This window comes from Trifolium pratense, linkage group LG3 (genome assembly GCF_020283565.1).
Source record: "Trifolium pratense cultivar HEN17-A07 linkage group LG3, ARS_RC_1.1, whole genome shotgun sequence".
Classification (NCBI taxonomy): Eukaryota; Viridiplantae; Streptophyta; class Magnoliopsida; order Fabales; family Fabaceae; genus Trifolium; species Trifolium pratense.
In genome coordinates this window covers 27,808,990-27,944,330 of record NC_060061.1, presented here as the reverse complement: position 1 = coordinate 27,944,330, position 135,341 = coordinate 27,808,990, and the positions used below count along the sequence as shown (strand labels likewise).

General features: G+C 34.6%; 8 protein-coding genes, 1 long non-coding RNA gene and 1 pseudogene across 15 annotated transcripts; 4 read left to right on the top strand and 6 right to left on the bottom strand.

The window, feature by feature from the left end:
• Window positions 1-14,582: 14,582 nt before the first annotated feature.
• Window positions 14,583-18,928, bottom strand: LOC123916337 (NAC domain-containing protein 73-like). Its single transcript, XM_045967774.1, has 3 exons — window positions 18,272-18,928; window positions 17,611-17,803; window positions 14,583-15,411 (listed from the first exon to the last, which is right to left on the bottom strand). The coding sequence occupies exons 1-3, from the start codon at window positions 18,419-18,421 to the stop codon at window positions 14,867-14,869; spliced, it is 888 nt and encodes a 295-aa protein (XP_045823730.1). The 5' UTR covers window positions 18,422-18,928; the 3' UTR covers window positions 14,583-14,866.
• A 3,451-nt stretch (window positions 18,929-22,379) lies between these two features.
• On the top strand, window positions 22,380-26,388 carry LOC123914888 (annotated as a pseudogene).
• A 2,409-nt stretch (window positions 26,389-28,797) lies between these two features.
• On the top strand, window positions 28,798-29,403 carry LOC123914887 (protein DMP7-like). The gene has a single exon (XM_045966050.1). The coding sequence runs from the start codon at window positions 28,798-28,800 to the stop codon at window positions 29,401-29,403; it is 606 nt and encodes a 201-aa protein (XP_045822006.1).
• Window positions 29,404-41,938: 12,535 nt separating this feature from the next.
• Window positions 41,939-59,434, top strand: LOC123916236 (homeobox-DDT domain protein RLT2-like). Its single transcript, XM_045967648.1, has 18 exons — window positions 41,939-42,637; window positions 42,753-43,205; window positions 44,042-44,115; window positions 44,398-44,808; window positions 44,882-44,971; window positions 45,058-45,222; window positions 45,307-45,529; window positions 47,708-47,808; window positions 51,790-51,876; window positions 52,130-52,282; window positions 52,373-52,525; window positions 53,467-53,676; window positions 53,802-54,479; window positions 54,577-55,137; window positions 55,842-56,456; window positions 57,058-57,162; window positions 57,956-58,219; window positions 58,503-59,434. Exons 1-18 carry the CDS (start codon window positions 42,520-42,522, stop codon window positions 59,286-59,288), a joined length of 5,247 nt encoding a protein of 1,748 aa, XP_045823604.1. The 5' UTR covers window positions 41,939-42,519; the 3' UTR covers window positions 59,289-59,434.
• A 4,270-nt stretch (window positions 59,435-63,704) lies between these two features.
• Window positions 63,705-65,742, bottom strand: LOC123916235. 2 transcript variants are annotated; one of them, XR_006812094.1, is made up of 3 exons: window positions 65,212-65,742; window positions 64,960-65,106; window positions 63,705-63,929 (listed from the first exon to the last, which is right to left on the bottom strand). It is a non-coding gene; the product is annotated as an uncharacterized LOC123916235 (long non-coding RNA). The 2 variants fall into 2 exon arrangements; XR_006812093.1 differs by having other exon boundaries at window positions 64,960-65,742.
• A 20,532-nt stretch (window positions 65,743-86,274) lies between these two features.
• On the top strand, window positions 86,275-87,972 carry LOC123916234 (ISWI chromatin-remodeling complex ATPase CHR17-like). Its single transcript, XM_045967647.1, has 5 exons — window positions 86,275-86,400; window positions 86,794-86,972; window positions 87,101-87,319; window positions 87,410-87,505; window positions 87,597-87,972. Exons 1-5 carry the CDS (start codon window positions 86,328-86,330, stop codon window positions 87,612-87,614), a joined length of 585 nt encoding a protein of 194 aa, XP_045823603.1. The 5' UTR covers window positions 86,275-86,327; the 3' UTR covers window positions 87,615-87,972.
• A 6,177-nt stretch (window positions 87,973-94,149) lies between these two features.
• LOC123916233 (ankyrin repeat-containing protein ITN1-like) lies at window positions 94,150-100,355 on the bottom strand. 6 transcript variants are annotated; one of them, XM_045967641.1, is made up of 5 exons: window positions 96,958-100,355; window positions 96,579-96,779; window positions 96,361-96,427; window positions 95,499-95,914; window positions 94,150-95,379 (listed from the first exon to the last, which is right to left on the bottom strand). In XM_045967641.1, the coding sequence occupies exons 4-5, from the start codon at window positions 95,868-95,870 to the stop codon at window positions 94,330-94,332; spliced, it is 1,422 nt and encodes a 473-aa protein (XP_045823597.1). In that variant the 5' UTR covers window positions 95,871-95,914; window positions 96,361-96,427; window positions 96,579-96,779; window positions 96,958-100,355; the 3' UTR covers window positions 94,150-94,329. The 6 variants fall into 6 exon arrangements, with proteins under 6 accessions (XP_045823597.1, XP_045823598.1, XP_045823596.1 ...); XM_045967642.1 differs by having other exon boundaries at window positions 97,090-100,355; XM_045967640.1 differs by having other exon boundaries at window positions 96,928-100,354.
• On the bottom strand, window positions 97,024-100,264 carry LOC123916232 (receptor-like protein 46). The gene is given in 4 exon segments (XM_045967639.1): window positions 97,024-97,976; window positions 97,979-98,491; window positions 98,494-100,161; window positions 100,163-100,264. Coding segments are annotated over 4 exon segments (3,150 nt in total). The 3' UTR covers window positions 97,024-97,109.
• Window positions 100,356-104,850: 4,495 nt separating the features above from the next.
• LOC123916231 (dnaJ homolog subfamily B member 13-like) lies at window positions 104,851-107,855 on the bottom strand. The gene is made up of 3 exons (XM_045967638.1): window positions 107,505-107,855; window positions 106,735-107,174; window positions 104,851-106,142 (listed from the first exon to the last, which is right to left on the bottom strand). Exons 1-3 carry the CDS (start codon window positions 107,667-107,669, stop codon window positions 105,698-105,700), a joined length of 1,050 nt encoding a protein of 349 aa, XP_045823594.1. The 5' UTR covers window positions 107,670-107,855; the 3' UTR covers window positions 104,851-105,697.
• Window positions 107,856-114,707: 6,852 nt separating this feature from the next.
• LOC123917354 (signaling peptide TAXIMIN 2-like) lies at window positions 114,708-115,398 on the bottom strand. The gene is made up of 2 exons (XM_045969047.1): window positions 115,092-115,398; window positions 114,708-114,993 (listed from the first exon to the last, which is right to left on the bottom strand). Exons 1-2 carry the CDS (start codon window positions 115,205-115,207, stop codon window positions 114,870-114,872), a joined length of 240 nt encoding a protein of 79 aa, XP_045825003.1. The 5' UTR covers window positions 115,208-115,398; the 3' UTR covers window positions 114,708-114,869.
• Window positions 115,399-135,341: the final 19,943 nt, after the last annotated feature.

The window sequence follows — 135,341 nt, the reverse complement described above, 5'->3', positions numbered from 1 at the left end:
ACTAAAATAGGCCAAAAACCATAAAAACGACTACAAACACTAAAATTGGCCAAAAACCATAAAATCGACTATAAACACTAAAATTGGCCAAAAACGAGAAAAACGACCCTAAAATGGCCCAAAAACTATAAAAACGACTACAAACACTAAAATTGACCAAAAACCATAAAAACGACTACAAACACTAAAATTGCCCAAAAACCCAAATATCGACTCTAAAATAGGTCAAAAGTCATAAAAACGACTACAAACACTAAAATAGGCCAAAAACCATAAAAACGACTACAAACACTAAAATTGGCCAACAACCATAAAAACGACTATAAACACTAATATTGGCCAAAAACCATAAAAACGACCCTAAAATAGGCCAAAAACCATAAAAACGACTACAAACACTAAAATTAGCCAAAAACCATAAAAACGACTACAAACACTAAAATTGACCAAAAACCCAAATATCGACCCTAAAATAGGCCAAAAACCATAAAAACGACCCTAAAATTGGTCAAAAACCATAAAAACAACTACAAACACTAAAATTGGCCAAAAACAATAAAAACGACTACAAACACTAAAATTGGCCAAAAATCATAAAAATGACTGCAAACACTAAAATTGGCCAAAAACCATAAAAATCGACCCTTAAATTGGCCAAAAACCATAAAAACGACTACAAACACTAAAATTAGCCAAAAACCATAAAAACGAACCCAAAATTGGCCAAAAACCATAAAACGACTACAAACACTAAAATTAGCCAAAAACCATAAAAACGACTACAAACACTAAAATTGCCCAAAAACCCAAATATCGACCCTAAAATAGGCCAAAAACCATAAAAACGAACCTTAAATTGGCCAAAAACCATAAAAACGACTACAAACACTAAAATTGGCCAACAACCATAAAAACGACTATAAACACTAATATTGGCCAAAAACCATAAAAACGACCCTAAAATAGGCCAAAAACCATAAAAACGACTATAAACACTAAAATTAGCCAAAACCCATAAAAACGATTACATCACTAAAATTGCCCAAAAACCCAAATATCGACCCTAAAATAGGCCAAAAACCATAAAAACGACCCTAAAATTGGTCAATAACCATAAAAACAACTACAAACACTAAAATTGGCCAAAAACAATAAAAACGACTACATACACTAAAATAGCTAAAAACCATAAAAACGACTGCAAACACCAAAATTGGCCAAAAACCCAAATATCGACCCTTAAATAGGCCAAAAACCATAAAAACGACTACAAACACTAAAATTAGCCAAAAACCATAAAAACAACCTTAAATTGGCCAAAAACCATAAAACGACTACAAACACTAAAATTAGCCAAAACCCATAAAAACGATTACATCACTAAAATTGCCCAAAAACCCAAATATCGACCCTAAAATAGGCCAAAAACCATAAAAACAACCTTAAATTGGCCAAAAACCATAAAACGACTACAAACACTAAAATTGGCCAAAACCATAAAAACGACCCTAAAATTGGTCAATAACCATAAAAACGACTACAAACACTAAAATAGGCCAAAAACCATAAAAACGACTACAAACACTAAAATAGCCCAAAAACCCTAAAAAACGACTACAAAATTGGCCAACAACCATAAAAACGACTATAAACACTAAAATTGGCCAAAACCATAAAAACGACCCTAAAATTGGCCAAAAACCATAAAAACGACCCTAAAATAGGCCAAAAACCATAAAAACAACTACAAACTCTAAAATAGGCCAAAAACCATAAAAACGACTACAAACACTAAAATTGGCCAAAAAGAATAAAAACGACTAAAAAATTGGCCAACAACCATAAAAACGACTATAAACACTAATATTGGCCAAAAACCATAAAAACGACCCTAAAATAGGCCAAAAATCATAAAATCAACTACAAACTCTAAAATTGGCCAAAAACCATAAAACGACTACAAACACTAAAATTGGCTAAAAACCATAAAAAACGACCTTAAATTGGCCAAAAACCATAAGACGACTACAAACACTAAAATTGGCCAAAACCATAAAAACGACCCTAAAATTGGTCAATAACCATAAAAACGACTACAAACAGTAAAATTGGCCAAAAACAATAAAAACGACTACATATACTAACCCTAAAATAGGCCAAAAACCATAAAAACGACTACAAACACTAAAATTGGCTAAAACCATAAAAACGACCCTAAAATTGGCCAAAAACCATAAAAACGACCCTAAAATAGGCCAAAAACCATTAAACGACTACAAACACTAAAATAGGCCAAAAACCATAAAAACGACTACAAACACTAAAATTGGCCAACAACCATAAAAACGACTACAAACACTAAAATTGGCTAAAACCATAAAAACGACCTTAAAATTGGCCAAAAACCATAAAGACGACCTTAAAATAGGCCAAAAACCATTAAACGACTACAAACACTAAAATAGGCCAAAAACCATAAAAACGACTACAAACACTAAAATTGGCCAAAAACCATAAAATCGACTATAAACACTAAAATTAGCCAAAAACGAGAAAAACGACCCTAAAATGGCCCAAAAACTATAAAAACGACTACAAACACTAAAATTGACCAAAACCCATAAAAACGATTACAAACACTAAAATTGCCCAAAAACCCAAATATCGACTCTAAAATAGGTCAAAAGTCATAAAAACGACTACAAACACTAAAATAGGCCAAAAACCATAAAAACGACTACAAACACTAAAATTGGCCAACAACCATAAAAACGACTATAAACACTAATATTGGCAAAAAACCATAAAAACGACCCTAAAATAGGCCAAAAACCATAAAAACGACTATAAACACTAAAATTAGCCAAAACCCATAAAAACGATTACATCACTAAAATTGCCCAAAAACCCAAATATCGACCCTAAAATAGGCCAAAAACCATAAAAACGACCCTAAAATTGGTCAATAACCATAAAAACAATTACAAACACTAAAATTGGCCAAAAACAATAAAAACGACTACATACACTAAAATAGCTAAAAATCATAAAAATGACTGCAAACACCAAAATTGGCCAAAAACCCAAATATCGACCCTTAAATAGGCCAAAAACCATAAAAACGACTACAAACACTAAAATTAGCCAAAAACCATAAAAACAACCTTAAATTGGCCAAAAACCATAAAACGACTACAAACACTAAAATTAGCCAAAACCCATAAAAACGATTACATCACTAAAATTGCCCAAAAACCCAAATATCGACCCTAAAATAGGCCAAAAACCATAAAAACAACCTTAAATTGGCCAAAAACCATAAAACGACTACAAACACTAAAATTGGCCAAAACCATAAAAACGACCCTAAAATTGGTCAATAACCATAAAAACGACTACAAACACTAAAATAGGCCAAAAACCATAAAAACGACTACAAACACTAAAATAGCCCAAAAACCCTAAAAACGACTACAAAATTGGCCAACAACCATAAAAACGACTATAAACACTAAAATTGGCCAAAACCATAAAAACGACCCTAAAATTGGCCAAAAACCATAAAAACGACCCTAAAATAGGCCAAAAACCATAAAAACAACTACAAACTCTAAAATAGGCCAAAAACCATAAAAACGACTACAAACACTAAAATTGGCCAAAAAGAATAAAAACGACTAAAAAATTGGCCAACAACCATAAAAACGACTATAAACACTAATATTGGCCAAAAACCATAAAAACGACCCTAAAATAGGCCAAAAATCATAAAATCAACTACAAACTCTAAAATTGGCCAAAAACCATAAAACGACTACAAACACTAAAATTGGCTAAAAACCATAAAAAACGACCTTAAATTGGCCAAAAACCATAAGACGACTACAAACACTAAAATTGGCCAAAACCATAAAAACGACCCTAAAATTGGTCAATAACCATAAAAACGACTACAAACACTAAAATTGGCCAAAAACAATAAAAACGACTACATATACTAACCCTAAAATAGGCCAAAAACCATAAAAACGACTACAAACACTAAAATTGGCTAAAACCATAAAAACGACCCTAAAATTGGCCAAAAACCATAAAAACGACCCTAAAATAGGCCAAAAACCATTAAACGACTACAAACACTAAAATAGGCCAAAAACCATAAAAACGACTACAAACACTAAAATTGGCCAACAACCATAAAAACGACTACAAACACTAAAATTGGCTAAAACCATAAAAACGACCTTAAAATTGGCCAAAAACCATAAAGACGACCTTAAAATAGGCCAAAAACCATTAAACGACTACAAACACTAAAATAGGCCAAAAACCATAAAAACGACTACAAACACTAAAATTGGCCAAAAACCATAAAATCGACTATAAACACTAAAATTAGCCAAAAACGAGAAAAACGACCCTAAAATGGCCCAAAAACTATAAAAACGACTACAAACACTAAAATTGACCAAAACCCATAAAAACGATTACAAACACTAAAATTGCCCAAAAACCCAAATATCGACTCTAAAATAGGTCAAAAGTCATAAAAACGACTACAAACACTAAAATAGGCCAAAAACCATAAAAACGACTACAAACACTAAAATTGGCCAACAACCATAAAAACGACTATAAACACTAATATTGGCAAAAAACCATAAAAGCGACCCTAAAATAGGCCAAAAACCATAAAAACGACTATAAACACTAAAATTAGCCAAAACCCATAAAAACGATTACATCACTAAAATTGCCCAAAAACCCAAATATCGACCCTAAAATAGGCCAAAAACCATAAAAACGACCCTAAAATTGGTCAATAACCATAAAAACAACTACAAACACTAAAATTGGCCAAAAACAATAAAAACGACTACATACACTAAAATAGCTAAAAATCATAAAAATGACTGCAAACACCAAAATTGGCCAAAAACCCAAATATCGACCCTTAAATAGGCCAAAAACCATAAAAACGACTACAAACACTAAAATTAGCCAAAAACCATAAAAACAACCTTAAATTGGCCAAAAACCATAAAACGACTACAAACACTAAAATTAGCCAAAACCCATAAAAACGATTACATCACTAAAATTGCCCAAAAACCCAAATATCGACCCTAAAATAGGCCAAAAACCATAAAAACAACCTTAAATTGGCCAAAAACCATAAAACGACTACAAACACTAAAATTGGCCAAAACCATAAAAACGACCCTAAAATTGGTCAATAACCATAAAAACGACTACAAACACTAAAATAGGCCAAAAACCATAAAAACGACTACAAACACTAAAATAGCCCAAAAACCCTAAAAACGACTACAAAATTGGCCAACAACCATAAAAACGACTATAAACACTAAAATTGGCCAAAACCAAAAAAACGACCCTAAAAACGACCCTAAAATTGGCCAAAAACCATAAAAACGACCCTAAAATAGGCCAAAAACCATAAAAACAACTACAAACTCTAAAATAGGCCAAAAACCATAAAAACGACTACAAACACTAAAATTGGACAAAAAGAATAAAAACGACTAAAAAATTGGCCAACAACCATAAAAACGACTATAAACACTAATATTGGCCAAAAACCATAAAAACGACCCTAAAATAGGCCAAAAATCATAAAATCAACTACAAACTCTAAAATTGGCCAAAAACCATAAAACGACTACAAACACTAAAATTGGCTAAAAACCATAAAAAACGACCTTAAATTGGCCAAAAACCATAAGACGACTACAAACACTAAAATTGGCCAAAACCATAAAAACGACCCTAAAATTGGACAATAACCATAAAAACGACTACAAACACTAAAATTGGCCAAAAACAATAAAAACGACTACATATACTAACCCTAAAATAGGCCAAAAACCATAAAAACGACTACAAACACTAAAATTGGCTAAAACCATAAAAACGACCCTAAAATTGGCCAAAAACCATAAAAACGACCCTAAAATAGGCCAAAAACCATTAAACGACTACAAACACTAAAATAGGCCAAAAACCATAAAAACGACTACAAACACTAAAATTGGCCAACAACCATAAAAACGACTACAAACACTAAAATTGGCTAAAACCATAAAAACGACCTTAAAATTGGCCAAAAACCATAAAGACGACCTTAAAATAGGCCAAAAACCATTAAACGACTACAAACACTAAAATAGGCCAAAAACCATAAAAACGACTACAAACACTAAAATTGGCCAAAAATCATAAAATCGACTATAAACACTAAAATTAGCCAAAAACGAGAAAAACGACCCTAAAATGGCCCAAAAACTATAAAAACGACTACAAACACTAAAATTGACCAAAACCCATAAAAACGATTACAAACACTAAAATTGCCCAAAAACCCAAATATCGACCCTAAAATAGGTCAAAAGTCATAAAAACGACTACAAACACTAAAATAGGCCAAAAACCATAAAAACGACTACAAACACTAAAATTGGCCAACAACCATAAAAACGACTATAAACACTAATATTGGCAAAAAACCATAAAAACGCCCCTAAAATAGGCCAAAAACCATAAAAACGACTATAAACACTAAAATTAGCCAAATCCCATAAAAACGATTACATCACTAAAATTGCCCAAAAACCCAAATATCGACCCTAAAATAGGCCAAAAACCATAAAAACGACCCTAAAATTGGTCAATAACCATAAAAACAACTACAAACACTAAAATTGGCCAAAAACAATAAAAACGACTACATACACTAAAATAGCTAAAAACCATAAAAATGACTGCAAACACCAAAATTGGCCAAAAACCCAAATATCGACTCTTAAATAGGCCAAAAACCATAAAAACGACTACAAACAATAAAATTAGCCAAAAACCATAAAAACAACCTTAAATTGGCCAAAAACCATAAAACGACTACAAACACTAAAATTAGCCAAAACCCATAAAAATGATTACATCACTAAAATTGCCCAAAAACCCAAATATCGACCCTAAAATAAGCCAAAAACCATAAAAACGACGACAAACACTAAAATTAGCCAAAAACCATAAAAACAACCTTAAATTGGCCAAAAACCATAAAACGACTACAAACACTAAAATTGGCCAAAACCATAAAAACGACCCTAAAATTGGTCAATAACCATAAAAACGACTACAAACACTAAAATAGGCCAAAAACCATAAAAACGACTACAAACACTAAAATTGGCCAACAACCATAAAAACGACTATAAACACTAAAATTGGCCAAAACCATAAAAACGACCCTAAAATTGGCCAAAAACCATAAAAACGACCCTAAAATAGGCCAAAAACCATAAAAACGACTACAAACACTAAAATTGGCCAAAAACAATAAAAACGACTACATACACTAAAATAGGCCAAAAACCATAAAAACGACTAAAAAATTGGCCAACAACCATAAAAACGACTATAAACACTAATATTGGTCAAAAACCATAAAAACGACCCTAAAATAGGCCAAAAACCATAAAAACGACCTTAAATTGGCCAAAAACCATAAGACGACTACAAACACTAAAATTGGCCAAAACCATAAAAACGACCCTAAAATTGGTCAATAACCATAAAAACGACTACAAACACTAAAATTAGCCAAAAACCATAAAAACGACTACATACACTAAAATAGGCCAAAAACCATAAAAACGACTAAAAAATTGGCCAACAACCATAAAAACGACTATAAACACTAATATTGGTCAAAAACCATAAAAACGACCCTAAAATAGGCCAAAAACCATAAAAACGACCTTAAATTGGCCAAAAACCATAAGACGACTACAAACACTAAAATTGGCCAAAACCATAAAAACGACCCTAAAATTGGTCAATAACCATAAAAACGAGTACAAACACTAAAATTAGCCAAACACCATAAAAACAACCTTAAATTGGCCAAAAACCATAAAACGACTACAAACACTAAAATTAGCCAAAACCCATAAAAACGATTACATCACTAAAATTGCCCAAAAACCCAAATATCGACCCTAAAATAGGCCAAAAACCATAAAAACGACGACAAACACTAAAATTAGCCAAAAACCATAAAAACAACCTTAAATTGGCCAAAAACCATAAAACTACTACAAACACTAAAATTGGCCAAAACCATAAAAATGACCCTAAAATTGGTCAATAACCATAAAAACGACTACAAAATTGGCCAAAAACCATAAAAACGACAACAAACACTAAAATCGGACAAAAACCATAAAAACGACTACAAACACCAAAATTGCCCAAAAACCCAAATTTCGACCCTAAAATAGGCCAAAAACCTTAAAAACGACAAAAAACAAAAAAATTGGCCAAAAACCCAAATATCGACCCTAAAACAGGCCAAAAACCATAAAAACGACTACAAACACTAAAATAGTACAAAACCCATAAAAACGACTACAGACACTAATTTTGGCCAAAAACCATAAAAACGACCCTAAAATAGGCCAAAAACCATAAAAACAACTACAAACTCTAAAATAGGCCAAAAACCAAAAAAACGACTACAAACACTATTTTTGGCCAAAAACCATAAAAACGACCCTAAAATAGGCCAAAAACCATAAAAACAACTACAAACTATAAAATAGGCCAAAAACCATAAAAACGACTACAAACACTAATTTTGGCCAAAAAACATAAAAACGACCCTAAAATTGGCCAAAAACCATAAAAACGACTACAAACACTAAAATTGGCCAAAAAGAATAAAACGACTATAAACACTAAAATTGGTCAAAAACCATAAAAACGACCCTAAAATAGGCCAAAAACCATAAAAACGACTACAAACACTAAAATTGGTTAAAAATCATAAAAACGACTACGAACACTAAAATTGCCCAAAAACCATAAAAACGACTATAAACACTAAAATTAGCCAAAAACGATAAAAACGACCCTAAAATTGCCCAAAAACTATAAAAACGACTACAAACACTAAAATTGTGCCCAAAAACCATAAAAACGACTAAAAACACCAAAATTGGCCAAAATTCCAAATATCGACCCTAAAATAGGCCAAAAACCATAAAAACGACTAAAAAATTGGCCGACAACCATAAAAACGACTATAAACACTAATATTGGCCAAAAACCATAAAAACGACCCTAAAATAGGCCAAAAACCATAAAATCAACTACAAACTCTAAAATTGGCCAAAAACCATAAAAACGACCTTAAATTGGCCAAAAACCATAAGACGACTACAAACACTAAAATTGGCCAAAACCATAAAAACGACCCTAAAATTGGTCAATAACCATAAAAACGACTACAAACACTAAAATTGGCCAAAAACAATAAAAACGACTACATACACTAACCCTAAAATAGGCCAAAAACCATAAAAACGACTACAAACACTAAAATTGGCCAAAACCATAAAAACGACCCTAAAATTGGTCAATAACCATAAAAACGACTACAAACACTAAAATTGGCCAAAAACAATAAAAACGACTACATACACTAACCCTAAAATAGGCCAAAAACCATAAAAACGACTACAAACACTAAAATAGGCCAAAAACCATAAAAACGACTACAAACACTAAAATTGGCCAAAAACCATAAAAACGACGATAAACACTAAAATTAGCCAAAAACGATAAAAACGACCCTAAAATTGCCCAAAAACTATAAAAACGACTACAAACACTAAAATTGACCAAAACCCATAAAAACCATTACAAACACTAAAATTGCCCAAAAACCCAAATATCGACCCTAAAATAGGTCAAAAGTCATAAAAACGACTACAAACACTAAAATAGGCCAAAAACCATAAAAACGACTACAAACACTAAAATTGGCCAACAACCATAAAAACGACTATAAACACTAATATTGGCCAAAAACCATAAAAACGACCCTAAAATAGGCCAAAAACCATAAAAACGACTATAAACACTAAAATTAGCCAAAACCCATAAAAACGATTACATCACTAAAATTGCCCAAAAACCCAAATATCGACCCTAAAATAGGCCAAAAACCATAAAAACGACTACAAACACTAAAATAGGCCAAAAACCATAAAAACGACCCTAAAATTGGTCAATAACCATAAAAACAACTGCAAACACTAAAATTGGCCAAAAACAATAAAAACGACTACATACACTAAAATAGCCAAAAACAATAAAAATGACTACAAACACCAAAATTGGCCAAAAACCCAAATATCGACCCTAAAATAGGCCAAAAACCATAAAAATGACTACAAACACTAAAATTAGCCAAAAACCATAAAAACGACCCTAAAATAGGCCAAAAACCATAAAAACGACTATAAACACTAAAATTAGCCAAAACTCATAAAAACGATTACATCACTAAAATTGCCCAAAAACCCAAATATCGACCCTAAAATAGGCCAAAAACCATAAAAACGACTACAAACACTAAAATAGGCCAAAAACCATAAAAACGTCCCTAAAATTGGTCAATAACCATAAAAACGACTACAAACACTAAAATAGGCCAAAAACCATAAAACGACTACAAACACTAAAATTGGCCAAAAACCATAAATACGACTGTAAACACTAAAATTAGCCAAAAACCATAAAAACAACCTTAAATTGGCCAAAAACCATAAAACGACTACAAACACTAAAATTGGCCAAAACCATAAAAACGACCCTAAAATTGGTCAATAACCATAAAAACGACTACAAACACTAAAATAGGCCAAAAACCATAAAAACGACTACAAACACTAAAATAGCCCAAAAACCCTAAAAACGACTACAAAATTGGCCAACAACCATAAAAACGACTATAAACACTAAAATTGGCCAAAACCATAAAAACGACTACAAACTCTAAAATAGGCCAAAAACCATAAAAACGACTACAAACACTAAAATTGACCAAAAACAATAAAAACGACTACATACACTAAAATAGGCCAAAAACCATAAAAACGACTACAAACACTAAAATTGGCCAAAAACCATAAAAACGACCCTAAAATTGTGGCCAAAAACCATAAAAACGACTACAAACACTAAAATTGGCCAAAACCATAAAAACGATCCTAAAATTGGTCAATAACCATAAAAACGACTACAAACACTAAAATTGGCCAAAAACAATAAAAACGACTACATACACTATCCCTAAAATAGGCCAAAAACCATAAAAACGACTACAAACACTAAAATTGGCCAAAACCATAAAAACGACCCTAAAATTGGCCAAAAACCATAAAAACGACCCTAAAATAGGCCAAAAACCATTAAACCACTACAAACACTAAAATAGGCCAAAAACCATAAAAACGACTACAAACACTAAAATTGGCCAAAAACCATAAAAACGACTATAAACACTAAAATTAGCCAAAAACGATAAGAACGACCCTAAAATTGCCCAAAAACTATAAAAACGACTACAAACACTAAAATTGACCAAAACCCATAAAAACGATTACAAACACTAAAATTGCCCAAAAACCCAAATATCGACCCTAAAATAGGTCAAAAGTCATAAAAACAACTACAAACACTAAAATAGGCCAAAAACCATAAAAACGACTACAAATACTAAAATTGGCCAACAACCATAAAAACGACTATAAACACTAATATTGGCCAAAAACCATAAAAACGACCCTAAAATAGGCCAAAAACCATAAAAACGACTATAAACACTAAAATTAGCCAAAACCCATAAAAACGATTACATCACTAAAATTGCCCAAAAACCCAAATATCGACCCTAAAATAGGCCAAAAACCATAAAAACGACTACAAACACTAAAATAGGCCAAAAACCATAAAAACGACCCTAAAATTGGTCAATAACCATAAAAACAACTGCAAACACTAAAATTGGTCAAAAACAATAAAAACGACTACATACACTAAAATAGCCAAAAACAATAAAAATGACTACAAACACTAAAATTGGCCAAAAACCCAAATATCGACCCTAAAATAGGCCAAAAACCATAAAAACGACTACAAACACTAAAATTAGCCAAAAACCATAAAAACAACATTAAATTGGCCCAAAACCATAAAACGACTACAAACACTAAAATTAGCCAAAACCCATAAAAACGATTACATCACTAAAATTGGCCAAAAACCATAAAAACGACCCTAAAATAGGCCAAAAACCATAAAAACAACTACAAACTCTAAAATAGGCCAAAAACCATAAAAACGACTACAAACACTAAAATTGACCAAAAACAATAAAAACGACTACATACACTAAAATAGGCCAAAAACCATAAAAACGACTACAAACACTAAAATTGGCCAAAAACCATAAAAACGACCCTAAAATTGTGGCCAAAAACCATAAAAACGACTACAAACACTAAAATTGGCCAAAAAAAATAAAACGACTAAAAACACTAAAATTGGCCAAAACCATAAAAACGACTACAACTACTAAAATTGCCCAAAAACCAAAAAAACGACTATAAACATTAAAATTAGCCAAAAACCATAAAAACGACCCTAAAATTGGCCAAAAACTATAAAAACGACTACAAACACTAAAATTGGCCAAAAACCATAAAAACGACTACAAACACTAAAATTGGCCAAAAACAATAAAAACGACTAAAAACACCAAAATTGGCCAAAAACCCAAATATCGACCCTAAAATATGCTAAAAACCATAAAAACGACTGCAAACACTAAAATAGGCCAAAAATCATAAAAACGACTACAAACACTAAAATTGGCCAACAACCATAAAAACAACTATAAACACTAAAATTGGCCAAAAACCATAAAAACCACCCTAAAATAGGCCAAAAACCATAAAAACGACTACAAACATTAAAATAGGCAAAAAACCATAAAAACGACTACAAACACTAAAATTGGCCAAAACCATAAAAACGTCCCTAAAATTGGTCAATAACCATAAAAACGACTACAAACACTAAAATTAGCCAAAAACCATAAAAACAACCTTAAATTGGCCAAAAACCATAAAACGACTACAAACACTAAAATTAGCCAAAACCTAAAAAAACGATTACATCACTAAAATTGCCCAAAAACCCAAATATCGACCCTAAAAAAGGCAAAAAACCATAAAAACGACGACAAACACTAAAATTAGCCAAAAACCATAAAACCAACTTTAAATTGGCCAAAAACCATAAAAACGACCCTAAAATAGGCCAAAAACCATAAAAACGACTATAAACACTAAAATTAGCCAAAACTCATAAAAACGATTACATCACTAAAATTGCCCAAAAACCCAAATATCGACCCTAAAATAGGCCAAAAACCATAAAAACGACTACAAACACTAAAATAGGCCAAAAACCATAAAAACGTCCCTAAAATTGGTCAATAACCATAAAAACGACTACAAACACTAAAATAGGCCAAAAACCATAAAACGACTACAAACACTAAAATTGGCCAAAAACCATAAATACGACTGTAAACACTAAAATTAGCCAAAAACCATAAAAACAACCTTAAATTGGCCAAAAACCATAAAACGACTACAAACACTAAAATTGGCCAAAACCATAAAAACGACCCTAAAATTGGTCAATAACCATAAAAACGACTACAAACACTAAAATTGGCCAAAAACAATAATAACGACTACATACACTAAAATAGCTAAAAACCATAAAAACGACTGCAAACACCAAAATTGGCCAAAAACCCAAATATCGAGCCTAAAATATGCCAAAAACCATAAAAACGACTACAAACACTAAAATAGCCCAACAACCATAAAAACAAGGCTTAATTAATAAAATGGTCCCTTAAAGAGATTTTTGGTTTCATATTGGTCCCTTAAAGGAAAAAATGTCTAAATAGGTCCCTTAAAGAAAAAAAGGTCCGAATAGGTCCCTTAAAGACATATCCGTTAATCAGTTTGGTCCTATTTAGACCTCTTTTTAGGGACCATACTGATTAACGTAGATGTCTTTAAGGGACCTATTCGGACTTTTTTTTCTTTAAGGGACCTATTTGGACCTTTTTTTCTTTAAGGGACCAATCTAAAACCAAAAATGTCTTTAAGGGACCATTTTATTAATTAAGCCTAAAAACAACTATAAACACTAAAATTGGCCAAAAACCATAAAAACCACCCTAAAATAGGCCAAAAACCATAAAAACAACTACAAACTCTAAAATATGCCAAAAACCATAAAAACGACTACAAACACTAAAATTGGCCAAAAACCATAAAAACGACCCAAAAATTATGCTTATGCCCCTTATTTTTAGTTATACTAATAAGTTAGGTTTTATTATTTATGAGGTGAATCAAGCCAAATTTGTTCTAATTAATCAAGTCACACGTCCTTCTTTATCTTTTTAATTAAAAAATATTCAATACTCTTTTAAAATGAGGGGTTCAGTTTGATCATGTGCAATACTCATGTATTATGTTTTGACTATATTTTTCTACTAATAAATAAAAACAAATATTAACGTATAAGATATTATTAGAGGAGAATGTTAAAGCTTACGAGTTTGAAGTTTAGACGCAGTGTAGTATTCTTTTTACCACTATGTCGATAAAATGACTTATAATGTTACATGTAAAAGTGTCCCACTCCACTTCACCAAACTCTCTCTTACTTGAACCTAATAACAAATGTATATAGTTTTCAAAGGAAGCAATTGCTCTCCTTATTATTCTTGTCCACCATTTTCCCTCCTAACTAGAGTATACTATATATATATAGTTTATTAATTTATTTAAATTTTGATTATTTTATCAATATATATTTTGTTCATCTCCTTTTCAATTCATAGTATCTATAATACCCTTCAATGTAATCTTCTTCTATATATAGCTTGTGTCCACCAATTGAATCATGGAATGAAAGAACCACCTTCAAAATGTGAAATTATTACTTGAGAATTGCTAGATCTATGTTGATTCCCTTGATCAAATGATATCAAATTTGAATGATAGTACTCAACAAATGATCCATTAGTAGTACTACTTTTACCATTCATTACCTCATTTCCATTTTGACCCTTCATAGTTTTTGAGTCTTTCATCAATGAATTACCACCACCACATTGTCTTGGTTGAGTTTGATAGAAAACTTTGGACACAACTAAAACACCTTCTTTCTCTTCTTCATCATTTCCAAGATGATATTGATGCATCACCCAATTTGTTTTCTCTGGCTTTCTTTGTTTTCCATAGTTTGTGTAAAGTACAAGGATTTTTTTGTAACCTTTTAACTTGGAATTGTTGTAGACTGGTCTTGTTTTACCTGTTTTGTGCCAACGGGTTTCACTACCATCCTCGTGATCTGAATGTACTTTTCTTCTTTTTCTTGTTCCTGTTGTGTATGCTTTGGATGGTCGGTGAAAGAAATGGCGGATCAGGCCATCTTTGCTTACTCCTGAAGAAATATAATTTCGATGTTAATTATCAAATTTTAAATTGTGATTGTGGTTGTTATAGCTTTTAGATTACTAGAAAATACAATTAAAGCGGGACAAAATTGCAGTTGCAAAGATTTTAAAATCTACAATATTGTTGTGCAATATGCAAAGATTTTAAAATCTACAATATTGTTGTGCAATATGCAAAGATTTTGAAATCTACAATATTGTTGTGGCAATTGCGGTTATGGACCGTAATTTAAAATTATGGTGAAAAATAGCTGGCTATGTAGAAATTTTCTCATCTTATCCACTCACATTTTCGTCTATTCTCCTAGTGCGCAAAATAATTCGGAAAATATGTTTCGAACTGTTTTTCTAGTGTAAAATTTACACTATAAAAAATTCGAAAAACGTTTTCCGAATTGCTACAGGGGTAGGGGAGAAAGTGAGTGGGTGGGATGAGAAAATTTCGGCTATGTATTTAATGGGCTTGTATAGATAGATGTGGCTATGTTGGTCCACAAAGTCATGACATTCTTAGACACATTATTCATCCACCTTCTCATTACCTATTTATCTTGTTATTTTTCATTTCAAACACCCCCTTCAAATTGGTAATGTCGACAATGCATTTGAAGATAAGTGAATAATGTTAGAAAATGTATTTGTTAGCATATTCAAATGAATGGTTGAACATGATTAATTATTTTATAGACTAGATTGAGATGGTCAAAAAATTGCATGTTAGTGACTATTTTAGTACAATGTTAAAAGACTGATATGGTAAAAAAATTGCATGTTAGTTAGTGACCATCTTAAAGATAGTTACTACTTCATCCATCTGCGATGAATATAATTGAATTGGTTGTTTCATACATGTCAATACATAATTTTAACTATTAATATCTTTAATTAATTATATAATATTAAAAATTATAAAAAATAATAATAATTTAAAAATATTTGTTGAAATAAATCCAACAATGTCTTATACCTTAATATTTGTTTTTATTTATTAGTAGAAAAATATAGTCAAAAACATAATACAAGAATACTGCACATGATCAAACTGAATCACTCATTTTAGAATGGAAAGAGTATTGAATAGTTTTTAATTAAAAAGATAAAGAAGGACGTGTGACTTGATTAATCTATACTATATATAAAGAGAATACATGAGTTTTTGTGTGAACTTTTCATAATACCAACAATACCCTTGATATTTTGTTAATAGCAGCAAAAAACTTTGATTAACAAACTCACTATAACATAAGATACATATTTTTTTAGTAGAAAAAATCTTTTATTAAGAAACTCACCATAACATAAATCTTTTTTTTTTGGACATAAGTAAAACACAGACAATGCGTCTGCCTGGCCCGCTAGTCTATACTAATATATAATCTAATATATATATTTCTAATATATAAAAATGATAGATGAGTTTGGGTTGAACTTTTCTTATTGCCAATTTTACCCTTCAAAAACTTTCATTGATCAATAGTCCAAAAAAAAATTGCTCTCAAATATCAAAATTAAAACTAACTTCGGTGCACAAAATGTTTGGTGGTTTTATTTCCTTTCTTCTATACTATATATAAAGAGAATACATGAGTTTTGCAACAAAAATATTTTATTATCAAACTCACCGTAACTTTTTATTTTTAAAGGAAAACTCACCGTAACATAAGGCATATATATTTTTCTTTTGAACATAAGTTAGACACAGGCGCGCCTGACAGGCGCAGGCGCGCTAGTTATATATAAAGAGAATACATGATTTTGGTGTGGACTTTTCATAATACCAACAATACCCTTTATTGTTTTTTTAGTAGTAACAAAAATCTTTTATTAACGAACTCACCATAACATAAGACACGTCTTTTTTTTAGCAGCAAAATTTTTTTATTAACAAATTCACTATAACATAAGACATATATTTTTTCAGACATAAGTTAGACACAAGCAGACGCGGGAATGCGTCTACCTATCCCGCTAGTTAGGATAAATAATGTTGACATCTACGAAAATGTTGCTTCAACACAGCTAATTCTTCTTTTTCTTGTTGCTGAAGTTTAAAGGTAAGCCAATTCTAACCATGTTATTCAATAAAAATTAAATTTAAATTTATTGGAGTTATAAAACTCATCAAAATTAAGACACGTTATTATTAAAAAAAAATGTAGTAATTGAGAGGTTTCATTGTAATAAACCTGGCAATTTCTCTGGATGAGTATAACATATTCCATTCTCTCCTTCTAGAGTAGGGATGAACTCATCAATGAGAGGATGAAGCTTATGAATATCAGACCTCACCTTGGCTTCCAAATGTTCAAGAATCTCTTGATCTGTTGGATCAAACTTCACTCCAGCAGGCAATCCAGGTATATCATTAATTTCACCACCCTAATTATTATTCACACCACATTATCATTTATATTTCACTCATAAGAGAACACACACAATGCAACAATGAATTAATTTGACACCGATTTTTTTTATAAAAAAGTTGAATATATTTTTAGTCTTTACATAAATTTTATTTAATTTTTTTGGGTACAGTAACATAGTGCTTACTGCTTATCTTACACACTATAATGTGGAGAAGTGAAAAATTTGGAATTCGAATTTTAATCCCTTCAATAATTAATGTTCTTTAGTAGCTACAACTAAACTACTTTTAAAATGAATAATTTTAATCCTTTATTTATCCCTATAAAATTAAAATAAGAATTAAAATTGAACAAAATTTATTTATGTAAAGAAAACCGTAAATTTTATAGGTACTAAAAATATATTTTAACTCAAAACAAATAAAAAAAAGAAAGAAAAAGTGTAATGATAAATGTTCAGCGGCAAAAAAATTTAAAGAACCTGTTCTTGGCATTTGATATGATGACCACATGTGAGACAAGTTCTGATTAAGCTATCCTTTCTTCCATCCACTGTGATGCTATGATTGTTTTGAAGCTCATTGCATTGAGTCATTTTCTTCTTAATTATCCTATTTTCTTCCTCACTCATTCCATTATGAATATCTTTTTTCCTTGTTTCCTCTTCTTTTGTTATATTAAACAAATTAATGGAACAAGAACTATAAGAGAGGGGGACAGAAAGAATAATTGAGCTAGGACAAGTGATTTAAACTAAAGTAGTGATAATTAATAAAAAGGGATAGAGAAAAGGAAAACTTGTCTCTTCTGAAAAGATATGCTCCCCTCATGCAACTACTTGTTAAGGTGTGGGAAGGAATTAAATTCTCCCTCGCTTTTTGTTGCATGAGTTAATATTGCACCTCTCCTTTGCACTTAACAAGAAAAAGAAAAGAGAGGTACTACATAAAAATCTAAATAGAGAATGAGATTAACAATGAGAGATATTGGGTTGTTTGTACATGGAAATGTTAAGAATAGAAAATTGAGATTGCTTTGATCTCAAGTTATAGCTATGCTTTGTATTCTTCTAGTATATGAAAAACTTATAGAAGAAAAAATGCATGAGTTTTTGTTCTTTTTTGTTGAAAAATGTGATTTTGTCCCTTTTACTCTTACTCAAGGTAGCTCTATAGTGGATTTCTTAAATAAATCAAGTTTAAAATTGGAAATAAAGAAATTAAAATATTGATTTAGAAAGTTGAGTGGGATTGGAGCAATCTAATGTAAGAGTAAGAATTTAGGTCCAATGTCACCTTGGAGTTGGAGTGTAGATAAAGAAAAAAATATATAAATACTAGAAAACTATATATATATATATATATATATATATATATATATATATATATATATATATATATATATATATATATATATATATATATATAGGGGTTTTCTAACTTAGACCCTAGTTAGGTCTAAGTTAGCAAGGTGCACCTTTTCAATTGGACCAAAATACCCATTCTTTTAATTTTTGAAAGAATAGAGCAACATGGGCATTTCTGTAATTTTACATAAAAAAAAAAATAACAACACGCGCCCCACCTTCTTAAACAATTAATAGACGTGGATCCAGTGTCGCGCGCGTACGGAAGGACCATGGTTACAGACCGTTGATTTCCATCAGACAGCCAAGATGTGATCTCATTAAGACTGTCTGATCAATCAGACAGCCCAGATCATCCTGATCTATCAGATCATCCTGTCTGCACCACACTAGATTATAAGCTGGAGAGAGAAAATTTTGCTTTTGAAAAAGGCAGCCACGTGTCAGCATATGAATGGGTCTGCGTGATTTTTTTCATTTTATACTTTAAACTCGATTATTTCGTCGTAAATTAATTTTTTATTTTTTATTTTTTATACCAAAATTCATAATTTTTTTTTCTCTACAAATAGAGACTTGTTCGTTTGATTTGGACACCGAAAAAAAAACGCAATTTTTCACTACTTTAAACTCGATTATTTCGTCGTAAATTAATTTTTTATTTTTTATTTTTTATACCAAAATTCATAATTTTTTTTTCCCTACAAATAGAGACTTGGTTCGTTTGATTTGGACACCGAAATCCTTCTGAAACCATTTATATGGTAGAATGGTTTCAGAGAGTTGTAATCTGAAACCATTTTGCTGGTAGAATGGTTTCAGTAAGTTGATTATTAGTTATTTGCTTCTGAAACCATTTAGCTTGTAGAATGGTTGCACATAGTTGTATTCTGAAACCATTTTACTGGTAGAATGGTTTCAGTGAGTAATTTATTAATTGTGTTTGCTTCTGAAACCATTTATCTGGTAGAATGGTTTCAGAGAGTTGTAATCTGAAACCATTTTGCTGGTAGAATGGTTTCAGTAAGTTGATTATTAGTTATTTGCTTCTGAAACCATTTAGCTTGTAGAATGATTGCACATAGTTGTATTCTGAAACCATTTATCTGGTACAATGGTTTCAGAGAGTTGTAATCTGAAACCATTTTGCTGGTAGAATGGTTTCAGTAATTTGATTATTAGCTATTTGCTTCTGAAACCATTTAGCTTGTAGAATGGTTGCACATAGTTGTATTCTGAAACCATTTTACTGGTAGAATGGTTTCAGTGAGTAATTTATTAATTGTGTTTGCTTCTGAAACCATTTATCTGGTACAATGGTTTCAGAGAGTTGTAATCTGAAACCATTTTGCTGGTAGAATGGTTTCAGTAAGTTGATTATTAGTTATTTGCTTCTGAAACCATTTAGCTTGTAGAATGGTTTCAGAGATTTGTACTCTGAAACCATTTTTCTGGTAGAATGGTTTCAGTGAGTTGATGTAAGGTAGTGAAAAATGAGATTAAGGTAGTGAAAAATTAGGTTTTTTTTTCTGTGTCCAAATCAAACGAACCAAGTCTCTATTTGTAGAGAAAAAAAAATTATGAATTTTGGTATAAAAATTAAAAAATAAAAAATTAATTTACGACGAAATAATCGAGTTTAAAGTATAAAATGAAAAAAATCACGCAGACCCATTCATATGCTGACACGTGGCTGCCTTTTTCAAAAGGCTTTCTCTCTCCTCGTAATGCTTCCACCCACGCGCGCCTGTCGGCGCGTGTGATGCACGCGCGTGGATTTTGTCAAATGAGAAGCTGCCACGTGTCCTGGGGGGGAAAAGAAGTGGGGGGCGCGTGTATTTTTGAGTAAAATTACAGAAATGCCCCTGTTGCTCAATTCTTTCAAAAATTAAAAAAATGGGTATTTTTGTCCAACTCAAAAGGTGCACCTTGCTAACTTAGACCCAACTGGGTCTAAGTTAGCAGCCCCCATATATATATATATATATATATATATATATATATATATATAAGAAGAAATTAAAATTGAAGTGAACATTTTTCAGCCAACCATATATAATTCCATTTGCTTCATGTAGACTTTTTATGCATACCAAGAATTCCCTTTTCTCTAAATCTATCTCAAGTCATATGGTGACTTAGACAGTCTTAACCTTCAATGTTGTCAATGGTTGTAAGCATACTATCTAGCCATATGGCAAAAGCAAACGTGATCTTGTGTCAAAAGATTATAGTAAACTACTAGAAATATATTGTTTATAATAAGTTTCTCAACTTTAATTTTTCATGCACTTGGGATCTTTACTGATTTGGTTCATTAGATACGATTGATTTGTCTATATGGGCAAGACAAATTTTATAAATTAATTAATGAGTTTAGCTAAGATTGGAAGTACTGTCCCCAGTTGTGATCTCATAATGATTTGTAGTAAACTAGGTATGGTAATATAATCTTTTATATTATAAGCTTGTATATCCTAAACCCTAATTTGTTTTTCTTATTTTCCCTTCATTTTATCTTGCAATTTTTATTAAAAAACAATACAATTTTGTCTTGACTAAGATTCGAACCGGCAACCCTTCAGTGCAAGGCAATATTTCCAACCACTAAGGCAAGTATACCAATTATGATTAAAATTATGTGCAATAATTGATAAGCACCATTAATTTTAAAAGTATATCATATCAAAATTATTGTTGACTATATTATTCATCACGAAATATTTTTATGTCTTTCCTGATCAATGATTTTTTTTCTACCGGATCATAAATTTAGTGAATAATTATCATGTGAGATTTGGAAAGTTATTATCACGTGTGATTTAGAAAGTTATATATATATTCTCATACTATAACACCTTCAACAATATTGAAATCTATTAAAAAAAATATTCACATTTCAATATCTCATGTTAACAACTTCACCACAATTCGACTTAATTTACTCAGAGGTGTGTATAAACTTTCATTCTGTTTTGTGATTTATTATCTTTATTCATGAAATCGATATATATATATTTAAACATGTCATTTGAATCCTAATCCTTTATCTGGTCGGGAGAAGTTGGTTAATGAATTGCAAATTAGATATCGGACCTACTGCATTGAGTTTTGCGTAACCAAAGTTAGTATAGTTCCAAATTTTTTAATAGATTGTTTTTTACACCAAAATTCTCAATTATTTATATTTAATTTTATTTTATATGTTATTTCAATTTAAATTATGATACCGAGTATTGATATTAGGATTTTCACACACGACACAATTTTGCATTTAGTGACAAGTCACAATGATCGTGTTACAGCAAATTTCTATACATCTGGTAATGGAAGCGACAAGTCACAATGTTTTGATGAAATAAAGATGTATTATGACTGTAGATATTTGTCAGCATGTGAAGCTGCTTGGAGGATATTTTCTTTTGATATACACTATAAAGAGCCTACGGTTGAGCGGCTTAATTATCATCTTGAAGATGAGCACACTGTTTTATTTGAAGATAACGAGCGTATTGAAGACGTTCTAAACAAACCAAAGAGTCGCACATCAAAATTTTTGGCATGGATGGATGCAAACAAGAAATTTCCAGAGGCAAATTTTTTTAGCATATAGTCAATTCCAAACTAAGTTTGTGTGGAAAGAAACTTTGCATCAGTGGGCTCTAAGACAAAGAGGTTTTTCAATTGGAAGAGTTCACTTTGCACCACCTGGTGCAGGTGAAAGGTTTTATTTGAGGACGTTGTTAAACTACGTCAAAGGTCCTACTTCTTTTGATGAATTAAAAACAATGGATAATTTCAAATATGATAGTTTCAAGGAAGTCTGTTTTGCAAGGGGTTTGCTGGATGATGATAAGGAGTATATAGAGGCAATAAAAGAGACGAGCCACTGGGGTTCAGAGACTTTTTTAAGGATAATGTTTGCAACATTATTGGTGTCAGATCAGCTGACCAGGCCATAAATAGTTTGGACAAATACTTCATATTTTTTGATTGATGACATTTTGCACAAACAGAGACGCTTGCTTGATGCTTCAAGTATAAAATATTTTCACCTATTTCTATAAAACCATACTTATTAGTTGTTTATTTTTTTACTCATGTAACCTTGCTTATATCACTTTTTAAATTATTTATTATGCAGTTTATTAAATTGTAGTTTTTTAAAATTGGAAAAAGAATTTTGTCAAAAAAAAAATGGAAAAAGAATCGATATTTTTTTATACGGTAAATAGGGTTTTACCCCCCTGCAAAATGGGTGAATTTTGCATTACCCCCCTGCAAAATTTTTTTTTGTGATTACCCCCTGTAATATAAAGATTCATTCAATTACCCCCCTAATTCACCAACTAGACATGAAATCTTTTTTTTTTTATGATGTGGCATGCATATGTGGATTTTCTTTGAATTTTTATTTTTTTTATTATTATAATTATTCCAAATCATTGTTATTTAAAATAAAAAAAATAAAAAAATCTTCATCTCAAATCCCACAATTTTTTTTTCCAAAAAACAACCTTCATATCAAATCTCAGGAAGCAACTTTCATCTCAAATCCCTAAATCGAAAAAAAAAAATCATCATCTCCACAATTCCTCCAATTCAAACTCTTCCTCCTCCTCCTCCTCCTCCTCCATAACCACCACCACCACCAACAACCCTAACATAATCAACCCCTTCATCCCTCTCCTTCCTGGTCTCTACCTCTCACGTGTTCATTCCTTTGATCTTGGTGAAAGATATGGGTTGGGTTAGCAATTACAAGTTCAAGAAAAATAACAACAACACATGTTCTCCAAACATCATTAATCCTGATTTAATTTTAATATTTTGGAAAATCAACAAACAACAAAATTGAGAGTGATGCTGCAAGGAAGAGAGATGCAATTGGTGGGAAAGAGAAATGGACGACGACGGTGGTGGTGGCTGGTGGTGGAGAATGAACCGTGAGATTTTATGTTTTGAGAAACTTATGAGTTTTTTATGGTTTTGGATTTATGGGTTTGAGATTGAATTGATGAGATGAAATTTAAGATTGAAGATGAAGTTTGTTGTTGTTTGTTCTTCCCATGAGAGTGGTGGAGATTGTTGATGTTTCTTGCTATTTGTTTTTCCCCTTTTTTGTTTTTTATTTTTTATTTTTTTTAAATGACATAGCTCAATATGTGGCAAAATAAAAATTAAATAAATAAAAACAGTAAAAAAAAACCATGTGTAAAAAAAAAAGCCACGTATGGTTGCCATGTCAGCAAAATTAAGATTCCAAATCCATGTTGTCAATTCAGGGGGGTAAAACAAAGAATCTTAATATTACGAGGGGGGAATCACAACTTTTTATTTTACAGGGGGGTAATGCAAAATTCTCCTATTTTGCAGGGGGGTAAAACCCTATTTACCCTTTTTTATAAATACCCTTTATTTTTACGTTAATGTATCCAAACATAAATCAATTCTGTTTAAGTCACTTTTAACCAAAATTAAATCTATCAAACTCAATTCCGTTAAATCAATTTTTTTGCAATACAACCAAACACAATCATAGTCATGTCACTAATCACATTCATTATTTGGATTTTAACATTGCAGATTTAATATTAACCGATGATCAAATGATACAATATGCACTAGCAGATATTGAGATAATGTTACGTAGTTGTGGGAAGAGTTTAAAAGATTATCCTCCAATGCCTAGAGCAGACACATCATTAGTTCCTGATATACAAAATAGTTTAATACACTACGAATTGAATTATAACTGACAATCATTAGCTGAGGAACATGTTAGATTGATGTCAACTATGACATCAGAGCAACGTAAAGTATATGACACAATCATGAAAAGAGTTAACGAAAACAAACCTGGTGTGTTTTTTCTTTATGTTTATGGCGGTACATGGAAGACATTTATCTGGAGGGTCATGTCAGCCGCATTACGCTCAAAAGGTGAGATAGTTTTAACAGTTGCCTCAAGTGGAATCGCTGCATTGCTTATACCTGGCGGTAGAACAACACATTCAAGGTTTTGTATTCCTCTAAATGTTGACGGGTTTTCAACATGTACCATAGTTCCTAAAAGCCATTTGGCGCTATTAATACAAAAAGCAAAGCTCATTATATGGGATGAAGCACCAATGATGCACAAACATTGTTTCGAATTGATCGAACTTTAAAAGATATTCTCAAGTTTGTTGATGAAAAAAATAAACACATTCCCTTCGGTGGAAAAGTTGTTGTTTTTGTCAGAGATTTTAGACAAATTCTACCAGTAATACCCAAAGGTACAAGGTCAGAAGTTGTTCATGCTACTATTAATTCTTCAGTTCTTTGGATTTTTTGTGAAGTTTTAACATTGAGTAAAAACATGAGGCTTCTCGGTGGTGCTTCGAGTGCAGACGTTGAATAAAGAAGATTGTTTTATGAATGGGTTTTGGGTGTTGGCGATGGAGAAATTGGAGATGACAACGACGATGATTGAAAACTTAACATTCCATCAGATTTATTGATTCCAAATTCAGGTGATCCTCTTGCTTCTATTGTTGAAAGCACATATCCCAAACTTTTACAAAACATGAACGATATAACGTATTTCCAAAATAGAGCTATACTAGCTCCTAAAAATTCAATAGTCGACACAATAAATGATTATATGTTGGATTTAATTCCCGGTGAAGAAAAAACATATTTGAGTTATGATACTCCACTCACAAAATGTAGACGGTCAAACAGTGGATGATGTTCATACTCCCGAATTTTTTAACACGATTTTTACGTCGGGACTTCCAAATCACAAGTTAAGACTTAAAGTTGGAGTTCCAATTATGCTATTAAGGAATTTGAATAAAAAATTAGGATTATACAATGGAACAAGACTTATTATTACGAGATTGGGAAAACGTGCTCTTGAAGGAAAAATTATTTCAAGAAGTAATATTGGTGATCAGGTTTTCATACCTAGATTATCTCTGACACCATCTGACGTGAGAATTCCTTTTAAATTTCAACGGAGACAATTTCCTGTAATGATTTCTTTTGCGATGAATATTAATAAGAGTCGGGGACAATCTTTAAAGTATGTTGGGATATATCTTCTGTCGCCAGTATTTTCACATAGTCAGTTGTATGTTGCAATTTCAATAGTTACTTCTAGAAAAGGATTAAAAATATCGATCATCAATGACGATAGTGAATGTACTACTAAGACTTCGAATGTGGTCTATAAGGAAGTCTTCTCTAATATAACATAATTTTCTTTGTATAAATATTTTTCCAAAATTATTGTTGAACTATCGTTTTATGTTACTCAACTTTTTTCATATACCTTACATTATTGGAATTATCATATCTTATTTAATCATTAGATATCTTACAGCTAATCAGACTTGTGTACCGCATGGGTCGATGTTCTAGTTCTTATTGGCGTGTATCTGATTTTCACGAGGAAAATTTTGAATTGGCTAGTTTTGTGGGTTTTTCCAAAACAAGAATGAGCGGATAATTGGAACATTGTTACCCACCTTGAATCCTACGGTTGATGGAGTTACCCAAACCCCGTTAGGTATACTTTTTATTCTTGTTGAAAATTGGGATAATATGAGGATATCTGAACTTTATGAATTTGAATTTGGGGACGATAAAATCCGTTTGCACCCTGCCTCGTTGCCATTCATATAGTAAATAAAAGTTGCATTAATTTATGCATTAAGCACATTCTCGGTTGTTTGATCAAGAATGACTTGTCTACATTTTAAATTTGGATATTTTTTTATTTAAAATTAAAATATAAACTGTTTGATTTGATCAAACGATAAAAAATGTGATGAAATCATGAATGCGTATTCCCAGTCCCGAATAAACTCTGCACAACACAAAAACTTTTTTTTTTTGCCAAAAACTATTGTACATAGATTTTTTTTTTCTCAATATAATAATCTATACCTATATATGAAGAGAATTCAAAAAAATTTGCTGTAGACTTTTCATAATACCAACAATACCGTTGATTTTTTTTAGCAGCAAAAATCTTTTATTAACAAACGCACCATAACATAAGACATACCTTTTTCATCGTTTTTGACATAAATTTACATAATAGACACAGACCGGCGCGGAACTCGCCTTGTCTGGCCGCTAGTATAAAATAAAATAAAAATAGGTTTAATTACAATTTTGATCTCCCTATTTTCACTCACTAATGAAGTTGGTCCCCCATTTTAAAATCACTCAATTTTGGCTCCATCAAATTTTTATACCTAAAAATTTAAATGACATAGAGTGATTAATTATATTTTTAATTTTTTTTTGTCAAGTAGCCTAGTGGCTAGACTCTCACACATTTAAATGTGGAGAAATGTGAAATCCGGGGTTCGAACCCGGTCACTCCAATAATGTCCCTGGTAGAGTGATTTATTATATTTTTTAATTTTTTTTGTCAAGTAGCTTAATGGCTAGACTCTCACACATTTAAATGTGGAGAAATGTGGAATCCGAGGTTCGAACCCCGGCTACTCCAATAATGTCCCTGGTAGCTATCTTTTGAGTTACACTAGGACATATTTTTAAAATCTTTAACATCTCCCATTTTAATTATTTATCATCTTTGTTAGCCCTATTATTATATATTAAATAATATTGAAAAAAATACGTCTTCCATATTCTTGCCTCACATTATAATAAAAATAAAGTTAAATTGTATTTTGGGTCCCTAACTTTCACAAACTTATGATTTTAGCCTCTTAATTTTCATAATGGTCCCTAACTTTAGCCCAATTTGCAAAATGCCGGTCTCATCGATTTTTACAAAGTCAACACACACGTGGACAGTTACTCACATGTCATGTCAACATGTCATTTGAGTCACTGTCCACGTGTGAGTTGACTTGGTCAAATCAGTAGTGACCGACATTTTATAAAAGGGCTCAAAAGTGTAATTATGAAAGTTAAGAGACCAAAATTGCAAATATGTAAAAATTAGAAGGTTAAAAGTTCAATTAGTTCAATTTAACCTAAAAACAAATAACTGAATAACAAAAAAAATATACAAATAACATTCTAATAAAAATATGTAACCATCTTTCCCCCTTTTTATTCATTATTATTATTATTATTAGGGTCTTGTTAACATGTGCATATATGGCACACGATAAGGTATCTTAATATAGAAATTTAGCATTTAATGATACAAGACATTTAATGCTTGAAAAGTTAAAATGCACAAATTATAAAGCATAATTTCTATTTTTATTACCTTAACATGTGCCATATATGCACATGTTAACATTCTCCTTATTATTATATGCCCGTAACCTATTTATTGCCATAAATAATAGCAATTAGTTTCCCAACAGTAACATTTGTTTTAAATTACTAAATTGGTTGAAGTAATAAACGTAAAATGACAATGACAGTATATGTAAAGAACCAACCTACAAAAACCTTAAACCAAAAAACAAATTAAACTCAACCTAATATTTGTTTCCACTTTCAGCTTATTATACATACGAATTAATTAATTCATACATACATACATACAAACATGTGCTAAACACCAAAGCATACAATTAGTATCAAGAATCTGAAAAGAGAGATTTAAGAAAGATAAAAAAAAAAAAAAAATCAAACTAGATATTAATTATATTTTTACCATGGATGTTCATGTGGATACCCAACAACCTCTTTTAGAAAACGCACAACAAAAAATTCCCAAAACAACAACACAAAAGACAATAAGAAAAGCATTCAAAGGAACAGCATATTTAGCCAATCTTCTTCCAACAGGAACAGTTTTAATATTTCAAACATTATCACCAGCTTTAACACATAGAGGCCAATGTCACACACAAACAAGCAAATTCATGACATTATGTCTCTTAACATTTTGTGGTCTCTCATGTTTTCTTCTATCTTTCACAGATAGTTTTAGGGATGAAAGAGGAAAAGTTAGATATGGTGTTGCAACATTGAATGGTATGTGGGTTATGGATGGATCAATTAAGCTTGGAGTTGAAGAGGCTAAGAAATATAAGCTAAGGTTTATTGATTTGTTTCATGCATGTGGGTCCATATTGGTTTTTGGTGCAATTGCAATGTTTGATCAAAGTATTGTTACCTGTTTGGCTCCAAAACCTTCTGAGGAGGCTAAGGAGCTTTTGGTAGTATTGCCTATTGGGATTGGAATTTTGTGTAGTGTTCTGTTTCTTCTATTTCCTACACAAAGACATGGGATTGGCTTCCCTCTCTCACGCAATTAATTAGTGTTGTTTGGTTCCTCCAAGTTTCTTCTTCTCAAGTTTCAAGTTTGAATCTTCTCGGTACCATTGTTGGGTCAGTTCATATGAGCAAAATAAATCTCTGACTTTAAATTGGCACTCTTCAAAAAAATAATTGCATATTGCAATATTTCTACATGTGATTATTGTTTGGTAAATGTATATGGGTCTAGCTTTTTTATCCCAAAAAGAAGTTTGGTCCCGAAACCAAAAGTCTCAAATCGATTGTTGAATAAATCAAGAAAATTACTTAGAATAATGCGTGAATCAAGAAAATTACTACAGTATAATATAAGAAAAAATCCAATTTTTTATGTATCTAATCTTATATTGTAATTATTTGTAAGTTTTTTTTTTTTATACGAAGCTAGTAATTTTTTAAGGAAGTAATAAATTAAATAAGTCCCATTTATTTTACCTTGGTAGACTACAAATTAAATAAAAAAATATTATTTAGTTCAGTTTTTCTTTTTGGGAAGTTTAGACAAAACCTCAAACCAGATCTTATAACAATTTTTTTTTTGAACGAGATCTGTTAACCATTTGCACGGAAATCTTTTCTTTCCGCTGATAAAAGAGATTGAACGGCGGAAAGATCAGCGAAGTCGCCGGCAAAAAGAAATGTTGGGTTGGCGAGGACTGGTCAGGGAGATACTGACGAGATGCCAGCTAAGATTCCGGCCGAAGATGTAGGTCGCCGGAGACTCGTCGTACAGATAGTGTCTCAACAAGATCCATCATGGGTCGGAGAATATCTGTAAAAAGAAAAAACGAATCACCGGGAAAGGGGAGAACCGCCGTGCCGGAGAGTGGTGACCGGAAAATAGAAAAATAAATGATTCGATGGAAAAAAACTGGAATGTTTCATCTTTATGTGTTGCGGGTACAAGAACGAGAAATAGTAGCAAGACTGGTGGAAGGCTATAGGATAGAGACAACCTTTCTTTATTTTTAACCTTTTTCATATTTTAATTTTGAGCAATGCTATGCGGTACGAACCACTAACCAACGAAATCGACAACAGTGGGAAAAAGTAAACCATACATGCGAGTAGTGGTGGTAAAATAGAAGACAAATGATAGGCAAAAAAGTAATAACCATTTAATAACAGTGTAATTCTTGCTTTTCTTCAAATTTTGATTCGTACCATTTGCCATTTCCCTTTAATTTTTTTATTTTGTTTTTCACCACCAGTTTAAATTGGTTCGGGGTCGGTTCTGACATCAAGTGGTTTCAGCCTCCTCTCGATCGCAGTTGCTAGAAACACACTATTTAACAAACAAACTCTAACACACTCTCTTCTATTGGTTAAAATTTATATGGGTCCCATAAAAGTTATATGGGTCCACATTTTTTTATGGGACCCATGTGAATTTCAACCAATAAAAAAGAGTGTGTTGGAGTGTGTTTGTTAAAGAGTGTGTTGCTAGCATTATTTTTAATTAATATCTCTTCGATCAAAGCAAAATTAACAACACTCAGCACAAAAAAAAATTAAAAAATGGTGGGACCCATTTAATTAATTATTCCAAAACAGTGCTCCTGCCTGGGGCAAGTGTCCCTGCCCCAGCAGTAGGAATGTCAACGGGGCAGGGAATGTGCGGGGGAAGCTTCCTCGTTTCTCGCCCCAAAGTGCATGCAAGGAAGATTTTGCCTCCATTCCATGCCCACGGGGGAATATTTGTCCTCATCCTCATCTCCACGATTTCCGTGTAAATCCACGGTTATCAAATATTAACAAAATTTCTATATTTTTTTGTCAAATTATGACAGTAGTATGACGTTATTTTAAAAAACAATTATTTTGTATCTTTCTTTTTTAAATAATAAAAACAACACATAATGCATTCATAACCAAAAAAACATTGCAAAAACATTTGGCTACTAATAATCATACAAAACCTAACAGCCAAAATATTTCATAGCAAAGTACGGCAGTTCGGGGAATGGACTAATAATCAACTAAAAACATTGGAAAAACATTTGGCTAGTAATAATCATACTAATAATAATATATAGTATACATAGACGAATTCGGGAAATCCACGGGGACAGATACTTCATCCCCGATCCCCGCCCCAAAGTGCCTGTGGGGGGATTTTTGCCTCCATCCCCATCCCCACGGGATAAAATATTTGTTTTCGAAGCTTCGAAGGGGCAATCCCCACGGGAATCCGCTCTACCGGATGCAAATTGACAACCCTACCCAGGAACACTGTTTAGCATTTGCCTTTGATTATTAGTAACCTTATCAATTGGGCAATTGGTCAATACCAACACTCATCTATCGTAACAATAGGAGGAGATTTTGTCCGGTTACCATTCAATTTTTTCTATGCAATGGTTTAAATAGTAAAAAAAAATTAATTGATGGGTAAATAGTCAATTTAGTCCCTCAATGTGCAATTCGATGTCATTTTGGTCCCTCACTGGGGAAAAATTATTGAATAGTACTTGAATCTGCATTCCGTTAGTCAGTTTGGTCATTGCTGTTAAGTTTGACGGTTAACTGAACAAAAAAGCTGACGTGACATTTTTTTGGACACACGTCAGCTTGCTGAGTTGGCACGAGGGGCGGGGAAACAACCATTTTGGTCCATGAATGTGCAACTCACTGTCATTATGGTCCCTGACTCGATAAAAAATACAAAATAGTCCTTGACTTTGCAATCCGTTAGTCACTTTGGTCCTTGCGTTAAAAATTGTTGCTAACTTTATAGAAAAACTGAAGTGACATTTTTTAGGAACATGTGGCACGCAGATTTAACACATTTGTGTGACAACTGGATGGATGATGTGACCAAAGACTAAAATGACATTACTTTTTATTTTCTCTTCGTTTTTTTATCTTCTTCCTCCCATTATTCTTCATTCTCTCCATCACAACTACGATCGGGAGGGGGCCGAAATCACTTGATGTCAGAACTAACTCTCAAACCAGATTAAACTGGTGATGAAAGCCGACAAAAAAGAAGAAGAAAGAAGAAGAAGCAAAATGGGTTGTTGTTAGGTTATTTAATAAATGAAGAAGTTAAAGAAGAATGAGAGGAAGAAGATAAAAAAATGAAGAAAAAAAGTATGCATAACAACAAAATTTGAAAGAAGAAGCAAAATGAGTTGTTGTTAGGATATTGAATGTATGAAGAAGATGAAGAAGAATGAGAGGAAGAATGTTATTTTAGTCCCTGACTACGTCATCCATCCAGCTATCATACAAATGTGTCAACTCTGCGTGCCACGTGTCACTAAAAAATGTAACATAAGCTTTTTTATAAAGTTAACGATCATTTTTAACATTAGGGACCAAACTGACTAATGAATTGCAGTGTCAAAGACTATTTTGTATTTTTTTCTTTCTTGAGTCAGGGACCATAATGACAGAGAGTTGCACATTCTGAAGGAGAATAGCGTGTATAAAAGAGACTAAAACGCAGCGGAATTAAAATTTCCTTCACTGAATCCTTGCGAATGGGCATGATAAGGGTTAAACGTTATACCTTTGTAGAACTGAAACAGCAAACTCTTTGCTTCTCTTATTGATCACAAGCACCACACGACGGCAGCACCTCTAGCTAGTCCACACGAACAGGTCTTCAACTTTCAGTGCTAGCTGCTACAAGATGAAGGCTTAGGAAGTGCGGTTAGGGTTTCAGAGTTTTAGGGTTTCTCTGAAAACGAATTGTGAAAAAGCAAAAAAAACAAACTGAACTACACAAGCTTCTATTTATAGAGTTTCTTGTGTGGTCAGTTGGGTCAAACGGTGTTTGGTCTTCTTAAGCCCAAAACTGTTTTTCACTAATCGCACCCTCAAAATAAGTCTTACTTATTTCTTCCATATCGACTGTCCTTATGTGTGTGACCCTGTAGGTTCTTATGACGTTGGCAATAATATTAATCTTAATATTATAAACAGTGAGCGGTATCTAGCAACACATCACTGCTACCCAAGTCACAAGAATGTCACGTGATCTGACAAACCTTTCCGTGATAAAACTCATGTGTATAATTACCCTTTTACCCTTATGTCTATATTGAACACAAGACATAGTACGTCACCCTTGTTAAGTTCAATATTGGGCCCATAGACATATCTCCTGTTATGTAGGAGGGGTAAATTCCATCTAGGTCACTCATGTCCCTTAGCATAATTCGTGGAATACCCATCAACCAACTTTATAGTCATCCTGTTACGGATAACTTTGAATGGCGACAAAGTACTACACTCCTACATCTAGGGAACATAGTGGTTCCAGGTCGAAGGGTGGAATACACCACTTATCACTATGAGAATATCTTATGACATTTCATAACATACTATGTAGTATTCTCATGGTGGGTCAATCCGATATAAATATTACTCTTAATATTTATATCTATGTGAAGACTTGATAACTCTTTATCTATGATCCGTGAGATGTGATCATCAGTCTACCAACATAATAGTCTCTATGTTTTGATGTTATCCCAATTCACAGTAAAGCTCGACTACGGATGTTTTAAGAATAGTGTTCTCATGTGTAATGGATTCTCACGATTAAGTCACACTTAACGTTCCATTCAATGAACTTACTATTCTAGGGACTCTATTATTATTTAACACATAAACATAATAAAGAAAAACCTTTATTTAATAAGTAAATTATCCAATACAAGTATCATGCAATTATAAATAATTGGCCTCTAGGGCTTACACCAACAATCTCCCACTAGCACTAGAGCCAATCAGGCATACTCCTAATACCTATGCCCCTAGTGTGGCCCTCATACTTCGGCTTTGCAAGAGGCTTTGTAAGTGGATCAGCAACATTGTCAAGTGTTGGTACTCTGCATATTTTCACATCTCCTCTATCAATTATTTCTCGAATAAGATGATAGCGCCTGAGTATGTGTTTGGACTTTTGGTGAGATCTAGGTTCCTTAGCTTGTGCGATTGCACCATTGTTGTCACAAAATAATTCAATGGGATCCACAATGCTAGGGAATATGCCAAGTTCAGTAATGAACTTCTTTATCCAAACAGCTTCCTTTGCTGCATTTGATGCAGCAATGTACTCAGCTTCGGTTGTAGAATCAGCAACTGTATCTTGCTTTGAACTCTTCCAGCTCACAGCGCCACCATTTATGCAAAACACATAGCCTGATTGCGACCTAAAGTCATCCCTATCTGTTTGGAAGCTAGCATCAGTGTAACCAATTACATTTAGCTCTTCTTGGCCTCCATATATTAGGAATGAGTCTCTAGTCCTCCTTAAGTATTTAAGGATGTTCTTGACAGCCACCCAATGAGCCTCACCAGGATCAGACTGATAACGGCTTGTTGCGCTTAAGGCATATGAAACATTTGGTCGAGTACATATCATGGCATACATGATAGATCCTATAGCCGATGCATAAGGGATCTTACTCATGCGGTCCCTTTCTTCCTTAGATGAAGGAGACTGTGTCTTTGAAAGACATAGGCCATGTTGCATAGGAATGAATCCTTTCTTGGAATCATGCATATTAAAGCGTCTTAACACTTTATCTATGTATGTACTCTGGCTTAGGCCAAGCAGTTTCTGTGATCTATCTCTATAGATTCTTATTCCTAATATATAGGCTGCTTCACCCAGATCTTTCATAGAAAAGCAATTCCCTAACCAAGTTTTAACTTGTTGCAAGGTAGGGATGTCGTTTCCTATTAGTAATATGTCATCTACATATAATACTAGGAATGCGACTATGCTCCCACTTACCTTCTTGTAAACACAAGGCTCATCTTCATTTTGAATGAATCCGTACTACTTTACAGTTTCATCAAAACGAAGATTCCAACTTCTGGAAGCTTGCTTCAATCCGTAGATTGATCGATGTAATTTGCATATCTTTTTGTCTTCTCCTGGAATGCAAAAGCCTTCAGGTTGTGTCATGTACACATCCTCAAGGAGACTCCCATTAAGGAAGGCAGTTTTTACATCCATCTGCCAGATTTCATAATCATAGTATGCAGCGATGGCAAGTAAGATCCGAATGGATTTGATCATCGCAACTGGTGAAAATGTTTCATCATAGTCTACCCCATGAATTTGTTTGAAACCTTTAGCAACCAATCGCGCTTTGTAGGTTTGTACCTTTCCATCCATGTCAGTCTTCTTCTTGAAGACCCACTTGCATCCTATGGGTTTGATCCTATCAGGAGCTTCCAAGTTCCAAACTTGATTTGTGTACATGGAATCCATTTCAGATTTCATGGCTTCTAGCCACTTCTCAGATTCAGGGCCAGTAATAGCCTCTTGGTAAGTCACAGGCTCATCTTGATCCATGAGTAATACATCACCTTGCTCCGATATGAAATATCCATATCTTTCAGGTTCTTGACGTATCCTGTTAGACCTACGCGGTTCTTGTGTTACTTGAGTAGGACTCTCTGCCACAACCTCTTGTGCATCCTGCTCTTGTTCCTCCATTGGTGTGTCATTACTTTGTGGATCATGAATTTCTTCAAGATCTACTTTCCTCCCACTGATTCCTTTGGAAACAAAATCCTTTTCTATGAATACTCCTGTCCTAGCGACAAACACTTTGCCCTCGGAAGGATTGTAGAAGTATTATCCTTTTGTCTCTTTAGGATATCCCACAAAGAAACACTTGTCAGATTTAGGTTCAAGTTTAGTAGAAATTTGGCGTCTTACATAAACTTCGCAACCCCAAATCTTTAAGTAAGACATATGTGGTTTCTTGCCACTCCACATCTCATATGGTGTCTTTTCAACCGTTTTAGAAGGAACACGGTTAAGTGTATAAGCTGTTGTTAATAGGGCGTGTCCCCAAAAGGAGTTTGGAAGATCAGCGTGACTCATCATAGACCGCACCATGTCCAACAAGGTTCGGTTTCTTCTCTCAGACACACCATTCCATTGTGGTGTTCCAGGAGGAGTGAGTTGGGATAAGATCCCACACTCTTTTAGATGGTCATTAAACTCTAGGCTTAAATACTCACCTCCTCGATCTGATCGAAGGGTTTTGATTTTCTTTCTTAGTTGGTTTTGTACTTCATTTTTAAATTCTTTGAACTTTTCAAAGGATTCCGACTTATGCTTCATTAGGTATACATACCCATATCTACTGTAGTCATCAGTAAATATGATGAAGTACTGAAAACCTCCTCTGGCAGGTGTGTTAAATGGTCCACACACATCAGTATGTATGAGAACCAACAGATCATTTGCCCTTTCACCTTTACCAGTGAATGGGGCCTTTGTCATTTTCCCCATTAAGCAAGATCTGCATTCTTCAAATGATTCATAATCAAATGGATCCAAGAGCCCATCTTTATGGAGCTTGGAAATACGTTTCTCGCTTATATGGCCTAAGCAACAATGCCAAAGGTAAGTAGGATTTAACTCATTTCGTTTTATCCTTTTAGTATCGATGTTATAAATTGGCATTTCAAGGTCAAGAATATATAATCCATTACTCATTTGTGCATTGGCATAAAAGATATCATTCATATAAATGGAGCAACAATTGTTCTTTATTATGAATGAAAAACCAAGTTTATCCAAACAAGAAACAGAAATAATATTCCTGCTAATGGCAGGTACATAAAAACAGTTCTCTAACTGTATTATTAGTCCACTAGGTAAAGTTAAAGCATAAACTCCTACAGCTAACGCGGCAACTCTTGCTCCATTTCCCACTCGTAGGTCGACTTCACCTTTAGCCAATCCTCTACTCCTTTGCAGCCCCTGCACATTAGTACAAATGTGAGAACCACATCAGGTATCTAATACCCATGTAGAAGAAGTAGATAAATTAATTTCAATAACAAAGATACCTGCTGAATTGGAGCTCTCTACTCCATTCTTTTTATCTTCCAGGTATTTTGGGCAGTTCCTCTTCCAATGTCCAGTCCTGTTACAGTGGAAGCACCTACCCTCCTTTGCAACTCCCCTAGTGGGCTTCAAAGCTTGAGGGGTAGGTTTGGGTTTGGCAACTTCCTTGCCCTTCCCTTTGCCTCCCTTCCCTTTGTTGCCCTTCCCTTTGCCTCCCTTCCCTTTGTTGCCCTTCCCTTTGTTTCCATTGACAATCATAAGAACATGGTTGGACTTCCCTTTTGTTTCCATGTTCTGCTCAGCTTGCCTCAACATGCCTAGCAGTTGTGGCAGAGTCTTCTCCATGTCCGACATGGTGAAGTTCAGAACAAACTGATTAAAACTCTCCGACAACGATTGCAGGATCAGATCAGTTGCAAGCTCATTTCCGAGTGGAAATCCCAATTTTTCTAAGTTCCCCACGTACCCAATCATCTTGAGCACATGTGGACTTACTAGAGATCCCTCAGATAGCTTGGCTGAAAACAGGGCTTTGGAAACCTCAAACCTCTCAATCCTGGCTTGCTCTTGGTAGAGCGTCTTTAAGTGTTCGATCATATCGAACGCATACATGTCCTCATGTTGTTTCTGAAGCTCAGAGGTCATGGTAGCCAGCATGAGGCACTTTGCATCCATGGCATCATCAAGACGCTTATGATAAGCATCCCTTTGAGCCTTAGGAGCATTGGCCGCAGGTTCATCCTCAGGGTTAGGTTGGGGCTCCTCAATAGCATACAGCTTTTTCTCGTGCATGAGGACTATCCTCAAGTTACGATGCCAATCAAGAAAATTTGTCCCGGACAATTTCTCTTTGTCAAGAATGCTTCGCAAAATGTTGTTCGAAGTATTGGTGTTTGACATGGTGATCTACAATTGTAAAAGTGAAAATATAAGTATTGAACAATTTTAATACACATTTAATTAGGCCTTTAATTAAACATGTGCTCCCACTATTTTACTCAAAACAAATGACCCTCGACATTTGATTCGGAAAATCCCGTTGGAAGATTTTCTAGTGAGAATGAGATCCATATTTCACTTCGTTTTAAGTCAGCGTTGGGCTGATTACACAAAATTTAGTTATTTAGGTAGGAAACTCCTTTCCAATTGTATCTCATACAACTCTCATATCCTTTCTATTGGGTGAATAACGCTTATTCTAATCCATCACATGGAATAACCCAATACTTGCTTCTAAAGTCATATAATCTTATTATATTTTATTCAGTTAAGTTAGACCCATTAAATAGCGATCGGATAAACAAATTACCTCACCGCAACTTATCAATATTGACAATGCACTTCGCGTTGGCAAAACCTACATTGATCGATATTGATCTTGAAGGGCGCTATTCGTTGGAAAGCGATAAAACTTAATATTAATTCCTTTGAGGACTTTTATAATTAATTTGATCTCACCTTACCACGGCTTACATACAATGACGTCACTCCATACATAACATGCATCAACATACATAATATAATAAAGTGACATGGTTATGGCCCCTAGCGTGATTGTTCCCTCAAGCCAATGAGAGAACCTATGCTATATCTAAGAACGACCTATACTTCTCCAAGATAGATCTTCATTGCTGTCCTTCCTGTCCTATTTGCTAATCTTATATTACATCACTACAAGAAACTCGTGTTCATACGAGGGGGTGAGATGAGAAGAGAAATTACATCAAGAGAATATAAGAGAGGCACGACACGCAGGCCGTATTTAAAATCCCAAATAAAACGAAAAGAAGAACTAAGGCCATAACCATTCATCATGCAACTTTAATAACAATAAACACATAATTTATTATTATTAAATTAGTCCAATTAATAAAATACCATGATTGATCACCTTACGCAGAGTTAGCCGGGGGCGGAGCCCCGGAAGCTAAATTTCGATGAACACTTCATCAGTGAATCCTAATCGCACCAACACTTGATGCTTCATATATAAACCCTAGCCGTACTCTGTTTGTATAACAACACAACCCTTGTATTGTTACAAACCCTAATACAGTAATCATTCATCAAAACGTTTCAGGATTTTGTTCATCACAGACGATTGGATATATGATGCTTCACCAGTTATCGGTTCCGAAGCTCACGCTCACAATCATCCATGCTCACGATAATCACTTAAAACTTTCAATGAACAATATGTTCTATTTATATAACAACACAACACTTGTATTGTTATAAACCCTAATACAACGACCATTCATCAAAACGTTTCAGGATTTTGTTCATCACAGACGATTGGATATATGATGCTTCACCAATTATCGGTTCCGAAGCTCACGCTCACAATCATCCATGCTCACGACAATCACTTAAAACTTTCAACGAATGATACTATCAGTATATCACATACAATGATGTCGTATCAGAATTATACCATATATCACATATATGTTAAGATTGATCATTCAAATTTTATTAATCTTTGTTATTATTATTATTATTAATACCGATTCTGATCATATTAATAAAACTGTAAATAACAACAAAACCGATTCATGGTTTCACAAGTGGCTCTGATACCACTGAAGGAGAATAGCGTGTATAAAAGAGATTAAAACGCAGCGGAATTAAAATTTCCTTCACTGAATCCTTGCGAATGGGCATGATCAGAGTTAAACGTTATACCTTTGTAGAACTGAAACATCAAACTCTTTGCTTCTCTTATTGATCACAAGCACCACACGACGGCAGCACCTCTAGCTAGTCCACACGAACAGGTCTTCAACTTTCAGTGCTAGCTGCTACAAGATGAAGGCTTAGGAAGTGCGGTTAGGGTTTCAGAGTTTTAGGGTTTCTCTGAAAACGAATTGTGAAAAAGCAAAAAAAAACAAACTGAACTACACAAGCTTCTATTTATAGAGTTTCTTGTGTGGTCAGTTGGGTCAAACGGTGTTTGGTCTTCTTAAGCCCAAAACTGTTTTTCACTAATCGCACCCTCAAAATAAGTCTTACTTATTTCTTCCATATCGACTGTCCTTATGTGTGTGACCCTGTAGGTTCTTATGACGTTGGCAATAATATTAATCTTAATATTATAAACAGTGAGCGGTATCTAGCAACACATCACTGCTACCCAAGTCACAAGAATGTCACGTGATCTGACAAACCTTTCTGTGATAAAACTCATGTGTATAATTACCCTTTTACCCTTATGTCTATATTGAACACAAGACATAGTACGTCACCCTTGTTAAGTTCAATATTGGGCCCATAGACATATCTCCTGTTATGTAGAAGGGGTAAATTTCATCTAGGTCACTCATGTCCCTTAGCATAATTCGTGGAATACCCATCAACCAACTTTATAGTCATCCTGTTACGGATAACTTTGAATGGCGACAAAGTACTACACTCCTACATCTAGGGAACATAGTGGTTCCAGGTCGAAGGGTGGAATACACCACTTATCACTATGAGAATATCTTATGACATTTCATAACATACTATGTAGTATTCTCATGGTGGGTCAATCCGATATAAATATTACTCTTAATATTTATATCTATGTGAAGACTTGATAACTCTTTATCTATGATCCGTGAGATGTGATCATCAGTCTACCAACATAATAGTCTCTATGTTTTGATGTTATCCCAATTCACAGTAAAGCTCGACTACAGATGTTTTAAGAATAATGTTCTCATGTGTAATGGATTCTCACGATTAAGTCACACTTAACGTTCCATTCAATGAACTTACTATTCTAGGGACTCTATTATTATTTAACACATAAACATAATAAAGAAAAACCTTTATTTAATAAGTAAATTATCCAATACAAGTATCATGCAATTATAAATAATTGGCCTCTAGGGCTTACACCAACACATTCAGGGATCAAAATGGTTGTTTCCTCGTCCCTAGTGCCAACTCAGCAAGCTGATGTGTGTCCAAAAAGTGTTACGTCAGCTTTTTTGTTGAGTTAACGGCCAAAGTTAACACCATGGACTAAACTGACTATCGGAATGCAGATTTATGGACTATTTAGTAGTTTTTCCTCAGTAAGGGACCAAAATAACAGCGAGTTACACATTGAGGGATCAAAATGACTATTTCCCCTTAATTGATTGGCAAATTTCAACACCGGACTCCGGGCATCCTCCCTTTATATGTCCACGGGAGATAATCCTGACCCATCATCGTATCATATGAATTTACTTTTACCACCTACTAATTCTGGGATGCACCATACGAATTTACCAATATACCTCTGTCCGCTACTTAAATAGCGGATTCTACATATGAGAGTATTTTTTCCTCAAAAAATTTATTTTTATAAGAGGACGTTATAAAAATGATATTTTTGAGAAAAAAACATCTTACCAAGATTTCTATAACATCCGCTACTTATAAGTAGTGAGCGTTATAAAAATGAGAAATTTTGACGAAAAAACATCATGCCTAGATTTTTACAACGTCCGCTACTTAAGTAACTGACGTTATAAAAATCTTGGCAGAATATTTTTTCATTTTTATAACATCCGCTACTTAAATAACGAAATGATTTAACGAGAAACTCATAGAGCGCGACTAATGAATAGAGTGACCAGAGTAATTTTCTATTAATTAATCAAATACAAATCCCTTTCACCACACCTAAATTTTAATTATAATTTGTTTTTCTTCTTCTTTTTGAGCATTACTCCTACATTACGATAAACTTAAAAATCGAAAAGGTGACACAAACAAGTCAATACTAAATGGCAGCGATTGGGAGATGGACTACTGTTGCTTCATTTCTTCCTCCAACAACAACTTTCTATTTCATTAATCACAACACATCATACAACAATTACATATACCTTTTTCTATGACTACTATTTTACACTTAGTAGTATCGTATCATATTGTTGCATTCTTCTTCTACTTCATTTTTTAGTGTAATCTCATTACCCACTACTATACTCTATTAATTAATCTTTTTGCTATTCCCCAAAATCTAACCACACATCTCAATCACACAAAATAGTAACACACTGAGATAGAGATAGAGAAATGGTTGCTTCTGCTGATTTTTTGTTAGAGAGAGAAACTCCAAATTCACACTTCTACCCACTCTACAAGCTCTGATTTTTTGGACCAATTTGGAATACTCTTCCTTCTTTTTCGTCATTTTCGTTTCTGGGTTTCTTTCTCAGTGTGGATTTTGCCTTTTCTGTAGGGCAAGAGTTATTGTTCCTTAGGGTTCAATTTGTTAGGGTTTTCAGCTTTATCTTCTTCATCTATGGAGGTTTGTTCAGAAGGAGAGGAGAAGAAGAACAACTCACTAGAGGAAGAGAACAAGGTCAAACGCAAAATGAAGTCTGCTTCGCAGTTAGAGATTCTTGAAAAAACTTATGCTGGTAAGTTAAAATAAATTTAACCCATTTTTTTGTTTTCATCTCTTTGAGTTGTTATGAATTTGTGCTGAAATGTGAACTTTAGTTTTATGGGATTTTGCATTTTTTGGTGGTTCAGCTGAGTCTTACCCTTCTGAGGCAATTAGGGCTGAGTTATCTGTCAAGTTGGGCTTGTCTGATCGTCAGTTGCAGATGTGGTTCTGTCACCGGAGACAGAAGGATAAGAAGGCTGCACCGGTGATGGTTAAGAAGGAGGTCGACGTCGCGCTAACTTCGGCTCCATTCGAGGAGGGTGTCAGGCATGATCATGGTTTGGTTTCTGTCTTGAGACCAATTGGTAATGTGGACTCGCCGCAATTCGTGGCACAGCGTGGGATGATGGCATTTCCTAGGATGATGGCATTGCCTGCAATGGATAGCAGTAGTTACCATGAATCTCATCGGACTATACAGGAGTTACGAGTTGCTGCATTTGTGGAAAGACAGTTGGGGGAGCCATTGAGAGAGGACGGACCCATTCTTGGGATGGAATTTGATTCCCCGCCTCCAGGTGCATTTGGTGCATCGTTAGGTAAACTAGGTTTTCTAATTGCAATTCATGTTTCTAAAGTTTTGGCATGCCTTCTGTTGACTTATAAAAGGGTGGAAAAAAAAATAAAAAACAATTTAGTCACTGTATATATCAGCTTAGGTAACTTTTTTTTTTATTTTAAAACAAGCTTAAATAGCATGTTAAATACCTATTATATACATCTGTTTTGGTTTAGTCCCTAAAATAATTTGCCGTGTTGTTTTTGGTCGATTTTAATCCATGCACCATCATAGTAGTCAATCCCAGATAGCGGAGCGGCCTACCTCAAAACCGGGATAGCGGATAGCGGGATAGCTGCTATTTCAATATTTACTTTTATCTAATTAATTTATATTATATATATATAGACACACACATATTCCAAATAATTATTATTTTTAAATTATTTTTATGATTTATACTATATAAATCTGAATATTTTTATACTAAAAATGTTCCAAGTAATTATTTTACAAAAGGTATGTTTTTATATTTAATATTTGGTCTTTTCAAATTGTGCAAGAGAGAAGTCTGCTCGATTAGTGTTTTTTTTTGTACAAGTTTATTAGTTAAAATCTCATTATCGATGCCAATAAATAATCACTTTTGAGCTATTGAAAGGTTCAAGGTGTGTTTGATAAACCTTTTTTTAAAGGTGTTCTTATCTTTAAAAAGCACAAGCAAATTGTACCCTAAATTGTTATTTTGGAAGGATTGCATAAAAAGTATTATTGTCAATGTTTTGCATGAGTGAAGTTTGCTTAACTTGTTTCAGACGGCATGGCTTTAATTTTAGTACTAATGCTATTGAACCCTTGGCAATTATATAATTGCAGGGTCAGTGGCAATGGGGCAACACAGGCAATCTGAATGGCCTGTTGAGGCAAACATTTATGAACATTTGGATAAGGTTAGATTTTTGTTCAGCTTTTTTCCTTTTTCTACCATTGCATAGTTTTAAAGAAATCTGTTGAACAATGTAACACTACTTCAAAGAAATCTGTTGAGTAATGTAGCACTGCTTTGTTAGTTGTTCATTTCAACTATATCAATTAAATATTTCAATATTATATTTTATCTGCATCTTTGGTCGTTATTCCCTTCAGTTTTTGTATTTATATACTTTATCATGGGTGAACAAATATTTTTTATATGCATCTTTATCTCTCAGCTGAAGAAGTTCAATTTCTAGGGAATTTCAAGGACTCTCCATGAATATCAATTTATTCCAGAGCAGCCAACTGTTAGAAATGAGATATATGAGAGAGTTACTGCATCTATTCCACATTCTAGGACATCACTATCTAGTTTGCCATCTTTCCTTAATGGGAATGAATCTGCACCTAAGGTGTATGGAGTCCAAGGTCAGAAGATACCTGGTCTAAATCTTTTGTCTCAGTCTGAGCAAGGTAGGCCGAACCATGTTATGCTTTCTGCTTCAGGAGGGAATGATGATGATGTACAAAAGAACCCATTTGCCGATGTAACTCTTGACATTCAAAGCGGGGCTAACCAAGTAACTCCGATTGATGGCCCTCTACTGCCATCTGATAGGAGGGTTATCCATGAGGAGGAACTTGAAAGGTTTCAAAGGAAGCGAAAGGTATCTGCATCACATAATCCCAACATGTTTTAATCACTATAGAGTGGTATTTCATGACTTGTCTTATTTTCAGAATGAAGAGGCTAGAATGCAACGGGAATTTGAAGTGCAAGAGAAAAGAATTAGAAAAGAGCTTGTAAAACAGGATATTCTAAGGCAAAAGGTACTGATCAGATTTGGTCTCGATTCATTTTTTTCCTCAATGATTATATTTATTCTGTTATTGATATTGTTTTTCCGTACATAAAGAGAGAGGAGCAAATAAAGAAAGAGATGGAGAGGCAAGAACGTGAAAGGCAGAAGGAAGAGGAAAGATTATTGCGTGAAAGACAGCGAGAGGAGGATAGGCTCCTTAGAGAACAGAGACGTGAGCAGGAGCGGCGGGAGAAGTTTTTGCAGAAGGAATCACTCAGAGTATGTAAGATTGTTCTGCCAAATTGCATTCACTCTGATCTGTTATGTGAAAATAAGGGATGCTTATGTTACTGGTTCTTGTAGACTGAGAAAATGAGACAGAAGGAAGAACTACATAGGGTGAAAGAGGAGGCAAGGATTAAAGCTGCCAGTGAGAGAGCTATTGCCCGCAGAATGGTCAAAGACGCAATGGATCTTATTGAAGATGAACATCTGGAACTCATGGAATTAGCTGCATCAAAGAAGGGGCTATCTTCAATACTGGCTCTTGACTATGAAACTATGCAAAATCTTGAATCATATGGAGGTGAATAATTTTAGTACTATTTGACTCTACTTATATTTTCTGCTGATTTGTGTTTATGATATGTACCATCTATCAGTTTCCTATAGGTTGTGCAGTTTGGCCCTTAAAAAGTATTTATTCAAATTTGTTAAGAAAGTGAGAGATAAATATGTGTGTGTGGGAAAGAGTCATGTATATTCTGTTATCTGACTATCATTACAACCAATTTGAATAGAGTATAAATTACATGTTTATAATGCTAGCAGCTAGCTGAGTCAGCTAGATCATACGGCTGAGAGATTCTTTTGTAACTGACTCTTATGCCAGAATCTATTAAAAGAATATATTACAATAGTCCTAACAGAAATTACTAACAAAAATTATTAATAGCCGAATATGAATACCTATGTTGCAATTGAGATGCACTTAATAGTACTCATAAACAACCTTCCCTGTTGGATAAGAATGATATTCGTACCCTATCCATATCCCCGCGGATATCGGCCATGCGAGTATATAGCGAGTATTCCAATATCTGCGGGTATCTGCAGATATCCACGGATATCATAAATATTTTTAAAAAGTGCGTTTATTTTTATTTTAAAAAAAAACTATAAACTTTCTTCCTCCTTTTACAACAAAATAATCTTTATGAAACACCAAAAAAGTAGAGTTTCTTCCTTTTATTACAACATAATACTCTCCAATCACGAGCAAAATTAGTACATTTGTATTTAATTGATAGGGTATTTTAGTAATTTATTAACGGGTACAAATACCATTACATCTGCCTTTGTATCCATTAACTAACAGGTAGTTGAAATATCCGTTTAGTAAGCTACCCTCCTCGTATCTGTCACGGATTGTATCCGCGGGTGATTTTTGTTTTCTCTTTTATGGTTTTGAATTGTTTTGTGGGGTATCTCTTATAGTTGGTTTTATTTCATGTACTCTCTACACATATTTAAGGAAAAGGTGGCCTAGTTCTCAAAGTCTCCTACCATTGTGGGATCTGGGGAGGGTAATATGTACAGAGCCTTGTCCTTGTGAGTAAAGAGGCTGTTAACTCCACCAAGTTACAAGGCAACTTAAGCATGCAATTGGACCAAAGCTGATCCTCTCATACATGTATTTATATTAGGCTTCTTTTTTTTTTTGTTGATAAGCGTATTTATATTAGGCTTAATTGCATGTTTGACCCCTTACGTTTATTTTAGGTTTCAATTTGATCCCTTACGTTTAAAAAGTTTTAAGTTAGTCCTTTTAGTCAAATTTCAGTTTGAATCGTCCACGTGGCTAATAGAGTTGCATATATGTGGACAACTTAGAAGGGTGCCACGTGAAAGATTTAGACAAAATTAACTCAAAACTTAACGGTAAGGACGAACTTATGTTGACATCAGTAACGCAAGGGACCAACTTGAAACTTTTTAAACATAGAGGACCGACTTGAAATCTAAAATAAATGTAGGGGACCAAATGTGCAATTAAACCTTTATATAAAACATTTTTTTTTCCTTGAATCATTTTGTGTGTACATGGGTGTCAAGCTTTTGTGCTAATTGTGTCTTTATTCTTTAAAAGATTGGTAGGACAATGATAGACTTGGGTACTATGGGGTGCTCAAGTCCCACATCGAGTAGTATGGGATGCTCAGCGGAGTATTTAAGTGGCTTGGTTTCCCCCCTTGATGGCTAGCTTTTAAGGGAGGGTTCCCCAAGTGCTTAGTCGGGACGTCGGCTCTCGAGGGGTGGAGAGGTGCTATGATAGAGTGCCAGTTGTTGGATATTATGGGGCGCCCAAGCCCCACATCAAGTAGTATGGGATGCTCTCAGGGGAGTATTTAAGTGACTTCTTCCCCCTTGATAGCTAGCTTTTAAGGGAGGGTTCCCCAAAGGGCTTAGATACTTATCAAATAGCAATTCAAATATTTGTATGGTGAATTATGTTGCTGAAATCTCAACTTAGTCTAATTACCATTTGTATGTGTTGCTTTCAAAATTAATGACAAAGTCATCACACCTGCTGCCCCTTAGATTAAATGGATTTCTAATATTTTTCATGGGAATATCTTTATTATGATTGCTTCAAATTTGAATGTTTCTAATCTGAAATAGTTATTATAGTCTTAAATACATATATATTTGAAAAAGTAATTTCCTTAAGCATTGACTGAAACCAAACACACTGGTTTTTCAGATGGGCAGACATTCTTCCCACCCAAGTCTGTACAGTTGAAAAGAGCTTTTTCAATTCAACCTTGGTCAGATTCTGACGAGAATGTAGGAAATCTTCTAATGGTAAGATGTTTTACTCATTTCTCTTTTGGGAGTTTTTACTGACTGGTAAATGGGATTGGCTGAGGTATTAATTTTATTACTTCCTGAAAAGGCCACAAGGTTATAAAAAGTTGTGAAAAGCCATCTTCCTTCACTCGTGTAAAAGTTGTAACCTAGTTATGGTTTATACTTTTTGGTTCAAAAATATGTTGCTGATAGTGCATTATCAAATGGCTGACTTTATTTTCTGCTTGGTCTTGCTATTGAACCATGTGACCTGCGTCACCACTTTGGAAATGAACTGATAAGACTCGATCTCTATTAAGTTTGAACATGATCAAATAGGAAATATAGAACTGAATAGTAACAAACTTTATATTGATAATCCAATGGAAATAGTGATTCTATGCTGAAATTACAACATAGATTGAATGATAAAATGCCGAAAATGTAAATGATAAAGGAGGCACTTCGAGAGGCCTTAGCTCTCCTAGGGTAAAATTCACCACTCAAATCATGCATAGAAAACAATGGCAGGAAAACATTCTCCTATTTAATCAATCAGGTCTAGATTTACTTTCTCTTCTCTCGCTGAATAAGGAAACATTCCTATAAGAGAATGATTAGCTGTATCATTCTGCCCATATTTCCTTTTATAAAATCTGTCATAACTATCAATACCTCCCCCTTCAAAATTCTCCTTGACCTCAAGGAGGAATCTGGGAAACTCTTCTCATCTTGTCAGCTATCTCCCAAGAGTTTTCAAATTCAGGCAATCATTCCCATTTGACCAAAACTTCCACTTCTCCTTGGTCGTTCCTTCGTGTATCTAACGCTTCTTCAGGTTCTGGTTCCAGCTGCGACTCTTCATTCAAACCAGTTGGTAAAGGTTGGAAATGATTCCTTCTTCCAAAGACCCAATTAAGCAAACAATAGATTGAAAGAAAATTTCTCCAATAGCATTCACAAGCAACTTTAGCCATAAAAACATTGAATTTTCCTGGGTCCCATGGTATTATCCTCACTGATGAATTTAATACCACCATTTTCACATTGGCTAAATGAAACAACCCCTCTAGGTAGCAAACACTGAGATTCCAAGTAAACATTAAGAATGTTGTCAGAAATTTGTCACTTGTACTGGATTTCATGAACATGGCATGAACAGCTTGCAAGAAATCAAGGAATTTAAGCACAAACTTATCCTTCCAAATTATGATTGAAGCTAGTGACCTTGGTACCTCCTTTGAAACCATGACTTGGGTAGCGTTCTTTGAAAATTTCAATATTGAACTGAATATTATTATTTCCAGAAATTTCTGGAGACAACTCTGATTGCAAAAGTTGACCCCTTCTTGGAATTCAAAGGTAGTGATCAACATGTCCCCTAACCCTCCAATTATCTTTGAGAACTTATAGTTTTCATGCTTTGAGAGCCTTAAAATATAACAAAGAACAAGTGCATATGCAATGCAGAAAGGCCACTGATCTATTCCATATTCACTTCCCAAAATTGGTTCCTTCCCAGGGTCCCACGGTTGAAAACTTGTCGAGTCAGCTTCAAACAATCTAATCTGTAGGACAACTTCACTCACTCTGTCTCTAGGTGACCTGCAGTTGCTCTCTTTCAAAATCACTGAAGCTCGGACATAATCAATCATAGGTCCAGCTAAGAAAATAAAAACCTCCATTGAAGTATCTAAAGGATCAAGGGCATATGCTATAGGCTTTTCCAACAACATAAGAAAACCACTTTCTATATCTTCCATGTAACAATTCATTGTATGAATGAATAAGTGTACTGATATTGTTTCTTCTTTCATATTCCTTCCATTCAAAACAAGAATGATGAACTTCAAAAATTTGGTAGTATTCCTAGGATCCACGAATTCTTTAAGACTTCGAATGAATTCAAGTAGGTTATCAAAGAGAAATTGTTCATGGAGCATAACTTCAATCTCCTTTGTGTACCCTCTTACCAGATCATCGTCTACTTGGATAGTTAGCATAACCATGTATTCATACATTCTCTCAGCGTAGTGAGCATTCCCATGTAATTTTCCCCCACCTTGTAGCACCGAATAATCATCATTTGGTGGTAAAAGATGAGTCAAAATTCTCCAACACAAAGCCATACCATTACAAAACCTTTTCTCCTGAACACTAGTGATATGATAACATTGGACTAGGTCCATGGGATCAAGAGTTTGACCCAACTCACCTAAAACGAAGCACTGACCTGTTTCTATCCCCTTCAGATTCATATAATCAACTGTACCCACCCCCTCCTTTTTCATAATCCAATTGTTATCATTAAATTGAACTAAGCTCAATAACTCTATTCCTGCCCACATTGCTAATTCCTTCAAAATCAAACAAAATTTAATTTGGGTCTGACCCATTATGTTAAAAGAGATACCAACCTTGCCAATTGACCCATTTGCCCTTTGATCTTCTTTTCTAATCCAAGTCAAATCAACCGAGTTAAGAGCTAGACCCACCATGTAAGATATCAAAACTACCCTTCTCTCTTTCTTCAACAAGAGAAAGCCTTCCACGTTCTCCATTAGAGAAATCTCTACTCCCATGTCCGGTGGTTCTCGCCATGGTGGAACCAACACAAGTCGATATAAGTCTGGCGGTTTCGGTGGTGGTTTGATAACAATCACCTGCTCTTTTCTTTCTTGAATATCTGTGTTTGCAGAGATTCGTTCATGCAAATCAGAGTCCGGCGAAGATCGCTGTGATAGTACTGTCACTGATCGGCCGGTGTCTAGAGGCTTTGACGGAAGTCGTGGCGTTTGACTGCGATGGTGGTTCAACTCCGCGTTTGGCGATTTCAGCGGTTTGAGCGGCAGAACTCGCTGTGGTGGTGCCGTTACAGGTCTAGTGGTATTCTGCCATGTTGGCGAAGGCTGCACCGCTGATCTATGTACACAATCGTTATCTGCCATCGTACTTAGCACCCTTATTTTCTCGGTCTCAACCTTAACTGTAGTTTCAGACACCTTCATCACTATTGTTTCCGGCTGGAACTCAGATTTGTTCAGGTGAGTTTCTTCTCTGACGTCATAGAAATTATGGTTACCACCATCAGTTTGCGGTGGTTGATGTGAGTCCCACGACCACGCACTATTATCGCTCCATTCCTCCTCTTCGTGATAGTGGTGCACTCTTCCCCGTGGTTGCCCACGAAGACGGTTACGACGAGCCCGTTCCTCTTGAATGAGCTCGCGAAACTGCTCCACCGTGACTGGAGGTCTTGATTGTTGTTCCAACAACATCTGACGAATTTGTTGCAACTTTGTTTCGATGTTTCCCAATTTTTGTTCCATTGAGTCAAATCTCGCATCCATTGTTTTCTCTGGTGTGCAGCGCAAACCAAGGCTCTGGATACCAATTGATAAGACTCGATCTCTATTAAGTTTGAACATGATCAAATAGGAAATATAGAACTGAATAGTAACAAACTTTATATTGATAATCCAATGGAAATAGTGATTCTATGCTGAAATTACAACATAGATTGAATGATAAAATGCAGAAAATGTAAATGATAAAGGAGGCACTTCGAGAGGCCTTAGCTCTCCTAGGGTAAAATTCACCACTCAAATCATGCATAGAAAACAATGGCAGGAAAACATTCTCCTATTTAATCAATCAGGTCTAGATTTACTTTCTCTTCTCTCGCTGAATAAGGAAACATTCCTATAAGAGAATGATTAGCTGTATCATTCTGCCCATATTTCCTTTTATAAAATCTGTCATAACTATCATGAACTCCTTTTTTTTTTTTTTTTCCTTAGTGTTCTGTAACCCCCACCACTGGGCCATCAAATAAATACCTGGATTTAACCTGTATTCATGCTTAGTTTTTCTTATGGAAATTAAATTATCATTGTGGCTTCAAACAATTAAGCTGTATATCGTGCAAAATATAAACTTGTTTCTTTTTTTTTTTTGCATTTATTACCATCTATGGCTTGCAAAATTTTCTCTCAGCTTTGGAGGTTCTTGATTACCTTTGCTGATGTTCTTGGAATATGGCCATTTACCTTGGATGAGCTTATACAAGCTTTTCATGACTATGTAAGCTTTCTTTTCTAACCCTTTGGTTATGCCTTCTCTCTAAGTTACAGTATTGTTTATCCTAAAATTATTCCTTAACTTGTGCTTGTCCAAATGAAGAGCTCAATATTCATATAATACCAGGTCCAGGCGACAATTTTCCTAATGATACCCTGGTCCCTGAACATAGATTCTTGCAATGAACCTACAAAAACACTAAATGTTGCTAACAGTGCTTTTGACAATGGGTCAATATTTTCTCTCAATATTGCAGGACCCTAGGATGTTAGGTGAGGTCCATATTGCTCTTCTGAGATCCATTATAAAAGATATTGAAGATGTTGCAAGAACACCCTCTACTGGATTAGGAGCTAACCAAAACAGTGTTATGAACTCTGGTGGGGGGCATCCACAAGTAGTTGAAGGGGTAAGTTTTATTTTTTCATTTTTCAGCTTTCAATATACTTCTTTGTTCTTTTCTTAAACTAAAAAAAACCTATTTGGTATATACTGTCAGGCGTATGTATGGGGTTTTGATATAAGAAATTGGCAGCGGCATTTAAATCCATTAACATGGCCAGAGATTTTGCGACAATTTGCATTGTCAGCTGGATTTGGGCCGCAGTTGAAGAAACAGAATATTGAGCAGGTGCATCCTAGCAACAATGAGGTAATTTCTATGCACTCCATTCATCACTAGTTGTTTCAATTGAAAATCTGCTGTCATGGATTGTAGTTCTAGCGGTAATAATTAGCTTGTTTTACTTCAGAGTTTGCATTTTGTGAATTCTGTAATGAAAAATTATCCTTTAACTGTCGTGATATTTCCATCGACCAATGCCTTGTCTAAAAAATTCAAACTTGTATTAAAAGATGTAGCATATTTTTGGAAGTAAATTTTAGGAAATCATCTTTAGTCCATAACATAATTTATTGCGCATTTATTAAGTATAAAATTGTGTTAGTTTTTGGAAATCATCTGTCCCTAACATTATACTTATGGTTGCATAGGTTAGATATAAAATTGTGGTCTTTTTTCAAGTGTAAAGAAAGGATGTCCGAGTTAAGCGACCCACATATTGCTTTTTTTTTTTTATTAGTAAATTCATTTTCAAACAATTTATCCTTATAGTTATAGTCAATCATTTGTACTGGTGCATCCTACTTGGGTTGCACCATCTTTTTTTTTTCCGCAGCGGGTTGCACCATCTTTTTTTTTTTCGCAGCGGGTTGCACCATCTTGTTATTAAGACCTTGTATTGCAATAAAGTCAACTTCAAAGTGAATACAATACAAAAGGGAGTTTTTTTTAACTTCTTACTTTTGAAAGAGATGTTGGAGAAAATGTGATCCAAATCACTCGTCCTCCTCCCTCTCACAAGCAGGGAAATTTTGAGAATATTACTTTATAACTTTCAAAGGAAAGATACATGAAGTTATGTACACACATGACACATGTTTGTGAATACGTGATTGTGTTCATAGTCATAATTATGTATTGCATTGAAAATTATTTTCTAGGGCATTCAATAACCAATTGTGATTTTAATTTTTTTTTTGTTTTGGTTTGGTTGCGGTCTTTTTTCTGTATCCCATTTGGTTCCAGTGCAGGGTAATGATGGTAAAGATATAATTTCTAATCTACGCAGTGGAGCTGCTGTTGAAAATGCTGTTGCTATTATGCAAGAGAAGGGATTATCTAATCCTAGAAGAAATAGGCATCGTTTAACGGCTGGAACTGTTAAATATGCTGCATTTCATGTCCTGTCTCTGGAAGGAAGCAGAGGCCTCAATATACTGGAAGTTGCAGACAAGATTCAGGTTTAACTATTCATACAGTACCTTTTTTTTTTTTTTTTTGAAAATAAAATTCATACAGTACCTTATTCATTGTATTATTATGATAACTATTCAATTTTCTCATTCATTTCCTTTTGTTTATCTAGAAATCTGGACTTCGTGATCTTACAATAAGCAAAAATCCAGAGGCTTCTATAGCTTCTGCTTTATCTAGGGATTCAGAACTATTTGAAAAGACAGCTCCTTCAACATATTGTGTACGTCCTGCATATAGAAAGGACCCAGCTGATTCTGAAGCAATTTATTCAGCTGCTAGGGAAAGAATCAGGATATTCAAAAGTGGATTTGTGGGTGCAGAAGAAGCTAATGATTGTGAAAGGGATGAAGATTGTGAAAGCGATATGGCAAAAGATCCTGAAATTGATGATTTAGGAGCTCAACCAAATACGAAAAAGGAGGTCTCAAATTATGAGGAATTTAATGCAAACACTGTCGTGAGAAGTGGGAAGGACAATGGTGAGGTTTTGCAAACTCCTGAAAGTTGCCATGAGAAAGTGGATGAGGGTTTAAGATCAACTGTTGATGAAGGTTTCGACGAACATAAAGATGTTTGTATATCTAGTAAAATTACTGTTTGCAGCAATGACGTTGCTAATCCAATTCTAAAAGGCGTGGATGTTGATGAAAAGACTCCTGGTGAACCATGGGTACAAGGGCTTATGGAGGGAGAATACTCGGATCTTAGTGTTGAGGAGCGTCTTCATGCTCTTGTTGCTTTGATTTCTGTGGCAATTGAAGGAAATTCTATCCGTGTTGTGCTGGAGGTATATCTTTAACTTTCACACCTTAATTTCTCATTGTTGACCTGTGTTTGGCCTTAGAAAGGATTTGTGTGTGAGTTAATTACAAGCAATATTGCAGGAACGTCTAGAAGCCGCAAATGCTTTAAAGAAACAGATGGGGGCTGAGGCACATCTTGATAAACGCCGTATTAAAGAGGATTATTTTGTTAAAATGCAGTCTTCCTCATATTTGAAAAACAAGAATGAACCAGCTGTTACATTTCCATCTGTAGGGGGGAAACAGTGCCCATTGCATACTGTTGATGTCCAAAATGACAAGGCTTTGCTCACTCCCTGTGACCGGCGTGAACAGATAAATGCACAACAGGAAAATGAAAATCCTCTGCAGAGTTCCTTATTAGAAGTGAACATGCAGAGGCAAGATTGTTCTACTGGCCCGGATAATTATTCAATCCAACAATCTATATATGCTTCTGAAAGATCTAGGTCAAATTTAAAATCATACATTGATCACTTGGCTGAACAAACTTACATGATTAGATCATTGCCTCTTGGTTTGGATCGGAGAAGAAACCGATACTGGCAATTCACTACTTCTGCTTCTCAAAATGATCCAGGTTGTGGTAGGATATTTGTGGAATTGCGTGATGGCTGTTGGAAGCTGATTGATTCTGAAGAGGTATTGCTTCTATGAGGCTAAACTGATCTTTAATGATCATTAATACAAAATATGATTTGCAAGTGTTATTTTTGTGCATTTTCTTATTAGCATCATTTATGTTAAGCCTATGTTTATCCAAGCTTTATGTAGTAGATTATTAGCATCCATTAACATTTAGATACGAAGTATTATTGTCATTAATGCTACTTAGTCATGCAATGCTCCCGCCATGACAGGGTCCAAGGATGGGTTGGATCCATGATCAATCGTGGGAAGCCAGACTGATTCCACAAGAACCCACAACCTTCTAGCTAGTCAACAACAACTCTAACCTTTATACGTTGGACCCCATCATTCTCATGAATGCTACTCTTAGTCTTATATTAATTGCTGACATGTCATTTAAGATTATGTACACTCCATATGGTTAAAAAATCATTTAGTGTACTAAGATTGTGTACTAAAAATCATTTAGTCCATGATAAACTGAGCTTTATTGGCTAAAATAACCGTAATAAAGTAGTTACGTTTAGATACGATAAATAAGAGTATTGGTGGAAAAACTTAAGTAATTCTTCGCTGCTATCCTAACATAATAAATAATGTGACAAACAAATATTCGACAGAGAGTAGTTTTTGTTGTTGTAATTGTACTTTATAGTTATCCTAGATATTATTCTGTTTTGTGATGGTTTTCTTCACTGTATTTGTTTTATGTCCAGGGTTTTGATGCTCTATTGGTATCATTGGATGTACGTGGGATAAGGGAATCCCACTTGAATATGATGTTGCAAAAAATTGAAATTTCCTTCAAAGAATCTGTTAGAAGAAATGTCCAAAATGGAGACACTGTCAAGAAACTTGATAGAGAAGCAGTTAAAATAGCTAAAGACCAAGATTGCAGTGCTAATATTTACTATCCTACTTCTGCATGCATGGATGATTTGGACACATCAGTGGCATCAACATCTTTTATGGTTCAGCTTGGAAGAACTGAAGTTGAGAACAAAGATGCTTATATGAGATATTGGGACTTTGAGAAATGGATGCGAAAGGAATGTCTAAATTGTTCAGTATCACGTGCAATGAAGTTTGGGAAGAAGAGGTGCAACCAAATACTTCTCATGTGTGATTTGTGCCATCATGTCTATTTCTTTAGAGGATCACCGTGTCCTTCATGCCATAGAACTTTCAGTACTAGTCAGGGGAACTCTGGTTCTTATGAAAGTTTTGCTCATTCTGAAGGCAAAATGAATATTGACACTCATTTGTCTCATGATTCTTCCTCTTCTCCAATGAGGATGAGATTGCTCAAAATCCTCTTGTCAGTTGTTGAGGTGACAATCTATATAATTTATCTTGACTATGATTTTAGCCGTTTTTATATTTTTAAAATAAATCAATGGCATAAATTACAGATTAGTGGTAGTTTTCTGATTGCATCTACAGATCTTGTCTCCCACTTCCTCTGTGCCTGGTTTATCTCTCCCTCCCATGTCTTTGTTCGGGCTCTCATTGTCAAAGTTAATAAAATATTTACATTGGACATAGAGTTGATAAAAGAATACTTGCAATTGTGATGGCTTTTGCAAGTAGCGGAAAACATAGAATCACCATGAACGTGATAGATGAAAACACAGGAATGGTGACAAGCCCTGAACATTGGATACGAAGAAGTTGTAGTTGAAATCCTATAGGAAGGAGGAATCCACAGTCCAAGAAAGGACTAAGAGAGAGGAAACACAAGTGAAAACTTCACACTAAATTTCCTTTTTAATTGTGAACTTATTATTGAAAGAAAAATACATGGTTGAAATGTGTTGACATGGCATGGTCTTGTTAAATTGTGCATGAGAAGAGGCTAATATGTTGTTTAGGTAAACTTGCTGTTTATTGTTTGTTTCTTGTTCACTGATAGTGCTGGGCTATGGATCGTAGGTAACCCTTCCTCAAGAAGCTCTGCAACCTTTTTGGACAGAGAGGTACAGGAAGTCTTGGAGTTCAAAACTAGAAGCTTCCTCATCAACCGAAGACATTCTACAGGTTATAATCTGGCACATCTTGATAGATCATGCTCGTGCTTTGGAATATCTAGCTTTTTGTTAACCATCACAAGTTTAAATACTCTTCTTATGGCTTTTGTTGTAGTTGTTAGAATACTGCAGAAGCTCAAATTTGATCTTTGCTTTAGATGATTAAGATGAAGGAGAAGTCTGTGGTCATTATTATGGTTGAAAAATTTGTAATTGATGAATTTTAGTATCTTGCAATTTGTTTGATGTCACACACACACACACACACACACAAGTTGTGCATAAAAAGGAATCCACAAAACTTAGGGGATTTAGAAAAGATCAGAGCTATGAATGTGTCTATTTAAATGCTATTAAGAAAATAAAGAATGAATATGGAACAATCAACACTCCCCATTCTGGAGCATATATGTTATATGCATCCAGCTTATAAGTTATTTCATATGTATGCTCTTCTACGACCCTACAAGAATTTGGTGAATAGGCTGCTAGTGAACATTCTGAAGTCTTGACGGTGCGTAAAAGAATATTTCCAAAATAATTGACAATCAACCTCCATATATTTAATCCTCTCATGGAAAAACATTATCTTCACCCTACGAGTTGGGTAGTAGGGAGTATCCCAAGTTAGTAGTTATTGTGTTGGTCTGAACATTTTAAAATCTAATGTTATAGGTTTCGTTCACCGTAATATGTTTTCTTGTTTGCTCTCCTTTATTTCTTCCTTGACTTAGTGGAATATGTGTAGCTTTTATTTATATGTTCACTTTGTTACTAATGTCTCATCATCGCATCTTTCTTAGATGTTGACTGCATTGGAAGGTGCTATAAAAAGGGAGTATTTGGCTTCAGACTATGAAACTACCAGTGAGCTGTTAGGTTCAGTTTGCTCGTCCGGATGTATCCCTAATGATACCATTGGTGGTGGTAGGATACCTGTACTTCCATGGGTGCCATATACAACTGCTGCTGTGGCTCTGAGGCTCATGGAACTTGATGAATGCGCCTTTTACACCTCACAACAGAAGCTGGAGTCCAAGAAGGATGAAAAAGTTGGAATTGTTGTGGTAAGTTTTCTCTGTTCTCCCGCTTTGATGAACTATACTGAAAAAAAGGGGAACATTGTAATGTAAAGCTCTCACTATGGCAGGTCCAGGGTGACACTGCTTCTAGTACCACAAGTTATTTTTTAAAAGCGTATTTCTGGTAATAGGATTAAAATTGGTTGTGATATCTGAAGAGACAGTAGTGTGGATTTAATCATTGTTTTGTGGGATTAGGCTTTTATATTATTGGCATATTAATCTTTATATTTGAATTTCCCCTATAATTCTTGTATTCTACTTTCAGAAGCTTCCATCAAAATATGCTGCTGCCAAAAATTCCTACGATGCTGGTGCATTTGTAACTTCATTTCAGGCTAAGCATACTGTAGAGGACCGGGGTGCTCTTGGTGCTGGCCTCGAGAGCTGCAGCAAACGACAAAGGACTCGACAAGGCCGCAGCCATTCTCGTGATCAAAGATCACAGGGAAGAGTTGCTAGTTCCAGATCGACTTCCAGAAAGAGAAGCACTACATCTAACAGTAGGAAAAAAGATAGTAGGATAAAAGGAAAGTTACTTGGATGGAAAGGGACGCCAAACGTTCGTGGTCGGAGGAGCATTAGAAGCAGGCAGAAACCTGCAGCCAAGATGGATGTGATCATCAGTGAGAAGCATACCCCAAAAGATATCACAGAGGAAACGCCAATCTTTGCCATAGAGGAGATTAATGAATGTGAAACTGAAGCCAATGCGCGAAATGCTAGCAATTTGGAAAGATCAGACTATGAAGGTGATCTTTATGGAGCAACAGATGAGTATCATCATCTAGTAGATAATAATAATAATGATGGATATAAGGGTGGATTTAGTGGGAAATCTGAGAACTTAATAGCTCAAAGCCACTATAATATGGATGATGAGAATGATGTGAATATGGATGACGATAACAGCGAGGAAGATGGGCAAGTCAATCTTAATACTGAAGATTATATAATTGGAGGGGACTCGGATACTGGGTACAACAGAGAAGAAAATGAAGAACATGAGGATCCAGATGGAGATGGTTCTACATCATCAGATTGCGGTGACTAAATGTAGCGCAATGTAGTAAAAATAGTTCATAAGTTAAATTTTGATCTTTTTTGTTTTGTAATATAGGAATAGGCCAGTATCAGGTGCTTGGGATAGAATTTGTATGCTACAAAATATCGAAATGAAATGTTTTTCTTCTGCCGTTATTAAATATAGCATCGATATTTAACTAAACTCCATTGGATGACATTAAGTAGTATACATGAGGTCTTAGATTCAAACATCATTGGCTCCAATATATATATATGGGACACTTCAAGTGAGAGGAGTGTCTTATTATGAGAGATGAGAGGAGCAAATATGGACCATAAGATGTAATCAAACGGTGAAGATTAAATGTTCTCTTTTACGGTGCGCTATTCTTGACTCACTTTGTCTTGCAGTTATCGTTTCGGCGCTTTCGTCTTTCTAAACAACAAAAATCCCTTTGTCTTCTTCTCTCATATAACCCTTTTCATTATTACTCAGATAATTGTCTTTCGACAACTCTCAAAGCCTTTCCACTGTAGCCATTCGAACACCCTCAAAGTATATAGTTTTCTCGATCAAATAGATGGGTATGTCAATATGGATTGAATTTTTATTTTTTAGCATATGGACTCAAACGTTGTATTTTAAAGGATTGTGCTAACTTTAATTCAATGTATGTATGGTCAATTTCATTTTGATGTTTTCTCTCTAGGCCTTCCATGTATCTTTTATACCCCCAAATATTTCAATTTTGCCCTTGCTAAAAACTTCGGTTCGCAGAAACCGAAGTTTTTTCTAGTTCAAATTCAGGGGAAGTTCGGTTAACAGAAACCGAATTTTTTTTTCAAGGCAAAAAATATTTGGTTCGTAGCAACCGAAGTTTTTATTGAAGGGCAAAAAAGTAAAATATAGGAGGGGAAAAAGAACCATGGGGGCCTAAAGATAAAACATCTTTCATTTTTGGTGTTCAAAAGTGCCTCATGGTAATTTCTGAATTGCTTGATCTTGGTCAAAATTTTATGCAACCAATAAATTAAAAAAATATGTTTTCATATCATCAAACCTGCATAATGGGCTTTGTTATAAGATAATCTAATGAGTATTGAGAAACATGGCAGAACAATTACATGGATCGGTAGACGGAATATCGAACAGAGAAGTTTTGATTCTTGAAAACTAAAGCGCGGTAGAACGACAAACCTAAAAGACGCAGAAGACGAAGTGAGTCGACAATAAGCGCACAGTAAAAGAGAACATTTAATCTTCACCGTTTGATTACATCATGTGGTCCATATTTGCTCCTCTCATCTCTCATAATAAGATACTTCTCTCAATTGAGGTGTCCCATATATATATATATATATATATATATATATATATATATATATAGAGTCAGGATCCGTTGACACCAACTAGTTTGACACCAAATGTTACACCTCTCAATAACGTTTTAACCGATATAAATTTTATAAAATCCACCGTTGGATTGAAAGTTTACATCATATAGATCATTTGTGTAAAATTTCAGACAAATCCAAAATCATTTGATATGCTATTGAGACACATAAAGATTAACGGCATTTAAAAAAATACAAAAACCGTTAATTTTGATGTATCTCAATAACATATCAAATGATTTTGGATTTATTTGAAATTTTACACAAATGATCTATATGATGTAAACTTTCAATCCAACGGTGGATTTTATAAAATTTATATCGGTTAAAACGTTATTGAGAGGTGTAACATTTGGTGTCAAACTAGTTGGTGTCAACGGATCCTGACTCATATATATATATATAGAGAGAGAGAGAGAGCTCCTATTATGCACTTTTTTTTTAGGTACACCGGTGCACCTCTACATTTGACTTGCCATAGCAGGTTGCACCAATTTCTGGACAGTGGGTTCCACGTGAGAGAGAAAACTAATTTTTTAAATAAACATTGATTGATTATGTTTTTGCCCCTTTAACAACTTCATCTTCTTCTTGGCACAACACTCTCATCTTGGTTTGAACCCATAATATCAACACTACTAACATTCTTTTCTATTGTTCCCTTATCATTATCATTATCATCATCCTCATCATCATCATCGTCAGTTCAATGCTTGGCGATGGAACCTACAAGATCTGAAGAATCAATGACAAGATCCACCGATCCATTCCATTGCAAAATCCTGAAACCAACATTTAGGGATTTTTAGCAAAGTTGAATAGATAAATTGCAGCGAACAAGATCTCAAAAAATTAATGAACAAACAACAAATCTATACCAACGTTGAATATCTGTAAATTACAGAGGCGGTGGAGCTCCAGCAAGATAAGGCGGCGGACGGCAAGTTTGTATTTTCTTTATGACGGGGTATTTTTCATTTGTAAATCTATATTTTGTTTATTTAGAATTTTGTGTTTTTTTTTTCAAAAAATAAAATTATTATTATTATCTTTAGAGAACTCATTCCACCAAAACAAAACTTCAAAGAACTCCAAAAAATTATTTTAGCCAAATTACAAATTATTATCTTTAAAAATTATTATCTCTAAGGTGAGGGCTCAATTAAGTCCCTCACCGGTGAACCATTTATTTTAGCCATTAGATTAAATAAGTGTGCATGATATCATTAATCCTTATCACACTAGATTTTCTCTTTAAATTTACCTTCTTTCTCTCTCCCATAACATCTCACCCTTTCTCTGCCAACACAAAATTATCACGTTGTCTCAGCCTTGACTCCATTTGTTCCACCACCACATACACATATGTACATATAAGTTTACACCAAAAGTTCCTGCCAAATCGTTTTCAAATTTGAGTGGCCCCTTTTATCTTATGATCCCAATTGAAACATGTATGATTAGTTTATCAGAAAAACCCATAAATTAAAAAAAAGACACACATGGTTCTTCATTGCTTTCTCAATTCCTCTCATGTAATTTGTCATAAAAAACATTTGAATAACAGAAAATTAAAGTTTCTCAAAATATGTTGTTATGGGTACAACTAACATTTTTGAAGATAAAATTCAGTATATTTTGTTATGGGTATAATAATTTTTTCTGATGATTTCTAAAAGTCAATTTCGGTATCTAAGACAATACAGTAATTTAAAGGAGAGAAGAATAATTTTTTTGTGATTTGGGAGAAGATGGTGATTTGGGGCTCACGGCTGTGGTGGGTTGGGAGTGAGAGGAAGAGAGATGAAACTTGAAAGAGTGAAGAATCTAGTGTGGTAGTGATTAATAATATCATGCACACTTATTTAATCCGATGGTCAAAGTGAGTAGTTCACCGGTGAGGGACTTAGTTGAACCCTCACCTTAGAATTCACCCTTTAAAGAACTCTAAAAAATTATTTTATTAGAGTCACATAATTATTGTTTTGTTTTTTTAAGAGGGTGTCGCGTGAACTTAGGAGGGATCGAGGTTCGAACCTCGATCATCTAACTTATCTCTTTAAAATTTAAATTTTTAGTCACTAGGTTAATTGAAAAGAAAGAAAAACTTAGAGTACTATAGAGGTTTCAGATGAGACTATTATTACAATCGATTCATACATTCGAAGTCCGATCATCGAAATTCTTATTTTCATTTGTTTGTTAGTCCAATTAGATGATATTGAACGGTCGGATTGATAAAATTTGAAATCTTCAGTCAAAATCGGTAGTTTTTAGTCAAACTTAATGACCCTTTCATTAAAACTATGTTTCAAATAAGACTATTATTACAATCAGTCGATACATTCGAAGTCTGATCATCAAAATTCTTATTCTTATTTGTTTGTTTGTCCAATTATGTGATATTGAACGGTCGAATTGATAAAATTCAAAATTATCAGTTGAAATCGATAGTTTTAGTCAAATTTCATGACCTTTTCATTAAAATTAGGTTTTCAGTGAGACTATTATTACAATCAGTCTATACATTCGGAGGCCAGTCATCAAAATTCTTATTCTCATTTGTTTGTTAGTTCAATTTGGTGATATCGATCGGTCGGATTTATAAAATTCGAAATTTTCAGTCGAAATCCGACATTTTAGTTAAACTTCATGGCATTTTCATTAAAACTAGGTTTCCAGTGAGACTATTATTACAATCGGTCAATACATTCGGAGGCCGATCATCAAAATTCTTTTTCTCATTTGTTTGTTATTCCAATTAAGTGATATTGAACGATCGGATTTATAAAATTTGAAATCGTTAGTTTTAATCAAACTTCGTGACTTTTTCATTAAAACTAGGTTTCAGTGAGACTATTATTACAATCGGTCTATACATTCGGAGGCCGATCATCAAAATTCTTATTCTCATTTGTTTGTTAGTCCAATTAGATGATATTGAACGGTTGGATTTATAAAATTTGAAATCTTCATTCGAAATAGTTAGTTTTAGTCAAACTTCATTGTAACACCCCAACTAAATTGTCTAGAATATTTAGTCGAGATATTAATAATTGAAACCTGAGTACATTAAAATTACAGAATAATTAATTGTTTTGCAAATTATCACGAGAATAATGTGATAATCAATACAAAACAGCTGAAATGATAACTGAAATCTAAATAACAGATTAACAAAAACAAAGAAGACGAAGGTCTTATAATCCAATAATCCAAGCTCAGCTTCGATCATCAGTTCCTGTCTGGTCCTTGCTCTGATTAACCTGTTTACCTAAACAAAATCGAAAGGCGTGGGATGAGACTACTAAGCCTCAGTGAGCTCCTACTACCCAACTAATGGTGACTACACCGGGGCAACTGAACTAATAGTTCTCTCATTCTAATCTGATCCTAAGTAATAATCCTTATAATCAATCCATAACATAATTTTATAACATAACATAAAGCATAATAAATAAATGGTGTAACACAGATTAATTATCTTGTTCGTTTTATCCTCACAGGATCACTCTGAGGTAAGCCGGTCCAGGAGTGCCTGGCCTGGTATTGTCAATAATAATGTGCGTCTGAATACAACATGAGCTTACAGTTCTTATTACATGATTTTGGATTCTGACTGAATCCCCTGACATGGTGCTAATGACCAAGCAATCTGACATTGGTAATAATGACCAAGCATCCAGATAAATACTGATAAATAATTCATAATCCTGATATTTAATCCTAAACCTGATTGTTTTCCTACCCAAAGAAAATAAGACCTTCCCGGGGCAATTCTAACCATCCTGAATATCCTGATTCAATTCCTATGTCTACTAATTTTAATACATGTACGAAAGTCCGTAATTGTGGAATTTAGTCGCTTATTGTTTTAATAAAATAATGTTCCTAATGGAGGGTTTTTCAGTTAATGTAAAATAGTCATTTTACCTCCTATACATAAGCCAAAAGGTTTTTCAATAAAGTACCATAATGTATCGATTCAAATGATTTTGTACCAATATATTCTGGACTTATATTTCTTCTAAAATACGAGCTTGCATCAACTCAAGGTGGTTTGCACCGATGCAATCCTCTCTCAGGTTCAGGCTGAACCAATTCAACTAAGTGATGCACCGATGCATCTTTCCCTTGTTTTATGAAGATATATCGGGGGGCTTATGCACCGGTTCATGACAAGCATGTACCGACTCAAAATACCAGGATATGCATATTTTTAGTTAAGGAGGGAACATGCACCGGTTCAAGTTCCGTTGAACCGACTCAAACACGAAATCCTGCATAATCCTAAAGGAACCCACCTGAATTTGACACTTTAACAGTACCATTGGCATATCCGGAGTTTGCTGAAAAACAGAAATTGCAGCCACAACACACAACACTTCAAACCCGTAGCCCAAAATTCTGCATCAGACCCCGAACTTAAGATGCGTCTCCTGAACTCAATACTGCTCCAAAATTTATGAAATTTGCGTTGAAACGACCGGACTTTCGTTAGCTAACCGTAGAAACAAACCCCATACGAAACAGATTTACAGAGAGGGAGGAATCACCTTTTTATTGCAGGTCTGTCCTTGAATACGAAAAATCACTCAATCTCCTCCAAAACTTGGAATAATCAAACCCATGGTCTCTTGACTATTGAAATCCATGTTTCTTACAACGTTTCACGTTCTCCACACGAGTATAAACACACACGCAGCATCAAATAAGGAATAGATGAGGATTGGGTGTTAGGGTTTAATATCAAATTGGAAAGAAAAGTATGAATCACTAACCATACCTTATTTTCTATGCACCCAAAGGCTTAATCCTTGATTTATGACATCTGGAGGTCCCAATTTCTCTTTCAATTCGTACTCCCAAACTTCAATTTGAGAAGAAAAAAACAAGACTTGACCATGGAAGATGCATTTTCGGCCAAGAGGGGAGAGAAGAAAGAAGTGTAGCTTTCTTGCTTTGATGGAGATTCCATTTCTGAAATTGCATGTTAATTTAGAGTTAATTTGATGATGGTAGCTAGGGAAATGAAAGTGGTTGTGGCGGGAGAGAGGAAGGGAGAGTTTATGTTTCCTGACTCTGAACTTCAAGAAGTGAAAAATTAAGGAGATAAATGGTTTGGTCAATTTTCATTAGGAAATTGTGGGTCCCACATAGAATTAGGCTTCTTTCATTAGTTGTGTCAATCTTTGCTCTTGTGTTACCATTAGTCCATTATAATAACTTCACACAATTTCTTCTCAAATATATCTCTAATTATTATTGCTTCTAGTAAAGTGGGATGTTACATTCATGGTCTTTTCATTAAAATTAGGCCCAATATTATTAGTGAATGTCCTGACCCATGTAATTGGCCCAATATGTTTACTTATATATAGATATTATGTATCACTATATTGGAACCCTAATCTTAATGGTGAATAACATACACTATTCTTTCTCTCTTTTCTCTCTTCTTCATCTATACTATTGTTCTTATTTACATTAGTTTATAACACGTTATCAGCACGAGCTTACCAACTGAGGTACGCAATTCTTATTCTATTTTTATGAAATCACAAGTAGTTTTTATTTTTGATTATTATATGATTATGAATCGTTTGAACCTTGTATACTTATAAAGATCAAATAATAATAATTAAAATTAAATAAATATGCATCATTTCTTTATGTATTTAATTGATTCAATGTTGTTTACGCTTCGTGATATCCGACATTTGTATGGTGAAGCATAACACTTTGATCATTAATATTACATAAAATGTTGATCAATTATTTATTTATTTATAATATGTATTTTGGATGTTTGATATTGTTTGAGTTTCGTGACCGACAATAGTCTGGTGAAGCATCATTATGCTTCGTGATCGACACATGTATGGTGAAACATCGACACTTTGATCATCCAAAAGAACATAAACATATTTAAGAATTCGTAATCTTGGTTCCTGAAGAACCTAGAAAGTTAATACATGAATTCCCGAAGAATTCATAATCTTGGTTCCTAAAGAACCTATTCTTAGTTCTTGAAGAACTTAGACATTTAATACATGAATTCCCGAAGAATTCATAATCTTAGTTCCCGAAGAACTTAGAAAACAATTAATTTTGTTCTTGAAGAACTTACGAAATATCACCATTTATCACCATGCATCCCTAATGGATTGCACATCAAAATACTTTTATGTGTTATATAGTTCCTGAAGAACTAATAAAACAACTTTTTTTTTTCTCTTCAATGAATTCTAGACGAATTCAATATTCCTACATCCTTGAAGGATTGTAAATTGATAGTGATTTATTATATAGTTCCTGAAGAACTCAATGGATAAAATTGTAAAATTCAATTGCTAAGTAAATTTCACAGAAAGCATGTAGCATGAATCGCACCGTTTGTTTTTACGGCCTGCAGTAATATAACCTTAAAAACAAGGTCAATGGCCGTATTGATTTTTCCGTTAAAAATTCTAAATTAAGACAAATCTTCATATTTAATACTATTTCCAAATATAACATTGAATGCCTTTTATTTCTAAATTATAAATTAACACAAATCTTCATATTGATTTTTCATATGTCATTCATATGTTAATTTGGTCAATCAATCTCATTGAAAACAATTGAATGCCTTTTATTTCTTTCTTTTATTGTTTTCAATTTATTACATTATCTGTTAAGGAAGTATTATGATTGATTCATTTGAAATTAAATGATTTGTTTTGAAAATAAAATTAGTTGATTTGACAAATTTTTAAATATCAATTGAAATATCATATCGTTTAATTTCTTTTGTGATTTCTATTAGCCAAATTTTTGTAATTGTGATACTACCTATTACTTTTGGGATTTTTGCAAGATGAAATCAACTTGACCTTTTAAATCATGAATTAAGGTATTATTTATTTACATTATTTTTGACAATTGTGATGTTTCCTGTTACTTTCATATACTAAGTTTGAATGTTACTAAAATAAAAGGTGTGCATGACTTAATACTTTATTCATTTTATTTTATACGATAACTTTGTACTATGTGTTATTATGAATTAATTCTGCTACTACAATGCTTAAGGTATGAATTGTGTCTTATTAAGAAAATATTTTTCTTCCATAATAAATCAATCTAATTGATATTTTTTTTCTTTTGGAAATAAAATTATAATTCATACCTTAATCATATCTTTTTTCTTTTGGAAATAAATTTAATTATAATTTATACCCGGAATATTTTTTTTATATTCAATTCAAGAATTCAAGAATATTTGTTAGATATTAATATCATATCCTTGGTTTATGGGATTTGAATTTATTTTGTGAAATTTTTAAATATTTGGTGTTGATTGAATGTGAGAATTGAGAATCATATATAATTTTAAACTATATAATCTGACAATTTGAGCCTAAAATATTATATGAGAAACTCTCTTTTACTTTAAAAGTTGTAACACTAATGTTAATTATTTTGTTAAAGTGTTCTATTTGGAAATTTATTTTAGGCTCAATTTTGTTAGTTATTACACCAAATGTTATTTATATGAATATTTGTAAATATTTTGTAAATTTTATATTGTCTTGTTATTTGAATACTCACTTGCAAACTGTTATTGAAATTATTATTTTGAGAAACTATAAAGACAATTGAGTATTAAATTATCCTTACATTGATTTATTATAAGAGTTTTTTTTTATTATTATATATTGGTTTGCCGTTGATTTGTGGCTATTTGAGATGACTTGTAAAGTCATCAAAATTTATTGACTCCATTTGTAAGGAAGAATTCGAGTGGCAACCTGAAGTTTGCTTGGAGCTCATTTATATAAATGTACCAATGATTGGTAAAGGCACTCACTCGCTAATATGATGAAACGTTTTTAAACGGACATAAATGACAATAGTAACAATTCAGCCCAATAATAAGGGAGATGTTGATTTGTAGACCAATTGATTGCATAAGTATTGTAACACCCAAACCCATTTATTTAATAAAATTCTACCATTATAAATCTTTTCAAAATACGCGGCGGAAAAATCAAAGTTTATTATTATGAAAGTCATGGTTCGAGCATTACACTCTTCAATCATAATAATACTAATGTAGTTAATTAGTAAAAATGTTTGTTTATACAAAATAATCCCCTTTATCGGAAGATACAAATTTTCAAATAAATACAAGAATGTCATAAAGACTCTATACCCTAAGTACACCCTTTTCCCGTGTCACAATCAGAGCAGAGCTTCACCAAAGACTCGACATCGATAACCACAAAACCTGTTAATCTGGACCCCCAACGGTCCAGCACATAACACATAAAAGAGAGTTAGATAACATACTCAAAATATAAGTGTAAGTAAAACGGTACTTAAACACTTCTTCATAAAACATGCATAATCATACATTATACATATACATCACCATCATTCATGCATATTCATATATCATGGATATACTTCATTTATCAACATACATCATTAACCTCATTCAATTTTAAGCTACGAAAGGTTATAACCAAATATCAATCATAATTCATAAGATATTGAAGCCAATTACATTTAAAATCATCGGACAATCAACACATACATCAAGTCTAACACACATAGACAATTATCACAAATTCCAAACATATGTGTCACATATCAAATATCAAATAATGTACACATATCCTAATGCAATCTAATGCCACAATCTTCATGCTATGTCCCCTAGACATATCTAATGCATGTGGTACCATCTTCTTTATTAGAGTATCTCACCTCTAATATCCTTCTTTATCGGATAAATATAATCCGATATCCTTCTTTATTGGAATATCCAATATCACATATATTCATGAATGCATGTATGTATTTCATGAATTCACTCACAATAAATAGCATTAAGCTCTTCATTTACTAATGTGGAACACTATCCAACATTACTTCTTTATTAAGATAACACTATACCTTAACATCCTTCTTTATTAGAATAACAAAATCCTAATATCCTTCTTTATTAAGTTGATTAACACCTTAATATACTTCTTTGACATTTAAACAAACATCATCAATAATCATCACACAACATCAACAAATAATTGCATAAGAACACAATTAATCATACCATCAACATACATCGTTTATTACATACAATGTATTCACTTGCATTTTAACACAATACCAAAAATATAAGCTAATTGTATTAATCATGCACTATCTCACAAAACAAACTTCGGAATCGGAATCTACGCGAAAAATCGAGTAAAATGGGTTTCGGGTACATAAACCATCAAAAGTCAAAAGTCAACGGTCAACCGAAGGTCAACGCAGAAATTGACTGAGCTGAGCCAGGCTCGGAAAGAAACAGAGCCAGGCTCAAGGACCAGCAAGCTCCCCAGAAAAGCTACGCCAGGCTCGGAAAAAGCTGAGCCAGGCTCAGGGACCTGCAAGCTACCCAGAAAAGCTACGCCAGGCTCGGAAAAAGCTGAGCCAGGCTCAGGACGCAGAGTGATTTCGAGTTTTCTTGAGCAAAGGCCAAATAATCACTTATTTTCACATATAAGCACTTATTATGACCCAAAAACACACATACATCATTTACCACATTTATATATGATCAAAAAACACTTAAGAACAACTTGTTACCATCTATAATCACTTATTTTATGATTCAAGACTCATTTTTTACAAAAACTCAAAATCTACTCATAAATCCCATTTTTCTTGTTATAAATCTCAAATGAGTTTGATTTCAGGTGTAACCAACATGTATAGACTCAAAAGGACGGTTCATTTCATAGATCTACATCATAAACATCGAAAAAGTAAAGATTGAACACTTTTTCATCAAAACTCTCAAGAACACAAAGTTCTTGAGTTTAATCTTTCATAAACTCGTTTTTAGCCATTATTTTCGTTCATTAACCATGTTAAAAGCATGTTAAACATATTAAGAACCTTAGAAACGATTTCCATCAAGAAAATCCATTCCAAACTAAAACGAAAATGGGGTGGAGGAAGTTCGGGTGAGGAGAAATCGACATTCTCCCCTTCCTCGAGTCACCCACGAATATGAAATCTACTCTCTTACCTGGATTCGAAGAAAACATGACGAAGCTCTCGAATCCTTAGCTCTCCCCTTGCCCTAGCTCTTCAAGCTCTCTCTTCTCTTCTCTCAAGAACATAAGAACATGAGAAAAAATGAATTTCTCTTCTCCCTCTCATGGCCATATGGCGCCACACACACACACAAGGCCCATTGGGCCTCAAGCCCAATTGGCTTGGCCCAATAACACGTTAACTCTCTCTACTCGCTTAATAACTAAAGTACTCGATAAATAACTCTAGTTATTAACTTAATTAAAATGCCATGTTAAATAAAATATTTTAACACATAAAAAAATAATAATACGAAAATTGGGTCGTTACAAGTATAATCTTCTTGTCATTCATATATGAATATCAATATGGAAACAAGAAATGAAGAGATATTGAATATCTCTATATATTACTAATTTACTACACATATTTTGGATAAATTAAGTGTAATGAAAAAGTTATAAACCAGAAGTTTATACTGCACTTTTATATATAATAGTGCAATTGAAGTACAAATTATTGTAAACCAGAAGTTTACAAATTATATTAAATTTATTGTTGGCAATACCGGTTGGGTCATCCCGGATTTATTATGATGCGAAAAAAAAAACTATAAATATATATTGAAGGGCCCGAAGTTCCTTCATTCTAATAATTTTTATTGGTTACTAATTCCCAAAAGAAATTGATAATTTGAGAATCTGGACCATTTAGACATTTTGTGACTTGAATTGATGCATCAACTAAATTGGTCACATACATATTTACTCACAACCAGAAGTTTGTGAGATTATTTTCTCAAATAGTTTTACTAAGATCTCATTTTCTAAATTCTTAGAAAATATGTGATAAGTATCGTATGTCAATTGAAATTACTATGAAACATCCGGTAGTATGTTCATACAAAAAAATGGACTTAAGATCCATTCTTTAGACGTCTAAAGTTAATTACATGACTGATACTTATGAGATCATAACTTCTAATTTATATTTTGGGAACATTCAAACATGTATATTGAGATACTAATTCGCATCAAGCCAACTAGTTATTATAAAGTTCTCCCCTAATTTACAATTTGAACTTTGTTTATAAACATGATTCCCATATAAGCATTTTTGGATGTGTTGTGTATGTGCAATTGCTCCAATAGAATGCATTTAAACGGTTCTTAAAGAATATTGGGAAAATGTATTTGATATGAATCTCCATCTATTATAAATCACCTTGAGCCAAAAAAAAATTGGAGAATTATTTACAGCCATGTAGGCTGATTTTCAAGTGATGAATTAATTTTCCCAATATTAGGGGAGAGAATATGCAGCTGAAAAATATGAACCAGAAGTTCAAATGAATCACTTGAAATAAATTAATGTTATTATCTCACATTGATCCTCATATAAAATAGTTTGACCAAGAAGTTCAAAAGATAAATCATTTGCAAAGTTTATGAAATCAACTATCAGCTGCTAATGCTCCGATCAAAATGGATGTCCCTGATGGACAGTCTTATATTGCAAATGAATTTTAACCAGCCTGAAGCGTGGTAGATCAATCGGTTCCAATGAAGAAAAAAAAATCCTCAAATAAGAAAATGAGCTAAAAAGAAAGATGACCCAAGTGAGGATATGAAACTGTCAAAAGAGTATTTGACATAATTGAGTTATAAGTTCCAGAAGAACTTCTCAGGTACCTGAAATTTATGATAATAAAGAGATCTCGACGAATTATGTCATGAATGAAAATTATGTCACGAATGGAATATGATGGAACCGAAAGGAAGTCAACGTTGACGATATTTTATATATAATATGGCGCTATTTGTGAAAGGAGTTAATGAGGATCATGAAATAAATTCTATCGAGAATTATAGACAATGATTGTCTAAATGAAAACGCAATTGCTATGTAATTAAAGTCACTTTGCAAAGTGAAGATTTTTGGACCAGCAGTCCATACACTGAAGATGTAAAACATGATGAGATACGAATTAATTTTCTTGTGAATAGAAAATGTTGCAATACAAACATTAAAAGCTTGATTTTTTTATTCAAGCATATTGGTAAAAGTTTGCTATTGATTGTGAAGAGAAATATTCACCTGAACTGAAATCAAAATTCTTCTCTTACTTGATTAAGGTTGTTAACACATGGAAGATTCAATTTATTTGAAAAATGTGTTACGCTATGTTTATATGTCACTTGTTAGCGTGTGTAACGACCCAAAATTTAGTATTCGTTATTTAATTATTTTATTACGCGAGGGCGTGATTTATAATTAAATTATTAAGCGGCGAATAATCATTTAGCGAGAACGTAAGTTAATGAGCGAGAAGTTATGTTGTTTGGGCCTTTGGGCGTGGAATAGGCATTGGGCCTAAGCCAAGTGGGCTTTGATCCATGAGAATAGAGAGAGAGCTATAAGTAGCCAAGTCAACCATGAATAGTCTCATAAGTTGCAATCCATGAGAAGTTGAAGAGCTTAGCTAGGGCAAGGAGCTCATGAGGGAGAGGGAGAGCTCGTGGGAGAGAAAGAGAAGAGCAAGCTTGTGGATTCGTCGAGCTAAGGTACGAGAGTTAGATTACATATTCGTGAGTGATTCGGAAGAGGGGAGGATGTCGATTCCTCCATTCCCAAACTCTTTCCACTCTATTTTCTTGTGGGTTTTGTGGGTGATTTTCTTAATGGAAAATGGATTCTTTTGATCCTAACATGTGTAGTGAACTCATGGTAGATGAGGTAAACAACTTTGGGGAGTTGAAAATGGGAATATGTAGATGTTTGATCAATGATTTGCATGTTTATGCAACTTTGCTTATTTTGCAAGAAATTGGCATGATTTTGATTATTTGAGGTATTTGGATGTTTGGAAGGGATGATTAATGTTCCTTGATACCATATATGTTTGGAATGGCTGTTTATATGAATTTATAACATGTTTGGATGAATTTTTGAGTTGATTCAATGTTAAACCGCCTTAGAAAACTCAAGAACAGATATTTCTGGTGTAGTTCGCTACGGATTCGCTACGGATTCGCTCAGCGAATAAGTTCGCTACGGATTCGCTACGGATTCGCTTAGCGAATAAGTTCGCTACGGGTTCGCTATCTGTTCGCCATGTACCTGCAACCCTCTGATGTAGTTCGCTACCTGTTCGCTACAGCGAACGTGTTCGCTACGGGTTCGCTACGTGTTCGCTACGTGTTCGCTACGGGTTCGCTACGGATTCGCTCAGCGAACAGCACTGTGACAGCAACTTTTTGATAATTGTTTTAAGTACAATTAGGCACTTGTAACATGGTTTAAGGGTATCCTTACATGTTTGTTGATACATGTTGATGTTGTTAATGCTTATTGTTAATCGTTATATGATTCGCACGCGTATGCAATGACTTGTAGTTCAAGTGACTATGTTTATGTTTTAGCATTAATTTGCAATGTTAAGGAAATGATGTGTGTTTTATGACATAAGTGTAAATGAAACTTATGTGTATAAAAATGGTTATGCAGATAATTATCATGTGAATAATTATGATTTGAGTGATAGGATATTGTGTTATCCTAATGTGTTAGATGTTGGAATTGTGTTTCCGCATCAGTGAATGAATAGCTTCGAGCTAGATAGCGTCATGTATTTGATGTGTTTAAAAGTAATCATGCATTCATGAATAATTGTGTTATGGGAATCATGTGAATTCCAATAATTGATGAAAATAGATTATGTTTATGAAAAGTGGCCGAAGATGGGATTATGTTATCCGAGATCTGGAGCCCATATCCAAACATGATATAAAACTGTGAGACTCCTCTTTATGAGTGAGATGGTTGATGATAACCGAGATCCGACATGATTTAAAACTGTATTGATGATGATCCTGCATGATCTAAAACTGACACCATCCAGCAACGATGTAAAACTGATGTAGAGTCCGTGCATGACTATAATCTGAACAGTCCGTGCATGACTATAATCTGAACAGTCCGTGCATGACTATAATCTGAACAGTCCGTCATGACTGAAATCTGAACAACGTGGAAATGGTACCACATGCATTAGTCGTGTCTAGGGATGACATGACATTGGATAATTGGCATTAGATGCATTAGGGTAAATGCACATGTATTTGATAATTGTTATGTGACATTATCTGATCGGATTGTAATGTGTTTTCCGTATGTGTTAAGCTTTGGTATTTACTAATTGTTTAATACTGTGATTGTTGCCATGTCTTGGTATATGAGTAGAGTCCGTCATGACTATAAAATGAACAAATGTAGAGTCCGTCATGACTATAAAATGAACAAGTGTAGAGTCCGTCATGACTATAAAATGTACACTTTGGTAGTGTCCGAGAAGACGTGAAACTATATGATTGGTGTGTTTGTAAATGAATGATTAATTGGTAGTCGTATTTGACGATGTATGTGCGTGAGTTAGAAATGTATGATAGCGTGTGAAGTGTGTAGTATACTACTCACACTTATATTTATGTTTATGTTTTCTAACTCTCTGCTTTGTGTTAATTGCTGGACCTTTGGGGGTCCAGGTTGACAGGTAATGTGTTAGCCTCGTCCGAGTGCAATGGTGAAGCTCTGCTCTGATTGAGACACGGGAAAAAGGGGTTTTTATATGTATACGCATGTAGTCCTCTTAGTATACTCTGTTGGTCTTAAGCTTTCATTTGAAAAGTATCCGTTTTGTATAACTAATAACGCATCGTTCGATGCGAGGTTTTGTTTTTAGTTCATTCGAATATTTTACTAGATAAATGTATTAGTATTATCTTTGAATGAAGTTTGTGATATTCAAACCAGCGCTTTATAAATCAGATTTTCAATTTTTCCGCTGCGTATTTTCGAAAAAGATTTTATAAAGGCAGAGTTAATTAAATAACGGGTTTGGGTGTTACAAAGTGGTATCAGAGCAGGTCGTCTTCGGACTGTGAGGTTGTGTGTCAATCAGAGCCGGTCTGTGCAGTCAGATCGAGTGAGCGTGTGTGCCAGTTGTGTCTGTCTTTTCTTGTTGTGTGTACTTGATGCGATTGATACTTATCATTGTTATAAGTTATCAAGTCAAGTAGTGGTTGAGTATTTTTATGCTTAAGTTTTAAAAATTTGTGTGGTTTGAACTTTGGTTTGTAGATGCTTATTGCTAATAGTTGATGATCCAGCATGATGTAAAACTGCATGTGATGAAGATTTTGTTGAAAATATAAGATTATTTTCTTTTGAGTAAGTGAAAATGAATTTTTCACTAGAGTGAGAAAGGAGTAGGATGTAAGTAGATCCTAATGTGTGTTGTTATATGTTTGTTTATAACATGTGGTAGATTGATTACTAGTACTTAGTGTGGTTCTTTAATTGAACTATGTGAATGTATTCTCATGATGGGAACTTGTTTGAGAACATGCTATGTTTTATACATGTTTGAGTAGATGTTGTAAGTATGCGGACAAACGAAATGTAATGCATGTACTTGACTCGATGTCTTGTGTACATGGATGTTTCATTGTCTTACATATAGTTTAGTTATAAATATATGTATAGACATGTGGTAGTAATTATGTATGCTAGTTGTTACGTAGGTTGTTACGTTAGCATAGACGGGAATAGTGTGTTTATGTATTTTGCAGTGGTGTGTATGTCAAGAGGACTGCACCGGGGTTTTGAGTAGATGCTTAGATATCTTACCTTATGTTTACCCTTTGCATACGACATGCATGTGAATGCTGTCGGTATTAGATTTCTCTTGAGAGGAATATATTTGGAATCGATAGGACGGTTAGGTGCTTACACCGGATGTTCTAGTGGAAGTGTAAAGGTGGGTTTGAGATAAGTGGGGGAGAAGATTTTGTCTCTCCAAGATGTTTCGAACGCGAGAAGTAAGGACGAATAGAGATGTTCTTGAAGTGGATTGTTTAAAATTGAGTAGCATTGTTCGAAGTGGAGTTCTTATTTGGAGAATACTTTGGAGGAAGTATCAGATGATCATTTCGGAGTGAGTCGGAATGAAGTTGTTTAGCCGTAGGGAGAATGTGGCCATTGGGGGACGATGGAGCAGATTGAAATGTTAAGTGAAAACCGTTGCTGGGAAACGGGAAGACGTGTGCGTCAAGGGTAAGAAAACCTAGTGATGATCATACGACGAGTATGCGAATGGTGGGTACCTTGAGGGTTAAGTTAAGTGGGAGATTGATGTCAAGGATGGAAGGTGTGGTTAGGGAACCAAAAACCCGATTACAATAAGTGGGACTGGTGGTGTTTCTAGCGGAACTCGTAGCAAGAATGTTCCATTGTTTGGTTGTCTTTCACTTGATGGTTCATCCTCAAAGAGGAGGAAGAGTGATAAAGATGGAAGCTTTGTTGATGAAAAGTTTTCAGAGGAATCTGATGAGAGTTGTGTTGGAATCAACAAGACGGAGATCATGGTTGTTTGGAAATCAACTTTTGATAGTAGCTGAGATTTAAATACAGAATTACTAGGTGATCAAGAAGAGCCTAGGAAGGATTTGTAAAGGTTGAGTATGTTTGAACCGAGTGGTCATTTCTTGGAAGGATTTGAGAAGCTAAGTGCGAAGTGTTACCTTTGGATGTTTAGGGATAAGAAAGTTAGCCTTTGGAAACGTGTCGAGCACGAGTATTAGAGAGACGTAAGAAAGTGACTTATGTCAAGTAAGAATTTGCGGAAATGACTATCTCACACATAAGTGATTGTTGTGTTTGGAAAATGTGTATTAAGAATTTGGAAGCAATGCTCAAAGTAAGTGTCAAATGATGTTTTGTAGCAATTGGAAAAAGTTAACTATGAAATGGAAAAGTCGGTGGAGATTAGAGATGTCGGACACATCGTATCTATGGGAATAGTATAGTAATACCATGTGGGAAGGAAATAAATGATTATGGATATTTTCGTCGTGAACGGTGGGATGATAGTGAGTCGACGAGTGACTTAAGGTAATATTTTGGATAAGAATATTTCGACAGGAAATGATATCGGGAAGGTCATGTTAAGGAAGTCAGAAATTGGATAAGAGATTATTTGGAAAATAAAACAGTTATGTTGAATGTTCGACGCAATGATTTGGGGAATTGCAAGGAAAAAGAATTTGACGGTTGGATAGTATATTTTTGGCATGTGTTAAGAAATTTGAGAAGTTAGACAGCAGATGAGCGTAGGAGTTGTGCTACCGAATGAATGGTTGGAGTGAGATTCGACGCAGTTGAGAACTTATGGAATTTGGAAAGTTGTGAAGTATGCAACGGAAGGGTCTTTCGGAGTATTTCGAGTGGAGTGGTTTTGTTTTGGAGTAGTGCTGCGAGTACCGTAAGAGGTTAAGTTAAAGTTTTAAGTAGTTTGATGAGAATGGTTTATGCCATCATCACGATTGTTGACTATCTATCGACAAATCAAGGGATTAGCTGTCCTTGATCTATTGTTGATGAGTAGACGAAATTGTGTCGATTGGGATTGACTGATTTTGTCAAACTTGGTTTGGTTTGGAGTTTGTATGTTTTGTTGGTACGAATCCGGAAGAAGTGTGAATTTGAATCGGAGTTTGTGTAAGAGACCGTATCGGTTAAGGTATTATGACTAGAAAACCCGTTGGTTAGAATGCAAGTTGGGAATTAGCAAGTCGGATGAGGGAGTTTATCCGGAGTTGTGTTTTAGTCGGGTAATTTTCGAGGGCGAAAATCTTTTAAGGGGGGTAGAGTTGTAACGACCCAAAATTTAGTATTCGTTATTTAATTATTTTATTACGCGAGGGCGTGATTTATAATTAAATTATTAAGCGGCGAATAATCATTTAGCGAGAACGTAAGTTAATGAGCGAGAAGTTATGTTGTTTGGGCCTTTGGGCGTGGAATAGGCATTGGGCCTAAGCCAAGTGGGCTTTGATCCATGAGAATAGAGAGAGAGCTATAAGTAGCCAAGTCAACCATGAATAGTCTCATAAGTTGCAATCCATGAGAAGTTGAAGAGCTTAGCTAGGGCAAGGAGCTCATGAGGGAGAGGGAGAGCTCGTGGGAGAGAAAGAGAAGAGCAAGCTTGTGGATTCGTCGAGCTAAGGTACGAGAGTTAGATTACATATTCGTGAGTGATTCGGAAGAGGGGAGGATGTCGATTCCTCCATTCCCAAACTCTTTCCACTCTATTTTCTTGTGGGTTTTGTGGGTGATTTTCTTAATGGAAAATGGATTCTTTTGATCCTAACATGTGTAGTGAACTCATGGTAGATGAGGTAAACAACTTTGGGGAGTTGAAAATGGGAATATGTAGATGTTTGATCAATGATTTGCATGTTTATGCAACTTTGCTTATTTTGCAAGAAATTGGCATGATTTTGATTATTTGAGGTATTTGGATGTTTGGAAGGGATGATTAATGTTCCTTGATACCATATATGTTTGGAATGGCTGTTTATATGAATTTATAACATGTTTGGATGAATTTTTGAGTTGATTCAATGTTAAACCGCCTTAGAAAACTCAAGAACAGATATTTCTGGTGTAGTTCGCTACGGATTCGCTACGGATTCGCTCAGCGAATAAGTTCGCTACGGATTCGCTACGGATTCGCTTAGCGAATAAGTTCGCTACGGGTTCGCTATCTGTTCGCCATGTACCTGCAACCCTCTGATGTAGTTCGCTACCTGTTCGCTACAGCGAACGTGTTCGCTACGGGTTCGCTACGTGTTCGCTACGTGTTCGCTACGGGTTCGCTACGGATTCGCTCAGCGAACAGCACTGTGACAGCAACTTTTTGATAATTGTTTTAAGTACAATTAGGCACTTGTAACATGGTTTAAGGGTATCCTTACATGTTTGTTGATACATGTTGATGTTGTTAATGCTTATTGTTAATCGTTATATGATTCGCACGCGTATGCAATGACTTGTAGTTCAAGTGACTATGTTTATGTTTTAGCATTAATTTGCAATGTTAAGGAAATGATGTGTGTTTTATGACATAAGTGTAAATGAAACTTATGTGTATAAAAATGGTTATGCAGATAATTATCATGTGAATAATTATGATTTGAGTGATAGGATATTGTGTTATCCTAATGTGTTAGATGTTGGAATTGTGTTTCCGCATCAGTGAATGAATAGCTTCGAGCTAGATAGCGTCATGTATTTGATGTGTTTAAAAGTAATCATGCATTCATGAATAATTGTGTTATGGGAATCATGTGAATTCCAATAATTGATGAAAATAGATTATGTTTATGAAAAGTGGCCGAAGATGGGATTATGTTATCCGAGATCTGGAGCCCATATCCAAACATGATATAAAACTGTGAGACTCCTCTTTATGAGTGAGATGGTTGATGATAACCGAGATCCGACATGATTTAAAACTGTATTGATGATGATCCTGCATGATCTAAAACTGACACCATCCAGCAACGATGTAAAACTGATGTAGAGTCCGTGCATGACTATAATCTGAACAGTCCGTGCATGACTATAATCTGAACAGTCCGTGCATGACTATAATCTGAACAGTCCGTCATGACTGAAATCTGAACAACGTGGAAATGGTACCACATGCATTAGTCGTGTCTAGGGATGACATGACATTGGATAATTGGCATTAGATGCATTAGGGTAAATGCACATGTATTTGATAATTGTTATGTGACATTATCTGATCGGATTGTAATGTGTTTTCCGTATGTGTTAAGCTTTGGTATTTACTAATTGTTTAATACTGTGATTGTTGCCATGTCTTGGTATATGAGTAGAGTCCGTCATGACTATAAAATGAACAAATGTAGAGTCCGTCATGACTATAAAATGAACAAGTGTAGAGTCCGTCATGACTATAAAATGTACACTTTGGTAGTGTCCGAGAAGACGTGAAACTATATGATTGGTGTGTTTGTAAATGAATGATTAATTGGTAGTCGTATTTGACGATGTATGTGCGTGAGTTAGAAATGTATGATAGCGTGTGAAGTGTGTAGTATACTACTCACACTTATATTTATGTTTATGTTTTCTAACTCTCTGCTTTGTGTTAATTGCTGGACCTTTGGGGGTCCAGGTTGACAGGTAATGTGTTAGCCTCGTCCGAGTGCAATGGTGAAGCTCTGCTCTGATTGAGACACGGGAAAAAGGGGTTTTTATATGTATACGCATGTAGTCCTCTTAGTATACTCTGTTGGTCTTAAGCTTTCATTTGAAAAGTATCCGTTTTGTATAACTAATAACGCATCGTTCGATGCGAGGTTTTGTTTTTAGTTCATTCGAATATTTTACTAGATAAATGTATTAGTATTATCTTTGAATGAAGTTTGTGATATTCAAACCAGCGCTTTATAAATCAGATTTTCAATTTTTCCGCTGCGTATTTTCGAAAAAGATTTTATAAAGGCAGAGTTAATTAAATAACGGGTTTGGGTGTTACAACGTGGATTATATAAAACTCCATGAAGAATTTAATTTCCACGAGACATACATTTCAAACTATCGAAGAGATGACTTAATGAAATGAATAAGTCACTTTGGAAATGAATTTGTTATATGATGACATAAACTCTCGAAGAGTTCTTGAAATCTATTGATTAAAGAAAAGTTTGAAATGAAATATATTTGATATTAACAAATCTAATTTATTGTCACTTGATGTGAACAAAGATCATTTCATGTCTCAAGAAAATGATCACTTACTTGAATTGGTCTTGAAGGACCATATTTTAGTTCAATTGAGAACACTATTGCATTTTGCTAATTATGTATGTGATGGTATCAATAAACTCAAAAATATTGGAGCAAAGTCAAGTATATAATTTGTATCTTAGAGATACAACAATATCATCCGATTATGTGGAAGTTTTAACACTACATTCAGAAAGTTCAGAGTGTGGTTTTGTTGAAGTTTGTGATTCTACACATACAAGAAATTTGAAGAAGATAATACTGCATCAACAGCTAATTCAGAGAAGATTATATTAAAGAAGAAGAATCAAGTCTTTCTACAAAGTCATCATCAAGTAAAGCTTCTTATCAACTGTATTGAAGATTAATTGCTCTTATTCGTCTCATATATAATTGTCTTCATGAGGGGGAGATATAATTGTGTTCTGCACCCTTTTTCCCTTAACCATGGTTTTGTCCCATTGGGTTTTCCTGGTAAGGTTTTTAATGAGGCAGTTCAAACACAAAGGATGTTGTACTCTTTTTCCTTCACTAGAATTTTTTTCCCACCGGGTTTTTTCTAGTAAAGGTTTTAATGAGGCATATCCTCGATGGACATCCAAGGGGGAGTGTTATGAATATTATTAGTGGATGTCCTAGCCCATGTAATTGGCCCAATATGTTTACCTATATATAGATACTATGTATCACTATATTGGAACCCTAATCCTAATGGTGAATAACATACACTATTCTTTCTCTCTTTTCTCTCTTCTTCATCTATACTATTGTTCTTATTTACATTAGTTTATAACAGTTTGGTCAATTTTCATTAGGAAATTGTGGGTCCCACATAGAATTAGGCTTCTTTCATTAGTTGTGTCAATCTTTGCTCTTGTGTTACCATTAGTCCATTATAATAACTTCACACAATTTCTTCTCAAATATATCTCTAATTATTATTGCTTCTAGTAATTAAAGTGGGATGTTACATTCATGGTCTTTTCATTAAAATTAGGTTCCGGTGAGCCTATTATTACAATCGGTCTATACATTCGGAGGTCGATCATCAAAATTCTTATTCTCATTTTTTTTGTTAGTCCAATTAGGTGATATTGGATGGTTGAATTGATAAAATTCGAAATCTTCAGTCGAAATTGGTAGTTTTAGTCAAACATTGTGGCCCTTTCATTAAGACTAGGTTTCCAGTGATACTGTTATTACAATTTGTTTATACATTCGGAGTCCGATAATTCAAATTATTGTTCTCATTTGTTTGTCATTTGATAGGTTCGCAAGTGCACGGAAATATTAGTTATAGTATAAAAGATTGTCGATTTCATTTGAAAAATAATCAATTTTTACTTAAAAAGTTATTTTTAGTAGAAATTTAATTTAAAGGTTCCGCATGCTTTCGCATAACCGGTACCGTATTTTAAACTCAAAGATACGCGCTATAACTCGTTGTGTATCCGAATGTAAGTTTAAAATAGCTTTTACAGTATTAGTAATATTCTAAGAGCTCGTTTGACCTGACTTTTTTTAGCTTTTTATTCTCTTTAAAATGAGAAGTTGGGACAAACACTCTTTCAATAAAGCTCTTAATTATAAAAAATAATTTTCTTTTTCAACGTGGAAAGTTGAATAAAATAAGCTAGCTTGAAACATACCTTTTTAAAAATATTCAGAGCTTTTTTTGTACATACTTATCTTTCTTTTATTTATACACTTCATTGTCAAATTTTTTTTTTAAGTTTTTAAAAATATATTTTACAAGACAATTTTTAGCTTAAAAATAGCTTTGAAGCTAAAAAAACAACGACCACCAAAAAAACTTTAGCTTTTTTCTAGAAAGCTATTATTTTCTTTTTTAGTTTTCAGATAGCTTATAAGACCTAAAAAAGTCAGGTCAAACGGACCATAAATTAAATTTGTGGTTTTTAGACCATAAATTATTTTTTTTTTTTGAAGGAAGACCATAAATTAATTTTAAAAGCTAGCGTTGTCGCTTTATTTTAGGCTTAAATATGAAAACGGTCCCTGCAATTATACATTGTTTTGATTTTAGCCCCAGCAAAAAAAAAATTTTGATTTTAGTCCTTGCAAAATATCCTTGAGGTGGATGTTTTGTTGACATGTCATGTAGTTGATGATTTAGCGGCATAAAAAATCATCAACTACATGACATGTCCGCCATAAATCCACCTCAAGGGCTTGTTTAAAAGTTTTGGTATTTTCAGGAACTAAAATCAAACTTTTATTTTTGCGGGGACTAAAATCAAAACAAGACATAATTAGAGGGATCGTTTTTATATTTTGATCAATAATTCACCAAACTGATACCAAAATGACCGTAATCGAGTTAACTTTCCACAGAATCAAACTCCACTTAATTACTGTTTTAGTGAAATAGGAGGAAAAAATTCTGATTTAGTCAAAATAAGAAGGTAAAACTGCATTTAAGCCAAAATTTTCTTCTTTCCAATTATAAATGATAGTATAACGTTATTTCAACTTTTGCCGTAAAAATCCATCGTTTTAAAATAAGAAATTGTAAAATAAAAAAATTAGACTTAAAAATAATTCCGAACTCGAGAAATCTAATGAAACATAATGTTCGGACTATAAAGTCTATTTTAAGAGGATTCGAGTTAGTGTCGGGCTTGAAAATTAATTTTGTCAAAAGCAAGCTTTATGGTCTTAATGTGGAAGACAACTTTCTTGCAGCAGCTGCCACTTACTTTAATTGTAGTTATGACTCCATTCCTTTCAAATTATTGGGCATTCCGGTGGGAGCAAATTCGAGAAGGCAAGCGACATGAAAACCGATAATTGAGTCTATGAAGAAAAGGCTTTCAAGTTGGATTGGTAGAAATCTTTCGATTGGTGGTAGAGTGACGTTGATTAACTCAGTGTTGTCGAGTCTTCCTTTATACTTTTTCTCTTTTTATAAGGCTGCACGTTGCGTTATTAATCAATTGTTGCGGATACAAAGGAACTTTCTCTGGGGAGGAGGTATGGAGGATAAAAAGCTTTGGTGGGTTAAATGGACACATGTTTGTTTACCAAAAGAGAAGGGTGGACTAGGTGTTAGAAATTTAGAATTGTCCAACTTGTCTCTGTTATGTAAATGAAAGTGGAGGAGCATTAATGAGAAAGAAGCACTTTGGTTTGATCTTCTTCAGTTCAGGTATGGGACTCTGTCTGGTAAGTTACTAAGTCGGGAAAACATGCTCACAGGATCCAAGGATTCTCTATGGTGGAGAGATGTGGTAGGAGTCGGGGGAAAGGTTGAAGACTACTGGTTTCCTACACATGTTAATAGCGTGCTGGGTGACGGTATTTTCATTAGTTTTTGGAAAGAGAAATGGTGTGGATCCGCTCCGTTAAGGAATTTATTTCCTAGTTTATATGAGAAAGAGCTGCACAAAGACCGTGTGGGATCAGATTTAATTCAGACAGACATATCACATTTTAATTGGAATAGAGATTGGTTGACATCTTTATCACAAGGTGAAGTGGCAGAGAAAGCAGAATTAGAGCCGCTGCTGTTCGGTTTGCTGCTCCATTCGGATACAGCAGATCGATGGCATTGAATTCCCGAAAATTCTGGTTTATTCAGTGTAAAATCTGTGTATAATTTTTTGCAATTGCGCCTTGAGCCAAATTTTATAGAACCAGACTTATCGGATGCATTACACACTAGTACAAATATGACATATTACACATCATGTTTACATCTGACGAGCATATGTCAGATGTAAAAGGCTATATGGAGTAGCCTTTTCATCTGGCTTCAATATCCACAGATGTAAAAAATAAATAGACAAGACTTTTTATATCTGACATCAATGTACCAGAAGCATAACTAAACGCGGTGGCAATTTTGTAATTATGGTGAAAATTATCTAAAATATGTATGTATCGGGCCATATTTAGTCACAGATGTAAAAAGTCAGGTTAAATAAAAAAAAAATTTTTGGAACAAGGTAATATAGTGTATCTTCTCTCCCAATTATCAAAAGAAATAAACCCAGCAACACCCACCTCTCACCTTCACGTACGAAGAACCCAGCGCCGTCCTCACCTTCAATTCGCATCCCAAAAAGCAGCAACCCAGAGCCGTCCTCACCTTCGCAAAAACCAGCGCCGTCCTCTCTCTCAACTCACCACGAGCGCCGTCCCCTCTCACGAACCCTAACTCCAAATCGAAGCTTCTCTTTCTTTCTCCGGCCTCTACTCTCATGAATCAAAGCTTGTTTTTCTCTCTCACATCGATTCAGGTACTCTTCTTTCTTTTTTAATCCTTTTTAAATATTTTCCTTTTTTTGATTTCTGTCGTGATTTTCCTTTTTAATTGTTACGTGGTTATGTGGTTTTGATGGGAGATGGGTATGATTATGGTGGAAGTGTGTGGTGAGGAATTTGTTTTCACGCATAGAAGAAGGTCTAATTTGTGTTTTCTGTTGTCTCAGTTTGTTGGTTGCAAAATCTCCCTTTGTTCTGATTTTTTCGTGGTTTATTACTTGGTTTGTTACTTGATTTCTTTGTGATTTCTTTCGTGATTTTACATGGTTTGTGGTTTGTTACTTGGTTTTAGCTCTTAGAATTGTTTCTACTGCAATTGATTTATGTTTTTTTTCATCTACAATTGATTCATTTAAGTGATTGGTTTCCCATCGGGTACGAAACCAATACTTTAGTTGGTGTTACCATGTTTTAACTTAATTTCACAACATAGGTATGGATCGTAGTTGGATGAAAGCTAGTAGATTAAGTGCCGAGTTTGAACGGGGAGTGATTGAATTTATTCGATTTGCTGAAATCAATCTTCCATCTCCCGAAAATAATGATGAAAAAAATCTTCCTCCTAAAAGTAATGAACATTTTCGATGTCCATGTGTTCTTTGTGGAAATAAAAAACTAGAAATTCATAAGGATAAAAAGTATTGCTTCTGAGATGGAAGGAAAGACAGAAGAAGAAGTAGAAAGATATGCAGAAGTTTTCAGAGAGCGATACAAGGAGTTGAATGGTAAGTTGCCATGAACATGAAAATGTGAATATTTTGCAGTAGTAAAACTAATTTGTAGAATCCAGATGAGTATAGATATGTATTTTGAAGGAAGTTTTTGTGTGTGATAAAGTCAGTTTACTCGCTTCTTGGTGTACTATTGTGGTTATGAAATGTGAAGACTATGCAAATTATCCAAAATCCTTGCCCAATCCTAGTAGCTTTAGTTTGCTTGATTGATTGGCCAACAACTCTGATATGTTGAGATGGACTGTGTAGTGTTTATTGAGACAGCTACAATGCATCTACATATTTCCTTTTTTATGTGTGTTGATTTACCAACCAAAACTTGAAATTCACATATCTTAAAAAATATGGGTCTTCTGATTTATGTATTTTGCTTGATTGATGTAGATTATGACAGAATTATAAAAAACATTGAAATAGGTGAGTCAAGAATAGCTCGGAAAGATGAGATCATGAAAGCTATTGGGAAGAAGTTGGACCGCTACAAGAATCCTTGGCTAGAGTTGAAGATACAATATGGACAAAACAAAGGGAAATTATACAATGAAGAATGTGATCGATTCATGGTGTGGATTTTATTTAATTTTCATTTTTAGTCTATTCTTATTGAATTCATTTATCCCCACTTCATTATGTTGTCTGGTTTTTAACAGAAAATTCTTAATATTATTTTATTGTGGCACAAAATTTTCAGATATGCATGACTCACAAACTTGGATATGGGAATTGGGATGAATTGAAGGCGGCATTTCGAATGTCACCCTTGTTTCGTTTTGATTGGTTTGTAAAGTCACGCACAACTCAGGAACTAACAAGGAGATGTGACACCCTCATTCGGCTGGTAGAGAAGGAAAATCAAGAATATGATGAAAGGGAGAGACAAGCTCGTAAAGAAAAGAAACTTGCCACTAAGGTTCTTTTGAATCCCTTTTTTTACCTAATGAATTTCTTGAATCATATTGAAATAAACTGTTTTTAAGTTAAAGTTCTACAAACCTTTCAGAGTTCGACTCCATCAAAGCGCCCCTTGCCAAGACAGGCAGAGAGTCCATCTCTGAAGAAGCGGAAGCAATTAACGATGGATCACTATGTAAGCTCGGTAAGTTTGTTGCCAATGCATCATATATTCCATCATCATGATTACATCCATGTTGCAATTTCACTAATGCAGACTGGTATTATTGTGGCAGGGGAAGAGAAAAAAATAAATGGACGAATGCCCTACATTTCGGTAAATGAGAGGGGTTGTTTGTAGGTTGACTTCTGATTTTAAAGCCTTGGTGACTTTGATATGGCCTAGTAAACATCTCTATTGATCGTAGCGTGGCTTCTGGCTTCCCAAGCTTGGTTCTAGGGGCTTCTACCTAACACCCTAATTTTACCTCTTACACCTTCCTTTCTGCATTCTTATTTTTTTACTCTCCACAGCGCTGCTTTGCCTAATGTAACCTTCGAAAGGTTTATTAAGATTAAGATGAAATTGAATGCCAATTTTTTTGTAAATCTAAACTGTTAGATTGAATGTCCGGTTTATTAACTGCAGCAAGTTTATTTATTAATATTTAACAATTTATGGACCTATCATGACAGTTCAAATCAATTAATAATTATTGGTCTATTTTTTATACAAATCCGATCTATACATTAGTCATACATTTTGCTTGTTTTCTTTCAAAGTAGAGAACCAGCCCTATAGCACCACATCTTTTTGAGTAAGCTCTTATTTAATCCTTTAGTTTTGATTTACTTCACTTGATATTCATTCTTTCATCACCTCATTACAATGTTTTGATTCACCTCATTCTTTCACGTGTACAGCAGGCATTGGCAATTAATAATTATGTGTCCTAAGGACAATGTTATAGTTTGTCTTTGTTCATTACACCGTAAGATACCTGAGGCAGCGAGGAATTTTTTTACATAGTAAGTTATTATTTTAATTAGTTTGCCTTTGGTTTGCCTCTGTTCGTCCACTTACTGCCTATTAAAACTTTGTTGATTTTTAAATTTTTCTAGTGCTTTTAAAGTTCATCAATTGGCAACTTTTGGTAATAGAAAGAAGGCTACATGGACTTTTCCCAAAGTAAGTGTGGTGTAAATTTTAATATTTATTTACGTTCATAACACATGATTGATATTTATTTATGTATTAACTAAATGTCGTTTATATGTAGACAAGGCGACAACCTAACGGTAATGACTGTGGATATTATGTAATGAAGAACATGCTTGACATTGTCACCGCTAGTATTACAAAGAATTGGATGGAGGTATTTTTTTTCTTCTTGATTGTCGCTTTTTTCTGCATATATGGTTTTCTGCAGTTTCTTTCATTCTGCATTAGTCGGGCCGAACGTTAGTGTCTACGACCCATTCTGCATATATAAGTATTTGCCTATTTGCCTGATTAGTACTTATGCATTCTGCATTAGCTGTGTAGTTTCCTAGCTGTGTAGGACTTCCTTCCACAATTAGAAATTCTTGACATTTCTCACAATTGTCTTCTTGGAACACTTCCTTCCCTGTTTCCTAGCTGCATTAGCTGTTGTAGTTTCCTAGCCGTGTTTTGTATTTGGAATTATAATGGCATGATTTTAATCCTAGCCTTCTCACTTCTCATATGCTTCATTCTTGATCATGTATATGTATTGTAGGTGTTCGATGATCCCACGTCATTAACCGAGGAGGAGATGTATGAATTGTGAAACAGCTGGGCTACTTGTTTTCTTGACCTGTACAATCCCGAGGTAGCTAGTTAGTTACAATGGATTCACATTAATTAGGATGTTTTGAATTTTAATGACTTGTATTTTGCTTGAATGTTATAACATTTTGGATTGTTGGTATTTTGCTTGAATTGTAAGACTTGGTATTTTATTTGAATTGTAATGACTTGGTTGAATGTTGAATTGTAATGACTTGGTTGAATGTAATTGTATTTTGGTTGAATGTTGAATTGTAATGCTATTTTGGTTTTTTTTTAATTACAAAATAGAATTTAAAAATATATAAAAAAAAAATGCAGGATTTTGAAATAAAAAATTAAATAAAGTTACTATTTCACATCTGGTGACTTGGTCAGATGTAAAAGGTCCAATTTAATTAAAAAAAAAATTGGTCAGCTGAAACACTAGAACAGAGGTAAAAGGGGATACTTTTACATCTGGCGAATGTCAGATGTAAAAAGCGTAAACTTACTACTTCTTGTACGTCTACCTCTGACTGGGGCCAGATGTAAAATGGGGTTTTGGCCAGATGTAAAAAGTGTTTTCTGTACTAGTGACATAGTCTTTGGAAGAATGATATTCCATCCAAGGTGGGAGTATTTGGATGGCGTTTGCTACTCGACAAATTACCGACTCAAGCGGCTTTAACTTCAAAAGGTATTTTGTCTAATCCACACGATTTACCGTGCGTATTTTGTTATCAGGAAGTCGAGGATTGTTTTCATCTTTTCTTTAATTGTTGCAAAGTCCAAGAATTGTGGAGGAAAGTATTTTTGTGGATGGGTTTTGATTCTAGCTTATAGGAAGGTGGATGGAAACATTTTTTGCTTTTTGGTTCTCTTGTTAAATCAAAGAAGGGCGCGAAGGTCAGACATCTAATTTGGTTAGCAACCACTTGGTGTTTATGGCGTATGAGAAATAATATTTTGTTTAGATGCGAAGTTGCTGATTTTTCTGCTGTGTTGGACCATATCAAATTTATTTATTGGCTTTGGTTTAGCTGTAGAGCGGGGCGCAAAACATGATACTTGTATTTTAATTGGTGTATGGAACCTCTATGTTGTTTACAAAGCATTTGAGACTCTTGTACTCTTTTTGTATTGTAAGGCTCGAGTACTACTTGTACTTTTTTTTTTCAATACAATATTTTGCTTATAAAAAAAAAAAATTGACACATAGGTAAATACTCTGTAGCATGAAAAATAAATAAGCATTAGTGGGGTTCATTGCTTCCTGAAACAATATATCAGGTGAGCTTAAAGTACCAAATGAAAACAAAAAATATATTAACCAAATAACGATTCTATCTTCTTGTTCATATGAGCTACAATAAACATGGTGTTTTCAAACAAACAGAACCTATGCAAATGAAACAAACAGTAAAGTAAAAATTGAAAGAAATTAAAACCTGAAAATTGCAATTAAATTGAATAGAGTAAAATGCTCAATTGAGACTTTGATACTGGTTCAGCAAATCGAATTTGAAATAGCTGCCAGAATAATTCAGCAACATTTGAAGAAACTTAAATAAAAAATCTCTAATTTAATGGTGGATTTGGTTCTTCTTCATCTTTTACTTAATTTAGAGGAATCAATTGTAGAACTGTTTAAACTGGGTTGGGTCTGGTATTTTACAAATTGGATGATGAATTTGGGTCTGGATTTATTGTTGTTGTTCTTGAAAAAGAAGAGAAATATAACTTTTCTGCAAAGTGCAAATGAATTAAGGAAAGAGATTGAGAATCAACCAAGGAAAAAAATATAATTAACCAATTTTCATTTAAAAATTAGTTTTTTCTCTCTTGTGGTCCCCACTGTCCAACAACTGAAGCAACCTGCTATTACAGGTAAAATACAGGGGTGCACCGGTGCACCTAAAAAAAGAGAGGTGCATAATGGGGCTTCCCACACACACACACACATATATATATATATATATATATATATATATATATATATATATATATAGGGTTATGTTAACTTGTGCCCTAAGGGCACATGTTAAGCTACCTAAAAATATAAATATAGCATTTAATGATAGAAAACATTTAATGTTTATAGAATTGAATACACCACAAGTTCAATAAATATTTTCCACATTTATCTCCTTAACATGTGCCCTTAACAAGTTAACATTCTCCTTATACTTTTATGAATGATTTGATTGAAGTTAATAATTATTTTTTGGAATTTGATATTACTTTCCCTGTGAATTATTTTAAGAGTGTGTTTGGATGAGGGAATTTTTTGGGGTAAAGTAATGTTTTGAGGGAATTCAAATGATTTGAGATGAATTTCATTGTTTGGATGAAAATTTGAAGAATTTTCAAAATGATTGAAATTTATGAAGTATTTTGTTCAAGTTTAATTTAGAGAATTTCAAAATGACATTTAAAACTAGGGATGGCAATGGGCGCCCACGGGTGCGAGTTTGAGTGATACCAAACCCATACCCGAAATCAACACCCAAACCCAAATCTGTTCGGGTGGCAAAACCACACCCACGCCCACACCCATTGGGTTCGGGTTTTTTACACCCAAACCCAAACCCACAACACATTTTGTACTACTTTGCAAATTTAAGCAAAACATGGTAAATTTAAGCAAAAACAATGGAATTTAAACATATTGTCAATCACTTAGCAAAAACATAGGTTTAAAATTACAAGGGAATTTAAAATTACAAAATAGTCTTTCAAGAAATTAAATTACAACTAAACCAAAATTAAGTTCCTCCAACTTTCAAGCAAAATTCAAACATAATTTTGGTTTGTGGTTTGTGAAAAACCTAATTTTACTTTTACACTTATATATATATATGTGGGGGTATTTAGGTAATTTTAACATGTTTCGGGTGGGTGTATGGGTTTCGGGTGTGGGTTTGAGTGATACCAAACCCACACCTATATTTTCGGGTGTCACCCAAACCCAAACCCAAACCCAGTCAATTCGGGTTTCGCCCGTTGACTTGGGTTTGGGTTCGGGTGGGTCTCACGGGTTTGAGTTTTTCTGCCATCCCTATTTAAAACCAAATAATTTGAAATTCTTTCTTTTTCATAAACTTTTAAAAATTACTAATTGATCGTAAAACCTAAAATTAGCCGAAAAACTTAAAATCTACGATAAACGCTAAATCGGCCGAAAATCCAAAAATCGGCAGAAAAAACCTAAAATCGGCCAAAAGCCCCAAAAATCGACTATAAACACTAAAAACGGCCGAAAACTCAAAAAATTGGCAGAAAAACCTAAAATCTGCCAAAATTTAAAAAATCGTCAATAAACCCTAAAATCGGCTGAAAATCCAAAAAATAGGCCGAAAAACCAAAAATCGACCGAAAACCCAAAAAATCGGCCGAAAACCTAAAATCTGCCAAAATTGAAAAAATTGACTATAAACCCTAAAATCGGCCGGAAACCCGAAAAATCGGCAAAAAAAACCTAAAATCGGCCAAAATTAAAAAATCGACTATAAACCCTAAAATCGGCCGAAAACCCAAAAAATCGGCCGAAAAACCAAAAATCGACCGAAAACCCAAAAAATCGGCTGAAAACCTAAAATCAGCCAAAATCCAAAAAATCGACTATAAACCCTAAAATCGGCCGGAAACCCGAAAAATCGGCAAAAAAACCTAAAATCGACTATAAATCCTAAAATCGGCCGAAAACCCAAAAAATCGGCCGAAAAACCAAAAATCGACCGAAAACCCAAAATCGGCCAACATCCAAAAAATCGGCCGAAGAATCTAAAATCGTCCCTAAACCCAAAAAACTCAATTTTTTCGGATTATCGGCCGATTTTATGGTTTTCGGCCGATTTTAGGTTTTTCGGCCGATTTTAGGATTTATAGTCGAATTTAGGTTTTCAGCCGATTTATGGTTTTTGACCGATTTTTCGGTTTTTCGGCCAATTTTTGGGTTTAGGATCGATTTTATTAAAATAAATAAAATTAAATGAAGGAAATTCAATTACATTACCCAAACAAAGAATTTTACAATTGATGGAATTTCAACACTTTATCCAAACACTGGAATTTGAAAATCAAGGGAATTCAATTGAATCAATTGAATTGCTTAGTATTTAAAATCCCTTGAATTTCTAGAATCCCTCATCCAAACACACTCTAAGTTTTTAAAATCAAAATATATATAAAGAAACTGTATTAATTTCAAAACTTGATGCACCTTTATTATTGTAATTGTAAGGGTTAAGAAAAAACCAATTTTATTTTTACGACAATTTTTTAGGTTCTTAGTGTGGAGAAATTTGATTACTTCAACTGTGACACAAGTGCACCAATCACTACTTTCACCAATGGAAAGAGCACTTTTAATCTTGACAGATCAGGACCTTTCTATTTCATAAGTGGAACTGATGATCATTGCAACCATGGCCAAAAATTGCTCGTTGAAGTTATGGCGCCGCATTCAATTCCAGCATCTCCACCTACCACCATTGCAGTTCCGCCTGAAGGTTCATCACCGATCATGGCTCCTTCGGATTCACCTTATTCTTCTGATTCCGTGGATCAGGCTACTTCATCTTCCACCATGGTGCTTGCTTCAAGTTTTCTGTCTACTTTGATCACATTTGGAATTGTGATGATGTTAGCACTCTAAAATGTCTTGTTATGGTGTTTAACTAGTTGTTTTTCTTTCATCGATTCTTCTGAAATTTGAGTTGTTTAGGCATTATTACCATTTGAATTTTTTCCCATTTCTACTAGTCTAGTATCATTTGATTTCATTATGGTTTTTGTATTGTATTGAACTACTATTTATGTTCAAATCTTCACTTTCTCTTTTATAACCGTTGGCTTATGGGTTGAATCATTGCATTAGTTCATATATTAGGCGTTCCTACCACGAATTGTTTATACTTAATCATAAACAGCAAATGCATTTGATGACTAGGAAAAGATAAAACTAACTTCCTAAATATTGTTGTCACTGATCTCTTTCCAGTTAAAACAAATTGATAAGATTCGATAAACATCGCGATAAGATATGAAGATAGTGGTTTAGAATTTCCGATGTTACCGTGCTATAACTTTTTCTGCCTGATTCTGCTGTATGAAACAGTTTTAGAAAATATTTTGGAATATACATAGTTAACATTCTTGAAGAAGTGATATTTAATGTACAAATAATTTTCTACACATAGTACATAATATTTTCATCTTAGGAGCCAACAAATGAATCAATATGAATGGTAACCTTGTAGATAAGAGCTTTGAAAATCTGAATTTTCACTTTCCTTATCTGAATCTGCATTTCCATCCCCACTTTCCTTTCTTTTCTTTCTCCACTTAGATTTCCTAAGCCAATGTTCAACAAGCATCACGCTAAGACCAATGAAAATTGTACCTAAAGAGCCACCACCAAGTGCTATTAACACAACAGTTAGCCATTGCATCCCTTGATTATGTGGCAAAATCACCCATGTAGCTGCAACATAACCAGTTGCCATAAACGCAACAGCGACCCACATAACCTTGTGAGCAATGATCAATAGTATTGTTTGTGGTTTTCTTCTAAATGGAATGACACTAACAAGAACAATAACTATAGATAATGAGGTGAAAAGTGCTATGTTATTGCTTATTGCAAATACCTTAAAAGCTGATGTTTTACCAACCATTGATTTGCCTCTCATTGGTCCTTCTTGGTACACACCACCAGGTGGACTAATACCAGCAGCAAAAGTTACAGTTGCAATCAAAACAGCCACTAATACAATAGTGTTTCTTGCATTTAGTATTGCCTCTTTGTGCATCTCATGATAGTTTTTCCTCTTAGTATGGTTCATATTTTCCGTTTTTTCTTTGTTATTATGATGCTTGTGTTTCACTAAATTAGTCGGTGAGAAGTAATATGGATTATAGGTTCCATTCTCAAACCTCTCACTTATTTGAGGCTGAGGTGATCTAGATTCAGTGCTTTTGCTAACCGGTGGAGGACTAATACAATCATAAGAAACCACTTCGCTTAGCACTTCCATTTCATTAGATATATACCTTCGCGACGGAGAACGCCTAGATGGTGGTGAGGGAAAATTGGTCTTGTCTAGTTCAAGTGAAAAGGAGGAAGATTGGAGGCTTCTCTTAGCACCAGCTCGGATGAATGTTGCTTGTAGGTACCTATTTTCTATGCTGTCCATAGCCTGATCAAGAATGTCAAGTGCTGTGATCCCTTCACTATTCCTAATATTGATATCCAGCTTTGTCTTGTTGATCAAGAAATCTGTCATCTACAATGATTATAAAACTGTGATGAAAAATAATCCTTAACTATTGAATAGAATAATATTGAAGGATAATATGTACCAAAATTTGGTTCCAATATTCAAAACTCACATCAATTTCTTACCTTATGGCGACCGCCTGAAACTGCTAGATGTAAGACAGTGTTGCCATATCTATCTTGGCAGTGCAATAAGTTTGTACCATTTGCAACCTGCACCAAGAAAACCAAAGCATCATAGCATCCATATCTCACAGCTAAATGAAATACTGTCTCTTCTTCTCTTGTGGTATAGTGAAACGATGCAGCACTTCCCGATACAAAATCGTTGAGGATTGAGACTTTCCCATTCATCACTGCAAGATGCAATGGTGTATAACCATTGTTGTTGTATTGTAAAGAAAGATTTGAATCGCGTGTTAGTAGTATCCATACAATCTCTCTGTGTCCTTTATTACAAGCATGATGCAATGCAGAATTCCCATTCTCATCGATCATTTGAGTAAGATCTGGCCACTTGTTCAACAACTCTCTAACAACATCTGCATAGATAATCAACAGTTTAGGAGATAACTATAAAATTTCCAATCCATGAACTGTATATTTACCTAACTCGCACAATTGAAACACACAACCTACCAAAAACTGCGAGAGAGAACACATTGCTCACACATTTCAGCAAACACTTGGTGGGCAAAATTGAGTAAACCAGATTGTGCATAAAATTGTATTTGAGAATTCCAACAATGTAAGTTTTAAAGGGTCATTGCATATAAATTTTAGAGTGAAGACTCATTTTGATCCTCACAAATTTTTTACCGGACAATTTAGTCGTTAACAAAAATAAAATCCAAATTTTTTATATAAACAATTCTCCAAATAATATGTAGTTATATGACAAGAAAATTTTAAAATTTTGATTGAATGTTACTATTTAAAATACTATCAAAATTTAAAAAATTAAAACATAATAGCAACATTCACTTACTTCCCCTGAAGCTACGTTCACGAACAATGGATTTTGACTGTTTGGTCTACCCTCCATGACTCAAAGCCTACATATTTAACAGACATAGCAAATGTTTAACCATCCCTATTTCATAAACATATCTATGAAAATCTTTATGAATTTGAGGCGGATTCTAGCGTGAATAGTCGACAAAAAATGAAGGATTTAAGGGAAATAATTAAGCCGGATAAACTTACCTCAAAGAGCCTTCCGTTGTCTTCACTTTGCTCTGCTTCTCGATCGATCCAAACCAGTTGTCTTTGCTCGTTTGATTTGCTACAATGAAAGTATGAATGTTGATTTGCTACAATGGAAGGATTTGAAAATTTGAGGTAAAGAAGGGTTTGTCAACTTGTTTAGCCAATTCAATTTCCTCGTCCACACCAACTTGTTAGATCCTGCGATTTACAGGGAAGGAAGAAGATGGAAGGATTTGTTAGGTGAGAAAGTATTTGTTTTTGTTAATAATAATAATTAAAATATTATATTCTCAATTCTCAATTAATAATTAATAATTACTTAAAAAAAAAAAAAAACAGGAAAAACCTATGATAGCCGGTGAAAATACTCTCTCACCAGTGAGAGATATGTTCCTCACACCCACGCTAGCATCCGCCAGATTTACATTATTGATGATCATGATTTATTTTTCAAATAGTGAAAAATTTATTGATACATTCTTTTATATCACATGAGCAATTAAGCTACCTGCACACAATCATCTCTCACTAATCAACAGGGTTTCCCATGCATGTTTTCTTTAACCTTTCTAACTCTCTACTGCATGTGACTTTTATCTTGTGTACTGTCTCATCAATGCATTTAAAGTAAGCCTTCCTCCAACACTTCTTAAACAACAAAACTCCAACTACAACCCAAAAGCCAGTACCAAAACCAATTGCTACCACAAAGTAAAACCACAATTTCTCAGCCTTGTCCTCTTTTTCATCTTCATCCATATCATTTTCACCAGGATCACACTTATTGGACAATGGCGCACCACAAAGAAATTTGTTGCCAACATAAATAAATGGATCATTAAGTGTTGAAAATTGGTTTCCTTGTGGAATTGGTCCTGAAAGGTTGTTGTAGGACAGGTTTAGTGCACTTAGAAAAGTTAAACTAGACATGGTGTGAGGAATTGAGCTTGAAAGTTGATCATGAGAGAGGTCTAAAGATTCAAGCGACTTCATGTTCCCTATGGTTGTAGGAATTTCACCGGACAAATGATTGTGCGACAGGTTTAGACCTTGTAGAGCCGTAAGAAGAGTTATTCCTTTAGGAATAGATCCACTCAAATTGTTGCTTGATAAATCCACATTGGCCACAAGTTTCAGATTTCTCGTATAATGATCTTCTCTTCCTTTAATGATCTGACTCACATCTTGTTCATACCATTCCATATACCTCAGCCCTCCGGGAGCTAAGGAAACTAATGGTTTGTTTCCTTGAATCATTGCTGTAAGATTCCCAATGCAGGGAGGGATGGAACCTATCAACATGTTGTTGGAAAGGTCCAAGATTTGCAAAGCTGAAAGTTTGCAAAGTTGTAACGGAATGTACCCTTGGAACCTATCTAAGTTTGCAAAGTTGTAATGGAATGTACCCTGAGAATTTGGATTAAGGAGAAAATGTCCCCTATCCATGAAGGTATAGTCCCTGACATTTTGTTCTCACCGATATCTAAGATTAACAATTGCTTTAAATTCCTCAAGAATAACGGAAACTCCCCTCGAAGACTATTGTTATTCAAATGCAACCAAACCAAAGTCGAAAGATTACCAAACGAGCTTGGAATAACTCCGGATAGTTTGTTAGATGATAGGGTCATCTCATTCAATCTTTGAGTTGAACTCCAACAATCAGGAATGTTGCCAACTAAATTGTTGCTTGAAAGGTCAATTTGGTACAAAGAGTTTATTTTGCACAATGAATATGGAATGGAATCATTTATGAGGTTGTTTCCAAGAAGCAAGTGAGTGAGATTGGGAAATGTTTGAGCAATATTTTGAGGAAGTGATCCAGTGATATGGTTATTGGTGAGGTTCACATAGGCTAGTGACTTAGGAAATTTTATCTCAGAAAACATGCCTTCTAAATGGTTGAGATGAGAGACAAGTCTAGATTTTGCAGGTTCTTAAGTTTACCAAAACTTTGAGGAAATTTCCCTTGCAAATTGTTTTTACTAAGATAAAAGGTATGCAGATTTGAAAGTTGACCAATATTCTGTGGGATTGTACCATTCAAAAAGTTTTCTGACACATCAAGGTTTTCTAGGCTAACTAATTGCTCAATACTCATAGGAATTACACCATAAAAACGATTAGAAGAAATAATCAAGGTGTTTAGATTGACAAATTGTCCAATACAATTAGGAAGAGACCCAGTCAAATTATTATTGTTCAGAATTAAATACTGTATATTGACAAGTGATGTTATACTACAAGGAAAATTTCCTATCAAGTGGTTATTAGAAATGTTTAAGAAGCTTAAGTTTGCCAATTTTCCCAGAGAATTTGGAATAGATCCATTCAAGTGATTGTTGGAAAGGATTAAATATTGCAAGTTTAACAATTTTCCAAAAATATGTGGAATAGGACCATGGAAAAAACCTGAATGAAGTCCGAGAATTAACATATTTTGAAGTTGTCCTAACCATTCTGGCAGCTGATCATTGAAATTATTGTTGCTCAAATGAAGTTCCTCTAAACCAAATTCAATGCAGTTAGACTGCAAATTCAAATTGCCGACGAGTGCGCCTCCTTGAATTCTGTTTCCAGACAAATCTAGTGATATAAGATTACACATATTTCCTAGAAATGTTGGTAAAGAGTCCTCAATAGAGTTTACATGATTCAATGATAGATTCAGATACTGAAGACTATGTAACCCACCAAACCACAATGGAACAGATTCAATGTTATTTTGGGAAAGATCAAGCTCTATCAATGAAGTCAAATTTTGAAGAGGGAGTGGAATTGAGCCATTAAGGACATTGTTTCCAAGAAAAAGAGAACCAAGTTTGGCACAATTACTCAACCAAAATGGAACTGAACTGAGACTGTTATTAGTAAGGTCAATAAATTCAACTGAACTACTCATGTGTCTTAAATCATTCAAATCCGAGACATCAAATTTATTATCTGCAAGATTTAGAGACTCGATGCTAGAAAAATTTGTGTAACTAACAATTTGATTATCGCTGCGCATTTTGGTAATTACGCTGCAGTTCATCAAATCTAATTGAAACAAAGAAGGAAGCATGTTAAGTACCATGAATAAATTTTGTACCTTACCAAGAAAAACATCACTCATGTAAAGATTTTGAAGCAATGAAAGTTTTGAAACCCAATAGATATCATCAGAATGTAACCAAGAATTGAAGCTGAGATCAAGAAAGTACAATTTTGTAAGATTTCCTAGATCATTTGGGATCATGCCACTAAAATGAGAATCAGAGATAGAAAGATATTGTAGCTGGTTAATAGAATTGAACCAAGTTGGTATTGGACTTGAATTAAAATTGTTTCCACTAAGGTCCAAATAGGTAAGATATTTGAACTTTGAAAGAGAAGGGTGAATATATTGAGATTCAAGCTTATATTTTGAGAAGGAACAGTTTTGTTGATAATCTTCTCCTTTTTTAGGGTAGCATGGATTCCTAAGATCAATTTTGACAACATGGTTGGTAATGTTGCTGCAACTAATTCCTTTCCATTTGCAACAATCATTTCCTTCCCAAGAGGAAAATCTTAATGATGGATCATTAAAACTTCCTTTTGAGTTCAATAAGTGATTGTTTCTCTTGTTCCAAACAACCAAATGATGAATGGTGAATCAAATGGAAAATGATGAGAAAAACAAAGGTTTGGTATCTTGACATATTTGAGGGGATGAGTGGATAAGTAACTTGGAAAATAATGACATATTTGAGTCCACTAAATAGGCATCAAATTATACAGACCCTATTGATTGATTTATATTTCAATAGTAGTTATAACTTTTAAGTGTTTTTTCAAGAAGACGCGTGGTAATAAGCTTTTGTTGGTCAAAGTCTTCCTTAGAAATCTAAGGACAACTTTTTGCTTAGTGACTTTAGGGTGGGTTTTGTTCACGGCACTCCCACAATTGGTGGAAAGTGATAGCTTCCAGCTAGCTCAGTGGATAAGATCGCTGTGGAGTAAAGAGTAGGGGCGTTCATGGGCCGGATTGGGTTTGACCAAAACTAAAATCCGAATCATATAGGATACTCCGAATTGGGTCGAGGAAAATAATCACCCATTATAATATTGGGTCGGGTTGGGTAAATCCACTAATTCCCGGGTTGGGTAGTGGGTTACCCAAATTATTTTTCTATTTTTTTATATTAAATATTTAAATGTTGAATCATCATATTTTTTTATAAAAATAACTCAACCATTGTATTTTTTTGAAAAATTGTGTAAACTTTTTCACTATAAAAAATAATCACCTATTTTTCGTGTAAACCCACTAATTTACGAGTTAAATAGTTTGCTACCCAAATAATTTTTTTTTTTGCTTTTTTAACAACAAATGACTAAACGATGAATTATAATATATGTTTATGAAAATTATTCAAGCTTTTCATTTTATTTTTTAAATAGTGCGATAAATTATCATATTTGTTTATAAAATTATTCAATCTTTCTATTTTCTTAAAAAATAGTATAACTTATTTTCAATATAAAAATATTTAATGATCAAATGGAAAAAAATTTAGTATTTTCATAAAATATATTTCAAAAAACATAGCAGTAGTGGGTAAGTGGGTTTTTTGGGTTGGGTCCGGTTTTACCGAGAACCCGACTTTTTTTATGGGTTTTTCATTTTTGAAATTCATATCCATCCACTTGCCCGATCCAACCCATTTTTTGGGTTGGATTGAGTGAGTTTGACCGGGTCAACCAGATTTGCCCAATCCATGTACACCCCTAGTAAAGAGTTTCCACTTCTGACCCGTTTCGGTAAGTCATTACAAAAACTACTTCTACTCCGACGACCAAAAATGAGTCGAGTCAAATCAAACTCGCATTAACTTTAACTTGATAAAAATAGTTTCAACTCAAAATTCGACTTGTGTTTGATACATTGTTTTTTTAAACTTGAGTTTGATTCATTTAAAATTTAAGAACAGTTCTTCTCAATTTTGAATAAAAATTAATCAATTTATTTTAGAGTTAAATAAACTTTTGATCCATATAAATATTTCAAATTTTATTTTTATTTCTTATAAAAAAATTCAGCAACTTTTAATCGCTTAAATATTTTTTTGTCACAAGTTTTGGTTTCTACTTTTAATCAATTCTTGTGTATTTTCATATTTTTGAATGATTTTTTATATTCATGTTTATAATAATATTATAAGAACATTTCCCACAAAAATTTAGAATTTTTTAACATAAAATGAATTATTTATGAATTTTTATGCAAAAACTGAAAAATTCATATTTAATTTATCCATTGTTAAAAAAGAAATTAACTTTTGCAAGATAAATTCGTAAAATGTACTAGTACTAAACATGACTACAGAAGAAAAAAATTTTAAATTTTAAATGATATACACAAGTTAAATGAAATGCACGAACCAAAAATCATAACAAAAAATTTTTTTTTTTTTTTTGAACCAAACAAACTTACTGCATTTCATTAATTATCAAAAGTTCAATACATGAAGGAATAATCTCAAATCTATGGAAACTAGTCCAGGAATTGGCCGCCCTAGCTAAATTGTGAGCAACCGAATTCACTTGTCTCCTAATAAACTTAACTTCAAAGTTTACACATGATAACATAACAAGAATAATTTCATTAACGATTGAGAGAAACTCTGAATTGCCTCGCCGTTTGGTACGAATAGCATCAACCAACACTTGAGAGTCACTTTCAAACTGGACGCTTTCAAAACCTCTACTCTTAGCTTCATTCATAGCTTGCAAAAGTGCCCATGCTTCACCCTCCTCTGTTGATGAAGTCAGTTGCTGCCATTGCGTAATTCCAGCCATAAACTCACCAGAATTATTACGAAAACAAGCACTCATCGCGGTCCTACCTGCACTGACAAAAAATGCTGCATCTACATTGCATTTTAACCAACCTATCCGAGGCTTTTCCCACCGACTGGTGCTGACAGGCGGATCAACCTGATCATCGTTACTTCGCAACTTATGGACGGCAATCCACTCGTTCCACTGATCAAACGCAGCCCGACCAATTTGGATTGGGCTTCTAAGATTATCGTTCCAAATTTTATCATTCCGGTTCTGCCATATACTCCATAACAGCATAGCCACTCTACCTATAGTAGCGTAATCCTCATTCCGACACACGGCAAACACTCTATCTACCGCACTACCTTGCTGACAAGCTGCGGAACCCAAGACAGATGACAGTCCAGCTGCTTGCCAACTGGTTTGAGCAGAAGCGCAGGTGAAAAAAGCGTGTACATCATCTTCTACCTCATCTTCACATAATGGACAATGAACATCACAATCAACATGACGTTCTAGTAACCGACGCCTCGTTGGAATACATCCCCTGCATAATCGCCAAAGAAGATGACGCGCTTTATGTGGAGCATGCGCTTTCCATATCTCTTTCCAATTACCTTTCACATGGTATTTATCATTACGGAAAATACACTTCATAGCCAGCTTATACCCGGATTTGACAGAGTAACACCCATTTCGTTCCTCCTCCCAAACCAATTTATCCACATAAACTGACCCAATAAGAGGTGTCGCAATAATCCTCTCTGCCACCTGGACTGGAAATAACATGCGAATTTTAGACACGTTCCAAGCTTTATAATTATCTACCATCAGGTCCCTAACAAATAAGTTATACATTCCTTCAGGTTGAGGCGAAGGGATCCAGCGTTCTCCATTCCCACGTAACCAAGGATCCGACATGACGTGTATCTTGTCACCACCACCAATCCTCCACCTACACCCAAGTAACAGAACCTGTCTAGCCTTCCAGATACTACGCCATGCAAAACTAGGATTATAGCCTAGGGACGCCTCCAACAAAGTAGATCGTGGAAAATACCTTGCTTTAATAAGTCTAGCCACCAATGTATCTGGATTTTGTAAAATTTTCCATGCTTGTTTTGCTACCATAGCCATATTAAAGGCTTCAAAATTCCGAAAACCCAAACCCCCTTTATCTTTGGGGCAGGCAAGTCTCTCCCATGCTAACCAATGAATACCTTTACTATTACCATTGCCACCTCCCCACCAAAAGGCATTTATCATTTTTTCAATATCATCGATAAAAGAAGAAGGGAGGATAAACATACTCATAACATATGCTGGGATGGCTTGAAGCACTGACTTTATCATAATTTCTTTTCCAGCTTTCGATAAGGCTCGTCCTCTCCATGAATTTATCCTCTTCCAGATACGATCTTTAATATAGGAAAAAATTGCCTTCTTACTTCTACCTACCATAGACGGTAGGCCGAGATAAATACCTGTGCCCAACACATGTCGCACACCAAGTATACCGGCTAAATCTGCTTGAGCCGCCTGTGACATATTGCGGCTAATGAACACTTCAGACTTAGACAGGTTAATTTCCTGACCCGAAGCCTGTTCATAAGTTTGTAGAATACTTAAAAGTTGGGTCGCCTCAGCAACATTAGCTCTGCAGAATAAGAAACAATCATCTGCAAACAAGAGATGAGACACTTCAGGGGCGCCTCGAAAGATTCGCACACCATGAATGTCTCCTCTACTAACAGCTTGGTGTATTAGAGCGGTCAGTCCTTCCGCCACAAGAATAAATAAATAAGGGGACAATGGATCTCCCTGCCGTAAACCTCTTCCTGGAGTAATAGGACCAACTTTGTCAAAATTCATAAGTACTGAATAGTTAACAGAACTCACACACATCATCATCCATTGTATCCACTTCTCTCCAAACCCCATTTTGACTAACATACCACGAAGGAAACCCCAATCCACCTTGTCATAAGCCTTACTAATATCAATTTTTAATGCTAACTCACCTCTATATCCTCTAGTCTTTCTCTTCATAGCATGTATAACTTCAATAGCAATAAGGGCATTATCAAGGATCGACCTACCCTCGACAAAAGCTGACTGCTCCTGGGAAACACATTTATCCAGGCAAAGCTTCAACCTATTAGCAAGCACTTTAGAGACTATCTTGTAGAGGACATTACAGAGAGAAATAGGTCTCAAGTCTTTCATCGAAGTAGGATTATCACATTTAGGGATGAGACAAATATTAGTTTCATTAATGCTAGAAGGCAGGGACGGATTTAGTGTGGGGGCAGTGGGGTCAGCCGACCCCACTTGCCTATTATATTTTTAGTTAATACTAGTATTATTTATACAATGTGACCCCATATATCTGATATTATCGTTTTTATATAGTCAATTTATTACACTATAACAAATATAAAATTAATCAGACTAATTTATAATACTAATGAGTATTTTAAGAGTATTGACTAATAAACCAAAATAAATAATTTTGTATAAGAAAATGTTAAAATTATATAAATAACAATTTATATTTTTTTACGTTATAATTTTGACTCCACTTACTAAAATTCCTGGATCCGGCCCTGCTAGAAGGGAAATACCCCCTATCTAACCAGGAAAATGCGGCTACAAAAATATCATCTCCGCAATGTTCCCAGAACCTTTGGTAGAAAGCTGGGTTGAAACCATCAGGACCTGGTGATTTATCCGGGTGCATATGAAATAAAGCTTGTTGTAATTCAATTTTGGTCAGGGGTGCCATAAGTGAATGATTATCCTCCTCTGTCACCCTTTGCTGGATAAGATTAAGCACAGGTTCATGAATACCACTTATATTTCTGAAGAGAGCATTAAAATAATTCTTAGCTACCCCGCACAAATCCTCTTGAGTATGAGCTATAGTACCTGCGTCATCCATAAGATTGGTAATCTTTTTTTTCTTACTACGAGCTGAAGCGGACATATGGAAAAATCGAGTATTCAAGTCACCCTCTTGAAGCCAATGCATCTTGGCTCGCTGCTTCCAGTACCCCTCCTCCTGAACCAGCAAAGTATATTTGAAAAACCAAATTTTGCTGAAATTTTTTATAGACTAAATTTTTTTTAAATATTTGTAAGGACCAAAAATATATTTAACTTTTATTTTATCAAACTTTTTGAAAATTTTGAACAGGTCCAGTGCATACAGAACATTCAAGTTTATAGGTAAATCAAATATTTTCAGATAAATGTACTCCCTAGCATATCTGCCTCCTGCCAATGACCATAGATACTCTCAAACAATCTCAGCCCGAGGCAGCCAAGAGTTTTCTAATTCCTGCTTTTTGTTCATCAGTGAGACGAGTTGGGAACTTAATGTTAAACTTTATCCTCAAATTCCCTTTCTTTGATGGATCCTTGGGGATTGGCATTCCTTCTTTTGGAACAACCTCCTCATAGTTAGGATGGATAACATTGTTGATTGGTATGCTTAAGTTTCTACCATCTAGTGTTGTGAGGTGCACTGTATAACCAGTTAAGGCCTCTGCAAGAGATATCTTTTGAGTCATAATTAGATCGTTCCCTTCGCGACTGAAGATGCTGTGTGGCTTTTCATCAATCACAAAAACAAGATCTGCAGCGGTTACATTTGGCTGTTCGTTACCCTTTTCTGGGAAGGTGATCTTTGTCCCCTTCTTCCAACCAGGCTTCACAGTTATGGTCAATATCTCTTCCACTGGCATGGTTTTGCTGCACACAAAAGGAAAGATAATACATTGTTAATATTGAACCACAAAGTTTTCTAGAAACTCTTCCATTCTATTTGGAAAAAAATTACACAAATGCATTAGCCATTGCATAAACAAAAACACCCTATTATCAATAAAGGCACAATCATTGCACACAGATGATGAAGGAGGTGAACAAATAAGTAGAGCAAACCGCGCATCAGCCAAAAGGGCATAAAAAACAGACAGCTAATTAGCAAATACTAGCTCTCTCAAATGTGATTTTCAAGCCAAGCAACAAAACCAACTGAAAATGGCAGAATATGATGTTTTAGGCTCAAATGGTTTCTTCATGGTTCTAAATTGCTGTTGTATTTACATTGTGAACCTTGACATTGCGGTGCCAACACGCAAGTAAATGTAACCGCAATCGTTGTTGAACAATTATATTGTAGTCAAGTTGCATTTGCAAATCACAATTTAGAACTATGAGATTCTTCAATGGATCCATATATCTACCAAATTAAACTTCAACCATTGCAGCAAGCACAAAACCAACCATATCAGATTAAAAAAAATGCAGAAGAAATTGTAGAACAAAATTAACTACTAACCCACTAGCATCAGCTATTTCTCTAGAGATCTTCATCTTCTTAGTAGTTCCTCTATATATCTCCTCAAGAGTGCAACTCAACTTGTTCTCAATAGCAGGAGCTTTACGAGGTGCAGCTTGATTCACATGTATTCCTCCTCCTTCCCCGAAAGATCCAAACATATCATCACCAAACACTCCACCAGGGAACCTAGATCTCATGCCGCCGCCGCCACTGCCACCTCTTCCACCCATGCCACCAAATGGACTTGAGAATCCAAAAAATTCAGCAAAAATGTCATCTGCATTCCTCGGATTGAACTGAAACGATCCGGGGATATCTCCTGTGGAATAGAAACTAGTTCCACTACCACTACCAGCATCAGGAGGAGGAACTTGACCCTTTAAACCCTCTTCCCCATATTGATCATAGATAGCTCTCTTTTCAGGATCACTAAGTACCTTCAATAATCATCACAATTCACAAAACAAACAAATTTAGCATAGCCCAGATAAAAATTTATTGAATTTTCATTATTAAGCTCATGAATTTAGAGAACACTAAAAAAAATTGCAATACCCTTATTAAAAAAATACATAACTAACATAAAAATGTTTCCTTTTTTTCTTAGTTTCAATGTTTCTGCCCCTAACTTGAAAAGAAAAAAAAAAGCTAAAAAATTGATAATACCCTCATGAAAAAAATACATAACTAAGCATAACCCAGATAAATATTCTACTCATAATTTGAGAAAAAGCTAAAAATTTGACAATTGACATAAGAAAACATACATCATAGGCTTCGGAAATTTGCTTGAACTTAGTTTCTGCTTCTTTTTTGTTGGTTGGATTTTTATCAGGGTGCCATTTCATTGCAAGTTTCCTATAAGACTTCTTCAATTCGTCATCATTGGCATTCTTATCAACCTGCAAGATTTTGTAGTAGTCTACACCCATCCCTTCTTCTCTCTTTCTTTTCTTCAGTTTTGCGGTTTGGAAGGTGAAGTTGATGATTGAATCTAAATATGTTTAAATCTTTCTGGTTCTGGAAATTCAACATGTTAAAAGGTGTAGAATCACGACCTTTGTGGAAAGTTCCAGATATTGGTTACCTTTTTGTTAATTTTTTGTATTTATATTGGCAATTTCGGAAATTCCAAGTGATCGTAAACTAATTCAAAGTTTGATTTGATTTATATGGTTTGGGCTTTTGGGCCTCGTAACTCCGTTTGAAGAAGAATTCCCACCCTCACCTCCACCCCCACCCCCATCCCTATGACTCTCTTTTCTCCTTTAAATTTTCATTTTTGCCCTTGAATAAAAATTTAATAACGCATTTTCCGAAGAAAAAAAATTTACCATTAAAAATAATATTTGTACTACGAAAACTTCAAAAAATGCATTCTTTATGTGAGAATTACATATTTTTATGTGAAAATTATAAGAATAATATTTTATTAGAAAAATAATTGATTTTCTATAAATTGTGGTAAGTTTGACTTAGTCTAACCAACCAACTCAATACTCATTTTTTCTCCCTTTTTATATAACTATTCCCCCTAGTCATAGTTACATGAGAGAGAATGAGAGACCATTTTTGTTAAGAACAAATGGCCAACTCAACTTTATTGATCACACAAACCTTGCTTATATAGCAAGTCATTACAATTGGGCTTATGAACACAACTACATTGGGCTTAAGCTAATCAAGGCCCAATCCACAAAACAAACTATACAACAAACTCTCCCCTAATTGAACAATCCTAAGAGTTCAATTAAAGAAACTTGACACACAAGCTATACAACATTTGCACAAAAACTGAAATAAGCAAAAGCAAAAGGAACTAAAATAACTCTGCAGCCAAGCAAACCAATCTGCAACATGATTTTTAACAGCAGCATCAAGCCTACATGTCTGATCAAGCATTCATTTCATCACCATTCCTAAACCACTTCTCAATTTTAGAAAAGCATCCAACTTCAAAGGTTTAGTCATAATATCTGCCAACTGGTCTTGTGATTTGCAATGTTTGAGCTCAATTGTACCATCCTTTGTGAGATCTTCAAGAAGTGAAATCTCACATCAATGTGTTTACAACGACCGTGCATGATGAGATTCTTAGACAGCTTGATGGAGGAGCAGTTATCACAGTAAATCTGAGTACAAATCATCTGATTCTTAAGCAAGTAGCTTAGTATACTTCTTAACCAAACAGCTTGGCAGGCACATGCAGCAGCAACAACATATTCTGCCTCTGTGATGGACAAGATGATAATAGGTTGCTTCTTAGAAGACCAAGATATGGCTCATGATCCAAGCATGAATACAAACCCTGTGGTGCTCTTTCTGTCATTCAAATCTCCAGCATAGTCTGAATCTGACCATCCAACCAGTTCAAACCCTTTCTCTGTGTCACACTTGTACATGATTCCATTTGTAAGTGTACCCTTCAAGTACCTCAATATTCTTTTAACTGTTGTAAGGTGCATGTTTGTAGGCCTTTCCATATATCTAGCTACCAGACACACTGAATAAGCCAAGTCAGGCCTTGTAGCCAACAGGTACATTAGGCTCCCAACTATCTGTTTATACTCTCTTGCATCTGTAGCATCACTACCTTCATCTTTGTCAAGCTTGCAACCTGGTACAATAGGGCTGCATACACTATTGCAATTTTCCATTCCAAACCTCCCTAAGATCTCAGCTGCATATTTTTGTTGACTGATGTATATCCCTTCATCAGACTGGATTACTTCTACTCCAAGGAAATACTTCATTTTTCCCAAATCAGTCATTGAAAATTCTTTTTGCATTGATGATTTAAACTCATTCATTAAAGACAAATCATTTCCAGTGTATATGAGATCATCAACATACAGACTGACTATTAGGATCTTACCATTTGGCTTGTGTTTTATGAACAATGTATGTTCTGAGGGACATTTCTCAAATTCCTCAGAGTTGAAGTAGGCTTCAATTTTGCTGTACCAGGCCCTTGGTGCTTGTTTCAAGCCATACAATGCTTTCTTAAGTTTGTACACTTTGTTCTTTTCTTTCTGATAACCTGGGGTTGTTCAACATAGATATCTTCACTTAATTCTCCATGTAAAAAAGCACTTTTTACATCCAACTAAAACACTTTCCAACCTTCCCTTGCTGCTATAGCTAGTATTGATCTAATTGTGTCCCACTTTGCTACAGGAGCAAACACCTCATCATAGTCAATACCATGCTTCTGATTGTATCCTTTTGCTACCAGTCTTGCCTTATGTTTATCAATTTCTCCTTTTTCATTGTGTTTAGTCTTGAAAATCCATTTCACACCAATCACATTAGCTCCTTCAGGTAGACTAGTGAGCTCCCAGGTCTGATTCTTCTCTATAAAATTCATTTCTTGATTCATAGCTTCTATCCAAACCTTAGACTTAACAGCTTCACTGAATGATGTTGGATCTTCAGTAGGTACATAGACTGCAAGATTATGCAGTTGGTCAATCTGATCAAGTTCTTCTCCTGTAACAAAGTCATTCAAGTTCTAAGGTGGTCTCCTAGCTCTTGGAGGCAAATTCACTTCAGAATGGAAATCAATGCCATCACTTTCATCACTTGAAGTGTTCATATCAACTTCTGCTTGAACCTCATTGTCATTTGCAGGAGCTGATGTGCTACACTCTTCATCACAGAGAACATCATTCCCTGATTGGTTTCCCTTCTTGTCTGAGACTTTATTCCAATTCCAACCTTTATTCTCTTCAAATACAACATCTCTGCTGATGATTATTTTCTTCTTCTCAGGGTCATAGAGCTTGTAAGCTTTTGACTCTTCACTTAGTCCTAGAAGCACACATTTCCCACTTTTGCTATCTAGCTTGGTTCTTTGACTGTCAGCTATGCATCCAAAGATTCTGAAGTGATGCACAGAGGGTTTGACTCCACTCCAAGCCTCTTCTGGTGTGATGTCTTTGACAGATAGAGTAGGGCTTCTATTCATCACATAAGTAGCCCACTTCAAAGCTTCAGGCCAAAATGGTTTTGGTACACCTTTTCCAGCTAACATACTCCTTGCCATATTCATCAAAGTCCTGTTTTTTCTTTCTGAAACACCATTCTACTGAGGTGTGTATGCTGCAGTCAATTGTCTCTTGATTCCATGATTACTATAAAAATCATTAAAAGCATTTGAGGTATATTCACCACCCCTATCTGTTCTTAGGCATTGAATAGAACAACTGGACTCTTTTTCAACCATAGCCTTAAACTGTTTGAAAGTTTCTAGTGAACTAGACTTTTCTTTCAGCAGGTATATCCATGTTTTTCTAGTTAGATCATCAGTGAAGGTTATGAAATACCTGTTGCCACTGTTGGATTTTGGATTGATAGGTTCACAGATATCAGAGTGGACAAGTTCAAGCTTTGAGCTAGCTCTCCAATTTGCTTGCATAGGAATGACATCTCTGTGTTGCTTGCCCTCCAAGCAATCTGCACAATTTTCATCTACCTCCTTCAATGCTGGTAGACCTTTCACCATATCCTTTTTGACAAGAATATTCAATCCTTTGATGCTTAAGTGGTCATATCTGTTATGCCAAAGTTGAGAGTTGACAGGTTTTGAAGCTTGCAGACATCTTGGAGCAATTACTTCAGCCTTGACAATATACATTCTATTTGTTGACATGAATGTGGCAAAAAGCAATCCCTTCTCTTCATGATAAACTTTGCAGCAATTGTTTTTTAATACAATTGTAGCATTCTTCTGCTGAATTTGGCCAATGCTGAGAAGGTTGGTTTTTAAACCAGGTATGAAATACACATTAGTGAAAACATGAACTCTTCCATTGATACTGAGTTTCACATTCCCTTTTCCCATCACATTCATCCTAGAGTCATCACCCAATTTCACTGAATCTTTATAATTCTCATCAAAATCATAGAACCAATCTTTGTTACCTGACATATGATTGCTGCACCCAGAATCCAAGAACCAATTTTCACCATTTTAGTCATCATTGGTTTTGGCCATGAGGAGCATTTCTTCTTTAAACTCATCAAATTCTGCATAATTGGCATTTTCACTCTAATTGGGACAATCACTCTGATAGTGTCCCAATTTATGACAGTGGAAGCATTCTACATTTTCTTTGCTTTGCCTTCCCCTACCACGACCTCTAGTAGAGTTAGAATTTCTTCCTCTCCCTCTGCCACCATTAGTGACCTTGAGAGCTTGCTCTTCTTGCTTGATTTGTTGACCTTTCATGCGTTGTTCATGTACTATCAAGCTACTCTGCAGCTCATCAATGGAGAGTATAGTGACTTCACAAGATAATTCAATAGAGGAGACTACATGATTGAACTTTGTAGTCATTGATCTAAGAATTTTCTCAACCACAGTACTTTGTTCAATTCTTTCACCACAAGAAGTCATCTTGTTGGTGATAACCATGGTTCTTGCAAAGTATTCCTCTACTGATTCACTCTCCCTCATTTCAAGAACCTCAAAATCTTTGCGCAATGCTTGAAGTTGTGCACGTTTCACCTTTGTGGAACCTTGATACTTAACTCTCATAGCATTCCAAATATCACGTGCAGTGTCACGATTAAGAATGGTTTCTAAGATGGATCGATCAATAGATTGAAACAAATAGTTTTTGACTTTCAAATCGGTAAGCTTACTCTCATTTGCGATGCGTTGTTGCTCCACCGTTGCATTCGCCGGAGCCACTGTAACACCATTCTCAATCAAGCTGCAATACTCTTTGGATCGGAGGAAATTCTCCATCATCATCGCCCAATGATCATAGTAGCCATCAAATTTGGGAATTGAAGGCTTCAAGAAGTCTGAATTTTCCGCCATTGTGAAGAAAATTGCAGTGGGATAGATGAGAAAGATGAAGAATGCAGGTTCTTTGGTGTGGTGTGGTGAAGAAGATGATCGGAAAACTAACTTTTGGAACGGTTAGGGTGGTTGCAACCACCGTAACAAACTTGTAACAAACTTGTTTCTTCCAAGAAACGCAAAACAGGTGAAGGATTAAAGGCTCAATGATACCACTTGTTAAGAACAAATGGCCAACTCAACTTTATTGATCACACAAACCTTGCTTATATAGCAAGTCATTACAATTGGGCCTATGAACACAACTACATTGGGCTTAAGCTAATCAAGGCCCAATCCACAAAACAAACTATACAACAATTTTTGCAAGAACATGACAAAACTCAATCTTCTTTCTTTAGTTCTTTCTCTTTGATATTTTTTTACTTGATAAAACTCAATTTCAAACGCATATGTGGGTAGTTTAACCACCAAATGCGCCAATGCTTTCCCAATGGTTTGTGGTGTTTATTGGTGGTGTGTCTTTGCGACTTGGCGGGTTGTGAGCTCGGATTGAGTATGCCTTCAACGCGCCATCGTTATTTCATATCCGATTTAGTCCTTGAGATTATTTTGATTGATTATGATATCATTTGTCATTCTTTATGTCTGATTTTGGACAGTTGGCTCGAAAGATTCTTGATTGCTAGTTGTGTTTCATCGTAGCGGGTTGTAGGTACGAGGCATGGCAATGGGGCGGGGCGGGGACGGGTTTTGCCCTCCCCAAACCCAAACCCATAAAGTTCGGGTTTCCCCAAACCCATCCCAAATTCGAGCGGGGATAAAAATGATAACCCGAAACCCATACCCAACGGGGATCGGGTATCCCCATCGGGTTTCGGGTATCCCCATTACGCCTCTTTCCACATGAATTTAGATTATATTTTAATATTTTTTTATTAAAAAAAAAGAAGTTAAATGTCCAAAATTATTTTCTCTCAACAATATTTTTTAAATAAGAAAAAAAAATAGAGAAAATGGTTTGTTTAATATTCAAATTAAAATAAAAAATAAATATATGAACGTAATTTAAGAGATTGTTTAAGCGTTTTTAATTTAAAATAGGTGAAATCTAATTTTTAGTATAAGCGGGGCGGGTTCGGGGTGAGTATCAATGTACCCATTACCCGCCCCAAACCCATCTTTTGAAATCGGGGAAAACCCAAACCCGAACCCAAACCCAGTCAACTCGGGTTTTCCCCGTCAAAATGGGTATGGTTTGGGTGGGTACCCGCGGATATGGGTTTTGTTGCCATGCCTAGGTACGAGAATCAGTGCGTATTGGAGGTTTGTTCATTTGCTGGTTTGAGATGTGAAAGCTCACGCATTTGTTTGTCCACCCATTTGGGTTTTATGATATTCTCATCATTCTATCTATTTGATGTTCGACTGTTTGGCTTGAAAGAGTTGTTTTTCTTGTTGTTGTTGTCGAGAGTTATTGATTCTTTGATTCGTTTCATGTTGACGATCGGTCCATTGACTAACTAGACTAGAGACCGTTGATTGGTTACTACTACTTGTTAGAAATAACTAGAGGTTGAATCCACTTGTGTTGTTTTAATTGTCTTAATAATTCTTTTGTTTAGGTTAACCTGCACTTTGCGTGAATCCATTAGATTATGTTTGATATATCCGCCTAGTTTTTTTTTCTTGTATAATTTTTCGTTTTTTATATATTATTATGAGTATGCATTCTTTTTTTTTTTTACGTTTATTATGAGTATGTCGCTGCATTTTAATTTTATTAACTTATAAATTTCTTTTATTATCAATTCCTATGTTTTAAAAATCCAACCAATCGTTAGTTGGTTCAGTGGTGATTGACGCTGAACTTGATAGGGATGACCACGGTTCGATCCTCCGCAACTGCAATTTGGAGGGGGCTGGAACCACTTAATGTCAAAACTGACCCTCGAACCAGATTAAACTGGTGGTGAAAACAAAAAAAATACTCAAGAGGGCATTAAAATATTAAAAAATCTAACTAAATAGTGTTAATTAACTAAATAATAAATTTTAATGAATAAAATGGAAATAGTTTATTTTCACTAAAAAATTGAAATAGTTGTACAACTATTGTGAATCACTAACTAAACAATATCTAGCTTTTATATATATATATATATATATATTAAAAGGAGCTTTTGCACCTCAATTAGTAGAAGCTCTTTATATCTCCCTATATATTCCTCACAAAAACTAATTCCAAATTGGAATTACAAACTAAAATAGAAAAAAAAGAGTTTATGCTACAAATTAACACTTATCCTCTACTACGTACTAATTAACAAGGAATTTGGCCAATGAACCATCTAAGAACTCGAACTGGAAGCTTTACCATACTCACACCAACATTGACCAATCCTGTGCAGCATATGCAACATGGACAACAACAATTCAAAATTGACCTACAAAATAGGATGAAAAATGAAACTTAGAATAAGAAAAATAAAAGCATAGAAAAATGCAAAAGTAATGAGATTAATTAAAATAAAAAGTTACATACCCGATAACCCAAAAAATTGCTCCTATGAGTGATAAAACCAAAGATAATACAGCAAAGGGTAATCCAATGATGAAGCCCAAAGGCCTGCATTCGCAAAATTCATCGTCACTCGACATTTTTAGGACTCTGTTTCTTTATGATTTGAATCTGAAGATGAAAGAAGAATATCGTGAAGTAGTACAGTATATATACTAGTATAATACAGTAATGTTATTAATAATAAGCCGTCTTGATTTCGACGTAATTTCCAATGGAAAACCAACCGTGACGAGAACTCTGATGACTTATTTTAAGCATAGTTGACTAGTAAACTGGTAGTACTCACTCCGGTCCTTTTTATAAGAAACACTTTGGAATTTTTATTTGGTCCTTTTTATAAGAAACACTTTGACACAATTCCATTTGTACCCTTATTAAATACAATCAAATAATTCATTATAATGCTAGTGCATTAATTAGAGAAGTCTATTTCTCATGCTAATCAAGGGTTAGTTTTGGAATAAAACATAAAATGTTAGAATCATTAATGAGAAAATTTAGCTTCCTTAATCTGTGTGATTTTGTTAAAGTATTTCTTATAATAAGGACCGGAGGGAGTATCATTTTTCTATGATTCGTAATCTATTATTTATATGTTTAGGAGTTTTTTCTCATGGAAACTTTCATACATGACATTCTCTTGATCAACCAATTTTTTTCTAATCTTACATGGCATCTTCTAAGACCACATTTGCTTATGTGTTGTTTGGTTAAAACTCCTTAAGGTTTACATATCCAATTTTGGTTGATTTTGATTTCGATCTTATCTTCTTAATTAATTTGATCTTATATTATTAATCAATCACTACCACTATTCTCACAATTGTCTTAATTATTACACATTTTCTATTTAATTGTTTTAATACTCTGTTACTAATTATATCATGGTAGGAACCAAAATGACAAATTAAGGAATGTTAATTAATATTGTATTCCACATCTCACTATAAATATAAACAACTCTCCTGATACATTTTTTCCAACTTTCTCCCATCATTCATTCTTTCTTTTATTCTTCTTTATTTTCTTTCATATTTTTTTCTCATGATCTAATTTTTTTTTTCATGTGATTCAGGTGATTTTATATGCGTTAAATCCATATTGATCCATGATCCTAAGGACATAGTCGTTATTTTAGATGGAACAATTACAAGCATAATTTTTCATGCAACAAGAAATTCGATGCTAGATTTCAATAATGTAATTATGTCTATTATATAGAACGATTTGTAGTTTTAGGTTTAATGATTGTATTTTGTAATTTAGCCAATATTTATAATTTGGGGTTCAATTTCAAGATATCACGAGAAAAAACACTAATCATCACTTCTTATATAATTTTTATTCCTCCTCAAAATGATTCGGATGTTCTCTATAAGCATTTGTTGAGATGCCATTTTCTCACAACCTTTTCAATTAGCATGAATTCATGTACTATATTAATTTTTATAAAGTCAATTATTTGGCAATATGACGATTATCATTATAAATCAAATTCTAAAGTTGGACTTCATCTACTTTATTTGGCAAAAATCGTTATTTCCAATTTAGAATTTTTTTAATTATTTATTGTCGGTTAATTTACATTAATGTGCTCCACCAAAAAATAGATATTCATGCACATTATTGTAAATTTCTTAAAAAAAATCAAATATAGAATAAATCAAATAATTTATTGACCAGACTATTTTATATGAACAATGTCTATATTCATGTCTTGATTCAACTGAAACATTAAATATGGAAAGTTTTAATTATTAATCCACTCATTTTTGAAATATATTTAATTAAACCAATCCCAATTAATTATTAATATGATTAATTACTATTAAAGTTTGAAACAAGACTCTACAAAAAAAATTGGAAACAAGATCATTTTGTCCTATAATTTATCAATCAGATAATCATTATTATTTTTTTGACAAACACAGACTTAACTAATCAGATAATTATTATAAAGTTAATATTAAATCATATTTACAATTTCGATGTTCTTCCTATTTCGATCTTTATTCTAATTTCTGACAATTTACAGAGAATGAATATTTCACACGATTATTTTACAACATACAGGGAATGAATATTTAATTTACAAGAACTTTTGATAGAATTTTACATGATTATATAATTTTATCATATGTAAATAATAGTTGAGATGATAGTTCAGGAACATAAATTTAACTTCGTAAAATCAAGGAAATTAATTTGTCCTTTTCCCCAATTGTTTTTTAAATATTTTTATGGAAATTTTTTATTAGTTGAATTATCGATGTAACTATATATAAATTTAACACAATAATTATTTTAAATGATTAAATAATAAAAAAAGTTAGAGTTGCGACTGGCAAAAAAAATAACATGGGAGTGAAAGATCACTCTCCACCCTGCTTCCCTTTTAAAATCACTAAAAAAGTATTATTTTTTATATTTAAATAAATTACATTAAATAAAAAAATAATTTTATAAATAATTAAAAAATCACAAAATAATAAAATTTTAATAATTTATATTTTCCATTGAACATTAACCCGTGCAATCGCACGGGTAAGTTAAACTAGTAGGAATAGTTTAGAGGTGGTTGCTTAACGCCTACATGGATATATTAGAGCATCTTTAATGGGAGAATAAGTTTTGGTTGCTTGAAGTATTTTTTGTGGGACAAAATTGCCACATTGCATTTAAGCAACCTCTAAATAATTTTATTCCAATGAAAATTAATATAAGCAACCTATATTTGACCCACCAGTTTATATTTTTTTATTTTCATTTAATTAATATTGAGTCAAATTTTAAATTTTAAATAAATAAATTATTCATTTATTTTTTACTGAATTGTTAATGTGTGTACCGTAATAAATGTAGAATTAGCTTGACTAAAAAAATAAATAAAGAGTATAATTTGGGATGGAGAACAACACAAGATCCAGACACTTTTTTCTTTTGCTGGGTAACTCTAGAGACACCAACTCCATTAATCAATTTCTCAAAATCTCACCCCAAAACAAAACACTCTCAAACTCCCCTTCAATTGATAACTCACAACAAATCTAGATCCATGATTCTCTTCCTCCATAGATTTGATATTTATTTTTTTTTAGACATTTATAAATCTATTTTTTGGATTTATTATTCTCTTCCTCAATTTCTATGGATCTCACAACAAATTAATTTATATATTTTCGGATTTCGTTTGAGATTGCAGCAATAATTTATTAGGCTGATCCGATTTTTTTCTCTCCTTATCTATGAAGTCCGTTTGAGATTGTAGCAAGCTGTCAAGCTTTTATTATTTTTTTAATGATAAGCAACACATCATTTCATTGCTTCAGAAAGCAACTGACACAAAATATTAAGCAATGAGAATGCCACCTGTATCTACTCCAAAGCTGAAAAACTTGAAATAGAGAACTAATGTATCCATGTAGGCGCTAAGCAACCACCGTTGTAGTTGCTCTTAGTTCTCTGTTTCAAGTTTTTCAGCTTTGGAGTAGATACAGGTGGCGTTCTCATTGCTTAATATTTTGTGTTAGTTGCTTTTTGAAGCAATGATGTGTTGCTTATCATTAAAAAAATAATAAAAGCTTAGCATCTTGCTACAATCTCAAACGGAATTCATAGATGAGGAGAGAAAAAAAACTAGATCAGCCTAATAAATCCTTACTGCAATCTCAAATGAAATCCGAAAATATATAAATTAATTTGTTGTGGGTTACAGATTTGTTGTGAGATCTATAGAAATGGAGGAAGAGAATAATAAATCCAAAAAATAGATTTATAAATGTCTAAAAAAAAATAGCAGATCTATGGAGAAAGAGAATCATATATCTAGATTTGTTGTGAGTTATCAATCGAAGGGGAGTTTGAGAGTGTTTTGTTTTATGGTGAGATTTTGAGAAATTGATTAATAGAGTTGGTGTTTCTAGAGTACCCAGCAAATGAAAAAAAGTGTATGGATCTTGTGTTGTTCTCCATCCCAAATTATACTCTTTATTTATTTTTTTAGTCAAGCAAATTCTTCATTTATTACGGTACACACATATTAACGATCTTTTATATTATAAGCTTGTATACACAAGCAAACCCTAAATCCTAATTTGTTTTCCTTGTTTTCCCTCCATTTTATCTTGCAATTTTTATTAAAAAATAATACAATTTTGTTTTGACTAGGATTCAAACCTGCAACGCTTTAGTGCAAGATAGTATTTTCAACCACTATGGCAAGTATTCCAATTATGATTAAAATTATGTGCAATAATTGATAAGCACCATCAATTTTAAAAGTATACCATATCAAAATTATTGTTGACTATATTATTCATCACGAAATATTTTTATGTCTTTCCTGATCAATGATTTTTTTTTCTACCGGATCATAAATTTAGAGAATAATTATCATGTGAGATTTGGAAAGTTATTATCACGTGTAATTTGGAAAGTTATTATCAAACTTAATTCTGCTAAATCAATTTTTTTTGCAATACAACCAAACACAACCATAGTCATGTCACTAATCACATTCATTATTTTGATTTTAACATTGCAGATTTAATATTAACCGATGATCAATTGATACAATATGCACTAGCAGACCAATTGTGATTTAAATTATGTCCACAAAGTGTTAAGCTCCATCAACTTTCATAGGAAATATTTCACACGACAATTAAGCACCATCAATTTTCATTGCACAATTTAAACAATTAAAAACCTATAAATCTCTTATATTATAAGCTTGCTAACATAAGCTAACCCTAAACCAAATTTTTTTCCCCTCTCATTTTCTCTTTCTTTTTATTGCAGCTTTGTATTAAAAAAATACAGATATGTCATCGAACCTGCATACCTTATTTACAATAAAACCTTTCAACCGCTAAAACATGTGCTTCAATTATGAAAGAATTTAGGAATCCTAATATGTTAACCCTGTTTTCAATAAATTTGAACGGCGGAATTAATCACAATTTTTATTTATTTATAGATGTCTAATAAAGTTTATGTTCTTGATTGTGTCTTTAATTTTTTTTTAACCTTTAATTATCATCAATATTTTAAGCTTTAGTTATCAGCAATTTTTTTTAATAAGTAAACAAAACGATGGGGGTCCAAAATTATTTAAAAAATATATAAAATATAAAATAAGCACATAAAACAAATATAGAATAATTAGTCCATGAAATTCCATATACTACTCTTATTGAAAATGCTCTTAGAATTTTTGTATTTTATTTTTTATTGTTATATATTACACCTAATTAGACTCATGCACCGCATGGGTCAAAGTTCTAGTTAGTAAAAAATAAATGAATAATTTATTTATTTAAAATTTAAATTTGACTCAATATTAATTAAATGAAAATAAAAAAATATAAACGGGTGCGTCAAATATAGGTTGCTTATATTAATTGTCATTGGAGTAAAATTGTTTAAAGGTTGCTTAAATACAATGCGGCAATTTGGTCCCACAAAAAATACTTCATGCAACCAAAACTTGTTCTCGCATCGGAGATGCTCTTAGTACTAGTACTGTACTTGCCATTTTGTTTTATCTAACTTAATTTTTATGTTTATTCTCAACAAAAATAAAATTCTATTTTTATGTTGGTCCTATTTTATCAAGAGTTTAGATCAACTCTATTTCCTTATACTCTATTTTTTTCACTTTATTTCATAGATTTACGACATGTGGCAAATAAAAATTTAATATCAAACTCTTATCATGTGTCAATTCATCATAATTGTTACTTCCCCAGTTCCAATAAATAGCCTAATTTTGATTTAGTGTACTATTTGAAATAGGATTACGGACAATACTATGTGTATGCAATAATGATAGTAGTCGTCTGATTTAAACAAGTGGTTGAGATTAATAATTTAATCTCCGTCGTCTTATCTAAAATCAATTGTGATTCAAAACAATGAAAAATTGTGTTATAAATAATCTCCGTCGTCTTGAACATTTTGTGTTCATGTGGTGGTGGTGTCATTGCATATTACTAATGTATATTGTTTTTGTTTAAGATTTATTTTCAGATATTCGATTGGGAGGTTGAAAAGAAGACCCGCTTTGTGTATGTTCTTTAAGTTTTTAATAGAGATTAACCAATCTTAAAAGGTGGATTTTTTTTGCATATATAATGTTCTGGACAGGACCTAAGCCTAACCCGACATCGAGCTTGGCTCACTTAGGCGACAAGCTCGACCCACTCAGGCGTCAAGCACAACCCACTTAGGCGGCGAGCTCAACCCACTCAGGCGTCGAGTTCGGTCCACTTAGGCATTGAGTTTGGCCCCCTTAAGCGTCGAGCTCGATCCACTTATAGTGTCGAGCTCAGTCCACTTAGGACTCGAGCTCAGCCCACTTAGGCGTTGAGCTTGACCTACTTAATCGTCGAGCTCGCCCTGCTTTGTTGTCGAGCTCGACCAAATTGGACGACAGGCCAAAGCAACGTGTTCTTGTTCAATTGTCACAGAGAGGTCAACGCTTCTGTAATGGCCGACATCAGAATGATTGACATTTACTGTCAATCATGGTTGTCCGGTCGTTATTCCGACAGCCATTAATGACAAGGACAACATATTCGTCCTCACATTTATGATTTTGGCTTTGTATTGTGGACTATATATACCCATCCAGAAGGACCAGGTACGATTCATTTATACTCTTAGATGAAGTGGTAACCCACTTAAATTAAACTCACATATAATTGTGAGATATCAGGTTCGAACCCGAGTCACGATGTCCGGCTTAACAATTTTCGCATTTTTGCAAATTGAGCTAGAACTTATGAAACGATTCATTTCTACTCTAAAATCTCCACCTCACGTAAATTTTAACTTGAACGTTGCAATATATGCAAGTACATCTCGATCGTCTTTCTCTACCATCACAGCGAGATAGGGCTCCCCCGGCTACCACTGTTCTGAACGGATAAGATCAACAAATAACATGTAATTCATTTTTTTTATAAAAAAAAGCAGAAGATTTATACGGATATATGCAATTATGCATGCAGACCAGGGCCGTCTCCGAGTATTTAGAGGTCCCGGACAAATGATAAGAATGACCCCTTATAAAAATATAGTTTTTTTAAAAAAAATAAATAGAGTGATTGTACTTGTAGTAAAAAAAACCATTTTTAAAATAGTTTGTCTGTAAAAAAACAGTTTATGTGATGTATTTTGTATTGTATGAATTGATATATATTATTAAAATGACACAAGGAATTTTTTTTTTTTTTTATGTATACACAATTCAATAGTTGTTTAAAATTTAAGTGGTCATTTATTTTATTTTTTGAAACATAAATGGTCATGGTGGATTCTAGGGTGAGGGCTCTATTAAGTCCCTCACCGGTGTACCTCTCAACTTAACCGTCAGATTAATCGAGTATATATTATCTCATTAGACATTAACACATTAGATCAAAGTCTTCCTTTCAAACTATCATGGGTTTGAACATGTAGAAAATATCTTCAACACAAAATACAGCCCAGAAAATTTGATCTAGTGAAAACGACAATAACCTCCCACAATTCACAAGTTATAATAATAGGGGGTAACTTTATTTTTCTCAAAAAATCACAACATGGATGTTTCAAAAAACCTTGCCTCTGTAATTTTTTCACGTTCTTAATTTCAATTTCATTCTTAAATTATGATTAAAAAAGGTGGATCTAATAAAAAAGAAATTGTCAAATACTTTAATTGAGAAATTATTTTAGGGCTTTGTAGATCTTGGCATGAGAAATTGAAACGCAATCTACAAAGTGAAGATTCAAATTGGTAATTTTCTAGCCATGAGAGGGATATGTGAAGAGGCAAGTTGTTAAAATCTGGGGTATCTCTCAAAATCCATTTCATTCTTCCACTTCCACAAAATTCCCCTATTTCTTAATTTTCCATGAACAAAATCCTAGTTTGTGTGTGTGTGTTTTTCCTTTCGGTCAGTTGAAGATTCATGAATGTTTTGCGGGGTGAAAGGAAGCCTTTGATCTAGTGTGTTAATGTCTAATGAGATAATATATACTCGATTAATCTGACGGTTAAATTGAGTGGTACACCGGTGAGGGACTTAATAGAGCCCTCACCCTAGAATCCACCATGGTCATTTATTGAAACAATATTTAATATTATTGGTTCAATTCCCCATTTTCTCTGATCTCTTAAAATGAAAAAAAGGAAAAAATTTGTTGCTGGCTGGAATCGAACACATACCTCACCAACCTACAACAAATTTGGGACGAAACACCAACCACTGCGCCAAATCACATTCCTTGTTTAATTTTTCTACATAACAAATATTTGTCCTAAAATCTAATGCTGGGCTTGGGAAAAAAAAATTTTTTTTTTTGAAAAAGCTAAAATGATATATATATAAATATGAACAAAACAACCTCCTCAGTACAAGGTGTGCCAAGATAGACTAACAAAGTTTACAGTGAGACCAAGAAAGAAATACACAATCAAAATCAAACAAGACTCAAACATAATAAGGGACTAGACCACCAACTATGGTAGTTTGAAACTAGAGTAACACTCGTCGTCTTCAACCACCTATAGGAAAAAAGCTTGATCTTGTCCATCATCTGAAGAGGAGTACTAATTGAGCCTGTAAACAATCTGTGATTTCTTTCTGTCCAAATAACCCACACGCTAGCGAGCCAAACAAGCTGCAAAAAAGACCGACGTGCTCGAGATCCACCAGCTGAAAAAGTGAACTGAACGAAATGATCCCGGATAGAAGTAGAACTCGTCGATGGGATGCCAATCCAAGTGCACACTAAAGCCCAAAGGGAACCAAAACAGCTGCATGAGATGAATAAGTGATAAGCTGACTCTGCCTCCCCACATCCAGAAATGCATAACTGTGCTGCAGAAGACAGAATGCCTCGAGAAATCAGGTTTGACTTTGTAGGCAACCTGTCCCGCAATAAGCGCCACGCACAGATGGATACCTTCAAAGGGACCTGAGAATGCCAAATGAGGTGCTCCGCATCATCTATAGTAACCGAATCAAGGGTAGTCAAAAGCTCATAAGCTTCCCGAACACTGTAGCCTGTATCAGGATCTAGCTGCCACTGCCACCTGTCTGTAATATGTGCCTGCAATGAAATGTTAGAAAGTAAAGTTTGACACTCCCCCAACATCTCCTCCTCCCAAGCCCTCAGCTGCCTCCGCCACACCCACGCTGCCCCATCTAACCCCCAACCTAGAGTGAACATCTCAGCCACCGTAAACGACTTGGTCTCTGACAAGACATAAAGACGACCAAATCGCTCACACAAAGGAGTCTCATCCAACCAGGGATCTGTCCAAAAGAGAGTATCAGAGCCATCCCCAACCCTCCTAACCACATGCTCCCCAAACCATCTCCCTCCTGACTCACCAACACCCTCCCTAATCCTCGCTATCTCTCGCCACCACGATGACCCTCTTCGGCCTCCATCTCGCAACCTCCCTCCCTCCACCCCATACCGAGCTGCCAACACCCTAAACCACAACCCCTCTCGATCAACTAACATCCTCCAACACCATTTACCTAAAAGTGCCAAGTTAAACTCCCTCAACTGTCTAACCCCCAAACCGCCATACTCCTTACGTAAACAGATAGTTTTCCAATTAATCCATGCGATTTTCCTAATATCCTCACCCCCACCCCAAAAAAATTTAATGAAAAGAGATTCAATAGAGGAAATGATACCTGAAGGAGCTTTGAAAAAGGAGAGAGCATAGACAGGTAGAGACGTCAAGATAGACTTTAGCAAAACCAAACGACCACCAACAGAAAGAAAACGACTCTTCCACCCAGATAATCGAGTTTTTAAACGATCCAACACTGGTTCCCAAAAGCTCAGACGCCTCGAATCACCCCCTATAGGAAGCCCCAAATAAATGAAAGGAATCTTTCCCACTTTACAACACAGAGCAGACGCAGCTTCGCCTAACCAGGAGTCAGGAATATTCACCCCCACCAGCATACTTTTGTTAAAATTAACCTTCAAACCAGACATAGTCTCAAACAACACTAGAGCAGCTCGCAATGCCCGTACATTACCCCAACTCTTCCCCCCAAGTAGCAGAGTATCATCAGCGAACTGAAGATGGGACACCGAAATAGTATTAGTTTCCCCTATTCTATACCCCTCAAATAAGTTACGCGCTACCAATGACTCCATCAACACATTCAAACCCTCAGCAGCCAAAAGAAAAAGGAACGGAGATAAAGGATCTCCTTGTCTAAGTCCTCGCTCAATAGGAAACTCATCAGTTGGGCTGCCATTGACAAGAACAGACGCCGTCGCCGTACCCACACATTCTCTGATCCACTTCCGCCACAAAGTTGGGAACATCATTCGCTCCTGTTGGATATTTGTGTGTTGGCCTCATTTTGCTAAAACAAATATACAAGCAAGATGTTGGACCAAATGTTTCAACATGTTAGGTACAAAAGATGTTGGACCAAATGTTGTAACATGTTTGGGTACGACAGTCAGATTGCCCAAATCTCGCGCATTTATTACACGTATCTGCTATATATGGAAATCCACTATACAAACGTGTATATCAAGATTTGATCTGATCAAGACGTTATTAGTGCAGATATGTTCTTATCAAGACTTAATGGAATGATTCAACACATTGTTTATTTCCTAAAGAGGATCAACTATTTTAGGAAAGTTTTTATTAAGGTCTGATTTGCTTAGCTGGACGTGACTCAAAGACCAGCTGTGTTCTGAAGCTTATCTTGGAAGATCAGGAGCGTGCTAGCTCTGTCTATATAAAGAAGACTCAAGGCCAAGATTTTATGAACCGAAACCATTGTTCATCAAAGATGTAGTCTTTAGGGTTTCGTGTCTTTAAGCCACTCTCTAGGAGAGTTGGTGTAAGTGAACCACTCGGGTTGTGAGATGGTCACTATGTCCTCACTCAGAAACCTTTAGGTAATGAGTAGAGTATTGTAATATCTCTGAAGCTTTTAAGCAAGGAGATAGTGTTTGTGAGCCTCTCACGTATTGATTTGATACTTGAGTAGGACTGTGTTTTATTGAGTTGTAATGTTTTAAGGTTACTCCTAAGCTTTGAAGTATGGAGTTAACTGTGTGTGATTTACTCGAAGCTTTTAAGCAAGAGTAAAATATGTCACGGTGATTGTCGCCACATTTTATTCAACATTATATGAACAACACAGGTTGTGTTGGCTGTGTGGAAGTGAGATGGGATCTCATGTCTAGGAGTTCCTAGGCAGAAGTTGCATGAGTAGTGTCGAGGTCATAAGGCGTAAACCTAGGATTTGCTGGAGGTCTTAGTGTAAGACGTAAACCGAGGGTTTGCTGGAGGTCTTAGTGTAAGACGTAAATTCAAAGGGTTTGCTGGAGGTCTTAGTGACTAGATCTATTAGTGGATTTCCTTCCTGGATTGGTATCCCCAGAGTAGGCAGGTTGGCTGAACTGGGTTAACAATTTCCTGTGCAGTTTATTTACTTGTTGATTTTATTATGTTTCGTAAGATGTTACAACATTAAGTATGACATTCTCTTTAAATTGAATGTTGGAACATCTGATAAAACATTATTTCTCAGTATCCGTTTTAATGTTACATGCCTTGCCGTGTTATTCATGTCAGACCAGATGTCTCGACATTCTATACAACATCTGGTTCTGCTATACCAGAATTTCAATTGGTATCAGAGCAGGCATCCTGTTCTGTTGTCTGGATGAGATCTTAAGGAAGATACTTTCTGGTTATGGGCAAGTAAGGAATACTGAAAATTTGTTTGAACTTGGAGAAGTTCACATTGATTGAATGGTCCCTAGAAGTGGAGGATGGACTATTCATGATAGGGTGTGTATTAGACCTATCTTTTGTTGTTCAGGCGTGTAGATCTTGTGATGAGTTGTTGTATGGTTTGATTTATTTTCAAACGTGTGTTATTGTAGTGTGCCTGAAGTTTGTTGAGGAGTTTTGTGGTTTGAATTCCGCTGCATATATATCTGATGGAAAACTCCTGGTGGTTTTGTTTGTTGAGGATGCACCACTCTGTTCTATGATGTAAGCCCTGGTGTGGTGATGCTCGAGGAGAGTTTTTTAATTAACTTGTTAGAGATGCCAAAGATACTTGGGGGTGATCTCAAGTCCACTCATAAAGGCACTCATGTATGAGTTTGTTGAAAAGGGGTCTGAAGGAAGTTATGAGCAATTTATTTTTGCTTTAAACTCTGAAAAGTCAACGTCCAGTGTCTTTGATAAAGGATTTCTTGGTGTGTTTCGTTAGAAGGGAATTGATGTCTTACCAGATGTTGGAACATCTGACGGAACATCTGACGAGCAGATTCTGCAGAATCTTGTTGGATGACAGTAGGGCATGGCAGATGCTTGGGTGCTAAACAAATGTGTGTGTTGGTTACATATGTTTGGAACCTTCTCCTGACCTGGAAGAGGAGGCATCTGTGTCTGAGATGGTTTCTACGCTAGAAACATATCTTAGATAAGTTTGTTGGGACATGATCAATGTAACACCCAAACCCGTTATTTAATTAACTCTGCCTTTATAAAATCTTTTTCGAAAATACGCAGCGGAAAAATTGAAAATATGATTATAGAGCGCTGGTTTGAATATCACAAACTTCATTCAAAGATAATACTAATACATTTATCTAGTAAAATATTCGAATGAACTAAAAACAAAACCTCGCATCGAACGATGCGTTATTAGTTATACAAAACGGATACTTTTCAAATGAAAGCTTAAGACCAACAGAGTATACTAAGAGGACTACATGCATATACATATAAAAACCCCTTTTTCCCGTGTCTCAATCAGAGCAGAGCTTCACCATTGCACTCGGACGAGGCTAACACATAACCTGTCAACCTGGACCCCCAAAGGTCCAGCAATTAACACAAAGCAGAGAGTTAGAAAACATAAACATAAATATAAGTGTGAGTAGTATACTACACACTTCACACGCTATCATACATTTCTAACTCACGCACATACATCGTCAAATACGACTACCAATTAATCATTCATTTACAAACACACCAATCATATAGTTTCACGTCTTCTCGGACACTACCAAAGTGTTCATTTTATAGTCATGACGGACTCTACACTTGTTCATTTTATAGTCATGACGGACTCTACTCACATATCAAGTCATGGCAACAATCACAGTATTAAACAATTAGTAAATACCAACGCTTAACACATACGGAAAACACATTACAATCCAACCAGATAATGTCACATAACAATTATCAAATACATGTGCATTTACCCTAATGCATCTAATGCCAATTATCCAATGTCATGTCATTCCTAGACACGACTAATGCATGTGGTACCAATTTTACATTGTTCAGATTTCAGTCATGACGGACTGTTCAGATTATAGTCATGCACGGACTGTTCAGATTATAGTCATGCACGGACTGTTCAGATTATAGTCATGCACGGACTGTTCAGATTATAGTCATGTACGGACTCTACATCAGCAGTTTTACATCTTGTTGGATGCGTCGGAACTTACCGAACCACCTTATCTCCCTTGGATAAGCTCAATAACAGTTTTATATCATGTAGGATATGGCTATCATCAACCATCTCTCCCATAAAGAGGAGTCACACAGTTTTATATCATGTTTGGATATGGGTTCCAGATCTCGGATAACATAATCCCATCTTCGACCACTTTTCATAAACCATTTTCATCAATTATTGGAATTCACATGATTCCCATAACACAATTATTCATGAATGCATGATTACTTTTAAACACATCAAATACATGACGCTATCTAGCTCGAAGCTATTCATATGATAATTATATGCATAACCATTTTTATACACATAAGGTTTCATTTACACTTATGTCATAAAACACACATCAATAATCCAATTGCATACATCATCACAAAAGCATAAGATCAAGTCATATTCCTAACACATATTCATGATCATCACAATCATATTTATTCTCTAAGATTACTCAACTAATCTCATACAATATGTTCATTATCCCTATTATAATCATATATGTCTATTACAACAATTAACATACATAATATAACATGTTAGAACCCTCAAAGCCATACAAATTCCAAAACAGCAAAGTGCTGTGCTGACACGGTGGCTAAGCGAGACTTAGCGAGCTGTAGCGAGCAGTTCGCTGAGCGAAGGCTTAGCGAGCTTCAGCGAACCACACCAGTGGGTTACCTGCTCGTGGCGAGCTTCAGCGAGCTGTAGCGAACAGCTCCTGTCAAGAACACGTTTTTCACTCAAAATCACCCAAAAATCCCATTTTTCATGTTATAAATCCCAAATAAGTTTATATTCAAGTGCAACAAGCATATCTAAACACAAAAGGACGATTCATTTCACCGATCTACCATTTTTACTACGAAAAAGTAAAGATTTAACACTTTTACTCAAAACTCTCAAGAACACAATGTTCTTGAGTTTAATCCTTTATAAATCCCGTTTTTATCCATTAGATTCGTTCATACATCAAGATAAGAGCATGTTAAACATGTTATGAACCTACGAATCGATTTCCATTACGAAAAATCCATTCAAACTAAACGAAAATGGGGTGGAGGAAGTTCGGGTGAGGAGAAATCGACATTCTCCCCTTCCTCGAGTCACCCACGAATATGAAATCTACTCTCTTACCTTAATCCGACGAAAGCTCGACGATTACTCCTCGAATCTCTCCTCCGAGCTCTTGCCCTAGCTCTCCTCTTCTCTTCCTTCTCTCTACTCCATAAGAACAAGAGAAAAATGAGTTCTTTCTCTCTCCAAGGGCTCATATAGCGCCCCCTGTAACGACCCATTTTTCGTATTCGTATATTTTATTAAATGTTATTTTATTTATTAATTGGTTTTTATTATTTTAGTGAGCGACGAATAATTATTTAGCCGATCGTAAGTTATTAGGCGCGAGAACCTTGTTTTGGGCTTAAAGGGGCGTGAGAGGCATGGGCCTAAGCCATTTGGGCTTGGTTCATGACATGAGAAGTAGTATAAGTAGCAAGTCAAACATATGAATAGTATCATAAATTCATTTCTTTGAGTTTGAGTGAGTAGAAGCAAGATAGAGCAAGAGCTAGGGTTTGGCTAAGAGATTCACGAGCAAGAGAGGAGAGGAAAGGCTTGGATCATCATCTTTGCTTAAGGTAAGAGATTAGAATTCATGATTCTTGAGTGACAAGGAGGGGGGAGATTGTCTATGTCTCCGTTCCCGAACTCTCCCACTCAATTTCTTTTAGACTTTTGATTAAGCTTATGTATGTGAGTGTGATGTTCTTCATCATCCCTTTGTATGTGTTAATCACTAGCTTGATTCCATGACAAATATGTATGTGTTTGGATCATTTTTGTTAAGTTTATGAAAGTTACTTAAAACCCAAGAAATTGGCTTGATTTTGATTGTTAGAGGTATTTGGATGTTTGGAAGGGATGATTAATGTTCCTTGATACCATATATGTTTGAAATGGCTGTTTATATGAATTTATAACATGTTTGGATGAATTTTTGAGTGGAATCAATGTTAAACCGCCTTAGATAACTCAAGAACAGATATTTCTGGTGTAGTTCGCTACGGATTCGCTACGGATTCGCTTAGCGAATATGTTCGCTACGGATTCGCTTAGCGAATAAGTTCGCTACGGGTTCGCTACGTGTTCGCTACGTGTTCGCCATGTACCTGTAACCCTCTGATGTAGTTCGCTACCTGTTCGCTACAGCGAACGTGTTCGCTACGTGTTCGCTACGTGTTCGCTACGGGTTCGCTACGGATTCGCTCAGCGAACAGCACTGTGACAGCAACTTTTTGATAATTGTTTTAAGTGCAATTAGGCACTTGTAACATGGTTTAAGGGTATCCTTACATGTTTGTTGATACATGTTGATGTTGTTAATGCTTATTGTTAATCGTTATATGATTCGCACGCGTATGCAATGACTTGTAGTTCAAGTGACTATGTTTATGTTTTAACATTAATTTGCAATGTTAAGAGAATGATGTATGTTTTATGACATAAGTGTAAATGAAACCTTGTGTGTATAAAAATGAGTATGCAGATAATTATCATGTGAATAATTATGAATTGAGTGATAGGATATTGTGTTATTCTAATGTGTTAGATGTCGGAATTGTGTTTCCGCATCAGTGAATGAATAGCTTCGAGCTAGATAGCGTCATGTATTTGATGTGTTTAAAAGTAATCATGCATTCATGATTGTATGTGAACATTGGAAACTTGGGTTCCAATAACGAAAATGGATTATGTGTCCATAATGAAGCCGAGGATCGGATTAGATGAATCCATGAGTCCAGAGCTGCTATCCAACAGGATATAAAACTGTTTTGGCTTATCCAAGGGAGATAAGATGGTTCGGTAAGTTCCGACATATCCAGCATGATATAAAACTGTTCTTGGTCCACCGTTGGTGTGACATCTTGGTACCACATGCATTTAGTTATGTCTAGGGTTGGCATGACAGTGAATTAATTGGCATTAGATACCTTAGGGTAAATGCGCATATATTTGATAAGTGGTATGTGACATTATCTGGTCGAATTGTGTTGAACTTTATTAATTGATAATTGTTTAGTACAATGTTTTGGCGTGAGTTAGAATATGTATGATAGCTCGAAAGTGTAAGGCTTTTCTTATGCTCGTATGATATGCGATTATGTTTTTCTAACTCTCTGCTTTGTGTTATTTGCTGGACCTTTGGGGGTTCAGATATTCAGGCTGAGGATTGTGCCGACGTTTAGACTGCTGTTCTAGCGTGGTGTTGAAGTACCTTTTGGTGAGGAGACTTAGCATAGATTACTCCTCTTAGTACTAGCTTTTGACTAGAGTTTGTAAATAGTAAATGCTCTGGTAATGTAACATCGAGTCGGGGTTTTCGCTTGGCTTTCATCGTATACCGGTGTTACCTTTTGTTATGCTAGTTCTTGTATAAGTGATCCTTAGGGATGAATTTGGCTTATGTATATATATATGTATATATATGCATGCTTGGTTTGATTGGAATCCGCTGTTGCTTTTCATGTTGAATTTCATGATGCTCTGTGTGTATGCTTGTGTTTTAATTACCGCGTGGCACTCTGCCTTTACACTTGTTGAAAAGTTTTTAAAATTACGTTTTTAAGGGTAGTATGGGTTAGGGTGTTACAATAGTGGTATCAGAGCCTGGTTGGTTCGTGTGAACCAATTAGGACTTTTCTTTTCCCCGTATGAGCATGTGTAGGGAACACTGTTAGTACTTTCTAACGTCTAGTTGTGATTCGTTCAGGAATCATGGCTGCTGCGAGAACGAATGCTCAGATTGCGGAGGCTTTGGCCGCACTCACCAACATTGTGGTTAGAGATCATCAACCTGGAAGAGAGGTAGAGATGAGGTTGGAAAGGTTCATGAAGCAGAAACCGCCAACATTTACCGGAGGTTACAACCCGGATGGAGCTCACAAGTGGCTGGAGGAACTTGAGATAATTTTTGAAGCAATGGATTGTTCCGAGGAAGGGAAGACAACCCTTGGAACATATGTGTTGCGCGAGGAAGCGAATGTGTGGTGGAAGAATGCTAAGTTGAGGCTAGGACCCGGTGGTATGGCTATACCATGGGCGAGGTTTAAAAGAGAATTTTTGGTTAAGTATTTTCCTGTGGATGTGAAGAATAAGAAGGTGGTGGAATTCATGGAGTTGAAACAGGGAAATATGACGGTAGCTGACTATGCCGTCAAGTTTGAGACTTTGTGTGCGTTTAGTCCGCATTACAACACTTTGGAAGCGGAGAACGACAAGTGTGTGAAGTTTGAAAGTGGTCTACGTCCAGACATTAAGCATATGATTGGATTTTCGCAGATAAGGGATTTTGCGACCCTTGTGAACAAGAGTAGGATTTGTGATGAAGATGGTAGGGCAAAGGTGAACTACTACAAGGCTGCGAATGACCGAAAAGGGAAAGGACAAGAGCGCGGAAAACCTTATGACAACCGCGGTAAAGGGAATACCAGTGGTGGTAAGAAGCCGGTGAATGGAAGTTGTTACAACTGTGGAGAAAGGGGTCATATGTCTTATGATTGCCCTAAGAAAGGAGATAGGTGTAAGAATTGTGGAAAACTGGGCCACAAGACCGAAGTGTGTAGGACAAAAGTGGTGTGTTTCAACTGTGGTGAAGAAGGCCACAAGAGTCCGACTTGTAAGAAGCCCAAGAAGGTGATGGGCAAGGTGTTTGCTTTAAGTGGAGAGGATGCTAGCCTTGAGGACAATCTCATTAGAGGTACGTGTTTCATCTATGACACTCCTTTAATTGCGATTATAGATACGGGAGCGACGCATTCTTTTATTTCTTTGGATTGTGCAAAGCGTCTTAGTATTCCTTTAACGGATATGACGGGTAGGATGGAAATAGAAACTCCTGCTAATGGTTCAGTGATTACCCGACAAGTATGTCGTAATTGCCCCGTAACCATTTTTGATAGGCACTTTGGTATGGATTTTGTGTGTATTCCACTTAGTGGTATGGATGTGATTTTTGGTATGAATTGGTTAATCTTTAATCGAATTCATATCAACTGTCGTGAGAAGGCCGTTGTTTTTCCGAAGCCGGAGGAGAACTTGCATTTGATGAGCGGGAAGGAAGTATCGGAAGCATTGAAAGAACATGCCGAGATGTTCATGATGTTTGCATCATTGAAACTCGAAGGAGGAGTTAAGATAGAAGAGTTACCGATCGTTTGTGAATTCCCAGATGTGTTTCCGGATGATATATCTGACGTGCCTCCAAAGCGAGAGGTAGAGTTTTCTATCGACCTAGTACCTGGAACTAGTCCGATATCGATGGCGCCGTATCGAATGTCAGCATCAGAGTTGAATGAGTTGAAGAAGCAACTTGAAGAGCTGCTTGAGAAGAGGTTTGTTCGACCGAGTGTTTCGCCATGGGGAGCGCCGGTGTTGCTTGTGAAGAAGAAAGATGGGAGCATGAGATTATGTATAGACTATCGTCAGTTGAACAAAGTGACGATTAAGAATAAATATCCACTTCCGAGGATAGATGATTTGATGGATCAACTAGTTGGAGCTTGTGTGTTTAGTAAGATCGATTTGAGATCTGGATACCATCAGATTAGAGTGAAGACGGAAGACATACCTAAGACTGCATTTAGGACGAGGTATGGGCACTACGAGTATTCAGTTATGCCGTTTGGTGTGACCAATGCACCTGGAGTTTTCATGGAGTATATGAACCGAATTTTCCATTCATTTTTGGATAGATTCGTGGTGGTGTTCATCGACGACATTTTGATTTACTCAAAATCCGAGGAAGAGCACGAAGAGCACTTGAGGATTGTTTTACAAGTCTTGAAGGAGAAGAAGTTGTATGCCAAGTTGTCAAAGTGTGAATTTTGGATGAAAGAGGTGAGTTTCCTAGGGCATATAATTTCAAGTGGAGGAATCGCGGTAGATCCTGCGAAGGTTGACGCTGTGTCACAGTGGGGAACGCCGGAATCTGTTTCAGAGATTAGAAGTTTCCTTGGTTTAGCCGGTTATTATAGAAGATTCATCGAAGGTTTTTCGAAGTTGGCTTTGCCGTTAACCAAGTTGACGAGGAAAGATCAAGCGTTTGTTTGGGATGGTATTTGTGAGAAGAGTTTCCAAGAGCTCAAGAGAAGATTGACTACTGCACCCGTGTTGATTTTACCTGATGCCAAAGAGTCGTTCGTCGTGTATTGCGATGCTTCGAAGTTAGGACTTGGCGGAGTGCTTATGCAAGGGGGTAATGTGGTAGCATATGCTTCAAGGCAACTGAAGGTTCACGAGAGGAACTATCCAACGCATGATTTGGAGTTAGCCGCAGTGGTGTTTGCTTTGAAAGTGTGGAGACACTACTTGTATGGATCGAGGTTTGAAGTGTTTAGTGATCACAAGAGTCTGAAGTACTTATTCGACCAGAAGGAGTTGAATATGAGGCAACGAAGATGGCTCGAATTCTTAAAGGACTACGATTTTGAATTGAGTTATCATCCCGGAAAAGCCAATGTGGTGGCCGATGCATTAAGTAGGAAGACTTTGCATATGTCATCATTGATGGTGAAAGAGTTAGAGTTGATTGAAGAATTCCGAGACTTGAGTCTTGTGTGTGAGGTTACTTCTACAAGTGTGAAGCTTGGGATGTTGAAGTTGACGAATCCTTTTC

Excerpts from the sequence above, each read along its gene's own strand:
- LOC123916231 (XM_045967638.1), bottom strand. The coding sequence starts at position 107,669 with ATGGGTGTAGACTACTACAAAATCTTGCAGGTTGATAAGAATGCCAAT. Across the intron at positions 107,175-107,504 it reads AAATTTCCGAAGCCTATGAT|GTACTTAGTGATCCTGAAAA; the intron begins GTATGTTTTCTT and ends TGATTATTGAAG. Across the intron at positions 106,143-106,734 it reads GAAATAGCTGATGCTAGTGG|CAAAACCATGCCAGTGGAAG; the intron begins GTTAGTAGTTAA and ends TTTTGTGTGCAG.
- LOC123917354 (XM_045969047.1), bottom strand. The coding sequence starts at position 115,207 with ATGTCGAGTGACGATGAATTTTGCGAATGCAGGCCTTTGGGCTTCATC. Across the intron at positions 114,994-115,091 it reads GCAATTTTTTGGGTTATCGG|GTCAATTTTGAATTGTTGTT; the intron begins GTATGTAACTTT and ends CCTATTTTGTAG.
- LOC123916337 (XM_045967774.1), bottom strand. The coding sequence starts at position 18,421 with ATGAGTGAGGAAGAAAATAGGATAATTAAGAAGAAAATGACTCAATGC. Across the intron at positions 17,804-18,271 it reads ATATCAAATGCCAAGAACAG|GGTGGTGAAATTAATGATAT; the intron begins GTTCTTTAAATT and ends AATAATAATTAG. Across the intron at positions 15,412-17,610 it reads TCATCCAGAGAAATTGCCAG|GAGTAAGCAAAGATGGCCTG; the intron begins GTTTATTACAAT and ends ATATTTCTTCAG.
- LOC123914887 (XM_045966050.1), top strand. The coding sequence starts at position 28,798 with ATGGATGTTCATGTGGATACCCAACAACCTCTTTTAGAAAACGCACAA.
- LOC123916236 (XM_045967648.1), top strand. The coding sequence starts at position 42,520 with ATGGAGGTTTGTTCAGAAGGAGAGGAGAAGAAGAACAACTCACTAGAG. Across the intron at positions 52,526-53,466 it reads TGCATCCTAGCAACAATGAG|GGTAATGATGGTAAAGATAT; the intron begins GTAATTTCTATG and ends GTTCCAGTGCAG. Across the intron at positions 58,220-58,502 it reads AAAAAGTTGGAATTGTTGTG|AAGCTTCCATCAAAATATGC; the intron begins GTAAGTTTTCTC and ends TTCTACTTTCAG.
- LOC123916233 (XM_045967641.1), bottom strand. The coding sequence starts at position 95,870 with ATGATCGATGAGAATGGGAATTCTGCATTGCATCATGCTTGTAATAAA. Across the intron at positions 95,380-95,498 it reads TTTCAGGCGGTCGCCATAAG|ATGACAGATTTCTTGATCAA; the intron begins GTAAGAAATTGA and ends TAATCATTGTAG.
- LOC123916234 (XM_045967647.1), top strand. The coding sequence starts at position 86,328 with ATGGAAGGAAAGACAGAAGAAGAAGTAGAAAGATATGCAGAAGTTTTC. Across the intron at positions 86,401-86,793 it reads GCGATACAAGGAGTTGAATG|ATTATGACAGAATTATAAAA; the intron begins GTAAGTTGCCAT and ends TGATTGATGTAG. Across the intron at positions 86,973-87,100 it reads AAGAATGTGATCGATTCATG|ATATGCATGACTCACAAACT; the intron begins GTGTGGATTTTA and ends CAAAATTTTCAG.